The following is a 144179-nucleotide window of genomic DNA, read 5'->3' as shown; positions in this document are numbered from 1 at the left end:
GGTTGGCCCGAACGCGACAAGGTGGGTTGTGTCGCGGAACTCCACGAGCAGACTCGCGAGCGCCGGGAGCGAGCGTGCATACTTCTCAGTCATGACTCATGAGCTCCATGACGCCTCATCTTCCTCAAGCTCCACGGCGCCCTCGCCCTCGCGAGCTAGCAACACCCTCCTCCCTGTCGTCTTTGTTCATCTCCATGACACTTTTGGATGCGTACGCCAAGACCAGCCGCCTTGAGCTGGTGCTGCAGGTGCTCGGCGAAATGCCTAGCAGGAACGTTGTCTCGCGGACCATGCCTGTCGCCTCGCTGGTGAGTGGTGGCCAGTGGCACTACACGCTCTTTCCTCCAGTGTGGCCCACGACTCCCATGCCTACACGGTCATGCTCACGGCAATGTCCTCGTCCTCGTCCAAGAAGTCTAACTTCTTTGGCCACGCGTGGGATAGAGCACGTGGTAAACCATGTCTCCCTGCCTTGCACACACATGTCTAGCTATCGCCATTTCTGCAACCTTTTCATTTCTCTTCTGTGATCTGCTCATGAGAAATGGAATATCGTCACATCGAGTTTGTCCATCCTAACAATGAGTTCACTTTGCAGGCAAGTCTGACGTTGAAAGGATCTGCAAGGAAGTCTTCGAGGACCTGTCAGACAAGAACACGGGGCTCCTGGACATCACAACTTTTGTAGCATGATTTATTCATACAGTTCATTTTTTCTTGTTCAGTAGTCAGCACGTTGGTCTAAAATTCCAGTTTCAGTAAAGCTGCATTGCCTCATTTATTTGATTTCTACATCAATACTTCATTGATTTACATATCGCCATGATATAACTTGAATTTTAAACATCTTAACAGGTATATGCATGTGCATAATGTCGAACTGAAATTGAAAACTAAATACTTGTAGCGGCTGTTCTGTTCGCCTTATCACTAGGAAAGCAGTACATTGGATGGGAGCATGTTTCTGATAGACAGCTAATTATTTGGCTTCAGTTGAGTATTACGATTATTTACTGTACCGAATGGAAATACTGGATGGGAATGGATGTTTCTAACAGTCCGTTAACCCTCCTCTTCAGTTCAAGATTGTGATGATTTGTAGTAATGAATTGGAGGCTTCGATCCACTGCAATTTATGTGGTACAAGGGTTTTGTTTGAGAAGGCGAATGAGATTCTAATGGAGGAAAGAAATATTCAGGTTTGCTATTTTGATCACTTTTACTTAATATTACCAGCAATTCCATTCTATGACCATTTGAGATATCATCTTGTTTGGATAAAATACATAACAAACTGAATTGTACTTTGTGAATTAGTATTGAATGACAATGTCAGGTCCAGCATATATATGAACTATACATTAAAAAGGATGTTATTAAACTCATATTATGTCTGCATGATACTAGGAATGTAGTACTTATAGTATGGGTACAAGAGTGTTGGAATCGGTGATGAAGTGATATCGTCAATTGATTATAGTTGAGAAACTTAGTGTCATCTGATTTCTGGTCATGACATAGATTATGTTTATATCCCACAGAAGCAAGTCGCATGGTATGTTCTATGTCCAGGTAGCATAACCTTGAGACGGTCCTTTAGTTGTGATCTGAATTTGGTTTCAGACTTTCAGTGAGTGGTAGCTTTTCTTTGTTTCTAGCAGATGGCAAAAACCATGGAAAGACGATATTTCTTATGTGTCAAGCCAAAGAAATTTAGTCAATGAATTTTCTTGCACATGGGAATGGATGTTTTATTGGAAATTACCTGTTCTGTTTTGTGTATTTTATCCGTTCAGTTCGTCCCTTCTTTTTTCGCAGTTTGTGGGTAGATGTGGATCATAATCAGCTGCTCTATCTGTAACAGTGTGAGTATTTCCACCACCAACACCCGCAAGTTGAAAGCCTAGACGAATGAACTATTCAGACATTGGCGACAACGCTGGCATGTTCAAGCTGTCAATTTTATTTCTTCCTGCATCGCTTTTCCTATTGTCATTGTTGACGAGAGCCTGCATTTTGCTGTTGTTTAGCATATAAGGATGGCAAACATATTGCAGCACGTATCATTTACAAATGTCTTTTGCACTGGCATGCTTTTAAATCAGAGGGGGCTGCTGTTTTTTATCAGGTGATTGAGGCCATAAATGATGTCCTAAAGCTAAAATAATTTGAGCCCAAGTATATTCTATTTACAACAGGTGTCAGGTGTGTCATCGATATAAAATCAATTTGGGATTTTCAGTTTTGGTGCCACTACAGGGGAACGAAGCTGATGGTAGATTACCTTATTGGTTGCCCAATACATCTGTAGTCCAAAGATGTCGTCTCCAAAGAAACATTTTCTTGGAGTGTTAACTGCTATTTTAGTCTTACCAACAGTATGGTCGCGAGATCTTCGAGTACTCTCGTACCTTTCAGATCTGACTGTTAATAATTTGTTTTTTTGCACATTATTATTAGTATTACTAAAATAAGGATCAAGTGACTCTGCATGGTTTTAACTAATTATTATGCATGCAGCGAGTGGTGTGATGGCAACTCTTCTTGTATTCCTGTCCGTTGGTTTAGTTGGTGCTACTGATGGTACAGGCTTCCATTTAACTGGGAAGGTAGTAAACTGGAGTGGCATGCCCTTTACCATTGGTATTTATGGATTTTTCTACTCTGGGCATTCAGTATTTCCAAACATCTACCAGTCAATGTCTGATCACTCTAAGTTCCCTGTGGCACTATTCATATGGTATGCTTGGCTATATTCATGTTTCGGTTTACCTTGTTACTGAATAATGAATATTTTTTCGCAAGGTGTGATGGTATTTTCGCAAGGCTTCTACCTGTTGCATATGGCCCTTGGATAGTTCCTTTTTTGCATTTAGCATGCAATCCATTCTTTGTTCTTATCCCTTCTAACTTCAAGTCACCACCACTAGCCGCAATCACATTGCTTTGTTTATTTTCCAGTGAGCTAGCTCTTTTGGCCTCTGATTCTTTTTATCTATGTAGTACTATATTAATCCAGTCAGTGGATATGAATTCTGCTCTTTGAAGGATGTGCACAGTGCACTGCTATCTTGAACCTGGCGATATTAGCCAGTGCGCCGTGAGACCAAAGAAGAGTAGCATCTGTGAAGTTCATATAATTGAAAGTCAAACTCATGTGAGTTCATTGCATCTTTTTTTATCTGACTACTATATATTCATCCATCAGAAACATTAGAGAAACAAATCCCTCTATTTTGTTTACTGCTTATGATTTTTTTGTGAAGTGGGAATGGTCCACTTGAATGTTAACGTTTGAGAAGATGTACCTAACAACTGGTTGCCACCTCCATGGGCACTTCCTCTAATGGATATCCTTGGGTTCAACAAGCTTATGACATTACTGAGGTTTTTCTTCTTCTATAGAAACATACATGCATGCCAGTTTTGAATTATTACTTTTGACTAGGCTAACTTCTTCACTTGAGTAACCGGAATCTGCTTTACCTGTTTGTCTTCTTTGTGATTATCTCATTGTAAAAGCCATCTGGGTCTAATCAGAAATTGGCAGGGAATTCCAACACAATTTTGTAATTATTCAAACAGGTTTGCTTGCTCTTTCTCTTCCCTTCCTGCTTGATAATTCCTGAATTGTGTTAGGCCTTGTGCTATTTTATTTTTGTTCAAATATGCATGGCTTTCATTTAATAGAATTGTCTTTTGGATTACTGCTCTCAGGACAAGTCCAATTGAGTTTGTTGTCCCATGTGATTGCTATATGTAACCTTTAGAATTTCCTTATCACAAGTCCAAATCGATTTTTATTTATTTGATTTATCTGTCCCCTGGACGACGCACAATAAAGCTACCTTTCCAAATGGAAGTTTAGGTTACAATATTTCCTCTCCCTCTCGAGATTCAACTGTTAAAAGTGGAGAGCATATGAAAGCTGAAGGGGAGATCAAGGTTGGGATTTTGGATAAATTAGTTGTTGATAAGGAAAAGAAAAAAGGTATAAGAAGCCGCCATGACCTCTAAGATCACCGACTACTTCACCATTAGACACTGTTGATCAGAAGCTCATCAGTGAACTAAACTATCGGAGCTTGCGGTGTTAAAGAGGACTAGGATGGAGAGCGTATGAAGGCATTGGAGAAGATGAATAATTCCAAACCAGCATCTTCAATTGCGAATCTGGTGGCTTTGATCATTTTCGTCATCTTTTGCTTCTTCATGCTTTGGCAAGGTATAACAACTGATAACCCATAAGTTATGTTAACATGCATTATGTTCTATGCACAATCAGATTCTTGTTCACTAGCACTGGTTGTGCATAACAGTAAACCATCTTTGTTGCTCCTACTACATCCATTTTGAGATAGAAATTTCGTACTTAATCACCATTACAATATGACCATTACAATATGACATGTGTTCACTACAGTTATACTTGCATTCACTTTGCAACCAATATCTTGTTAGTTATTTTTAAAATGGTCTTTGACTAATTCCTTCAATGTTCTACTGGTCTACTGCATCTCTGCTAACCAATACCATTAGTCTTTATTAATTTGACTTTGCCTAGAAACAACAGATGTGTAGGTTATGCACAAAAGCACTTATTGAGTTGAGTGGTAATATATACCATCAACTCCTAGGGAATTTGATTTTATTCCTCAACGTTTATGCATTTCATTTACTACCTTCATTCTTTTTTTTTCAAAAGTGTTTAGTGCATCAACATTGTTTTTAGTAAATGTCTTTGATTGTTGCCTTTTATTGCTATATGCTGGGCCGTTTTGTTGCGTTGTTTTGCACACAAATGGAGTGCATATTGTGGCGGCTACAAAGGACCGATGTTTCTTTGTGGCAGTGACAACGACGTCGTGGAGCCAAGTCAATGCCGGCAAGCTGATTTTTAGATTGGAATCTGTGGTTCTTTTATGTTCTAGGATCTTAAAAAATATTTGTCAGAACGTAAACATTTGTTCTGAGGTCATTTAGGCCTCAAACAAAATTTCTTGAACTTATTTTGTTGATGAAGGGAATGGGACATCTCGAGATCTAAATATGTATAGAAGATCCAAATGTGTATAGAACATATATTTTTTTATGGGTATTAAATATAATTGTGCACGGACATGGTACTATAACAATGAAACACACATTTGTACATAAGCCATCGTGATATTATATGTTGCCGTTGCAACGCACGAGCACTCACCTAGTGAATTAATAAAATGATCGACAATTCTGTTACTCCCAAAAGCATATGAACTAGATTTAGTGCCATGACTTGAGTTTCTTACTATATTTAGAGCTGCATATTTTATATTAAAGGCAGAAGAAGCAAAAAGTTTTCTTAATGACCCTTACAAACAACCACTCAAACTCCAGTAGGAGATCAGACATGTTCTAGTACTTGAAAAAGAAAAAGATCTTTCATTTAATTTAGGATAACGATATGTCAAAGAGTATACAACTAGCCCTTATCATGGCCTAGGCCTAGTTCTTGGAGCTTTTTGGCTCCATAAGACCCTAAAGTCTCAACTCCTTCAAGAATTGATATGCTACCTGTAGGGAGGGGAAGACACCATAAAAAATTATTTGTTCCTATGATTCCATAAGGTCCAGGTCCCCAAAATCACAGCTATTTTTTTCCTCAAACACTTAGGAGAACTAGTCATCATTATATTAAGAAGAATAGAAAAAAGGTTCAATGAGGACATGTACAAAAACTGCCAAAAAGGCAGTTTGGTAGAAACCTAGAGGACTATTACATGAATAAAAGAAAATAATGACATGTCCCACGCCTCTCTTAAACCAGCACTAGCAGGGCCATATTTTTCTCAGACCCACAGCCCCTGCTAGTCCCCAGAGCCTAGCATCATCCTTGATGTTCTGGATAATTTTGTTAATGTTTGGAGTAGCCCCATCAAAGACACACCAGTTCCCGTGTTTCCAAAGCCACCAGGCTACCAGGACTACTGCAAAATTTAAACCTTTGACGGCGCTACTCCAAACATTAACAAAATTAACAAAGGGCTCACAATGGGCTAAGTTGTCACTGTATTTGGGTGGGGCAGGCATTTGGGGGTTTTCTCGACCTGTGTGAGATGGCCTTCTTAATACAATGCTTAGGGACTGTTCACCCTCAGTAGGTTGAGTGCAATACATGTATTCTTAATCCTGTCGTGATGTTACTTGTTTTGTAGGTACACAATGTTTGCTAACATCATCGACTCGAGCCAAGTGAGGGTTCATCGAGGTCTGCTGCTCGTAACTCCCGTCGCTCCACTCAAGATCCAGCAGAAGTGGAGCAACTACGAGAAGAACTTAGGCGACATCAGGATTACTTGAAGCAACAAGTTGCGCAACATGAATATTATGTTACACAGATTCAGCAACAGCAAACACTCATACAAGTAAGTTCAAAAGATAATAGCTTTCACTTTAAGATATGTATTGATTTAAAACGCTGATGTGAATGAGTTCAACAAATTTGTAGCAACTAGCACAGGCCCAAGGGATACACGTCCCGGTGCCCCCCACCTCCCGTTCATTATCCTTGGTCTTCAGCTCCACCTATACCTACATCTCCATCTACCGAACATCAGGTATGCATATTCATCATCATTTACTTGTTGTTAGTTATATTATGATGTAACTCAGCAAATGTCATTTGTACATGTATATTAGACCCCTCCAGCTACCTTGCCGACGCATGAACAAGAGGACGGGTTAGACTTTTTCGAAACCCTCTTCAATAGTGGAGGTATCGACCATCACTCTTCACTGTAACCCGATGGTGATCGGCAACCGTGAGCTTCCATGTTATTGTGTTCTAATACTTGAGACTTTTATTATGACTATGTATGAGATATTGTCTTTTATTACTACTGGATGATGATATGTGTATTATTATGACTATGGATGAGACTTTTGTGATGTAATTGATGGGACTATGGATGAGACTTTTGTGATGTAATTGATGAGACTACGGATTTAAATATTGTTATGTGATTGTGTGTGAGATGTTTTATGCGAAAATATGTTGTGCTATATAGCTGTTGATATATTTGTTATGTTGTGGAATATGGTGTAAAATATAAACAACATTTGTAATGCTGGTCAAATTAACTTCCTAGGGGCTACATTAAGCCCAGCTAACTTCCTAGGGGCTACAGTCAGCCGTAGGAAGTTAGTCAGCTAACTTCCTAGGGGCTACAGTAAGCCGTAGGAAGTTACTCGTAGGAAGTTAGTCAGCTGACGACGCTTAGGACTGGAAACGAGCCGAGTCGAGCTCTCAGTGTGGCACGGTGCCTGAACGAGCTTGGCTCGGCTCGGCCATTCCACGAGCTGGCAAAAGAGGCTCGGCTCGGCTCGCGAGCCATATTCTGGTACTTATCGTTGCATTATTTGGTGAATTAACATTACATAAATTTAAAATATAGAATCATCATTCAACATTATGAGTAATTTAAATTATAAATTGTAATATATTCATCATCAAAGACTAAAGAATGAGTTATTATCCATAAAATTATCTAATATCCATTATTATTCCATAAATTGATATTTTTTGCCCGGCTCGCGAGCAAGAATGAGCCGGCTCGGCTCGGCTCGGCTCGCTGCAAAAACGAGCTCAAAGAAGAGGCTTGGCTCGGCTCATTCGAGGCTCGCGAGCCGCTCCGAGCTCGAGCCGGCTCGCGAGCCTCGAGCTTATTTTCCAGCCCTAATGGCGCTGACGGCGTGAAACTACTAACTTCCGAGAATCTACTAACTTCCGAGAGGCTTATTAAGTCACAGGAAGTTAGCTAACTTCCTAGAGCCCTTTAGGAAGTTAAGCTAACTTCCGACAAAAAATTTTCGAGAGCCAAACTTCCGACAAGATGGCTTAACTTCCGAGAGTTTCGCTAACTTCCTAGAGTTTAGGCCCAACTTCCTAGGGTTTAGGCTCTAGAAAGTTTATTATTTTGGTGTAGTGAGATATTTTTAAGGTGTAAACTGGATTAACTCAAATAGTTATATGATTAAATCAAACCAAATATTAGTTTAAGGGGTTATCTAGATTATCATGTGTTAGAGTGTGTGTTTCTATATTATTTATGTATGTGTAGGTGTGTTGGGACCACAGTTGGCTACCAACCTTTAGAATCAGGGTTCCCTTGAGTCAATATATGTAACGATTATCTATGTAATAGATGTGTGGAATCCCATTCTAACATGGTCTCCTCGTACCTGCTCTACACCGCGTGCCGCTGGTGCCCTGCTCCCTTCAACGGCGCCTCCATTCCCTTCAAGCTTCTCCCATCACCAAAACCGCTCCCCCTGGCCCGACGTAGCCCCCTTTTTTGAACTAATTAAAGCTTACAAAATTAAAAAATGGGCATCATTAGGCTTAGAAAACTAATCTGAGTTTAAATCCTACAAAAAATAAATATTGCAAATTAAAATCCATCTGTCATTAATATGGTTGAAAATATTAAAACCCATCGGTCATTAATATGGTTGAAAATATAGATCTTCTAGTACATCCAAGATATACTTAAGAAGTTTAGGATGAAGGATGCAAAGCTTGCTAAAACGCCAATGGGAACTGACGGACACTTGGACCTTAACGCGGGAGGTAAGTCCATAGATCAAAAGGTATACCGGTCTATGATATGATCCTTGCTTTATATTTGTGCAAGTAGACATGACATTATGCTTTCAGTTTGCATATATGCTATATTTCAATCAGATCCCAAGGAATGTCACCTTGTGGTTGTGAAGCGTATTCTTAGATATTTAGTTCGTACGCCTTACATCGGACTCTAGTATCCTAAGGGGTCTACCTTTCACTTGATTGGATACTCAGACTCTGACTATGCTAGATGCAAGGTTGATAGGAAGAGCACATCAGAGACTTGTCAGTTTTTTGGAAAGGTCCCCGGTGTATTAGAGTTCAAAGAAATAAACCTATGTTGCCCTATCCACTGTCGAGACCTAGTATGTTGTCGCAGGCCAGTGTTGCGCGTAACTACTTTGGATGAGGCAAACCCTCCGGGACTTTAGCTACAATTTGAGCAAAGTCCCACTCCTATGTGATAATGAGAGTGCAATCCACTTGGCGGATAATCTCGTTGAACACAACCGCACTAAGCATATAGACATCCAGTATCACTTTTTGAGAGATCACTAGCAAAGGGGAGATATCGATGTTTGCCACATTAGCACCGATTCATCAGCTAGCCGATATCTTTACCAAACATTTAGATGAGAAAAGGGTTTTGTAAGCTGCGTAGTGAGCTAAATGTCACAAAGTCACAGAAATTGGATTGATCTAGAGCACATATGTTTTTATGTATTGATCATGTCATTATAAGTTTAATTGTGTATTTATGGTGTTCAAGTTGTAAAACATCATTCTCGGACCTCACAAGTCGTCGTGCAAATGATGCATATGTTTAGGGGAGGATATGTTACAACTTGGCCCTTTGAGGCTAACATGTTTGCTCAAGTGATTTTGATGTAGTCTCAAAGGTGAATGGAAAGGGAAATGGTGAACTTGAACAAAAACAAGGCTTCTACTGCAAAACGGTATATTGTTCAAGTTGCCCTTGGTGTTCATTGTCCGCTTACTTTTAATTCACATTTTTTTGTGAGGCAATGCGGTTTAAAGACCATTAGTTTCCTCGTTTTGGCGCTTAATACCAAAGTGGAAGAAATTAAGGACAAAGCAACTAGATCAACTACCACTTGTGAATTTTCAAAATTGTTATGTTAGTACTTGTCCTTTGATCAAAACCCTCTTATTGCAAAACTACTCTCTTGTAGGGAAGAAATTTGATTATGGAAAAAAGGGGAGAGTCTCTGGCTTTTGATCAAAACCGATCTTGAAAATTATTTTGATTTGCCAAAACAAAGTGTTTTTGACATAGAAGTAAGAAAATGAATTTGTATTGCGAAAATAAACCAATTGGTGGCAAAATGATCCAAATATGCGAAATCATGTGATATTTCAATTGTTTTTAGTTTGACTTCAAAGAAAGAAAAGAAAGCCAAGCCAAGCAAACAAGAGCAACGAAGAAACACAAATGATCCTCTCACAAGTTCTAATGCGATAGAGTTAAATCGAGAACTTTGAGTGGATCGATCACTTGAATTGTGTCTTGGAGTGTTGCACTTTGCTCTTGTATTGAATGAGATGTGATGAATGCTTGGATGGTTGTAGTGGATGTGGTTGGGGGTATTTATAGCCCTCAACCACCAAAACAGTCGTTGGGGGCGGTTAAGCTCTAATGAAGTACCGGGCTCTGATACCAATTGAAAGTCGCCTAGAGGGGGGGTGAATAGGCAAATCTGAAATTTATAATGTTTAAGCACAACTACAAGCCGGAGTTAGCGTTAGAAATATAAACGAGTCCAAAAGAGAGGGCGAAAACAAATCACAAGCGAATAAGAGCGGATGACACGATGATTTGTTTTACCGAGGTTCGGTTCTTGCAAACCTACTCCCCATTGAGGTGGTCACAAAGACCGGGACTCTTTCAACCCTTTCCCTCTCTCAAACGGTCACCTAGACCGAGTGAGCCTTTCTCTTCAATCAAATGGGACACTAAGTCCACTACAAGGACCACCACAACTTGGTGTCTCTTGTTTTGATTACAAGTGAGTTGAACACAAGAATAGAGGAAGAAGAAAAGCAATCCAAGCGCAAGAGCTCAAATGAACACAAAAGTCTCTCTCTAGTCACTAATTTGTTTGGAGTGATTCCGAACTTGTGAGAGGACTTGATCTCTTTGTTTGTGTCTTTGAATGAAGTCTAGAGCTCTTGTATGAGGTTTGATGGCTGAAAACTTGGATGCATTGAAGTGTGGTGGTTGGGGGTATTTATAACCCCAACCACCAAAAGAACCGTTGGTGAGGGCTTCTGTCGTATGGCGCACCAGACACTGTCTGGTGCGCCGGCCATGTCACCAGGCCGTTGGGTTCCGACCGTTGGAGCTTCTGACAACTTGGCCACCGGACAGTCCGGTGGTGCACTGGACAGTCACTGTTCACTGTCCCGTGCGCCTTCTGACGCCTGCTCTAACTTTTGCGCGCATAGTGGACACTGTTCACTGTTTACTGTACCATTGCAGACGACCGTTGGCGCGAGTAGCCGTTACTCCACTTGGTGCATCGGAAAGTCCGGTGAATTATAGCAGAGTGGATCCCATATTTCCCGAAGCTAGCGAGTTGGAGAGAATCCACCCTGGTGCTTAGGACACTGTCCGGTGCGCCAGACCAGGGTAGCCTTCAGTTGCTTTGCTCCTATCTTTTTGAACCCTTTCTTCTAACTTTGTATTGGTTTATTGTGAACCTTTGGCACCTGTAAAACATATATTCTAGAGCAAACTAGTTAGTCCAATTATTTGTGTTGGGCAATTCAACCACCAAAATCATTTAGGAAAAGGTGTAAGCCTATTTCCCTTTCAAGAGCAACACAACATACCGCGCGTGCGCTCACGCATGTGTCAGAAGATGACATCGCTAGAAGGACTCATGTAGATGGAGGGCCCTACCCTCATCCATCTCAACTAGCTATCTATCTATAAGCATTCCCCTTTGAGCTATAAAAGGGGGCGGCTGAACAGGAACCAGGGGAAAAAGACAGGAGCATTCAGTACAATTCTTCTACTTCCTCGCTCTCTCACTCTCATCTGCACCCATCATAACACATTTCAAGGCACCAACCCCTGAGAACAATACAAGATCGGCACTACGCTGGATGTAGGACACATACCTGAACCAATATAAATCCTTACGAGTCTCCTGATTCACCATTCGAAGTATGTCCGCGCTAGCGTCCCGCCGAACCATAAATTATAGTGTGAACCCGGTCCCAGGAACCATCATAACTTGTGTGATGCAGGTGTTATACATGTGTTAGGCATATGTACTCCATGTATAAAGATGGAGCTTGAAGAGAAGTTTAGTAGCCATTCTGCTATACTCTAATATGCAGGTGTTAAATATACATACGTTTTACGTTGTAGACATTGTTTTATCTCTTTTTATGTAATATATGTGGACTTTCTTAGTATATATATGACGAGCATGATCTTGTTTTTAAAATAATATTTTTAAATATGTGTTGTTGGTGTTTCAAACCAGCACCAACGAACAAATTTGTATATGCGCGTTCTAGATCCGGATGATGTGCTCAGTGGGTGCAAGATTTATACTAGTTTGGACAGAACGCCCCTACTTCTAGTCTTCAGTGACTCACGCTCGTCATATTGTTGCTGATTACTCATAGTAGGGGTTATAAGTGGATGAGAGAGGTAAGGATTCCCAAGTCTATACGATGTTAGTTCTAAGGGACTACATATCGGGTGTTCGTTACCTGACTAAGTCGTCGAGTATCGTTGCTCGATCGTCCGTGTAGGCTCTCTTCTCTCCTGGCTAGGCTGACCCTCCCCTTTTATAGACTAAGGAGGGGTTTGGTTACAGGTGGCTTCTCATGGAAGAAATTATCGCGTCACGGTAAATCGAGGCGCTCTACCCTCGATAGAGGTCCGTCTGTTGGTATTCACCCTCGTTGTCTGAGCTCCTCTGGTTGTGCTCCTTTAAGCCGATTGAGACGACACATATGGGCAACGGAGACCCAAGCATCATCATCACTCCTCCTGCTCCGCGCCGACCCCTAACCTTTGTAGCCTAAGCCTTACCGATCCTCATCGTGTTGTATGTTTCGTAGACCGTCTGAGGACACATGCTTGGGGATCGATAGACTGAGTGAGACACAGGTCTACGACTCATAGGTCATGAGTGGGGCTCTGGCCTAGGTTTGTAGGCCATAAGTGAAAGGAGGACCGACTCTTTGCGCAACTCAACACCAGACGTATTTAATGCAGTGAGTCATTAATGTTGAGAGAGGTTCATATGTAGGTATATAATCCACTCAAGTGGCTTCCTCTCGATTCACATGACCCCCTTCTGGCTCCGCCTCATTCGATCCTAAGGCTCGGTGCCCCATAGTCATTCGGGGGTAGATCCTTTCGGGATAGACTCTTCCTCCATCTTCCTTCTTACTCGTGGCCCCCGTGGGCTTAGGGATCTGTTCTCCGATAAGTGCTCTTTAGTTTAGAAACATATCATGTGTAAACCAACCACTTGGTGTGAACCATGCGAACAACATGTTGGTAGATGTGGAATGGTGTATTTAAAATTATACCAGAAGAGGTGAAAATTGTTTTGAAAGCTAACACATGTTGGGAGATTTTTTTAAAAAAACTATCACGACGACTTGTATGATTTGTACCAAGTGGTTGATTTGCATACATTACGTCCCTTCACGATGTTTGGTTCAGCTCCTTGAACTAGATTCGCTGCCAGAAATCTGAAATCTCAACCAAACGATGTAAATCTATAGATTTCTCTAGTTCAATTTAGAATCACCTACTAACATAGATTTTCTAGATCCCTGTCATCAATATTACAAACTTTCGTGCTTTGATAGAATTTATAGTTGAGATCTGTTTGAACTAAACAACTTTTAATTCTATAATCATGTAACACCCACTTTGTAATTTGCTAGAAAGAATACCAATAGAGAAAACAATTTCTCCTTATGTGGATTTAACCTTTATGCATCATCATGTGTGAACACCATATTCAAGAACAAATAATTAATAAAAAAAAAGATATACTAATAAATTGTGCATCATGCTGGGATTTTCCTTTGTGCGCATATGATGAGAAAATAACAATAATAATGCTAGTAGAAATAAAACAATGACTTGAGATGAAGTTTGAATCCTAAATGGAAAATTAGGGTTTGAAGTAGAGGAGGAAAGATAAAATAGTACACAATACAAAAAAATATATTTATAAATGAATAAAAGTTATTCCATAATAATTTATTCAAATCATATATTCAAAAATTTGATTACGAATTCGCCACAAAAGTTTGAATTCAAATTCTAGATTTAAAATTGGAAAGAGAAGAGAAAAGGAAAGAAAAGATAAAAAAAAGAGAAACAGGAAAGACTCGCTTGGGCTTCGGACCCTGAATTCGGCCCACCAGAGGAATCGCACAGCGCGGCCCACCTCCCCATCCAGCGCGCGCCGACTGGTGGGGCCTGCGCGTCGGTCTCATGACGCCGCGCCCATCCGCACGCGACTTGATCTATCCCTTTCGCATGGGACCCACGGTGTCAGTACCAATCTCGTCCGCTACCTCGCGCCAGCGCGTGGGTCAGCGAGATCCACCGGAAAACGCGGCTCCTCGTTCGCGGGTGGTTGCACCGAGTCGGCCATAAATGGGTGACCCGAGCGGCATTCCCTCTCGTTTACCCAACCTCCGAAAGCACCGGCTAGCCACCTGGAAGCGAGGGCGTCGTCGTCTTGAATCGCGAGGAAGAGAAATCCGCCGCCGCCGTGGTGTTCGGGATTAAACAACGTTCGGGCGGTTTCGTGGTGCGAGGGGGCTTGGTCGGGTTCAAGGAATCTCGCGGTAGCTGGGGTGTGTTCGGAGCGTCATCAGCGGCGGTTTAATTGCTCACCGGAGGGACGACACCGCCGTGGATCCGCCTCGACCTGGGCATCATGTACACGTGCGCCCAACTTCGGTATGTCACTAACCATTTGGTTCACCGTGTTGTCCCCTTCCTGTTGAACTAGGCGGAGTAGGAATTCTACCCTTAGAACTTCGGGGGCGGTATTCCGGCGAGCTTGCCGCCGTGAGGAAAGGGCGGCACCGCCTCATGATCGACGTTGGTGGGCGCGGGGTTGTAGCCGGGACGTGGGCCATTGATCCGGTAGTGTGCGGTTGGGATTAAATCCTAGTGTACCGTTTCGGCCGAGGAAGTGGTGGTCGTTGATCTCGCATCGTACGGTTGTTACTAGATCTAGAGGTAATTAAATCCGGATCCTCGATCCTAGATCCAACGACCCTCGCAGTATACCGGTTCGGCCTGATCTTCTTCTGGCCGTCCGATTTAGATCAGACGGATGACAGGTGTAGCGAGCGTTTTGAATAAGAAGCGTTGAGATTTGATCGTGCGGTGGCCGACGCGTACCGTTTCGATCCACTCCAGATCTAATCTGGAACGCCCATGTCCGATCTGACGGCCGAGTTGGCTTCATACCTCTTCGGCTTGCAGTTTTGTTAAAGAACCCCCTGGAAACCAGAGAATCAACCCGCCGTCCATTTTTACTGTTCGCTGTGTCTCTGGAATTTTACCCCGTAGCCCCTGTGCTTCTCAGTTATTGAGGCGCAGTCCAGGACATAATGAAATCAGAGAAGAGGATTATTAAATAGATTTTTAATATGAAAATAATTACTAGAACTTAATAAATTCATAGAAAATTCATACTAACTCCAAATCACTTCATTCCAGTTTCTAAAATTTTGTAATTTTATTCTTTAGCACCTAGGGCCTCTGTTATGTCATGAAAACAGCAAGAAATTTATTTATCACTTAATCCTATTTAAAGCACATAAAACTTTTGAAAATGCATAACTCGAAATCTATAACTCAGAAAATTATGATTCCAGTTCCTAGGTTTTTATTTTAATATGTAGAATATCTCTGTGTATTTTGTTTACATGCTTGGTGTAATGTTAATTTTCCCTATATCCTGTGCTTGTTTGTATTGTGGCGAGTAGAAGAGCCCGTTGCTGAGGATCCTGGTGAGCAGCAGATTGAAGTAGCTGAGCAGGAGCTCATTGAAGGCAAGTTGTGCCCTTGACCACTTTTTACCCAATAATGTTCTTTAATATCACTTATCCATGCATAGGTTAATTTTGATGGGACCCAATAGGTTACCCTAGATTGTTTATCTCATTACCTTGTTCACCCCTGAATCACTTGGGTAGTTTGCTATTGCTTTACATGGTTTTGGGATAATCATTTATTACCTCTATGTTCCAGTTATTTTTGTTATTCTATTTATGTTCATGTTGAGATCATTAATGTTAATTGGAACATAGAGCTTAACTTGAGAACCACGTGCCACCACAAGGGTTTAATGGGACGCCCTTGGCTGACTAATTAGGAAATCTAGTGGAAGACTACCTTACCCGAAAGGGGCAAGGGCAGTAGGGGAGAGGTCAGTGCGGGGAGGTCCCTGGTTGATTTTGCTGCGATGGCGGTCAGCCAGGAACCCTGTACTGGATCTTCCCATAAACTGTAGCGGGTTTTCGGAAGCTAGTGGAACTTTGTAAAGGCCTCGTAGTGTTGCCCTGCCGCGCTTCCTAGGTAGAGGTGTATGGGATTCATGACCCCTTGGCAGATGGGTAACATGACTTGTGGGTAAAGGGTACAACCTCTGCAGAGTGTAAAACTGGTATACTAGCCGAGCTCACGGTCATGAGCAGCTCAGGACTCTCTGATGTTTAAATTATGGAACTTAAATTCAATTTTGTCATTTGCATTGCATGGGTTTGTTATTAATTTTGTTCTATTACTTTACTTATGGTTTGGTATTTACTTACACTTAGTAACTGCTAATAAAATTTTGACCAACTACTTAAAAGCAATGCTCAGCTTTAACCCCTATCATTGATCAGCCTTACACTTCACATGAGCTCCCACCTTTGGTGAGTTCGTGTCACATTATTCCCCACAACTTGTTGAGCGATGACCATGTGTGAGCTCACCCTTGCTGTCTCACACCCCCCCCACAGGAGATGATCAGGTGGTTCAGGAGGAGCCGCCTAACACTGAGGAGTTCGATCTGATCTAGGTGGCGTATCCCAGTCGACATTGGCGCCAACGATCCTTAGTTCGTTTCATGTTTATTACTTTTATTTTGTAATAAGTCTTCCGCTATGTAATAAATACTCTGATGTTTTATGACATTTATCTCTATACACTCTGTTATTATATATGTTGTCTTCTGGGCGCATGTATGAGATGCACCCGGCTTTGTCCTTTAAAACCGGGTGTGACAAATCATCAGCTTACAACAGCTTTCTCAGAGCTCACAACTAAAATAAGATTTCTAGGAATCTACAACTAAACCAATTAGACCTTGGCATCACTTGCCATGGTTAGTTTAGGCCTCCTTTGGAACGAAGGAAAAGTGAAGGAATTTTAAAGGATTAAAATCCTATAGATTTTTTTTCCTATGTTACCATTTGGAACAAATGATTGAGTTTCTACAAATCATATAAAATTCCTATGGAATGTATCTTTGTAGTGAGGTTTCTGAGGATTTATAACATGAGGTCCAACCTCTTGAAAATTTTTCTATGAAATTGCAAGTGTCATACGATTCTATCCCTACATTTTTTCTATCTATATATTTCACCAATCCTACATTCTAAAAATATATTAGGGCAACTTGAGAGCACCTAGAGGGGGGGTGAATAGGTGATCCTGTGAAACTTAAACTTATAGCCACAAAAACTTGTTAAGTGTTAGCACAATAATCGCCAAGTGGCTAGAGATGAGTCTCAACAAAACACAATACCACAAAAGATCAACACAGAGAAGACACAGTGGTTTATCCCGTGGTTCGGCCAAGTACAACACTTGCCTACTCCACGTTGTGGCGTCCCAACGGACTAGAGTTGCACTCAACTCCTCTCAAGTGATCCAATGATCAACTTGAATACCACAGTGTTATGCTTTTCCTTTCAATATCCCGTTTGCGAGGAATCTCCACAACTTGGAGTATCTCGCCCTTACACTTGAGATTCACAAAGAAATACGGAGTAAGGGAGGGAAGCAACACACACAAATCCACAGCAAACTGCGCACACACGGCCAAGAATCGAGCTCAAAAGACTATCTCAAAGTTCTCACTAGAACGGAGCTCGAATCACTGAGAATGACAAACGAATGCGCAAAGACTGAGTGTGGATGATCAAGAATGCTCTAAGGTTGCTTGGTGTGCTCCTCCATGCGCCTAGGGGTCCCTTTTATAGCCCCAAGGCAGCTAGGAGCCGTTGAGAGCAATTCTGGAAGGCTGATCTTGCCTTCTGTCATCGGGCGCACCGGACAGTCCGGTGCACACCGGACACTGTCCGGTGCCCGATTTCTTTCCTTAAATGGCACAGCCGACCGTTGCAGATCTGGGAGCCGTTGGCGCACCGGACATGTCCGGTGCACACCGAACAGTCCGGTGCCCCCTTCCGACCGTTGGCTCGGCCACGTGTCGCGCGCGGATCGCGCGGCCGACCGTTGGCCCGGCCGACCGTTGGCTCACCGGACAGTCCGGTGCACACCAGACAGTCCGGTGAATTTTAGCCGTACGCCGTCGGCGGATTCCCGAGAGCGGCCACTTCGCTCGAGGCAGCCTGGCGCACCGGACACTGTCCGGTGCACCACCGGACAGTCCGGTGCTCCAGACCGAACAGCCTTTTGGCTGTACACAGCCAACATTTCTCTTTTCTTCTTCTTTCTGTTTCTGATACTTAGACAAGTATATTAGTACACAAAATCAATGTACTAAGACTTAGAAACATACCTTTACTCTTGATTTGCACTTTGTTCATCCATGGGCATAGATTCACATTTAAGCACTTGTGTTGGCACTCAATCACCAAAATACTTAGAAATGGCCCAAGGGCACATTTCCCTTTCAATCTCCCCCTTTTTGGTGATTTATGCCAACACGACATAAAGCAACTAGAACAAGTGCAATATCACTTCAAATAAAACTCAAATTTATTTTGATTCAATTTTGGCATATATGGATCATCCTTTGCCACCACTTGGTTTGTTTTTGCAAATCAAACTCAAATCTCTATCTCTAAGTCAAACACACATGTTGAAGCATAAAGAGAGTCATTCCAAAAGAAAGATTTCAAAAACTCCCCCTTTTTCCCATAATCAACACTTCTCCCCACAAGAGGCCAACTTTTGACAAAAGAGACAACAGAAGAGATTTGACAAACCAAAAGCTCTATTCTACTGTTTTCAAAATCTCTCAAGTGGTAGCTGATCCATTTATCGCTTTGGCCTTTATTTTCTCCCCCTTTGGCATCAAGCACCAAAACAGGATCAATCTTGGCCCCAGAACCCCATTGCCTCACCAAAATCTTCAATAAGAATACAAAGGCAATAAGAGTACATGAGATGAACTTGGAATAAGTTAACCTCTCATCGGAGTGCAGTGGAAGTCTTTCACGGTCCAAGTCCACCTTTCCCTTTCAAACTTTCTTTGAGACTAAAGCAATCAAACTCAAGCATATGGTTAGTCTCAAAGGGTCAAGTTGTAACACATCTCCCCCTAAAATTGTGCATCACTTTGCAACGGACTTGTGAGGTCCAGGGAGTGTTTGTACAACTTGAGCACCACAATAAGCAACAAAATGCAGAATGAACATGATCAAAGGCATAAACACATGTATGCTACAATTCAATCCAAGTTCCGCGAATCTAAGACATTTAGCTCACTACGCAGCCTGCAAAAGGTCTTCTCATCTAGAGGCTTGGTAAAGATATCGGCTAGCTGGTTCTCGGTGCTAACATGAAACACTTCGATATCTCCCTTTTGCTGGTGGTCTCTCAAAAAGTGATGCCGGATGTCTATGTGCTTTGTGCAGCTGTGTTCAACAGGATTTTCCGCCATGTGGATAGCACTCTCATTATCACATAGGAGTGGGATTTTGCTCAGATTGTAGCCAAAGTCCTGGAGGGTTTGCCTCATCCAAAGTAGTTGAGCGCAACACTGTCCTGCGGCAACATACTCGGCCTCAGCGGTGGATAGGGCAACGGAGGTTTGTTTCTTAGAGTTCCACGACACCAGGGACCTTCCTAAGAATTGGCACGTCCCTGATGTACTCTTCCTATCGACCTTACATCCAGCATAGTCGGAATCTGAGTATCCAACCAAGTCAAAGGTAGACCCTTTTGGATACCAGAGCCCGAAGCAGGGCGTAGCAACCAAATATCTTAGAATTCGCTTCACCGCTACTAAGTGACACTCCTTAGGATCGGATTGAAATCTAGCACACATGCATACGCTAAGCATAATATCCGGTCTACTAGCACATAAATAAAGTAAAGACCCTATCATTGACCGGTATGCTTTTTGATCAACGGACTTACCTCCTTTGTTGAGGTCGGTGTGTCCGTCGGTTCCCATCGGAGTCTTTGCGGGCTTGGCGTCCTTCATCCCAAACCGCTTTAGCAGATCTTGTGTGTACTTCGTTTGGGAGATGAAGGTGCCGTCCTTGAGTTGCTTCACTTGGAACCCAAGGAAGTAGTTCAACTCGCCCATCATCGACATCTCGAATTTCTGCGTCATTACCCTGCTAAACTCTTCACATGACTTTTGGTTAGTAGAACCAAATATTATGTCATCGACATAAATTTGGCACACAAACAAATCACCATCACATGTCTTAGTAAAGAGTGTTGGATCGGCTTTCCCAACCTTGAAAGCATTAACAATTAGAAAGTCTCTAAGGCATTCATACCATGCTCTTTGGGCTTGCTTAAGTCCATAGAGCGCCTTAGAGAGCTTACACACGTGGTCGGGGTACCGTTCATCCTCGAAGCCAGGGGGTTGCTCTACGTACACCTCCTCCTTGATCGGCCCGTTGAGGAACGCGCTCTTCACATCCATTTGGTACAACCTGAAAGAATGGTGAGCGGCATATGCTAGCAAGATACGAATTGATTCTAGCCTAGCCACAGGAGCAAAAGTCTCCTCAAAGTCCAAACCTGCGACTTGGGCATAACCTTTTGCCACAAGTCGAGCCTTGTTCCTTGTCACCACCCCGTGCTCGTCCTGTTTGTTGCGGAACACCCACTTGGTTCCCACAACATTTTGCTTAGGACGAGGTACCAGCGTCCAAACTTCATTGCGCTTGAAATTGTTGAGCTCCTCCTGCATGGCCACCACCCAGTCCGGATCTAGCAAGGCCTCCTCTACCCTGAAAGGCTCAATAGAAGAGACAAAGGAGTAATGCTCACAAAAATTAACCAATCGAGATCGAGTTGTTACTCCCTTGCTAATATCACCCAGAATTTGATCGACGGGATGATTCCTTTGAATCATCGCTCGAACTTGGGTTGGAGGTGCCGGTTGCGCTTCTTCCTCCATCACATGATCATCTTGTGCTCCCCCTTGATCACATGCCTCCTGTTGATGAACCTGTTCATCGTCTTGAGTTGGGGGATGCACCGTTGTTGAGGAAGAAGGTTGATCTCGTTCATCTTGTTCCTGTGGCCGCACTTCTCCAAACGCCATGGTTCGTATAGCGGCCGTCGGAACATCTTCTTCATCTACATTATCACAATCAACAACTTGCTCTCTTGGAGAGCCATTAGTCTCATCAAATACAACGTCGCTAGAGACTTCAACCAAACCCGATGATTTGTTGAAGACTCTATACGCCTTTGTATTTGAGTCATAACCTAACAAAAACCCTTCTACAGCTTTGGGAGCAAACTTAGAATTTCTACCCTTCTTCACTAGAATGTAGCATTTGCTCCCAAATACACGAAAGTAAGATACATTGGGTTTGTTACCGGTTAGAAGCTCATACGAAGTCTTCTTGAGGAGGCGATGAAGGTAGACCCTGTTGATGGCGTGGCAAGCCGTGTTTACGGCTTCCGACCAGAACACTCGGGGGTCTTGAATTCTCCAAGCATCGTCCTCGCCATATCGATTAGCGTCCTGTTCTTCCTCTCTACCACACCATTTTGCTGTGGTGTGTAGGGAGCGGAGAACTCGTGCTTGATCCTTCCTCCTCAAGGAACTCCTCCACTTGAAGGTTCTTGAACTCGGACCCGTTGTCGCTCCTTATCTTCTTCACCTTGAGCTCAAACTCATTTTGAGCTCTCCTGAGGAAGCGCTTGAGGGTCCCTTGGGTTTCAGACTTATCCTGCAAAAAGAACACCCAAGTGAAGCGGGAAAAGTCATCAACAATAACTAGACCATACTTACTCCCTCCTATGCTCAGATAGGCGACAGGTCCGAAGAGGTCCATATGCAGCAGCTCCAGGGGTCTTGAAGTGGTCATCACATTCTTGCTGTGATGCGCTCCTCCCACTTGTTTACCTGCTTGACAAGCTGCACAAGGTCTATCTTTTTCGAATTGCACGTTAGTCAAACCTATCACGTGTTCTCCCTTTAGAAGCTTGTGAAGGTTCTTCATCCCCACATGTGCTAAGCGGCGATGCCACAGCCAGCCCATGCTAGTCTTAGCTATTAAGCATGCATCAAGACCGGCCTCTTCTTTTGCAAAATCAACTAAATAAAGTTTGCCGTCTAATACACCCTTAAAAGCTAGTGAACCATCACTTCTTCTAAAGACAGACACATCTACATTTGTAAATAGACAGTTATACCCCATGTTGCATAATTGACTAACAGATAGCAAATTATATCCAAGAGACTCTACTAAAAACACATTAGATATGGAGTGCTCATTAGAAATTGCAATTTTACCTAACCCTTTTACCTTGCCTTGATTCCCATCACCGAATATAATTGAATCTTGGGAATCCTTATTCTTGACGTAGGAGGTGAACATCTTCTTCTCCCCCGTCATATGGTTTGTGCATCCGCTGTCGATAATCCAGCTTGAACCCCCGGATGCATAAACCTGCAAGGCAAATTTAGGCTTGGGACTTAGGTACCCAACTCTTGTTGGGTCCTACAAGGTTAGTGCAAATATCCTTAGGGACCCAAATGCAAGTTCTGTCTCCCTTGCATTTTGCCCCTAACTTCCTGGCAACAATTTTCCTATCCTTTCTACAAATAGCAAAGGAAGCATTTAAAGCACAATAAATTGTAGAGGGTTCATTCACTACTTTCCTAGGAGTATGAATAATATTCTTTCTAGGCACATGATGAATAGTATTTCTCCTAGACATATTTCTACCATGCATGTAGGAAGAACTAGAAGCAAACATTGCATGAGAGTCAAGATCATTATAAGCATTATAACTCCTATAAGCATTTCTAGTTTGTCTCCTATCATGATACATAAAAGCATGGTTCCTTTTAGTACTACTAGCCATAGGAGCCTTCCCTTTCTCCTTGGTGGAGATAGGAGCCTTATGGCTTGTTAAGTTCTTGGCTTCCCTCTTGAAGCCAAGTCCATCCTTAATTGAGGGGTGTCTACCAATCGTGTAGGCATCCCTTGCAAATTTTAGCTTATCGAAATCATTCTTGCTAGTCTTAAGTTGAGCATTAAGACTAGCCAACTCATCATTAAGCTTGGAAATTGAAACTAGGTGTTCACTACAAGCATCAATGTCAAAATCTTTACACCTAGTACAAATTACGACATGTTCTACACAAGAATTAGATTTATTTGCTACTTCTAATTTAGCATTTAAATCATTGTTGACACTTTTTAAAGTAGAAATGGTTTCATGACAAGTAGAAAGTTCAAAAGAAAGCATTTCATTTCTCTTAATCTCTAATGCAAGTGATTTTTGTGCTTCTACAAATTTGTCATGTTCTTCATACAACAAATCCTCTTGCTTTTCTAAAAGCCTATTCTTATCATTCAAGGCATCAATTAATTCATTAATTTTATCTATCTTAGATCTATCTAAGCCCTTGAACAAGCATGAATAATCTATGTCATCATCATCACTAGACTCATTATCACTAGAAGAAGCATAAGTGGAGTCTTGAGTACTCACCTTCTTCTCCCTTGCCATAAGGCATGTGTGACGCTCGTTGGGGAAGAGGGATGACTTGTTGAAGGCGGTGGCGGCGAGTCCTTCATTGTCGGAGTCGGAAGAGGAGCAGTCCGAGTCCCACTCCTTGCCTAGATGCGCCTCGCCCTTTGCCTTATTATAGTTCTTCTTCTTCTCCCTCTTGTTCCCTTGATCCTGATCACTATCATTGTCGGGAAAGTTAGCAATAAAATGACCAAGCTTACCACATTTGAAGCATGAGCGCTTCCCCTTTGTCTTGGTCTTGCTTGGTTGCCCCTTGCGGCCTTTTAGTGCCGTCTTGAATCTCTTGATGATGAGAGCCATCTCTTCATCATTAAGTCCGGCCACCTCAATTTGTGCCACCTTGCTAGGTAGCATTTCCTTGCTTCTTGTTGCCTTGAGAGCAAGAGGTTGAGGCTCATTGATTGGACCGTTTAGAGCGTCGTCGACGTATCTCGCCTCCTTGATCATCATCCGCCCGCTTACGAATTTTCCGAGTACCTCCTCGGACGTCATCATCGTGTACCTGGGATTCTCACGAATATTGTTTACGAGATGAGGATCAAGAATGGTAAAGGACCTTAGCATTAGGCGGACGACGTCGTGGTCCGTCCATCGCGTGCTTCTGTAGCTCCTTATTTTGTTGATAAGGGTCTTGAGCCGGTTGTAAGTTTGGGTTGGCTCCTCTCCCCTTATCATTGCGAATCGTCCAAGCTCGCCCTCCACCAACTCCATTTTAGTGAGCATGGTGATGTCGTTCCCCTCGTGAGAGATCTTGAGGGTGTCCCATATCTGCTTGGCGTTGTCCAAGCCGCTCACCTTATTGTACTCTTCCCTGCACAAAGATGCTAATAGAATAGTAGTAGCTTGTGCATTTCTATGGATTTGTTCATTTATAAGCATAGGGCTATCCGAGCTATCAAATTTCATTCCATTCTCTACAATCTCCCATATGCTTGGATGGAGAGAGAATAAGTGACTACGCATTTTGTGACTCCAAAATCCGTAGTCTTCCCCATCGAAGTGTGGAGGTTTGCCAAGAGGAATGGAAAGCAAATGTGAATTCGAACTATGTGGGATACGAGAATAATCAAATGAAAAGTTCGAATTGACCGTCTTCCTGTAGTCGTTGTTGTCATCCTTTTGGGAAGAAGTAGACTCATCGCTATCGTCGTAGTAGACGATCTCCTTGATGTGCCTTGTCTTCTTCTTCTTCCCATCCTTACGCTTGTGGCCCGAGCCCGAGTCAGTAGGCTTGTCATCCTTCGGCTCGTTGACGAAGGACTCCTTCTCCTTGTCGTTGATCACGATTCCCTTCCCCTTAGGATCCATCTCTTCGGGCGATTAGTCCCTTCTTGAAGAGAACGACTCTGATACCAATTGAGAGCACCTAGAGGGGGGTGAATAGGTGATCCTGTGAAACTTAAACTTATAGCCACAAAAACTTGTTAAGTGTTAGCACAATAATCGCCAAGTGGCTAGAGATGAGTCTCAACAAAACACAATACCACAAAAGATCAACACAGAGAAGACACAGTGGTTTATCCCGTGGTTCGGCCAAGTACAACACTTGCCTACTCCACGTTGTGGCGTCCCAACGGACTAGAGTTGCACTCAACTCCTCTCAAGTGATCCAATGATCAACTTGAATACCACAGTGTTATGCTTTTCCTTTCAATATCCCGTTTGCGAGGAATCTCCACAACTTGGAGTCTCTCGCCCTTACACTTGAGATTCACAAAGAAATACGGAGTAAGGGAGGGAAGCAACACACACAAATCCACAGCAAACTGCGCACACACGGCCAAGAATCGAGCTCAAAAGACTATCTCAAAGTTCTCACTAGAACGGAGCTCGAATCACTGAGAATGACAAACGAATGCGCAAAGACTGAGTGTGGATGATCAAGAATGCTCTAAGGTTGCTTGGTGTGCTCCTCCATGCGCCTAGGGGTCCCTTTTATAGCCCCAAGGTAGCTAGGAGCCGTTGAGAGCAATTCTGGAAGGCTGATCTTGCCTTCTGTCATCGGGCGCACCGGACAGTCCGGTTCACACCGGACACTGTCCGGTGCCCGATTTCTTTCCTTAAATGGCGCAGCCGACCGTTGCAGATCTGGGAGCCGTTGGCGCACCGGACATGTCCGGTGCACACCGGACAGTCCGGTGCCCCCTTCCGACCGTTGGCTCGGCCACGTGTCGCGCGCGGATCGCGCGGCCGACCGTTGGCCCGGCCGACCGTTGGCTCATCGGACAGTCCGGTGCACACCAGACAGTCCGGTGAATTTTAGCCGTACGCCGTCGGCGGATTCCCGAGAGCGGCCACTTCGCTCGAGGCAGCCTGGCGCACCGGACACTGTCCGGTGCACCACCGGACAGTCCGGTGCTCCAGACCGAACAGCCTTTTGGCTGTACACAGCCAACATTTCTCTTTTCTTCTTCTTTCTGTTTCTGATACTTAGACAAGTATATTAGTACACAAAATCAATGTACTAAGACTTAGAAACATACCTTTACTCTTGATTTGCACTTTGTTCATCCATGGGCATAGATTCACATTTAAGCACTTGTGTTGGCACTCAATCACCAAAATACTTAGAAATGGCCCAAGGGCACATTTCCCTTTCACAACTCCAAGTGACTCTATATTCTTTCTAATCGATATATATAGAGGTTTTGGTTAGAAAATACCTTCCAACAACTTATTTAAATGATTATCTAAATATAGCCATCATATATTTTGGATTTATCGCTAGACTAAGATAGAAAATATGAATGGCTCTCTAGAGTGCAAATAAGATATAGAAAAAACGTTGAAGATTGGTGTTGGGGAGTTGTTCTCAAATGCTATGATTTAAGAACAAGGCAACACAAAAAATAGGTTAATGGTTAATGCCCTTCGTCCTTCGAAGCATTATTTCCCTAAGGATATAACGATCTTCGAACGAAGGTCATGAAGGACATACCTTCATCATCACAATATGCACTAACGAAAGAAGAAGCGTATAAAGCATGAGAAATAACATGAACAATTATATATTAACATTAGTTCATTTCTATTTTATTATCATGGAAAAATAGAAATGATGTTAAATTACAAATGTACCTTTGGCTTGAAAGTAGGTAAAAGTACAAGCGTGACACAAAGCCAAAATGACAAGGCAGCGTGAACAGTACGGGGGCAATGTTCATCTATTTATAGACACGGGACGCAGCCCATGTAAAATTACACTCATGCCCTTTACATTTGCTAATGACAGTATAGTAATCCATCGAGGTCTGAATAGCCTTTTCCCTTTTAAGTCGGTTCCCCTTTCTGATATCACGCCGAAGGTCCCCTGTGCATAGCTTCAGCTCTGCGCCAACCTTTGTACTTCTTCATGTTGTGGTTCTGATCCGAGTCCGAAGGTACCTGTTCATGTATTATACTCCAGAAACGTTGTTAAATCATGTTTTTGAGGACCTTCGGAAGACGAAGGCCCCCAACAGTAGCCCCTCACAAGGTTAATTTGTTAGAATAACGAATTCAGATTGCGATATGGACAAAGGCCCTAAGCCGAAGGTCCGAAAAAACACCTTCCCTTTGCTAGAATAGCAACAATCAATGACAGTCGGGGCCCTCCAACTTGGAGCGCGCTGGGCGTATAAATAAGAACCCACCCCGAGCACATTTGGTACGCCTGCTTTGCTTTGCTTGATTTCTTAGCTCTTGCTTTCCAACAGTTGCTTAGTTTCTTTAATTTTCAAAGCTTCGGATTTAAGGGCATATTTTCGTCAGTTCCGAAGATAAGATGTCTCAAGACAAGAAAACAGTTGCTGAAACGAAGCTAACCGAAGAGGAGAAGCTTCTTGAGGAAAAGACTGTTGCATTCATTGAGTCAATTGCAAAGACAAATACATAAAAGATCACAAAAGAAATTCTAGAAGGCTTATCTGAAGATACCGATGTCAGCGATAGTTATGATGCGGAAAGTGGGGGCGAGGACTCCGAAGATCGGCCCTGGCGACCAAGCCATGCAGTCTTCGGGAAATCGGCTATCAGACAGAGTCATCTTGATAACATGAGAGGAAGGTATTTTCGAGACATATCTATCGTGAGGGCTGACAACGGAGACAGGACTGTTCCTGTTCCCGAAGAGCATGAAGTCGTAATCTACCGAAGCTTCTTCAAGGCTGGGCTTCGGTTTCCCTTAAGCAAATTTGTGGTTAAAGTTCTAAAGATATATGAGATTTTTCTTCACCAAATTACCCCCGAAGCAATTATCAGAATGGGGATCTTTGTCTGGGCCGTGAGGAGTCAAGGTTTGGAGCCAAGTGCAAAATGCTTTTGCAGCATGCATGAATTGTGCTATGAAACGAAGCCTTGGGGTAAAGAACAGTATCATAACAATTTTGGTTGCTATAGCTTCGTGGCTCGTTCAGGCTCAAGCTGCCCAGTGCCAACCTTTCGGAAGAGATGGCCTAGAGACTGGATGAAAGAATGGTTCTACATGAAGAATGATTTAAAAGCAAGAGAAGATATTAAAGGAATCAACATGCGCCCTATCTGGTCGCGCTTCGGCCTTCGAAATCCGAAGGTAGAGATTGATGAGGAAGCCGAAGCGTGCCAAAGGGCCTTCAGCACAGTTTGTGGATTTATTGGGACAAGGGACTTAGTCCAAGAGCACGTGGCCTACAGAATATGGCCACTGATAAACATCTGGGAGGTGCCAAAAGAGACCATTAGCAACCCTAACGAAGGTGGTTTGGTTCGATTAAAATATACCTTCAGGTTTGGAGACCAATTTATCGAACCAGACGATGACTGGCTGAAGTGTGTTGAAAACACCAGCGATGAAGTACTTGGAGCCTACTCCAAGTCTAAAGATAACGCACTATCTGCGGCCTTCCGGAGCCAAAAAAAGAAGAGGCTAAATAGAGTTTTTGATGCTATCGGATTTATGTATCCTAACTACCGCTACCCGCCAAGGGGGCAGAAGAGAAAGAGTGCAACTTCTGGGAAGGATGTTACTTCAGCTGCTCTGAGTGAGCCCACGTCGAAGAGGAGAAAAGTGAAGGTTCTTACTCACCGACCGCGCTACATTGAACCGGCCATAGTGCCCGAATTTGGCGGTGAGACCTCTTCGGCTACTGAAGCCAAAGAACCTGCGTTTATGCATAAGATTGAAGAGCCGACTGCAATGCCGAAGGCATCCTCAGCCAAACTAGTTGAGCCGAAGGCCGATAATATTGAGGAGATAGTGGTCGAAGAAACAAAGATATTAGAAGTTATAAGCCCTTCGGCAGAAGTGACAGTGCCGAAGGCACAAAAAGGTCTTACAGCGACCCCCAAGAGAAAAAGGATGATCAACGTACTAGATGTGCTGGAAACAATAAAGACTTCAAGCTCTACTCCAGGGCAAACTGCCGAAGCTTCAAAAGCGCAAACTGAGACAGAATTAACCAAAGTCGAAGCTGCAAAGAGCCAGACCGATACTGAAGCTAGGCCTTCAGAGCCCGCCAAGGAGAAATCATTGGAAACCGGAGAAAAGAAAATAGAAAAAGAAGCTGCAGAACAAATACTGCCTGAAAAAACTGCCACTCCTACTCCCGAAGCATCTTCCGAAGTACTTGATTATATTGTACGACACGCTTCGGGAAAAAGATTATCTGAAGAAGAGATTTTTGAAGCTAAACACTATGCCCGAGAACTGAAGTATCCGAAAGGGGCCTTAGTGTTCAATGGCACAGACGAAGATGACTTCTTATACTGCCTCCTAGACAACAAAGAATTATCTGTCTGCCGGGAGATGGCTAGAAGTATGGGGTTCCCGAAGCTTGAAACTGGCCTCTGCGCTATGACGAAGGACGATCTTGCAGATAGCCTCGCATATAACAGTCTGAAGGTACGAAAATTGTATATTTGGAAGTTTATAAATTTTGGATTATTCTTTTGCTCTTATACTAATTCTTTTCATATAGGGTTTAATACTTAGCAACGCCTTGAGAGCGCAAAAGAATGCCAAAGACGAGAGCTACACTCTTGCTTTCAACAACCTTCGAACAGAGGTTATTAAGTTGAGGAACGAAGCTTTGGAAAAAGATAAAATTCTGCTTACATTGGTGAATAAAGTAAAGAAGTATGAAGCTAACTTTAAAACCCAATCTAAAGCCCAAAAAATTGAGATTGAAGACCTTCGGAAGCAACTGGCCGAAGCTAAAGAGAAGTGCGCAGTTGCAGAAGCTAAATGAGGAATTAGCGAACAATGGACAAGTCATTTAGAGAAGAACGTTGAAGAACTTCGCATATCCAAGGAAAGATGCTTTGAAAATCTATGGACTGTGTGAAGAAAATAAAAACTAGCTTCACCAATGTTGGCACATATTCAAGTGAAGACAACTTCGTACGGGGCGATCCCGAAGGTCCAATTGAATGGATCAGCAACGAAGCCGAAGCTTTTGAGGAAGTTTTGAGTGGCCGTGGGAACGTCTGCGCCTTCTCAGGTGCGAGGGGGAATTGCGGCTATTTTGGAGAAGTCAGGTTGCGATCATGTGAAAGCTTTGGCCCAAGCCAAAGCTACTTTATCTATTGATGATACGAAAGACCCATCGGCCGAAGCAAGCTTAGCTGGTGGAAAATTCTTTACTGACATCTAGGAAAATGGCGGCCGAGGGATGGCCCACGAAATAATAAAGAAGAGCGAAAAAGATACTCACGATGCTAGGGAAGCAACGAAGGCAGCTGAAAAAGCTGCGGAACTCGAAAGGCGGATAGGTATTGCTTAATAACTTTTAACTTTATTTTTTATTTTTGTGACTTCGAACTTATTTATGTTTTCTACCGCAGCCGAACTATCTCCTCCCCTAGAGCCCTTCGAGTCATTGATCGAGCCAGAGGCAAAAGAATCAGCAGAAATTATTAACATGGCCGAAAGCATTTTGGACGAAGTCGTTACTCAACTGCTGATCGAAGCTGCAAACAAAGTTTTGAAGGAAGAATAATAGATATTGTAAAAACATTGCTAGAATATTAATGTAACATTTGCTGGACTATGCTTGTAATATTTGGTGCTCATGAGTTTTTAATGTAATGTATAAATGGCTTTGTAATTCATTTCTTTGCAACTTTTATTGTACATACTGTTTTTTAGCCTTCGGCGAAAAAACACCTTCCCTTCTTTCATGCTTCGTAAAGAAGAGTTTTTATGCTTCGTGAAAAATCCTCCAATCGTCGCAGAAACATTAATGCTTCATCAGTAAAAGGCTTTCTTCCTCGATATCAGAGTACTTCATAAAAAATGCTTCAAGCGTCGCCATAACACTGATGCTTCATCAACAATAGACTTTTTCCTCCACTTCAGAGCTGATAAAGTTGTATCTCTTCAACACTTATTTTGTGCCTTAGCACAATTTCATTTTTTCGAAGCATTCACCGAAGGTCAACATTGTATCCCCTTCTTGTGCCATTGATGCAATATGATGTATGATGTTATGTTATGCGAAATGATGTGATGATGTTATGCTATGCAAAATGATACTTTGTGCCGAAGACACACACTCACATCCCTATATTGGAATACACAATCTCTTTGCCGTTTATTTCTCGGCTTCACCGCTTATTTTTCGGTGTATCAGCGCTGACTTTTCGCTGTAAGTTTTGCATTCCCTTAGGAACGTCTTTTGAACTTCTTTGCCTTCTATTTCGGCGGTATTCGCGTTGACTTTTCGCGCTTCACCTTATATTTCGGCGGTATTTGGCTCTGCATTCCCTTTGGAACGACTTTTGAGCAGAAAACTTACACTGTGCTCCTTTAGGAACGACTTTTTGTAGTTTCGACAAACTTACGCTGCGTTCCGTAGAACGACTTTTTGTAGCTTCAGAGATACTTGTGATGTACTTTTTAAGCCGCGCGCTCTTAGGAACGATTTTTTGTGCTTCAGCAACTTTTTAGACTCCGTAAGTCTATGGAGAAGATATATTTTCACTATGGCAAAAACGAAGCTATTACAAGGAATTGAAAACGACAAGAAAACTAGGTTTTCAACAATTGTTCCTTAGTAAGAAAGAAAATGACAATGAATGTAAAAACTGTTTTTAGGGGTAGGATATCTCTTTAATAGATATACTTCGATTCTGGTACAGTACTGTTGACTATGCGAGCTTCGGACTCCTCCCTGAAGTCTCTCTGCTGACGAGTCTGTTGACTCCCTTCTGGCTGTTGGCCGCGTGAATATGCAGGTTGTAGTGGTGGCGGAGGTGGGGGCTGTGGCCATGATGCCTGTGGCTGACTAGCCGAAGCAACAAACGCTGCAGGATGGTTACCTACATACTCTGGTATGTAGGGTGAGTGATACGAAGCAGTATGCATGACCTGCTTCGGTTGGTTCTGCTGAGCTGCAGCTTCTGCTATTTCCTTTTGTTTCTGAATGGTGACATGGCACATTTTTGTAGTATGGCCCTTGTCCTCACCACAGAATAGGCAATAAATTTTTCTAGGTTGATCCCCAAACCTTCCTCTGAAGCCCCTGACGCCTCTGCCTCTTGGAGCCGGCGACCGAAGATACCTTTGTTGCTGCCCTGAAGCTTGTGAGGAGTATTGTGGCCTCTGTTGTTGACTTCCTCTGTCGTCACTCTGGGTGGAGTGAATCGACCTGACATGCCTTGGGTGGATTCTACCTCCAAAGCCCCTGGTCATATGACATGCCTTGGGTGGATTCTACCTCCAAAGCCCCTGGTCATCTCAGAGAACCTGTAGGCTTCCTCCCTTCTTTGGCGAAAATCATTGTCAGCACGAATGTATTCATCCATCTTTTGGAGCAGTGTAATACTCAAAATTGTATACAAAGAATAATAGAGAGATCTCCTTAATTTTATGTGCCTCATTTGCATCATAAAAAGAGCATACACAAAATTTAGAGATCAATTCAAACAAATGATAAAAAAATGCATCATGTTGGAGTTTATATGTTTGTGTATTAAATAAAATAATAATGTTAAATATAATAAGGTAATAATTACTAGAAGTTGAATTAAACCCTAAATTAAACTTAGGGTTTTGAAAATGAGAAGAAGAGAAATGATATAAATATAAATAATATAATTATATTTCCAAAACTTGTAATTTAATTTCACGATATGATTTGAGAATAAATTTGGCCCAAGTTTGAAGTCAAAATTTGTAATTCAAATTGAATTTGGGAATAGAGAAAAGAGAATAGAAAATGAAATAGAAAAAAAGAGCAAAAGCCTTCATGGGCCGACCAACCACCATTCTGGCCCATTCTCCCTTCTCTACCGCGCGGACAGCCCATTGCCACCTTCACCCAGCGCCGACACCCGGGGCCGCTCTGTCAGCCTCACGCCACTCTTGCGTACGCGGTTGCATCTCGCTGACCCACGGGCCCATTTGTCTGTCGTCCGCCATCATCTCCCTCGCGCTCCCGTCACCCCACTCGCTGGCTAGTAGGCTCTAGCTGTCAGTCATTCGGAAACCGATTGTGCGAAGCTTCCGCCGTGGCGTCCGCGCACGGCGCGCGCCCAACTCGGTCAACCGATGGCCTTTTCACGTATAAGGAGGAGGGTAGGAAGCGGGCCCAGGTCGCGCACACCTATTCTCTTCCAGCCGCCAAACCGTAGCACCTCGGCAGAGGCGAATTGCCACGGGTGGCGGAGGTCGCGGAGCTCGGTTGTCGTCGGGTAGTGCTCGGCGCCGTCAATTGGACTTCGGGGAGGTGCCACAGAGCCCCATTGGACAGCGAGGTGTGCGTTTGCTGTCTCGGTGGGGGCGTCCGTGCACTAGGTGCGGGTGAATTGCTCGCCGTGTCCACATCGCCGCCGCGGATCCGCCTTGCACCGTGTCCGGCCTCGTCGGGTCTCCAATTCTAGGTACGGAAACCTCAGCCACGTCCGTCTCATTTAGCGCGATGTGTAGGACTATTTAATCGGAGTATGGTGCACCGAGGCCTGTGAATGGCATCGCCGGCGCTGGTTCTCGTCGCCGCAGCGCGGTTGGGTATTTTGGCCGGAGGGAAGACGAGGTGTGGTGGTCGGTCAATCAATGGATCAACGGTTCAGATCATGTCGCATTGTAGGAGGTGTCTGAGCCGCTGGATCGATCACGGGCGGTTCAGATTAGAACGGCATACCGTTTCATTACATTAAACCCTAGCCGTAGATCTCTGATCGATCGGATCCGAGCGAAACATGTTGTATTAAAAATCTGGGTCATGGATTTTTTATCCAAGGAGCGTGATTCCATACCGGTTCGGTGATCGCCAGATAAGATTGGGGGCGTCGGTTTATAATCCATCGGCCAGGATAGGTCCATACCCCTTCGCGGGTTAGTTTTGCACATGCGCCCCTGTGTTTTCTTATATAGAACCCGCCATCCTATCTGACTGTGCACTGGGTCTAGTATCTCTTGCGCAGAGACCCCTGAGTTTTCCAGGAATCGTGGCCTAGTCCAGAGGATAATAAAAACCGAGAAATGATTATAAAATTTAGTTTTTAATACAAAAACAATTCTAGAAACTTGTAAAATGCATAGAAAATTCATTTTAGCTCCAAATTGAACCATTCCAATTTCTAAAATTTTGTAATATTATTGTCTATCATTTAGTGTCTCTGTTTTGACATGAAAACAATAAGAAAATTAATTTATCATTTAATCCTATTTCAAGCACATTAAACCTTAGGAAATTCATAACTTGAAATCTATAACTCAAAATTTAATGATTCCAGTTCCTATGATCTCATTTTAATGTGTAGATTTTTATTGTATATTTTATTTATCTGTTTGATGTGTTGTTAATTTATACTATACTATGTATGTATTGTGTTGATGCGAGTAGACGAGCAAGCCATTGTGGATTCTGAGGTTCAGCAAGTAGAAGTAGCTGAGCAGGAGCTCATTGAAGGCAAGTTGTTCCCTTGATCACTTACTTTTTCCCAGCCATGTTCTTATTAATTATAATGATCTGCATAGGTTAATTTTGATGGGATCCAATAGGTTACCCCAATTTTGGCTATCTTTATACCTTGTTGCCACTGAATATTTTTGGATAGTACTTGCTATTGCTCTATGTGGATTTGGGTATGAAGATACTTTATTCATAATTACACTTTTGTTATCTTTTTATTATTACTGCTCATGTTAAGATCATTATGTTAATGGGAACATGGAGCGACCATCCGGGAAAACAGTGCTACCACAAGGGTATAGTGGGACGCCCTTGGCTGATTAACTAGGAAAGCTAGTGAATGTCTTCCTTACCTAAAAGGGGCAAGGGCAGTAGGAGAGTGGTCAGTGTAGGGAGGTCCTTGGGTTGATTTTGCTACGATGGCGGTCAGGCGAGGGATTCCTGCACTGGAGCTTCCTATAAACTGTAGCGGGATTTCTGAAGCTAGTGGAACTTTGTAAAGGCCTCGTAGTGTTACCCTGCCTCGCCTCCTCGGTAGAGGTGTTTGCGATTGGCCATCTCTTGGCAGATGGGTAACATGACTTGTGGGTAAAGATGCGCAACCTCTGCAGAGTGTAAAACTGGTATACTAGCCGTGCTCACGGTCATGAGCAGCTCGGACCCTCACATGATTAATTTATGGAACTTAAATTTAATTTGACATTTGCATCGCATTTGGGATTATTTTATTATTACTTTTATTTATTAAGGTTTGGTATTTACTTACACTTAGTAATTGCTAATAAAATTTTGACCAACTTATAAAAGCAATGCTCAGCTTCAGCCTCTATTTTGTTGATCAGCCTTACACTTCACATGAACTCCCACCTTTGGTGAGTTCATGCACATTATTCCCTACGACTTGTTGAGCTATGAACGTATGTGAGCTCACTCTTGTTGTCTCACACCCCCCACAGGAGAAGAACAGGTGGTCGAAGAGGAGCCGTCTAACACTGAGGCTTTCGACTTGATCTAGGTGGCGTCTCCCAGTCAGCTTTCTAGCGCCAAGGATAGATTTTAGATCCTGCGATATTTATCTCTTATTTTGTAAGACTTCCGCTATGTAATAAAGTACTCTGATTATATTGTGACATTTATCTCTATACACTCTGTTATTATATATGTTGTCTCCTTTGGCGCATGTATGAGATGCACTCGACTTTGTTCCTTAAAGCCCGGGTGTGACAGAAGTGGTATCAGAGGAAATATTGACTGTAGGACGAAACCTAGATAGTGTCACACCTGGCTTTAAGGAACAAAGCCAAGTGCATCTCATACATGCGCCAAGAAGACAACATATATAATAACAGAGTGTATAGAGATAAATGTCATAAAACATCAGAGTATTTATTACATAGCGGAAGACTTATTACAAAATGGAATAATAAAGATAAAACGAACTAAGGATCGTCGGCGCCAATGTCGACTGGGAAACGCCACCTAGATCAGATCGAACTCCTCAGTGTTAGGCGGCTCCTCCTGAACCACCTGATCATCTCCTGTGGGGGGGGTGTGAGACAGCAAGGGTGAGCTCACACATGATCATCGCTCAACAAGTTGTGGGGAATAATGTGACACGAACTCACCAAAGGTGGGAGCTCATGTGAAGTGTAAGGCTGATCAATGATAGGGGTTAAAGCTGAGCATTGCTTTTAAGTAGTTGGTCAAAATTTTATTAGCAGTTACTAAGTGTAAGTAAATACCAAACCATAAGTAAAGTAATAGAACAAAATTAATAACAAACCCATGCAATGCAAATGACAAAATTGAATTTAAGTTCCATAATTTAAACATCAGAGAGTCCTGAGCTGCTCATGACCGTGAGCTCGGCTAGTATACCAGTTTTACACTCTGCAGAGGTTGTACCCTTTACCCACAAGTCATGTTACCCATCTGCCAAGGGGTCATGAATCCCATACACCTCTACCTAGGAAGCGCGGCAGGGCAACACTACGAGGCCTTTACAAAGTTCCACTAGCTTCCGAAAACCCGCTACAGTTTATGGGAAGATCCAGTACAGGGTTCCTGGCTGACCGCCATCGCAGCAAAATCAACCAGGGACCTCCCCGCACTGACCTCTCCCCTACTGCCCTTGCCCCTTTCGGGTAAGGTAGTCTTCCACTAGCTTTCCTAGTTAATCAGCCAAGGGCGTCCCATTAAACCCTTGTGGTGGCACGTGGTTCTCAAGTTAAGCTCTATGTTCCAATTAACATTAATGATCTCAACATGAACATAAATAGAATAACAAAAATAACTGGAACATAGAGGTAATAAATGATTATCCCAAAACCATGTAAAGCAATAGCAAACTACCCAAGTGATTCAGGGGTGAACAAGGTAATGAGATAAACAATCTAGGGTAACCTATTGGGTCCCATCAAAATTAACCTATGCATGGATAAGTGATATTAAAGAACATTATTGGGTAAAAAGTGGTCAAGGGCACAACTTGCCTTCAATGAGCTCCTGCTCAGCTACTTCAACCTGCTGCTCACCAGGATCCTCAGCAACGGGCTCTTCTACTCGCCACAATACAAACAAGCACAGGATATAGGGAAAATTAACATTACACCAAGCAGATGAATAAAATATACAGTAAAAATCTACACATTAAAATAAAATTCTAGGAACAGAAATCATAATTTTCCGAGTTATAGATTTCAAGTTATGCACTTTCAAAGGCTTTGTGTGCTTTAAATAGGATTAAGTGATAAATAAATTTCTTACTGTTTTCATGACATAACAGAGGCTCTAGGTGATAGAGAATTAAATTACAAAAATTTAGAAAGTGGAATGGCTCAATTTGGAGTTAGTATGAATTTTCTATGAATTTATAAAGTTCTAGCAATTATTTTCCTATTAAAAATCTATTTAATAATCCTCTTCTCTGATTTCATTATGTCCTGGACTGCGCCTCAATAACTGAGAAGCACAGGGGCTACGGGGTAAAATTCCAGAGACACAGCGAACAGTAAAAATGGACGGCGGGTTCAATCCTAGGTTTTCTAGGGTCTCTTCTGCAATCTGGCAAAGTGAAGGGGTACGGGCCATTTCTGGCCGTTAGATCGGAGTTCTACGGTTGCGATTAGATTATCCATTACCGCGAAGGGGTAAGCTACGCCAGCCCTACGATCTGCGATCAACGGACCGCGTTCAACATAACCGAGACCAACGCTCCACCCTCAGATCCCGGATCTACGGTTGCGCGCGCTCGGCCGAAACGGTATGCACAGCATCTAATCCACGCCGCTCCGCCCGAATCCAACGGACCCGAGCGCTTCGTCTACATCCAGACAGATTACGACGGCGCGGGTACCCCACGCGGCGGCGCCCTCCGATGGCTCACGTGACAGATGCCGGGGAGGCCCAACCCCACGGGAGACCGGTTCAACACGTCGAGCAGAACGAGGAGGATAGAATGGCTAAAGACTCACCGGTGGAAGCGTGACGGTGTGGTCTGCCCACGAAAGGAGGCGGACCACGGTGGCGCACCCAGCTCCGGCGAGGAATTGCCAAGATCCTAGGGTACCATACACCAATTACGCCCACGAACAGCTTCCACGTGAGCAGCCCTAGCCACGGGTGGTAAGGTCAGGGCTCGAATTGCCCCACTGGCGGCAATCCACAGCGGCGGCTCTCTCTCACTCGCTTGAATCCCCCTTTTCTCTGTGCGGATCACGGCGGCGTAAGGGCTGTCGGCGCAAGCGGATGAGGAGGGAAGGAGGGAGCAGGGGGCCCGCCTACTTATCCTCCGTGGACTTGGCTCGAGCTGGCAGGGGGGGTCATCCACGAGTCACGGCAACGGCGGCGAGCATCTCGCGCGATTCTGTTAAGGCGAAGAGAACCGATCTGACACGGGGGCCCAGCCAGTCAGCGACACCGGGAGCTCGTGACCGCGCGCGAGAGAGCACGGGAGGCTGGCCCGTGGGCCCTTGCTGTCGGCGCACGCGGGGACGCTGGCTTCCGGGACCCACCTGTCAGCCGCAGAAAAACCCCAGGGCGCGCGCGCTGGAAATGCTTAGTGGGCCGAAATGAATAGAGTCGGCCCAGCTAGGGTTTTATTCCTTTTTCTTTTATTCTCCTTTCCCTTTTTGATTTATTTTCTTTTCATTTGAATCTCTAATTTGAATTTGAATCCTGTTATGAACTTCACCTTTGAGTCAAATGTACAAACTCAAATCTGTATAAGAATAATATATATATTATACTTATTTTTATTCACATAGTAATTTCTTCCTTCTCTTTTCTCTCTTACATATTATTTCTAAAAACCCTAAAGTGCAATTTTGGGTTAAATTCAAATCCCCATCTCTTTTTTTGTATTTCTATTATTATTATTTTATTATCAATTGCATAATACAAGCAAAACTCCATCATGATGCACAATTTGGTGGTGTCCTTTGTTAGTTATTTTATTTGTTTAAGTGAGGTGTCCACATGAAATGCTGAATAAAGATAACACACATGTCTATAAAGAATATAATTTCTCCCTTTAAATCTTTCTTACAAAGTGGGTATTACAAATCCTACCCCCCTTAAAAATAATCCCGTCCTCGAGATTTAGGAAGAAGTAGAGAAAAGGTGGGGAAAATCGATGCGAAGCTCTTCTTCTCTTTCCCAAGTTGCTTCATCTTCACCATGGTGACTCCATTGGACTTTGCACATCTTTATAACCTTATTCCTTGTAACTCGAGTCAAAGTGTCCAGAATCTTGATCGGGTACTCCGTGTAAGTCAAATCACCTTGAACACTGAGCTCATCCATGGGTAACTGCTCCTCAGGAACACGGAGACACTTCTTAAGTTGAGACACGTGGAACACATTATGCACATCTGATAGACTAGCAGGTAACTCAAGTTGGTAGGCCATCTCTCCAACTCTCCTAAAGATCAAGAATGGTCCAATATAGCGAGGGGACAATTTGCCCTTAACTTTGAATCTCCTCATTCCACGCAGTGGTGACACCTTGAGGTACACATAATCTCCTTCTTCAAATTCCAGTGGCCTTCTTCTATTATCAGCATAACTCTTTTGCCTGGTTTGAGCCACTCTCAAATTCTCTCGAATTATACGGACTTGTTCTTCTGCTTCTTGAATCAATTCAGGCCCAAAGAACTGTCTCTCTCCAGTCTGATCCCAATACAAAGGAGTCCTGCACTTCCTCCCATATAAAGCTTCAAAAGGTGACATCTTCAGACTGGCCTGGTAACTATTATTATACGAAAACTCAGCATAAGGTAGACTCTTATCCCAACTTCCTCCATGCTGAAGGGCACATGCTCTCAACATATCTTCCAATACTTGATTAGTCCTTTCAGTCTGTCCATCAGTCTGAGGGTGATAAGCTGTACTAAAATTCAACTTTGTACTCATGTTCTCATGAAAACTTCTCCAAAATCTTGAGGTAAACTGCGAACCTCGATCAGACACGATCTTCTTTGGTACTCCATGTAAACACACAATTCGAGCCATATATAACTCTGCTAGCTGAGAACCTTTATAAGTAGTCTTGACAGGAATAAAGTGAGCCACTTTAGTCAATCTATCCACAATCACCCATATGGCATCATATCCTTTCTGGGTGCGAGGCAATCCAGTAACAAAATCCATACCAATCTCTTCCCACTTCCACTCGGGTATCTTCAGTGGATGCAATAGTCCAGCTGGCCTCTGGTGTTCAGCTTTAACTCTTTGACATACATCGCACATAGCCACATGTGCAGCTACATCTCTCTTCAATCCATACCACCAATACTTCCGTTTCAAATCCTGATACATCTTGGTACTACCAGGATGAATAAAATAATCCGAGTCATGGGCCTCCTTTAAGATAGTCTCCCGAAGGCTTTTAATATCAGGGACACACATCCTATTCTTGAACCATACAGTGCCCTGCTCATCTTCCGTGAATTCCGGAACTCGACCTTCAGTAATCAGATCCTTAATCTCTTTTATCTTAGCATCACCAATTTGTCCTTTGCGGATCTCTTGCTCCAAAGTAGGTTCCACATCAATAGTAACTCCTTCAGTATGAGCAACTATCCCCAGGTTAAGTCTCCTAAAATCCTCAACAATCTCATCGGGTAGCTGGGCAACAATAGCTGAATGAACATGCTCCTTTCGACTCAAGGCATCTGCAACCAAATTTGCCTTGCCCGGGTGATAGTGAATCTCCAAATCATAATCCTTAATAAGCTCCAACCAACGGCGTTGCCTAAGGTTGAGATCCTTTTGAGTGAATATATACTTCAAACTCTTATGATCCGTATATACTTGGCACTTAGTCCCCATAATATAATGTCTCCAAATCTTAAGAGCATGCACGATTGCTGCTAGTTCCAAGTCGTGAGTGGGGTAGTTCAATTCATGTTTCCGCAACTGACGAGAAGCATAAGCAATCACATGTCCTTCTTGCATGAGCACACATCCTAAGCCTTGGCCACATGCATCGCAATAGATATCAAATCCTTTCCGTAGGTCTGGCATAACCAGTACTGGAGGCGACATTAATCTTTTCTTCAATTGGCCAAAGCTGTCTTGGCACTTCTCGTCCCACTTAAATTCTTTTCGTTTCTCCAAAAGCGAAGTCATAGGTTTGGCAATCTTAGAAAATCCTTCAATAAATCTCCGATAATAGCCTGCTAATCCCAAGAAGCTCCGAATCTCAGTAACTGTAGTGGGTGCTCTCCACTCCATTATCTCCTTAACCTTAGCAGGATCCACTGCTATTCCTCCATTAGAAATAATATGTCCAAGGAATGGTACCTTGTCAATCCAAAACTCGCACTTGCTGAACTTGGCATATAGCTGGTTATCTCGAAGCTTCTGTAGCACCATCCTTAGATGTTCCTCATGATCACTATCACTCTGGGAATAAATGAGAATATCGTCGATGAACACCACGACGAATCTGTCCAAATACTCCATAAACACCTTGTTCATTAAGTTCATAAAATAAGCTGGTGCATTGGTTAATCCAAACGACATAACAGTAAACTCATATAATCCATATCGAGTCGAGAAAGCTGTCTTAGGAATATCCGATGGTCTAATCCTCATCTGATGGTATCCCGATCGGAGATCAATCTTCGAAAATACTCTTGCACCTCTCATCTGATCAAATAAATCCTCAATACGGGGCAACGGATACTTGTTCTTCACCGTAACATCATTAAGAGATCTATAATCCACACACATCCGCTGCGATCCATCCTTCTTCTGTACAAACAGAACCGGTGCTCCCCAAGGTGAGGAACTCGGACGAATGTACCCAGCATCTTGTAACTCAGTTAACTGCTTCTTAAGTTCCTTCAACTCCTTTACGGACATCCTATATGGCCGTTTAGAAATAGGGGCGGTTCCAGGTAAGAGATCGATAACAAACTCAACTTCTCTATCAGGTGGCATCCCTGGTAACTCCTCTGGAAAGACATCCGGAAAATCTCTAACCACTCGGATGTTGTCACCAACAAACTCCTCCGGTATAAAGAACATTGCACGCATGGGTGAGGAGGTTACTGCAATATTAACTTGAAATCTTTCTCCTTTAGTGGTAGTGAGTTCTACGGTGCCTCTACCACATGCTATAACGGCCTTTGCCTTCCTTAACCATGACATACCAAGGATCAAATCTATACTGCTTGACTCCAATATTATAGCAGTAGCTCCAAATTCTCTACCCATAATGGTTAATGTCAATCTACGTGTCATTTGATTCGCCTCAACAGGCCCTTTAGGTGTAATTACTATCAGGGGTTTTCTCATATTTAGCAGTGGTATTTCATTTGTGTTGGCATATCTAGCAGACATGAATGAATGTGTAGCACCAGAATCAAATAATATGGTTGCAGGAATTGCATTAACATGAAACATACCAATTACGAGGTCCCCTCCGTCCGGAGTAACATCAACGCTGACTTGATTAACCTTGGCAATAGAATATCCCTTGCCAGTTCCTGGAGTTTGCTGCCTGTTCTGAACTGGAGTAGTAGCAATCCTCTGTGGGCAGACATTTGCATAATGACCAATCTTCCCACACTTGAAACATTGAGTGCCCGGACTCTGTCCTGAAAACTTCGTCGGGGTGCCAGTGGGAGTAGCCTGTCGAGGGGGTGTCCTCAGTGGTGACTGCTGAACTGGGCGTGGTCCTCCGGGTCGAGTCGGTGTACCCTGTGGTGAGCTATAGCGAGGACGAACAATGCTGCTTCCTTGTGCTTGAGATATTGCCTTTCTCTTCAAATCTCCCAGCTGAACACGCTTGTGTTCAATAGCAAGTGCCTTATCCAACAGTCTCTGAAATGATGGAAATGTGTGTGCCACTAGAGCATACTGCAAGGGTCCATTAAGTCCTTCAATGAAATGCTCCTGCTTCCTCTCGTCTTCAGCAACTTCTTCAGGGGCATATCTGGATAACTGAATAAACTTGTCGCGGTACTCGCTGACTGACATACTCCCTTGCTTCAGCGATAGAAATTCCTTCTTCTTGATCTTTATCATCCCAGCTGGAATATGGTAGTTCCTGAACTGTGTACTGAACTCTGCCCAAGTAATAGTATCCGCAGCATCATGGGCAGCAGTATAAGAATCCCACCAGTCCGCAGCAGGACCAGTCAGACGTCCCGAAGCATATAAAACCTTCTCCCGATCAGTGCACTGTGCAATATTCAGCATCTTCTCAACAGACTTCAGCCAATCATCCGCGTCCAGTGGATCAGGTGAGCTTGCAAATGTAGGTGGCTTATGACTCATGAATTCCCGATGCTTATCACGGGGTGGAACTGGTGGTGGTGGTGGAGGCAATGGCACTTGTTGCTGTTGTTGCTGTTGCATTTGTTGTTGCAGTTGCTGTTGTTGCGCCCTCCTTTCTTGGCGTATCTCATCTCTCTCCTGGCGCAGCTCCTGGCGTATATCTTCTCTTTCCTGACGCATCTCTTGGCGTTCTTGCTGCATCTGGGCACGCATATCAGCCATAGTGTCCGCCATTTGCTGCATCACCGCCATCTGAGCAGCAACCAGTGGGTCAACTCCGCCTGGTGGAGGATTGGGGGAATTCATCTCTGCAGGCTGTGGCTGGGGTTGTCTGTATATCCTCCGAGTATGTCGATTAGGAGGCAAATCAATTCCACCACCCCGCCTGGTATTGACCATCTGAGTTAGATACTTATGGTAAGAAAATAGTAGCCAAGGCAGTAATTACAATCATGTTTATTTGGGGGATTTATTAGCTAAGTAGATTAGTGTGTCACCTACTAAAGCTAATACAATACCTTATAGTGGTACATGCTAAGATGTCCATCTATACTATTTCAATCAATCAAAGAAGCAAATCAGGCATTGATCATCAGAACAATCAACCAACATTTTTAATAGAGAAAATAGTTTTAATTTTGTCTTAGGCTTCCTATCTCTTAAAAATGTCATAGGGGTAGGGATTCCAAGGTGTGAAATCCGTCGTGTCTTGGAGTAGAAAAGGTAAGAATGATCAGAGTAGAACAGTAGAAGGTGAGACAGGATCAAGATAAGGTAAGTATGGAATGAATCAGAGTAAGATAAGTAGGTAAGGGTTTTGTCCATTTCTATCTAGGTTTCGTCCTACAGTCAACATTTCCTCTGATACCACTTCTGTCACACCTGGCTTTAAGGAACAAAGCCAAGTGCATCTCATACATGCGCCAAGAAGACAACATATATAATAACAGAGTGTATAGAGATAAATGTCATAAAACATCAGAGTATTTATTACATAGCGGAAGACTTATTACAAAATGGAATAATAAAGATAAAACGAACTAAGGATCGTCGGCGCCAATGTCGACTGGGAAACGCCACCTAGATCAGATCGAACTCCTCAGTGTTAGGCGGCTCCTCCTGAACCACCTGATCATCTCCTGTGGGGGGGGGGGTGTGAGACAGCAAGGGTGAGCTCACACATGATCATCGCTCAACAAGTTGTGGGGAATAATGTGACACGAACTCACCAAAGGTGGGAGCTCATGTGAAGTGTAAGGCTGATCAATGATAGGGGTTAAAGCTGAGCATTGCTTTTAAGTAGTTGGTCAAAATTTTATTAGCAGTTACTAAGTGTAAGTAAATACCAAACCATAAGTAAAGTAATAGAACAAAATTAATAACAAACCCATGCAATGCAAATGACAAAATTGAATTTAAGTTCCATAATTTAAACATCAGAGAGTCCTGAGCTGCTCATGACCGTGAGCTCGGCTAGTATACCAGTTTTACACTCTGCAGAGGTTGTACCCTTTACCCACAAGTCATGTTACCCATCTGCCAAGGGGTCATGAATCCCATACACCTCTACCTAGGAAGCGCGGCAGGGCAACACTACGAGGCCTTTACAAAGTTCCACTAGCTTCCGAAAACCCGCTACAGTTTATGGGAAGATCCAGTACAGGGTTCCTGGCTGACCGCCATCGCAGCAAAATCAACCAGGGACCTCCCCGCACTGACCTCTCCCCTACTGCCCTTGCCCCTTTCGGGTAAGGTAGTCTTCCACTAGCTTTCCTAGTTAATCAGCCAAGGGCGTCCCATTAAACCCTTGTGGTGGCACGTGGTTCTCAAGTTAAGCTCTATGTTCCAATTAACATTAATGATCTCAACATGAACATAAATAGAATAACAAAAATAACTGGAACATAGAGGTAATAAATGATTATCCCAAAACCATGTAAAGCAATAGCAAACTACCCAAGTGATTCAGGGGTGAACAAGGTAATGAGATAAACAATCTAGGGTAACCTATTGGGTCCCATCAAAATTAACCTATGCATGGATAAGTGATATTAAAGAACATTATTGGGTAAAAAGTGGTCAAGGGCACAACTTGCCTTCAATGAGCTCCTGCTCAGCTACTTCAACCTGCTGCTCACCAGGATCCTCAGCAACGGGCTCTTCTACTCGCCACAATACAAACAAGCACAGGATATAGGGAAAATTAACATTACACCAAGCAGATGAATAAAATATACAGTAAAAATCTACACATTAAAATAAAATTCTAGGAACAGAAATCATAATTTTCCGAGTTATAGATTTCAAGTTATGCACTTTCAAAGGTTTTGTGTGCTTTAAATAGGATTAAGTGATAAATAAATTTCTTACTGTTTTCATGACATAACAGAGGCTCTAGGTGATAGAGAATTAAATTACAAAAATTTAGAAAGTGGAATGGCTCAATTTGGAGTTAGTATGAATTTTCTATGAATTTATAAAGTTCTAGCAATTATTTTCCTATTAAAAATCTATTTAATAATCCTCTTCTCTGATTTCATTATGTCCTGGACTGCGCCTCAATAACTGAGAAGCACAGGGGCTACGGGGTAAAATTCCAGAGACACAGCGAACAGTAAAAATGGACGACGGGTTCAATCCTAGGTTTTCTAGGGTCTCTTCTGCAATCTGGCAAAGTGAAGGGGTACGGGCCATTTCTGGCCGTTAGATCGGAGTTCTACGGTTGCGATTAGATTATCCATTACCGCGAAGGGGTAAGCTACGCCAGCCCTACGATCTGCGATCAACGGACCGCGTTCAACATAACCGAGACCAACGCTCCACCCTCAGATCCCGGATCTACGGTTGCGCGCGCTCGGCCGAAACGGTATGCACAGCATCTAATCCACGCCGCTCCGCCCGAATCCAACGGACCCGAGCGCTTCGTCTACATCCAGACAGATTACGACGGCGCGGGTACCCCACGCGGCGGCGCCCTCCGATGGCTCACGTGACAGACGCCGGGGAGGCCCAACCCCACGGGAGACCGGTTCAACACGTCGAGCAGAACGAGGAGGATAGAATGGCTAAAGACTCACCGGTGGAAGCGTGACGGTGTGGTCTGCCCACGAAAGGAGGCGGACCACGGTGGCGCACCCAGCTCCGGCGAGGAATTGCCAAGATCCTAGGGCACCATACACCAATTACGCCCACGAACAGCTTCCACGTGAGCAGCCCTAGCCACGGGTGGTAAGGTCAGGGCTCGAATTGCCCCACTGGCGGCAATCCACAGCGGCGGCTCTCTCACTCGCTTGAATCCCCCTTTTCTCTGTGCGGATCACGGCGGCGTAAGGGCTGTCGGCGCAAGCGGATGAGGAGGGAAGGAGGGAGCAGGGGGCCCGCCTACTTATCCTCCGTGGACTTGGCTCGAGCTGGCAGGGGGGGTCATCCACGAGTCACGGCAACGGCGGCGAGCATCTCGCGCGATTCTGTTAAGGCGAAGAGAACCGATCTGACACGGGGGCCCAGCCAGTCAGCGACACCGGGAGCTCGTGACCGCGCGCGAGAGAGCACGGGAGGCTGGCCCGTGGGCCCTTGCTGTCGGCGCACGCGGGGACGCTGGCTTCCGGGACCCACCTGTCAGCCGCAGAAAAACCCCAGGGCGCGCGCGCTGGAAATGCTTAGTGGGCCGAAATGAATAGAGTCGGCCCAGCTAGGGTTTTATTCCTTTTTCTTTTATTCTCCTTTCCCTTTTTGATTTATTTTCTTTTCATTTGAATCTCTAATTTGAATTTGAATCATGTTATGAACTTCACCTTTGAGTCAAATGTACAAACTCAAATCTGTATAAGAATAATATATATATTATACTTATTTTTATTCACATAGTAATTTCTTCCTTCTCTTTTCTCTCTTACATATTATTTCTAAAAACCCTAAAGTGCAATTTTGGGTTAAATTCAAATCCCCATCTCTTTTTTTGTATTTCTATTATTATTATTTTATTATCAATTGCATAATACAAGCAAAACTCCATCATGATGCACAATTTGGTGGTGTCCTTTGTTAGTTATTTTATTTGTTTAAGTGAGGTGTCCACATGAAATGCTGAATAAAGATAACACACATGTCTATAAAGAATATAATTTCTCCCTTTAAATCTTTCTTACAAAGTGGGTATTACAGATAGAAATGGACAAAACCCTTACCTACTTACCTTACTCTGATTCATTCTATACTTACCTTACTCTGATTCTCTCTATACTTACCTTGATCCTGTCTCACCTTCTACTATTCTACTCTGATTATTCTTATCTTTTCTACTCTGAGACAAGATGGATTTCACACCTTGGAATCCTACACTTACGATCTTTTAAGAGATAGAGAACCTAAGACAAAAAATAAAATTATTTTCTCTATTAAAATTTTTGGTTGATTGTTCTGATGATCAATGCATGATTTGCTTCTTTGATTGATTGAAATAGTATAGACGGGCATCTTAGCATGTACCACCATAAGGTAATGAATTAGCTTTAGTAGGTGACACACTTAGCTAATAAATCCCCCAAAGTAACATGCTTCGTAGTCACTGCCTTGTCTACAATCCTTTCTTTCGTACCCTGTGTTTCTAACCCAGATGAGCTACCCCTATACTGTTAGAAGAGAGCAGTATAGACTTGATCCTTGGTATGTCACGGTTAAGAAAGGCAAAGGCAGTTTATACACTGTGCTAAAGGAACCATAGAACTCACCAGTTCCAAAGGAGAAAGATTTGAAGTTGGAATTGCAGTAACTACTGCCACCAGACTAGCGGCATTCTTAGTAGATGAGAAGTTTGTTGGTGTCAACATCCGTGTGGTTAGAGATTTTCCGGATGTCTTTCCAGAGGAGTTACCAGGGATGCCACCAGATACGGAAGTTGAGTTTGTCATAGATCTCTTACCTGGAACTGCTCCTATTTCTAAACGGACATATAGGATGTCTGTAGAAGAGTTAAAAGAACTCAAGAAGCACTTAACGGAGTTGCAAGAGGCTGGGTACATTCGTCAGAGTCTTCACCTTGGAGAGCACTGGTACTGTTTGTGCAGAAGAAGGATGGATCACAACGGATGTGTGTGGATTATAGATCACTTAATGGTGTCACTATGAAGAACAAGTATCCATTACCCCGCATTGAAGATTTATTTGATCAGATGAGAGGTGCAAGGGTATTCTCGAAGATTGATCTCCGATCGGGTTGTCACCAAATGAAGATTAGGCCATCAGATATTCCCAAGACGGATTTCTCGACCCGATATGGTTTATATGAGTTCACTGTTATGTCATTTGAACTAACTAATGCACCAGCCTATTTTATGGATATGAAGAATAGGGTGTCCATGATCTGGACAGATTTGTCGTGGTTTTCATCGATGCAATTTTTTTTATTCCAAGAGAGATAGTGATCATGAAGAACATCTGATATTGGTGCTATAGAAGATACGAGATAATCAACTCGATGCCAAGTTTAGCAAGTGTGAGTTTTGGATTGACAAGGTGCCATTCCTTGGACATATTATTTCTAATGGAGGAATAGCAGTGGATCTTGCTAAAGTAAAGGAGATAATGGATTGGAGAGTGCCCACTACAGTTACTGAGATTCGGAGTTTCTTGGGACTCGCAGGATATTATCGGAGATTTATCGAAGGGTTCTCTAAGATTGCCAAGCCTATGACCTCACTTTCGGAGAAAGGAGGAGAATTCAAGTGGAATGAGAAATGCCAAGAAAGCTTTGATCAATTGAAGGAGAGACTGATGTCACCACCAGTGTTGATTATGCCAGATCTACAGAAGGGATTTGACATTTATTGTGATGCATGTGGCCAAGGACTGGGATGTGTGCTCATGCAAGAAGGACATGTGATCGCCTATGCGTCTCGTCAGTTGCGGAAACATGAATTGAACTACCCCACTCACGACTTAGAGCTGGCTGCTGTTGTGCATGCACTTAAGATTTGGAGACACTACATTATGGGAACTAAGTGCCAAGTATACACGGATCATAAGAGCTCAAAGTACATATTCACTCAGAAGGATCTCAACCTTAGGCAACGCCGTTGGTTGGAGCTTATTAAGGATTATGATTTGGAGATTCACTATCACCCAGGCAAGACAAATTTGGTTGCAAATGCCTTGAGTCGGAAGGAGCATGTTCACTCCGCTTTCATTGTCCAGCTACCCGATGAATTAACAAAAGATTTTGAGAGGCTCAACCTGGGAATTGTTACACATACAGAAGGAGTCACCATTGAATTGGAACCTACCTTGGAGCAAGAAATTCGTAAAGGTCAGATTGGTGATGCCAAAATCCAGAAGATCAAGGATCTGATAAGAGAGGGGAGAGGCCTGGATTTCACAGAGGATGAGCAAGGCACAATATGGTTCAAGAATCGGATTTGTGTTCCTGAAATCGATAGTCTTCGGGAAACCATATTGAAGGAGGCACATGACTCAGTTTATTCTATCCACCCTGGAAGTACTAAGATGTATCAGGATTTGAAGCAAAAATATTGGTGGTATGGATTGAAGAGAGATGTGGCTGCACATGTGGCTATGTGCGATGTGTGCCAAAGAGTTAAGGCTGAACACCAGAAGCCAGCCGGACTACTGCATCCACTGAAGATACCTGAGTGGAGATGGGAAGAGATTGGCATGGACTTTATTGTTGGATTACCCCGCATGTCCGCTGGTTATGATTCTATATGAGTGATTGTGGACAGGCTAACTAAAGTAGCCCACTTTATTCCAGTGAAGACCACATATTCAGGAGCCAAGTTGGCAGAGTTGTACATGGCACGGATTGTCTGCTTGCATGGTGTGCCAAAGAAGATTGTGTCAGACCGGGGATCACGGTTTACTTCTCAGTATTGGAAGAAGTTGCACGAGTCCTTAGATACAAGATTGAATTTTAGTTCGGCTTACCATCCACAGACTGATGGGCAGACTGAGAGGACCAACCAAGTACTGGAAGATATGTTAAGAGCTTGTGCCCTTAAGCATGGTGGTAGTTGGGATAAGAGTCTACCGTATGCGGAGTTCTCATACAATAATAGCTATCAGGCCGGTTTGAAGATGTCACCGTTTGAGGCTTTGTATGGCAGAAAGTGTAGGATTCCACTGTATTGGGATCAAACTGGTGAAAGGCAGTTGTTTGGGCCTGAGATTATACAAGAAGCAGAGGAGCAAGTCCAGCAAATAAGGGAAAATTTGAGAACTGCACAGTCAAGGCAGAAAAGCTATGCTGATACCCGGAGAAGGCAACTAGAGTTTAAAAAGGGTGATTATGTCTATTTGAAGGTGTCACCACTCAGGGGTATGAGAAGATTCAAAGTCAAAGGAAAGTTGTCCCCTCGTTTTATTGGACCCTTCTTAATCTTAAAACGAGTGGGAGAGGTTGCATATCAATTGGAGTTACCGGATCATCTTGCGGATGTTCATGATGTTTTTCATGTATCTCAGCTGAAGAAATGTCTCAGGGTACCTGAAGAGCAGTTGCCAATGGAGGACCTTAGTGTTCAAGATGACCTGACTTATGCTGAGTACCCCATCAAGATTCTTGATACACTGACTTGTGTCACGAGGAATAAGGTTATAAAGATGTGCAAAGTGCAATGGAGTCACCACGGAGAAGATGAAGCAACGTGGGAAAGAGAAGAAGAGCTTCGTATAGATTTTCCCCATCTTTCCCCTAGATCTTCTTAAATCTCGAGGACGAGATTATATTTAAGGGGAGTAGGATTTGTAATACTCAAAATTGTATACAAAGAATAATAGAGAGATCTCCTCAATTTTATGTGCCTCATTTGCATCATAAAAAGAGCATACACAAAATTTAGAGATCAATTCAAACAAATGATAAAAAAATTGCATCATGTTGGAGTTTATATGTTTGTGCATTAAATAAAATAATAATATTAAATATAATAAGATAATAATTACTAGAAGTTGAATTAAACCCTAAATTAAACTTAGGGTTTTGAAAATGAGAAGAAGAGAAATGATATAAATATAAATAATATAATTATATTTCCAAAACTTGTAATTTAATTTCACGATATGATTTGAGAATAAATTTGGCCCAAGTTTGAAGTCAAAATTTGTAATCCAAATTGAATTTGGGAATAGAGAAAAGAGAATAGGAAATGAAATAGAAAAAAGAGCAAAAGCCTTCATGGGCCGACCAACCACCATTCTGGCCCATTCTCCCTTCTCTACCGCGCGGACAGCCCATTGCCACCTTCACCCAGCGTCGACACCCGGGGCCGCTCTGTCAGCCTCACACCACTCTTGCGTACGCGGTTGCATCTCGCTGACCCGCGGGCCCATCTGTCTGCCGTCCACCATCATCTCCCTCACGCTCCCGTCACCCGCACTCGCTGGCTAGTAGGCTCTAGCTGTCAGTCATTCGGAAACCGATTGTGCGAAGCTTCCGCCGCGGCGTCCGCGCACGGCGCGCGCCCAACTCGGTCAACCGATGGCCTTTTCGCATATAAGGAAGAGGGGAGGAAGCGGGCCCAGGTCGCGCACACCTATTCTCTTCCAGCCGCCAAACCGTAGCACCTCGGTAGAGGCGAATTGCCGCGGGTGGCGGAGGTCGCGGAGCTTGGTTGTCGTCGGGTAGTGCTTGGCGCCGTCAATTGGACTTCGGGGAGGTGCCACGGAGCCGCATTGGACAGCGAGGTGTGCGTTTGCTGTCTCGGTGGGGGCGTCCATGCACTAGGTGCGGGTGAATTGCTCGCCGTGTCCACATCGCCGCCGCGGATCCGCCTTGCACCGTGTCCGGCCTCGTCGGGTCTCCAATTCTAGGTACGGAAACCTCAGCCACGTCTGTCTCATTTAGCGTGATGTGTAGGACTATTTAATCGGAGTATGGTGCACCGGGGCCTGTGAATGGCATCGCCGACGGTGGTTCTCGTCGCCGTAGCGCGGTTGGGTATTTTGGCCGGAGGGAAGACGAGGTGTGGTGGTCGGTCAATCAATGGATCAACGGTTCAGATCATGTCGCATTGTAGGAGGTGTCTGAGCCGCTGGATCGATCATGGACGGTTCAGATTAGAACGACATACCGTTTCAGTACATTAAACCCTAGTCGTAGATCTCTGATCGATCGGATCCGAGCGAAACATGTTGTATTAAAAATCTGGGTCATAGATTTTTGATCCAAGGAGCGTGATTCCATACCGGTTCGGTGATCGCCAGATAAGATCGGGGGCGTCGGTTTATAATCCATCGGCCAGGATAGGTCCATACCCCTTCGCGGGTTAGTTTTGCACATGCGCCCTTGTGTTTTCTTATATAGAACCCGCCATCCTATCTGACTGTGCACTGGGTCTAGTATCTCTTGCTCAGAGACCCCTAAGTTTTCCAGGAATCGTGGCCTAGTCCAGAGGATAATAAAAACCGAGAAATGATTATAGAATTTAGTTTTTAATACAAAAACAATTCTAGAAACTTGTAAAATGCATAGAAAATTCATTTTAGCTCCAAATTGAACCATTCCAATTTCTAAAATTTTGTAATATTATTATCTATCATTTAGTGTCTCTGTTTTGACATGAAAACAGTAAGAAAATTAATTTATCATTTAATCCTATTTCAAGCACATTAAATCTTAGGAAATTCATAACTTGAAATCTATAACTCAAAATTTAATGATTCCAGTTCCTATGATCTCATTTTAATGTGTAGATTTTTATTGTATATTTTATTTATCTGTTTGATGTGTTGTTAATTTATACTATACTATGTATGTATTGTGCTGATGCGAGTAGACGAGCAAGCCACTGTGGATTTTGAGGTTCAGCAAGTAGAAGTAGCTGAGAAGGAGCTCATTGAAGGCATGTTGTGCCCTGATCACTTACTTTTTCCCAGTCATGTTCTTATTAATTACAATTACCTGCATAGGTTAATTTTGATGGGATCCAATAGGTTACCCCAGTTTTGGCTATCTTTATACCTTGTTGCCACTGAATATTTTTGGATAGTACTTGCTATTGCTTTATGTGGATTTGGGTATGAAGATACTTTATTCATAATTACACTTTTATTATCTTTTTATTATTACTGCTCATGTTAAGATCATTATGTTAATGGGAACATGGAGCGACCACCCGGGAAAACAGTGCTACCACAAGGGTATAGTGGGACGCCCTTGGTTGATTAACTAGGAAAGCTAGTGGATGTCTTTCTTACCTGAAAGGGGCAAGGGCAGTAGGGGAGTGGTCAGTGTAGGGAGGTCCTTGGGTTGATTTTGCTGCGATGGCGGTCAGGCGAGGGATTCCTGCACTGGAGCTTCCTATAAACTGTAGCGGGATTTCTGAAGCTAGTGGAACTTTGTAAAGGCCTCGTAGTGTTACCCTGCCTCGCCTCCTCGGTAGAGGTGTATGAGATTGACCGCCTCTTGGCAGATGGGTAACATGACTTGTGGATAAAGATGCGCAACCTCTGCAGAGTGTAAAACTGGTATACTAGCCGTGCTCACGGTCATGAGCAGCTCGGACCCTCACATGATTAATTTATGGAACTTAAATTTAATTTGACATTTGCATCGCATTTGGGATTATTTTATTATTACTTTTCTTTATTAAGGTTTGATATTTACTTACACTTAGTAATTACTAATAAAATTTTGACCAACTTATAAAACCAATGCTCAACTTCAGCCTCTATTTTGTTAATCAGCCTTACACTTCACATGAACTCCCACCTTTGGTGAGTTCATGCACATTATTCCCCACGACTTGTTGAGTTATGAACGTATGTGAGCTCACTCTTGCTGTCTCACACCCCCACAGGAGAAGAACAGGTGGTCGAAGAGGAGCCGCCTAACACTGAGGCTTTCGACTTGATCTAGGTGGCGTCCCCCAGTCAGCTTTCTAGCGCCAATGATAGATTTTAGATCATGCGATATTTATCTCTTATTTTGTAAGACTTCCGCTATGTAATAAAGTACTCTGATTATATTGTGACATTTATCTTTATACACTCTGTTATTATATATGTTGTCTCCTTTGGCGCATGTATGAGATGCACCCGGCTTTGTTCCTTAAAGCCCGAGTGTGACAAGCAGCTTCTCCAAAGTCTGTGGAGGCTTTCTAGCAAAATATTGGGCAGTAGGTCTTGGACGAAGCCCCTTGATCATGGCCTCAATGACAATTTCATTGGGCACTGTAGGCGCTTGTGCTCTCAGGCGCAAGAACCTTCAGACATATGCTTGGAGATACTCCTTGTGGTCTTGCGTGCATTGAAACAAAGCTTGAGCTGTAACTGGCTTCGTCTGAAAGCTCTGGAAACTTGTTACCAGCATATCCTTAAGCTTCTGCCATGAAGTAATAGTTCATGGCCGAAGAGAGGAATACCACGTTTGGGCCACATTCTTGACTGCCATGACGAAAGACTTGGTCATGACAGCTGCATTGCCTCCGTATGAAGATATAATTGCTTCGTAGCTCATCAAAAACTGCTTCGGGTCTGAATGCCCATCATACATCGGAAGCTGAGGTGGCTTATACGATGGGGGCCATGAGATAGCCTGCAGTTCTGTTGCCAAGGGAGAAGCATCGTCAAAAGTAAAGGTACCACGATTAAAATCATCATACCATCCATCATCATCGAACAAGCCTTCTTGATGAAGCTCCCTGTGTTGGGGCCTTCGTTCTTGCTCATCTTGAACAAGATGGCGTACTTCTTCAATGGCTTCGTCAATCTGCCTCTGAAGGTCGGCTAGTTGGGCCATCTTCTCCTTCTTCCTTTGTACTTGTTGATGAAGCATCTCCGTGTTTCTGATTTCTTGGTCCAACTCGTCCTCCTGTGGTGTTGGACTAGTGGCTTTCCTCTTCTGACTTCGGGCCTCTCGAAGAGAAAGGGTTTCTTGATTTGGGTCCAGCGGCAGTAGTGCCGCAGCCCCTGTCACTGAAGCTTTCTTCGGTGGCATGAGGAAGGTCAATGCTTGCCGAAGGTGGTCGAAAAGGATTCACCGGAGGTGGGCGCCAATGTTGGGGACTTGTTTTCAAATGCTATGATTTAAGAACAAGGCAACACAAAAAATAGGTTAATGGTTAATGCCCTTCGTCCTTCGAAGCATTATTTCGCTAAGGATATAACGATCTTCGGACGAAGGTTATGAAGGACATACCTTCGTCATCACAATATGCACTAACGAAAGAAGAAGCGTATAAAGCATGAGAAATAACATGAACAATTATATATTAACATTAGCTCATTTCTATTTTATTATCATGAAAAAATAGAAATGATGTTAAATTACAAATGTACCTTCGGTTTGAAAGAAGGTAAAAGTACAAGCGTGACGCAAAGGCAAAATGACAAGTCAGCGTGAACAGTACGGGACACTGTTCATCTATTTATAGACACGGGACGCAGCCCATGTAAAATTACACTTATGCCCTTTACATTTGCTAATGACCGTATAGTAATCCATCGAGGTCTGAATAGTCTTTTCCCTTTTAAGTCGGTTCCCCTTTCTGATATCACGCCGAAGGTCCCCTGCGCATAGCTTCAGCTCTGCGCCAACCTTTGTACTTCTTCATGTTGTGGTTCTGATCCGAGTCCGAAGATACCTGTTCATGTATTATACTCTAGAAACGTTGTTAAATTATGTTTTTGAGGACCTTCGGAAGACGAAGGCCTCCAACAATTGAAAAGATAGAAAGTGTAAATAACTCTATAAATGATAATTTAGATAGTGAAATTTAGACGTAGCTTGAGATGCTCTTAACCTCTCTTTACGCTTGGAAAGGAAACTTTCCAAAACACCCCTTGGCATTCTCCATCTCCACTCCCACAGCCTCTCTGGTCTCTCCGGCGCCTCGACTGCGAGACCCACCGCGACGCCCCACCGATATGGCGACAGCCGGTGGCGCCGCACCGGCGGCAATGGACGAGAAGGCGCGGCGCACGCGCGACCTCCTTGCTAGCTTCTACAACACCGACCCGTCCGCGGCCGCCGGGGGTGCCGCGGCCCCCGCGTTCCTGGCGCGCCCGTCCCCTACCGCCGCGCCCGCATCGCCCCTCGACTCAATCAACTCCACCTCCTTCGATCCCGACATCTACATGAATGTCCTGGTTCGTGCTTGTGTCTGATCCCCACTTCCTCCATCTTCCTGGTCTCTCAGATCCAGCTCCCTGCTTCTCGGTCGGATAGTATAGTTGGTCTGGACTAATCCCTGAATTTATTAGACTCTTTCTGGAATTGATCTGATTAGTGCACACCACATTTGTGTCGAGATCAACCGAGCCAAATTGTCATATCCTATGATGCTGTTTACTTATTTATGTATTCAAACACAGTCGGTTGTGGAATTTGTGTATATGCTGCTAAAATTTCTGATGTGCGTAACTCATGAAGTTGAGTTTTGATGAAATTTGTTCCTGTATCTTGTGATTATAAATGTAACTTATGTATTTAAACACAGCCAGTTCTGAAATTTGTGTATATGCTGCTAAAATTTCTGATGTGTGTAGATCACGGAGTTGAGTTTTGATGAAATTTGTTCCAGTATATCGTGATTATAAATTTTATTGTGCTCAGGAAATAGAACCCTCAAGAGACGATATCTGAAGCAGAGAGCTACATAATTCTATCAGTTTTTACATAGCTAGCTTGCTGCATCACTACACTGTTGAATTTTCCATGCAAGTCTATTTTTTTAACTAAGTCCTCAATCAAATTTATTTTAACTAGACTGTGTTCAAAAAATTATTTTAACTAGGAGCATTCCCATGCTGCATAAGTATCCTTGGAGTTTGAGATCTTGACACATGACTGATATTTATCAGAAAGATTAAATTTATTGCCATGCTACTTATGTAGTTAGAGTTAGACTACTTGTTACAGTAGCATTACCTTTTTATAGTTTCAGTTTCAGTTTACTCATATAGTTTGCTTATGCTACATAATTAACACTGGTATTACCTTTTTATATTGTCACTTTTCTGTTACGTAGCTTACTGGCATTCAGATAATATGAAATTTAGCATGACCTACCACTCAAATGACCTTTTATGCATATATTTGTTGCGTGGCTTGCCATTTTCACTTGAATGGCTTGAGTTATTCACACTGTTCCATACTTGGATTGCTGCAAATGGTTTTATAAGAAAGTTGAAATGGGTTTGACCCTTTTTCTGTATGGACCTGGGATATTTTTGGTTTGTGCTTTCAACTAACCTTGTTAAATGATTGGCTAGCTGGAACTTTGTTCAATTTTTTTTTCCTAATTACCGCTGACTTGACTAAGGTTTGGTTAAAACAATGTATTCGATGTGATCAAAGGACTATAGGCTTCCCAGAATTTCAGACATTTAAAGAGAGGCTTTTACTGAAAAATTTGCTAGATTTTTTGGGCCCAAACTACATACCTCTAATATGCTATTGCTAGTGTAATATCGTTTGTTGAAAGCGTAAATTAGTATGCCATAATACCATGTTTAGTTTGTTAGTCCTGATACCTAAGAGTAGGATGCTCACTACTTACGTGGTTTACTGGTTTTCAGGTGCAACAATCCAATCTGGAAGGTCTTCTACAAAGGCATGTGAAGATGGCTACTGAGATCAAGAACCTAGACACAGATTTACAGATGCTAGTGTATGAGAATTATAACAAGTTTATTAGTGCAACTGACACTATAAAAAGGTGATGCTATTTCCTTACTGATAGTTCAGACTTCTCCTTCTGTTAATGAGTTCGATGTACTAATGCTATTATTTTCTATAGTTGTAACATGTATTGCTATGTATCTTTGATTTTTTTCACAGGATGAAGACTAACATTGTTGGAATGGAGGCAAATATGGAGCAGCTCCTTACAAAGGTATGCATTATTTCGTTGGTGTATGGTCAACTCATTTTTACATGGTTGAACCAATATTTGTTTGCCTTTTCCAGATAACATCAGTGCAATCAAGAAGCGACACAGTGAATACATCTCTTTTTGACAAAAGGGAAAACATTGAGAAATTACATCGCACACGCAATCTGCTCCGGAAAGTTCAAGTATACTCTCCTGCTTACATTATTAATATTATTAGAACTAATGATTTACACTGCTCAGTCATTGCTATCAAGAAGCAATAATAATATGGTTAAACCTAAGGCTACTCCCAATGGGTGGCATCATGCATAGACATAGGATTTTTTTGATGTGGAATCAAATAGTAGAGAAACAATGTCTAACATGAAATCCAATACTTTGGCACCAACCCAACAGCTTGGGCCTACTCTCATAAACACAACATAACAGCAAACATCAATCAATTAATTTTTAACTTCTAAGAAGCAAAGTTATGGCATTATACATTGGAGGGATTGTATCTACACATGAATTTGGTGATCTTTGTACGGCATGGCAGTCTTGGATATAACAACATGATACTATGCATTGGGAGTAGCCTAAGTGGTATATATATGTGTCATTGTCGTTGTCACAGCCATGTGTTGTGACTTGTGAGAGGCTGAAGCTCTACTGATCTACATGTTTAGTTTAACATGAAGTTTTGGTGTTGCATAGGGAATGCAGTGCTGCAAATCCAATGTAATTAAGTGGAGCAATTTTGACTTAAGTATTTTCTGTGAAGCAAGGAAAATAACCTGGCCAAGTTGTGCTTGTGCAGTTTATCTCACTTGAGATATATGAATCTCCTGTTGTGTATTTGGACCACTAAACTTTATATTGCATGAAATATATAAAAAGTTAGAAACATGCACGTTTTTTCACTGACTTCCATGATTTTTTGTTTCTGGTCACATCGAGACATGCCATGAAGATGTTTGCTTGAGACTGCTTGGTCAATAGTTTACTCTGTTTACCTTTTTTTAATCTCTCCAGAGTATTTCTACTGCCAGTGAATTCTAATAACTAACTAACTAACTAAATGTAGGTGCAGAAAAAAGAAAACTTTTGATAAAATGTTAGTTTCAATCAACTTCTTTTGCAGTTCATATATGACCTTCCAACTCGTCTTAACAAATGCATCAAGACAGAAGCATATGCAGATGCTGTCAGGTTTTTTACTGGAGCAAAACCTATTTTTGAGGTAATTTGAGCTTAAGTGAAATTCTTCATCTTAGAAACACCCTGCAACATGGTTATCACGGTGCCCTGGCGACATGAGTCGCCTCTGGTGCGCCTGGACATCTAGGCGCCTAGGCGACATTAGGCGTCCAACTAGTTTTGATATGGCACTCTATTCCAGTTCCACATGCCAGAACCATCAGTCCTCAGTCGATCAGTCCTCTTCTTCCCATCCTCCTTAGTCCTCCTCCTTGCGTCCTGCCGAGTCCTGAGCAGAGTGGTGAGCGTACAAAGGGGAGGGGAGGCCCGTGGCTGGAAGGGTGGGCGGATGGCCTGGCGGTTGGTTGGGAGGGGCTGGCGGCTGGATGGGAGGGGCTGGCGGCTGGATGGGAGGGGCTGGCGGCTACTGGCGGAGAGGAGGGATGCCCGGCCGCTTGGCCGGCGGCTAGAGGGGAGGGGCTGGTGGCTGGCAGAGTGGCAGCTTCTGTAGGGGAGGGATGGCCACTGGCTGGCGGTTGGATGGGAGGGGTGGCTGCTGGTTGGTGGCTGGAGGGGAGGGAGGGGCGATCGGGCGGGTAGGGGAGAGGTGGTGACTGGAGGGGGGAGTGTAGGCACTATTTGATTTGAGAAAAGGAGAATTAGGGATAAGAGATGGGCCAGGTTAGCGTGGTGAAGTTATGGCGTCGCCTGGCGGACGCCTAGGTGCCACGGTGATGCCTGACCTGCCCAGGTGCCCGCCTAACTTACCATGGCGTCCAGTCCCGGCCGACTGGACGCCTAGGCGACGACTAGGCGTCACCGTCGCCTACACGACGCCATGATAACCATGCCCTGCAATACCTTTTACACTTTTACCATGCTCTTTCATGTACATTCTTCTGTATTATAGGCCTATGGAGATACATCCTTTCGAGACTGTAAAAAGGCTTCTGAGGAGGCAATGGATGTAGTTATACAACACCTTCAGGTAACTGTGCACATTTTGACTCAGATTTGTACAGAAGATGACATGATTATTCGTCCAAATGTCATGTACTACTTATCGTTCATTACATAATTGCATTATTCTAATTGTGTAGATTTTTAATACTGTTTGCTGCCCGTAAATTTACAGACAAAGTTATACTCAGATTCTGAACCTATTGAAGCAAGAGCAGAAGCTGTAGTTCTCCTTAAACAATTGAAGTTTCCAGTATGTATTTTATCACTGCCAGTTATGTTAATGTGCATGTCGATGAGGCTATGTCAGAGGCTCAGAGCTCCTCTGTGTTGCAATGTACGACTTGCATGTTTGTCTTTTTCCTGTAAATGTCCATCTTATTTTTTTCATGTGTCAACAGGTGGACAACTTAAAATCGAATCTACTTGAGAAGCTGGAAGAATGTCTCTTGAATTTCCAGAATGAGACTACACATGTGAGCATGTGTATATACTAGAATATTACAACTGAGCCGTTTCCATTTAGTATTGTATGGTAGTTGCACAGTTTGGGATCAGCACTGTTTTTGTGGGCTGTATTACGACTAAGTCTGCACACAGTGTAATGTGATGTTGCTCATGCTGTAACATGCACCCTAGTTGTAATGCCCATTTATGCATTTGCCCTACTGTATTGATTAATCATCTAATATCTCGTGCTATTTTTTTGTTAGGCTTCAATTGGTGACATCTCAAAGACATTTCGTGCTTATTTAATAATATTTCCTGATTCAGAAAGGCGTCTCATTGAACTTGCACAAGCTTTGTTCTTAAAGTAAGTTTAGTTCAGTCCTTATATAACTGTGCCATCAAACAGTCGGCTGTCCTTGGTCCATTAACTAGAGCCTGCCAAATCTTTTCTGTTTTAGCTCCCAGAATATGAACCGAGATTACTGAAATGAAGAATTGAAGATACATGACATGCCTTCTTATTTTAATAACATTAACATTCTAATCCTGAAAGATAAAGCCTCCGAGTTGACGTGTGTTCATAAAGCTTTGTAGATAGAACTTCAGATGATCATTTTTTCACTTTGTTAAATTTCAAATTCTAAATTCTTGAGAAGATCAAAGCATCTCGTGGGTGGATGTCAAAATTGATCTTGCTTCTTCCATTTGCACTGTTCGGGAGTGATGTATTGTGGAGGCATGGGGCAGGGACTAGGGGTCACTCCCCCCTGGTCTACCTCCGTTCCTGCTAATATTTGGGCTGAGGCTGATGATGCAGCTGTTTTGGAAATAATGCTGTGTCTAGGTTCATAGCCTTAACTTTAGTTTAATTTCAGCATGTAGTAGGAGCAAAGGCTGAATAAGTGTGCAATATTCTGCATTAATAGGAGGCTATCACAGCCCGATTTGTTGGTCACGGTTGTCTATAAGTAGAAGAGAAAATCAGAAAAGGCTAAGTCATTTCCAGACACCAAATCCACTTTGTTCGTGTGTGTTCTTGTGTGTGTGAGCTCCTGGGTGTCCTGTTGAAGGCTGTCTTTCAAGCTGCAGCTGCCTTAGAATGAAAGGAGCCTTGAGTGTATGAACAACCTGGTGCATGTCCTATATTTTCAGATGCTGAGAGAAATGAGTGAAAAAACCATGGAGAATATTATCTTTTCTTTTTCTTTACCTTCTTCCTACCATTCTACTTATGAGCTGTTACATATTTCTTATTGTGCAATGGGGATAGTAGATAATTACTCCAATACACGGTTCCATGTATGATATAAAGTGATAAACTGACACATGTATCTTCTCCATATGGCCTATGCTTGCTTTGTTGTTTTATCTTACATTTCTACTAGATTGATCACATACACACTTGTCTTTTTCTTTTGATGAAGCCGATATGAGACAGTCAGAGAGAATCTGAAGAAAAGAATTCCATCAACAGATCTACTGGCAATGCTACGTAAGTAACTTTTCTATATTCTATGCTATAACACCATTGCAATTTTATGTACAGAATATGCTTAGAACAATAGTGTAAACCTCTATTGGCCAGTGACCATTGGAATTTGAATTCATATGTCAAAAGACGTCCCTATGTAGGAAAGCCTCCTTAATTTTAACATCCTTGGCATTCATTCAGTGGTATTTTGACCTTTAGGACCAGTTAGCTGTTGCTTCACTATGCTGTATTGTATTGACATTGAAGCTTACTAATTCTAGTAGTCTACTGAGATTTTGTTGTTATGACTTGAAGTGCTGCTTCTGCAATGCCAACAATGGTCTCGATTAAGAATTTGATAACATTGTAAGATTATTGAACTGTTTCAATTTAATACTCTATTCTTTGGCGATCACAGGATCCTTATGGGAGGATGCAACCATCATCGATGAGGTTATTTCAGAGGCTGCGCTACCAGCTTTTTCTTTGGAGGTTACTATCAGATTTGATGTTACACTTTTTTTCCCCTCTTCACTCAACTTTTATATTCTGCCTAGAATCAAGTAGCAATCATTTGGTTAAATCTGCACAATATACTTCTTTAGTTGTTGTCCTGTAACTCCTGTTCATTCTTCCTGGTAGTTTGTTACTATGGAAATTTGGCTTACACCACAGTACTCCGTGCTGAGTATTGCTATTTGCTTCCACTAACTGTAGAGGACATATGGTTCAGGGTTAGGTATAAATGCTCCTGGAGGCATCAGATAATATGGCAAATAATGGTGTCTTGTTCATTAAGACAGTGACTCCTAGCATAGGAGTGGACAAGTCCAATTGATGTCTAGATTTAGGTTTGTCACTATTTGATATCCTAATTAAAACCATTCCTTTTATAATGAAGTGATAAATAACTGGTAGCCACCCGTTCTCAGAATTATATCACGTCAATTGTTAGTGTTGGGACATATTATGGGAGTATAATTATCACTGGTTAGATCTATTATCTTGGAGATAGTATTCTAAAATCAGTTACTAGTATTTATTGATCGGGTTATTTTTTCTAGTATTATCAATTATGTTTATTTTCATATGTAACATGTAGCAGCACCCACTCAGTAGACTCAGTTTCTCTCTGCCTGAGAACCTATACATTGATTTAGAAATTAGCAAAAACTGTTTTGTACTACATGATAATTCTTTGTCAGCATACTTTGGCTGTATAGTGTTACTGTATAGGTTATATGATAAGGTTCTTTTGGACACACTGAAGGTTTATTTTCTTCCCTCTTATATTTTCTTATTCAGGGAGAAATTAAATATCCTTAAAAACACCCTTCTGTAATTTGCTAATTGCTGCTTTTGATATATTTGATGTTCACTCCATATTTCTTGATACTAAATTTGTGCGTGCCATTTTTTTCTACTGGCAGACTACTCGAGACATTGTTAAGCAACACATAGCAACTGCATTTCTCCATCTTCAAAGTGAAATATCAGGTCTCCCCACCTCCCACCATAGTTTACTCTGCATTTTTCTCTCCAGAACTGACTTCATCCGGGATTGAAGTTCAGATGTGTTGGTACAAGTATAAAGGTAGAAAATTGTCTTGAGTAGAAAAATTCACATCTGTTGTACATGGGTGAGCAGAGGCACTGGTTAGGACACATTCAACATCAAATGAGAAGTTGGAAGAGTCACAGCTGCAAACTGCTATGGAGACAAGCAAAATCAAAGTATCCCAAGGATGCATAGATCTCCTGCAGGTACATACTTGGAAGCTTCAGAACTTCTGAACACTCATCCATTTTGTCATGTTGTCAGGCAACATATATGTTATACGCATCAAAATTCATGAATTTCTCATGCTCTGTTTTAGTGTTCTGTTTCTGGCTATGTTGCTTCCAGGAATTTCATCATCTGGTAGATGGCAATATAGAGTTGCTTGTTAAGCTGAGGGATTTGATTATTGATTGGGTACAAGAAGGTTTTCAAGAGTTTTTCCAGAAACTTGATGGACATTTTCATGTGCTTTCTGGGAGAAGCAAAACAAATTTACAAGAGCCAACTATGGATTCTATGCAAACTGATAAGACCCCAACAGTCTTGGTACTTATGCTTGCACAACTCTGTGTTTACATTGAACAAACAACAGTCCCTAAAGTTACAGAGGTACGTTGCGTAGTTGCCAAACGCTTGGCCACTGTCCAATGTTAAACTTCATAATGAAACAATTCTGGCTTCTGTTACTTTTTTAGGAGTTAGCTTCTTTTTTTGGAGGTGGTGCACATAGCTACGAATATGGACCACCTTTTGTGCCTGGAGAAATATGTCGGCTATATCGATCATCTGGAGAGAAATTCTTGCACCATGTAGGAAGCGTTCTTTATCTTCTGTTCCTTTTCATTTTATTATTGTTCATTATTACTTGCTTTTATGCTTTTATGTAGAGGTTTTATCTCACTATCAAATATGGTGGTTTATTTTCTTTGTTTGTCATCAATTGCTGTATGGAATTAAATAACTACATAAAGATAGAAAAGAAGGCTTCCAGAGTAATAGTTTCTCTTGAAATTTTGGGTCTCCTTGTTAAAAAGAAGTCAGGTGCACTCTTGTAATAGGGAAAAAGTGCTATGTGACTACATGTGCGCTATTTAGTTCTCAGTTTTTTGAGAATCATAAATCTATTGCATTGAGGATACAATTTTTTTTTGGGTGGCTGTAGTGCCACAATACCCGTGGCGCTACAGTACCCGCGGGTACTGTTCACAGGGTGGGGGCTACGCGGGTTAGAGGCGATGACTTGGGTTAGGGTCGCTGGGGAGGCCGGCCGTAGGGCTTTGCCTACGGCCGGCAAGAGAGAAGGGATTTCTTTCTAATCTCTTGCTTGATCATAGATTGATACATCTCCTCTCATTGTATAGAGGTCTTACTTGGCCCCTAAGCAAGCGGCTAATTAATCCTAATGGGCTAAGGCCCAATAGGCCCTTGACTCTTCTAACATTACACCCCACCTAGACATGCAACTCGTCCTCGAGCTGCAACCTAACGATGACCCCGCTAGACACAAACCTAACACCTAAAAATAAGCCTTTTACATCTCGGCTTATTTTATTATTCCGAACCTGAATTAGACCACGACTCTTTATTTTTTGACCCCTTAAGATAAGATGGACACCCTCCGCGCATTGGTCCTGCACATGTGTAGCCACCTGGATCCCATGGACGCCATCTGGACGAAAGGGGAGCACGTGGATGGCCACCTGGAATGGGTCGCACCAATGACCAGCGGAGGTGCCCCCATGGCGGCCGGTAGCGGAATGTGGTGGCACTAGGCAGTGTGCCCTCGTCGATGACAAGGAGGGGAGCGCCTTCCGTACCGCCGTTGTCGTAGAGTTAGAGTTCGTCGCCTGCGGGACAGGCACCATGCTTGCGCTTGGAGACAACAGGCCAGTGCGATTGCTGATGGCTGTCCGATAGGACGAGGTCGCGCCCCCGTGTGCCGAGGTCGACCGCCACCAAGGCTGCCTCGAGCATATGCCGACGCACCTCCCGCAGCCGCCGCCGTACTAGGAGGCCACACGTCGCAGCCTGCAGCTGCGCCGATGCAAACACCTTGTAGGCACTTGCCCTCGCAATTGCCTTCCTCTCCGCGAGCTGTTGCAAGGTTGCTGGGACGACTGGGCGTCACCGCTTGAAGATGGGCACTGTCCTTGCCGGCACGCTAGGAGGCAGCGTGCCGCCGCCTGTAGCTGCGCCGTCGATTCCCGGATGCCATCCACGCCCCCGTAGAAGACACCATCACAGTGCTGCTGTGGCGGCACTGGCATGGGGGCAGTGAACGACGGGATCGGGGATGGGGAGTGTGGGAGGCAATTTTGTGGATGGATACGAGCATGGTTGACGCCGCTGGCACCAAGGTGGAGATCGGCGATTGAAGGGGTGTTGTGGCAGATGGGAAGGGAACGATGGTGGTGGTAGTGGATGGTGCGATGGTGGTGGGAAGGGGGGCTATGCCACCATAGCCCAGCATGCCATAGGGGAAAGCAGCAACACTGGTGGTGGCAGAAGCTGGTGGCGGTGTCCTGCTGGAAATGCCGGTGAGGGGGCGAACTGCTGCACCAACAGCTGCTGGAATGCCATGAAGTCCGCCTGGGAGATTGGACCATTGGCGGCAGCTGTCGCATCAGTAGATGTGGCGACGGTGGAGGTGGTGGGTGGTGTTGATGCTGGCGGCACGTCGTCGGAACCTGGCAGCTCTGATACAAGATTGTTACGGTGGCTGTAGCGCTACAGTACCTGCAGCGCTACAATACCCATGGGTACTGTTCACAGGGTGGGGGCTGCGCTGGTTAGAGACAACGGCTAGAGTTAGGGGCGCTAGGGAGGCCGGCTGTAGGGCTTTGCCTATGGCCGGCAAGAGAGAAGAGATTTCCTTCTAATCTCTTGCTTGATCATAGATTGATACATCTCCTCATTATATAGAGAGGTCTTACTTGGCCCCTAAGCAAGCGACTAATTAACCCTAATGGGCTAAGGCCCAATAGGCCCTTGACTCTAACAACATTTGACTCCGTAAGCAATGCTAGTACATGCATGATATCTTGTGTCATGGAAACGTAGTATCCATAGTGCCACGCCATTACTTTCTCTAGAATTTTGTTTCCAAAAGCAACCAATTTCAGTCTCTAAGCAGCCAAGTTGCACTTTACATGTCGGTCAAGCTCCCATGTCATGGGAGCATAATCAGAAACATACTCAGAAACTCTACTATTATAATCTGAAATAGCTTAATCCTTTGTGCATTTTTTAGAAGTTGTTCTGGCAGTGTCAGTAACTGAATATTGTGTTCCTTGGAGCAGTACATAAATATGAAGACCCAGAAGATCTCCAAACTTCTTAACAAGCGATTTACAACACCAGTTTGGATTAAGGTTAGCCTTCGTATTCAACAGAGTATCCAGTGATATCACTTTTTCTTGTTTTGTTGCTCAAATCTTCATTTCCTTTTTTTATATGTTCAACTAAAACAGCACAAGGAACCTAGGGAAGTGAACATGTTTGTTGATCTACTTCTCCTAGAGGTTTGTCCAGTTCCTTTTCCTATTGCATTATGTGTACTTCTTATGCCAATATGACTACAAATTCATAATGGAACATGCACTCCAATTTAGGTATTTGAGTCTGCTTTCAGAAAATGAGTTCTTGCTGGAAATTCCGGTTTTAAAGTTTTCTCAGAGTAAACAATTATCATTTTTATTTTAGATCAATGGTCTGGTATCTGAAGTCAAGCAGATCTTACCTGGTATGGTTCGGCGACATCGGCATTCAGATAGCACTGGTAGCACGACTTCCTCCAGAAGCAATCCAATGCGAGAAGACATGTTGAACCGATCAAACACACATCGTGCTAGAAGTCAGTTTTTAGAAAATCACCTGGCAAAGTTATTTGAGCAAAAAATGGAAATATTCACCAAAGTTGAATACACACAGGTAATCTCCCAGAACTAACTATCCCCCTTGTCCTTTTAGAAGTAAAAAGTTATCAGCTTTTGATTTCATTAATCTTCTGGTTCGTTAGATATTTAGACAAGGGATATAATACCACATCAGTAGTTACAATGGTGATCTTGTACTTATATGGGTTATAACAGACGTTCAAACATTTGAATACACGTTCTGTTTGTTTTAAGTGAAAACAGTAATTCATAATGTGTTGATAGTTTTGCTGTTGTCATAATTCTCTCAAGTGCATCACATACTTGCTCAAGAAATCAGTTTTTTACGAACAGCCGAGAGGAATATTTTTATTTACTTGTGCCCTTGTGACTGACAAGATGAATATAACAAACTTATAGTTATGCTATAATGTTATCCAGGAGATTTGCTAAAGGACCACATATTCAATGGGACTACTGTAGACTTGTATAACCTGATCATTTTTTGCATCATGCAGTATTTATTATCTCATTCTTCATTTCCTTTTTCACTTGACTAAAATGGAGTTTCATTAGGTTGTGGGAATATACTGCACCATGCTGTGAGATTTGCTGATCCTGGCAAAATATTTCTGTCAACATTTTAAGTAGTATTCTAAAAACTTGTATTTAACATCGCAGTCATACAAGCTTGTCCCAGTTGGAATGGCATGATATTTTTTGAGTCCGTTCTTCTATGATTCTCCCTGTTAACCATCTGAACCCCTTTGAAGTCAACGGACATACCAATAAGCTTGAATGCCCATCTAGTTTATATCCCAAGTTTTTCAAAATAAATAGGCAAAAAAAACCTCCTTATTTATCCAAATATCAGAATCAGTTGTGTCGTGTTTTGACCTTTTGGGCTCTCGTAACACTTGTTATGTTACTGCAAATCCCACATAGATTCTCATAAAGTCCTATGTTGGAGTATAAGTGAATTACTTGTGTTTCCTCAACTTAAGCTTTTGGATTGAATTGGTCAGAGCTAGAGTGAGTTTGAGTCCTGGCTAGCACAATTAAATAAAATAATTGTTGCTCGCTCCTATAATATCAGAGGTAGATGTCTTGAGTTTGAATCCTGACTAGCATAATTGAATAAAATAATTGTTTCTCGCTCCTATTCTATGTCTGAGGCCTGAGATAGCCTCCACTTGAGGGGTTTCTGAACTTGAGGTGAAGTGTTGGATTTCTAAGTGAACTGTCCACCTCTCTTCATCAGTCTAAGTTTTTTGGTTGAACTGGTCGGTACATGCAACTTAATAAAGTCCCCGTCACCAACTGCATCATAGTTTTAGTTTATAGAATGCATTGTCTGATTGAGGTCATAGAACAGCTTATCAATTGAATTTTCTGATACTATTTGGGCAGATACGCTATAGTTTTACATTTTTCTTCCATCTACAGGAACATCACTTGGCCACTTTTGACTGTAATTCCTTGTATTTTGGGTAAATTTCAGGAATCTGTTATTTCTACTGTCCTCAAGCTCTGCCTGAAAAGCTTGCAAGAATTTGTCCGTCTTCAGACTTTCAACAGAAGTGGATTTCAGCAGATTCAGCTGGATATGGAATTTCTCAAGACCTCTCTTAAGGAATTTGTGGATGATGAAGCAGCCATTAGCTTTTTACTCAAAGAGGTCAGATACTGCTACTATACATTTCGACCTGTCACCGGTTTGCCTGAGACCAGTCAAAACTTCACCTATGTGTTCCTTTATATCTCTGCAGGTGAACAATGCTGCCCATGAGAGATGTCTTGACCCAATCCCTCTTGAGCCCCCCATATTAGATAAGCTCATAAATGCAAAACTAGCAAAAATTAAAGAGAGAAACCCAAATATGCGGTAGCTATGCACAGATTGGTGTCGTTTACTAGAATTCAGTTCTGTCCATTTGAATGCACTATTCAGAGTTGTGTGTGCAACTTCATAGAGTTTAGGGCACATAGCATGGATGAAAATCTGGAGTCAGACTCAGATTTGAATAACACTCCCCAAATTGTATACTGGTATACTTAATTTGGGGTGGTCGAGCTGTTAGCATCCCCTTGCTTGTCAGGCTACCGTCAAGTTGTCTTCTGTGCATTGTTTTCTTATCCCAGGTCAGGTACTGGTCTGAATTTAATCAAATGAGCATCGAGCTGTTAGAAAACCAAGTAAGCATTCTTTATATGTACTTCCCATGATAAACTTTTGTCAAATGGTATTGGTATTTCACAAAGGGCTTACTGTACTTTCATCTTATTGGCAGGGCACCAACTCTAATAGATTCACCATCTGGAAAGCGAGGGCAGTTATCATGCCTTGTGAAGATGGTTTGTTGGGATTGCGATTCCCTTTATGCGTCCTGTTTTTTTATTTGTCATCTTCTGCTGTATCATCCTTTCTTTGAACTATATTTTCATGTGGTACATGATACCTTTTGTTACCTTCGCCACAGTACTGCTCACGAATAGCATTTTGAGCCATTTTGCTATGCCTTGGAATAAAACTTTTATCCTCGATCCTAGGAATGGATAACCTCTTGGATTTTCACATCTGATATTAACCATTAAAATTTGGATGATGGAATGTGTGTTCGCGACTCATCATAGTTCACTTCCCGCCTCCTATTACAAAGATAAAAAGGAGACCAGAAATTCAGAACACCACATTCAGCTAACAAGGAAAACTAAAGAGGGCAGATATTGAAGACCAAGCACACAACAGCCTTGGGAAAACAGAGCATCGCCTCTAAAGTGATCAAGGGCTAGCCGCATGCCAGTTTACACAGCAATCTGTGCCTTCATGCTAAACTTCTCTCGTCTTCCAACAAGACAGAAGAAATGGAGCTGATGATGCAAAGCAGGCGAGCCGGCTGAAGTCACAGCATTCCCCGGCGGGAATGGAAGGGGAAGTGATGCACCAGGGGTCTGTTTAGTTTCCTGCCTAAGGCGCCACAATCTGCCTAACTTTAGGCGCTCGAATTGGAGAACTAAGCTTAGACAGAAAAGTTAGGCACGTTGTGGCCCTTTAGTCAGCAAACCAAACAGCCCCCAGGTCTCTTCCTCTCCACCTCCACTTCTGCCACATCCCCGACATCGTCTCCCGTCTTCCGAGCGCACACAACCTGGGCAACCTCTTCCTGAACTTTAGCTGATTGCCGGTTCACAGTCGGTTCTCCGCCTTTTGGAGGCGGCGAGGCCGTCTTGTTTCCTGCTGCAGGAGCAGCACCAGAGAGGCTGCCAGCAACAGCAAGTCCGATATGAGCCACTCGGGATACGGGGATGTAATACTCAAAATTGTTGTGTACGAGGAATATATAGTGTTTTCCTTATTTGATGTGCCTCATTTGCATCATAAAAAGAGCATACACAAAAATTTAGAGTTTAATTCAAACAAATAACAAAAAAATGCATCATGTTGGAGTTTATATGTTTGTGCATTAAATAAAATAATAATGTTAATGGTAATAAGATAATAATTGCTAGAAGTTGAATTAAGCCCTAAATTAAACCTAGGTTTTTTGAAAATGAGAAGAAGAGAAATGATATAAAAAAAATATAAATAATATAAGTATATCTCTAAAAACTTGTATTTTAATTTCACAATATGATTTGGAAATAAATTTGGCCTAAGTTTGATTTGAAACTTGAATTCAAATTGAATTTGAAAATGGAGAAAAAGAAATGGAAAAGAAAAGGATAAAACAAAACTGTGCTATTGGGCCAAACAACACCATTCTGGCCCAACTAGCCATTTCAGCCCCCCCCCCCCCACGCGCCGGACGATCCACTGACACGCGGGCCCTCCGCGTCAGCCAACCCACTCCAGGTCGCGCTCGCCCTCACTGCCACTGTCTTTATGGGCCCACGCATCAGCCACAGTCTCGCGCTCGTCCTTTTCTTCCGTCCACTGTCGCGTGGGTCCAAGATGTCAGCCAGCGAGCGCGCGGGGTCATCAACAACCTCCGAACGACGCGGCTTGGGCGGTCATGCCGAACTCCGCGGTACGGCCGCTGACCGAATTCACCTGGGTATATAACCCGACGATGCCTCGTCCCTCAATCGACCCCCTCGGCGCCGCCATCGTATAGCCCTAGCATAGACAGAGTAGTGGAGTTCAGCGAGTGGGTGAGAAGCTTGCAGCCGTGGACAGCCGCCGCAATCCAAATTCACAGTGTGCGCCCTCGTTGCTCGGTCGTGGGGTCTGCGAGGTCCACCGGGGCAAACGCTTGCGACCAGTGAGCCTTCGAGGGGAATTCCAGGGAGCATCGGCGTCCAATTTCTCGTCGGGTCCAAGATCCACGGCGGAGCTGCGGTGCGCCGTGGGCCTGGGTCCCTGCCTCACCCCCGAAGGTAATTCGCCTTCCTGGATGTTCTGCATTCACCCCTAATCGCGTAGCACCAGTTTGATTTTGGTTTAGTGCCCGATGATGGTGGAATTTCAGCTCGCGGGTGAGCTCCACCGCGGGGAGGGCCTGCCATCGCGGCTGGGTGTTCGGGTGGGGAAGAAGGGCCATCGGCCGTTAATTTGTTGGTGGACGGCTGGGATTAGTCCCCGTGTACCCTTTCGCGTTGATTCAATCTGGTCCATTGATCTAGTTTCAACGGACAGGATTGGATCTAGGGTAATAAAATCCGAGCCGTAGATATAGGATTCAGCGGCTGACGATGCATACCGCTTCGGTTGATGTAGTGATCTAATCTGAGCCCTCGGCTGGTGATCCAACGGTCGAGAATCGCCCATAGCCCTTCAGCCGAGTCAATCTTGCTAAAGAACCCCTAGGATTTACAGAAAACAACCCGCAGTCCACACTACGGGAGTTCTGAGTCTTGGTGTCTTTTACGCAGAACCCCCTGGGTTTCTATTAAATAGTGGTCGCAGTCCAAGTAACTCAGAAATTTATTAAATTTAATACAGAAATTCTTTTTAATGCAAAATAATGTCCCAAACTTAAGAAATTCATAACTTGGTGAATTTAGCTCCAAATTGATTCATTCCAGTGGCATTAATTTTGTTTAAGTATTATTTATTACCTAGTACCTTTGTTTAGCCACAAAACTTGAATTAAAATTGTTCAATTGGATTAAACTATTCTAAGCACTAAATAATTTTGGAAATTCATAACTTAATAACCGTAGTTCCGAATTTAGCGGTTCTCGAACCCACGATCTCGTAACGACGCGTAGATTATTATTATGTATCTTGTTCTTATGTTTGGTGTGATGTTAATTTTGCCTATACCATGTATGTCTGTATTGCTACGTTTAGCGGGGAGGACGTGTCATCTGAAGATCATCCTGGTACCTGGAATCTCAAGTCCCAGGCAAGTTGTGCCCTTGATCACTTCTTTTTACCCACTCATGTTCTAATTAATCATAATGATCTGCATAGGTTAATTTTGATGGGACCCAATAGGTTACCCTAGTTTGATTATCTTTATACCTTGTTACCACTGAACTTTTTGGGTAGTACTTGCTAGTGCTTTATGTGGTTTTGGGTATGTAGATACATTACTCATGATTATACTTTTGTTATCAGTTGTTATTTATTGTTCATGTTAAGATCATTATGTTAATTGGAACATGGAGAACCACCCGGGAAAACAGTGCTACCACAAGGGTTTAATGGGACGCCCTTGGCCGATTAATTAGGAAAGCTAGTGGAAGACTACCTTACCCGAAAGGGGCAAGGGCAGTAGGGGAGTGGTCAGTGTAGGGAGGCCCTCGGGAGGATTTTGCTGCGATGGCGGTCCTGCAAGGGATTCCTGCATTGGAGCTTCCTATAAACTGTAGCGGGTTTTCTGAAGCTAGTGGAACTTTGTAAAGGCCTCGTAGTGTTACCCTGCCTCGCCTCCTCGGTAGAGGTGTATGGGAAGTCGCGATCCCTTGGCAGATGGGTAACATGACTTGTGGGTAAAGATGCGCAACCTCTGCAGAGTGTAAAACTGGTATACTAGCCGTGCTCACGGTCATGAGCAGCTCGGACACTCACATGATTAAATTATGGAACTTAAACTCAATTTGTCATATGCATTGCATCGCAGGTGATGTTATTACTTTTGTTCTACTACTTAACTGGGTTTGGTATTTACTTATACTTAGTAATTGCTAATAAAATTTTGACCAACTTTAAAAGCAATGCTCAGCTTCAACCATCCTCTTTGGTAAGCCTTACACTTCACATGAGCTCCCACCTTTGGCGAGTTCATGCACATTATTCCCCATAACTTGTTGAGCGATGAACGTATGTGAGCTCACTCTTGCTGTCTCACACCCCCCCACAGGTCAAGAACAGGTACCACAGGATGAGGCGCATGAAGGATGCTGTGACGAGTTCGTGAGAGGTCTAGGTCGTCGTCTCCCGGTCAACTTCGGGTTGCTGGACCGTTGTCTCCATATAATGTAATTATTTATTTATTTTGTACAGAACTCCGATTATATAGTACAGATGTGACATTCGATCTTGTGCCATGATTCATCATATGTGTGAGACTTGGTCCCAGCACACCTGGTGATTATGTTCGCGCCCGGGCTTTGGACCCCTAAAACCCGGGTGTGACAGAAGTGGTATCAGAGGAATGTTGACTGTAGGACGAAACCTAGATAGAACTGGACAACCAATACTTACTTACCCTTGCTACTCTGATTCTTTTCTAAACTTTTCTTAATCTTTTCTCATCTATTTCCGCTTTACTCTGATTATTCTTACCTTTTCATTCTAAAGACAAATGTGGATTTCACACTTTGAAATCCTGTGCCTAAAGTGACTTTAGGAATAGGAGACCTACTCTTAGGAACAAAAACAAAACTATTTTTATAGGTATTTGTATGCTTGAATGTTTGTTCTTATGATACTTGCCTGATTTGGATCTTTGATTGAGTGTGATGAGTTGTGGAGGAATGTCCACAATTACATCTACATATACGTATAAGCATTAATATAAATGAAATAGAATTTATAAGATAACTAAACAACTTAGATTATCCTCCATTAAAATGTATCTATTTCATAGAGATCCCTCTTATCTTAAAAGACTCTCTCTTATCTTAAAATGATCCATCCTATCTTAAAAGATACTCTCTTACTTTATTAGACTCATCTCTTCTCGAAAGGATTCTCATCTTATCCCAATCGATCTAACCAGTACCAAAAGATTCTATTTTGTTCTTAGAGACTCATCTTGTTCTAATAAGCATACTTATCCTCACCACTTTGCTTATCTCATAATAGTGTAACAAACATGATCTACTCCAAAATAAATCTAGTAGATCTTATCTAGCCTAATCTGAATACATCAATTTAATTCTGATCCCATCTAATCTGATCAGATCTAACCAAATGGACAAACATGTTAGATAATACTGGTAAAATAAGACTGGATCCTACTCCTATAAACCTTGTTCTCCTCTCATGCACTAAACCAAAATTGGTGTCTTAAACCAACTCGTTCATGAAACCACGACCCAGCCTATATTATAGGATGCCCAACCCATTTATCTTATAAGCAAAAAAACTTGGTTCAATCTACCTACCCCATGTACCCACACCTATCTCAACTATGTCCCTAGTTATGGTAACACCGATACCCATTATCCTTGATGATAACACCAAACTTGACCGATATAACAGGTTACATAACTTATCCAACCAATCTAGAAGCAAAACAACAAGATAGACTCTGCTTAACCTTATCTAACTTATAACCACCTATTAACCTATTTTGTTTACCTAAGAATCTGCCTTCACTACATGTCCCAAATTCGGATAACAACTTCGAGAACGAAGATTGAAGATGATCGACTTCATCAAATCAAGGAAGGATAAGATTCAAGCCAGATCTTCGAAGGAATCAAGATCCACAATCTTGGATGGAGTATTTCCTTACCCTATCCTTTCTTGCCCAAACCTATCTATGCTTTAAAAGCATCTTCTATCCTACATAATAAAGTGGACATACATATATACACCCATGCTTTTCTAACCACCAGCTCCACCAAGCTACATAAACATATATATACGTTACTACTATTTGTAAGATCTAAATATTACTTTAGTTAGTAGTTAGTATTTTGCTATTTTAGGAATAATAAGGTCTAATTGACCCCATGTGTTGCTAGTAAATTATGCATTATGCTGAGATTTTGTTTGTGCATATGTTTTGAGATAACATGGTTATACTCTTTTCTTACAAATCTCGAGGACGAGATTATTTTTAAGGGGGGTAGGATTTGTAATACTCAAAATTGTGTACAAGGAATATATAGTGTTTTCCTTATTTGATGTGCCTCATTTGCATCATAAAAAGAGCATACACAAAAATTTAGAGTTTAATTCAAACAAATGACAAAAAAATGCATCATGTTGGAGTTTATATGTTTGTGCATTAAATAAAATAATAATGTTAATGGTAATAAGATAATAATTGCTAGAAGTTGAATTAAGCCCTAAATTAAACCTAGGGTTTTTGAAAATGAGAAGAAGAGAAATGATATAAAAAATATAAATAATATAAGTATATCTCTAAAAACTTGTATTTTAATTTCACAATATGATTTGGAAATAAATTTGGCCTAAGTTTGATTTGAAACTTGAATTCAAATTGAATTTGAAAATGGAGAAAAAGAAATGGAAAAGAAAAGGATAAAACAAAACTGTGCTATTGGGCCAAACAACACCATTCTGGCCCAACTAGCCATTTCAGCCCCCCCCCACGCGCCGGGCGATCCACTGACACGCGGGCCCTCCGCGTCAGCCAACCCACTCCAGGTCGCGCTCGCCCTCACTGCCACTGTCTTTATGGGCCCATGCATCAGCCGCAGTCTCGCGCTCATCCTTTTCTTCCGTCCACTGTCGCGTGGGTCCAAGATGTCAGCCAACGAGCGCGCGGGGTCATCAACAACCTCCGAACGACGCGGCTTGGGCGGTCATGCCGAACTCCGCGGTACGGCCGCTGACCGAATTCGCCTGGGTATATAACCCGACGATGCCTCGTCCCTCAATCGACCCCCTCGGCGCCGCCATCGTATAGCCCTAGCATAGACAGAGTAGTAGAGTTCAGCAAGTGGGTGAGAAGCTTGCAACCGTGGACAGCCGCCGCAATCCAAATTCACAGTGTGCGCCCTCGTTGCTCGGTCGTGGGGTCTGCGAGGTCCGCCGGGGCAAGCGCTTGCGACCAGTGAGCCTTCGAGGGGAATTCCAGGGAGCATCGGCGTCCAATTTCTCGTCGGGTCCAAGATCCACGACGGAGCTGCGGTGCGCCGTGGGCCTGGGTCCCTGCCTCACCCCCGAAGGTAATTCGCCTTCTTGGATGTTCTGCATTCACCCCTAATCGCGTAGCACCAGTTTGATTTTGGTTTAGTGCCCGATGATGGTGGAATTTCAGCTCGCGGGTGAGCTCCACCGCGGGGAGGGCCTGCCATCGCGGCTGGGTGTTCGGGTGGGGAAGAAGGGCCATCAGCCGTTAATTTGTTGGTGGACGGCTGGGATTAGTCCCCGTGTACCCTTTCGCGTTGATTCAATCTGGTCCATTGATCTAGTTTCAACGGACAGGATTGGATCTAGGGTAATAAAATCCGAGCCGTAGATATAGGATTCAGCGGCTGACGATGCATACCGCTTCGGTTGATGTAGTGATCTAATCTGAGCCCTCGGCTGGTGATCCAACGGCCGAGAATCGCCCGTAGCCCTTCAGCCGAGTCAATCTTGCTAAAGAACCCCTAGGATTTACAGAAAACAACCCGCAGTCCAAACTGCGGGAGTTCTGAGTCTTGGTGTCTTTTGCGCAGAACCCCCTGGATTTCTATTAAATAGTGGCCGCAGTCCAAGTAACTCAGAAATTTATTAAATTTAATACAGAAATTCTTTTTAATGCAAAATAATGTCCCAAACTTAAGAAATTCATAAGGGCTTGTTCGGTTATTTTCAATCCATATGGATTGGAGGGGATTGATACGGATTGGAGGGGATTTTGACTTATTGTAGATTGAAACCCCTTCAATCCCCCTCAATCCATATGGATTGGGGTAAAACCGAACAAGCCCTAACTTGGTGAATTTAGCTCCAAATTGATTCATTCCAGTGGCATTAATTTTGTTTAAGTATTATTTATTACCTAGTACCTTTGTTTAGCCACAAAACTTGAATTAAAATTGTTCATTTGGATTAAACTATTCTAAGCACTAAATAATTTTGGAAATTCATAACTTAATAACCGTAGTTCCGAATTTAGCGGTTCTCGAACCCACGATCTCGTAACGACGCGTAGATTATTATTATGTATGTTGTTCTTATGTTTGGTGTGATGTTAATTTTGCCTATACCATGTATGTCTGTATTGCTACGTTTAGCGGGGAGGACGTGTCATCTGAAGATCATCCTGGTACCTGGAATCTCAAGTCCCAGGCAAGTTGTGCCCTTGATCACTTCTTTTTACCCACTCATGTTCTAATTAATCATAATGATCTGCATAGGTTAATTTTGATGGGACCCAATAGGTTACCCTAGTTTGATTATCTTTATACCTTGTTACCACTGAACTTTTTGGGTAGTACTTGCTAGTGCTTTATGTGGTTTTGGGTATGAAGATACATTACTCATGATTATACTTTTGTTATCAGTTGTTATTTATTGTTCATGTTAAGATCATTATGTTAATTGGAACATGGAGAACCACCCGGGAAAACAGTGCTACCACAAGGGTTTAATGGGACGCCCTTGACCGATTAATTAGGAAAGCTAGTGGAAGACTACCTTACCCGAAAGGGGCAAGGGCAGTAGGGGAGTGGTCAGTGTAGGGAGGCCCTCGGGAGGATTTTGCTGCGATGGCGGTCCTGCAAGGGATTCCTGCATTGGAGCTTCCTATAAACTGTAGCGGGTTTTCTGAAGCTAGTGGAACTTTGTAAAGGCCTCGTAGTGTTACCCTGCCTCGCCTCCTCGGTAGAGGTGTATGGGAAGTCGCGATCCCTTGGCAGATGGGTAACATGACTTGTGGGTAAAGATGTGCAACCTCTGCAGAGTGTAAAACTGAAATACTAGCCGTGCTCACGGTCATGAGCAGCTCGGATACTCACATGATTAAATTATGGAACTTAAACTCAATTTGTCATATGCATTGCATCGCAGGTGATGTTATTACTTTTGTTCTACTACTTAACTGAGTTTGGTATTTACTTATACTTAGTAATTGCTAATAAAATTTTGACCAACTTTAAAAGCAATGCTCAGCTTCAACCATCCTCTTTGGTAAGCCTTACACTTCACATGAGCTCCCACCTTTGGCGAGTTCATGCACATTATTCCCCACAACTTGTTGAGCGATGAACGTATGTGAGCTCACTCTTGCTGTCTCACACCCCCCACAGGTCAAGAACAGGTACCACAGGATGAGGCGCATGAAGGATGCTGTGACGAGTTCGTGAGAGGTCTAGGTCGTCGTCTCCCAGTCAACTTCGGGTTGCTGGACCGTTGTCTCCATATAATGTAATTATTTATTTATTTTGTACAGAACTCCGATTATATAGTACAGATGTGACATTCGATCATGTGCCATGATTCATCATATGTGTGAGACTTGGTCTCAGCACACCTGGTGATTATGTTCGCGCCCGAGCTTTGGACCCCTAAAACCCGGGTGTGACAGGGGATTCGCTGGAGATTTGCTAGTACTATAGTTGTTGGCTCAGTTGGTACTGTTTGTGTGGAGCGTTGCTGACCCGGGTAGGTTCTTCATGCTGAAGGAGTCGGCGACAAACCCTTGACGCATACATGCTTCCAGGTAGAATTCTGGCCTGGTGTATGCCTTCAGCACCAAGGTCTTCCGTTCCTTCGGTTATGGCGTCGTAATTATATTGAGCTATTCAACCAAAAAGGCGATAAATTATGCTCGAGACCACAAGAAAGGGTAGCGGTCCAAGCTAAAACTCGAAAACCACAAGAAATCAACAGCATCAGTCGCCAAGTAGCTGCAGTGATCTGACGGAGCACGTCGCAGGCCGACGAACCCACCACCCGATATCACTTGTCATTTTCAGCCCACTGCGCTGTTTTCGTCTCTCTCTATCTTTATATATATATATATATATATATATATATATATATATATATATATATACAGTCACGGCCAGAAGAAAGTTCCTCCTCACTTGTGTCCTCCACTCGCACATGTTGGATTGACTGGACGCCGAGAAGCTTGTCGACCAACCAAGTCAAATGGAACGGAGCCTTGACAGCCAAGGCAGCGTGAGGAGTCGCTGGAGAAGGATAAGCACGTGCACGTCAAACACAAACAGATACCCGGCCTTCTTGGACGAAGCCTCCTCCAGTCCTCCTTGGACCTAGCTCCTCCCAGCCCAGCAACAAAAGCACGGAAGGAACTCGTCAGTCGTCACACAGCAACCACCTCCTAACCTATATAAATGCATGCTGGCAGGCTACCACGCTCAGCAGCAAAAGTGCAAGATCATCATCGGGGCAAATAGCTAGCAGGCCAGGTCAGTCATCAGGAGGTGATCGGCTGAGGAGAAGCTCGTACGTGCGGTCGATCCATCATGGTGTGGGGACTGGGAGGATGCTTCGGCGGTGTCGCCGTCGCCGCGGTGTCGCCTGTTGCAGCAGGCCGGAAGCAATCGGCGTCAGAAGGCGGAGCAGAAGCCAAGCAGCAGCAGCAGCAGCGGGTGGCACCACGAGAGGAGGAGCAGCAGGCGGCGGCATCAGTAGCAGGAGGCCGTAAGGAGAGGAAGAAGAAGGACGGTGAGAAGGCTTCCGTAGTTGTGATGCACCAGTTCCCCTTCCACTCGCGCCCCGGCTTGCTCTGAAATCCATCGATTGATTCTCATTCTCCCTTTCACTCGAGTATACAAGCTCACCATTCGCGCAGGAAACTATATATAGACTTGGCTCTGGTGAAAACGGAAGCTAACGCGTTCCTGTTCCTTCCCGCCTCTGTACATTCGTCCACGGTCGGTGTATTTTGTGTGGATCAGTTTTGTATGATGTATAGTAAATGATGGATTGTATATTTGTATACGTAAACACGTCCATTTATGCTTGATGAGTACCACCACTGAGATTTGTTCTATACTACATCAGTAGATGCATGGGTTGACTGTGACGATGATCACACCATCTTAATTTGTTCATATTTACTGCCAAACACAGTTGTACAACTTATTTGTATGTCATTATCAGTATACACCATTTTTCCATAAAAATTGGGCTACTGTTGTTATAAACCTGCACCTACTATATCCTCTAGTCCATAAACCAAACATATACTCCCCCCGTCATAAAATATAACTCGTTTTATACTAGTCGTATATTCATTAAGTAACATATGGATGCAATTTGCACGTATGTCTATATTCATTATCATTTGGATGAATGTTGATAGAAAAAAAGAGTGAGCTAGAAAGAACTTTATTTTGAGACAGAGAGAGTATCTTTTGTCTATATGGAACTGAGCTGTGAGCAGCAGCCATCAGCTGTAGTTTGAACACATAAGTTCTCTTGTATGTATATTAAACATCAGTAATTCATTGTTCTCATATGAAAAAACAGAGAGAACAACAACTTTCCAAGTGCAATGGATCACAAACATCTCAACTAACCAACACGTCCTGGCGTAGTAGTGTGGTACGGCGTTAACTAGAGGCCCTAATTCCAATTGTAGCTTGCTGACAGCACTGGTCTGGTCAGAGTTAAGACGGGTGCATATGGACTTAACCTTCTCCTGCAAAGACCTCTGGTTTAATTTGGGAGGTCATCCATCCTGCTTGTCGTCGAGAGCACTTCGCATATAGCGCTGCCGCATAAGCTTCGGCGACATCTCCATGGAAAACTGGAACGAGAGAAGTACCATACTTCTTTTCTGATCTATCTTTTACATACTGTCCACAGCTAATATGGAGATCAAAGAAAAGAAGAAGATTCAAAGATTGAAGAATTATCGACTACATCATATCAAAAGGAGTAGCTTGTATCATGAACAAGCACGTTTATCTCTTCTCTTTCTGTAGACTCCACTGATCTAGACCTGTGCTGTATGGGTTGCACGTTTATCGACTACAAAGGAAAACTTGATGGCCTATCTGCTCCATGTCTAAAAATAGTCATCTCAAGCTCAAGTTAGCCTCCTAAACAGATGAGAGGGAGCACTTCGTGGGCGATGATCCCGCCATTTCTTCCCCGCCAACCTCTTCAACGGTCCTAATGACTCCTACCTTCCCGACATTTTCTCTTCGCCTCTCACTCTACCTCCGATCCACAGATACACAGGCCTGCGCTTCCCCTTCCTCTCGCGATTCTCCCATCCACTGTACCGGAGCTCCACCACGTCCTCCGGTAAGAAACAGATGAAAGACAGCGACGACGAGGGCGCCGGCGATGGCGTCAACCGCCCGCACACGTCCAACAACCTTCCACTGCCGGCTCCACACTCCGACCCGAACCTCCAGTTCTCGGGTGGGACGGACGATGAGTCCTCGAACCGGGACAGCAGCTCCTCTGCCACCGGCGGCGCGAGCCCGGGGTACTACTCCGACTACCCGTCCAGCTTCAGCGGCGAGTGCTCGCCGTACAACATGTCCCCCTGGAACCAGACCATGGCGTCTCCCTGGTCGCACCACAGCGAGCCCGCCGGGCTCGGAGGCGGCCCGCCCACGATGGCGCCGGGGACGAGCCTCATCAGCTCGCTGGTGAGGGAGGAAGGCCACATCTACTCGCTCGCCGCCAAGGGCGACACGCTGTACACCGGCTCGGACAGCAAGAACATCCGCGTCTGGCGCAAGCAGAAGGACTCGGGAGGGTTCAAGTCCTCGAGCGGCCTCGTGAAGGCGATCGTCATGTCCGGCGAGCGCATCTTCACGGGCCACCAGGACGGCAAGATCAGGGTGTGGAAGGTGTCGGCCAAGAACGGCATGCACAAGCGCGTCGGCAGCCTGCCCCGCCTGCGCGACTTCCTGCGCGGCTCGCTCAACCCGTCCAACTACGTGGAGGTGCGCAAGAACCGGTCGGCGCTGTGGATCCGGCACAGCGACGCCGTGTCGTGCCTGAGCCCGACGGACCCGGCGCAGGGGCTGCTCTACTCCGGGTCGTGGGACCGCACCTTCAAGGTGTGGCGCATCAGCGACTCCAAGTGCCTCGAGTCGGTGGTGGCGCACGACGACAACGTCAACTCCGTCGTGGCGGCGTTCGACGGGCTGGTGTTCACGGGCTCGGCCGACGGCACGGTCAAGGTGTGGCGGCGCGAGCAGCAGGGGAAGGGCACCAAGCACACGGCCGTGCAGACGCTGCTGAAGCAGGAGCACGCGGTGAACGCGCTCGCCGTGAGCGCCGTCGCGCCCGTGCTCTACTGCGGCTCCTCCGACGGCCTGGTCAACTTCTGGGAGGGCGACCGCCACCTCGTCCACGGCGGCGTCATGCGCGGCCACAAGAAGGCCGTGTTCTGCCTCGCAGCGGCCGGCGCGCTACTGCTCAGCGGCTCCGCCGACAACACCATCTTCGTGTGGCGCCGCGACTGCGGGGTGCACTCGTGCCTCTCGGTCCTCACGGGCCACACCGAGCCCATCAGGTGCATCGCCGTCGTCGAGGACAACGGCGAGAACAGCAGCGAGTCCAACGCCGGTGACTCTGCTGGCGGAGGGGGGTCGTCGGCGTCGCGGTGGATCGTGTACACCGGCAGCCTCGACAAGTCGATCAAGGTGTGGCGCGTGACCGACGAGGCGCCGGACCCGCTGTTCCACGGCTCCGGCGATGCGCCCCAGATATTCGACCGGTATCCCGGCGACGCCTTCGGGGCCAGTGGCTCGACGACGTCGTTCCGCTAAGACGATTTGTCTGATCGATCACTTGCAGCGAAATTACACGTCGTCTCACTTCACAAGAAAACGTCTTGGGAGGACTAAATTATACTCTAAATACATATACATATACCACGTCCATATATACACTGTTGGAAATGGCTGAAATTGTAAGGTATAAAAATTTATGATCTATAGCTTGTGCTGGGCACAACCGCACGAGCTATGTAGTTTGGTTACCTTTTAAATTTGTGAGTTGTGACAGAGATGGCGAATTTAGTTAGGTATACGTTTGCTTTTTGCAACTTTGCATTGCTATATGGCAAATTTTGAAGCATACTTATCTGTTGTACTAGCTGAAAATGAATTCGTTTTGTGTTAACAATGTATTCAATAAATATCTCGATTTTAACCCCCAGTGGTCTTTTTGAATTCAAACCTGAAATTGTCATCTGTTGAAACATAACTGACACGCCAGCCACTCATTGTTCCGAGAAGTGCTTACGATAAAAAATACCAAATGGATACTCAAACAACCCTGTCTTGTAACAGTGTTTCTTAAAATCATAACTTTACAATATTATATTTTACAATTGTCTTAATAATACCATAGTAGCCAGCTCCAAAAATACTGGATACAATGTTGAAATAGTAATCCGTCAAAGATCTTAAACCGAGTCTTATCTTAAAATATAGCATTCTAGACTAAAAAATAGCATCCAACATAAGTCATAATTTATAAATTTAGATCAAATAGCTTCCAACAGAAGTCATAGAATTTTCTAATCTAGCTTCTGCTGGGCACGAGCTATGTAGTTTGGTTACCTTTTGTGACAGAGATGGCGTGTACGTTTGCTTTTTGCAACTTTGCATTTCTTTATGGGACATTTTGAAGCATGCTTATCTGTTGTACTAGCTGAAAATGAATTGGTTTTGTGGTAACGATGTATTCAGTAAATGTCTCGAATTTAACCCCAAGTGGTCTTTTCAAATCCAAACCTGAAATTATCATCTGTTGAAATATAATTGACACGATACTCGTTGTGCCGAGAAGTGCTTATACAATGGAAAATACCAAATGAAGACTCTAGAACACCCCTTTTAGTCTGCAAGTAAAGTGGTAATCCTGAGCAGAAAAGTTATTGTATGTATATCGAGATGGTTAGCATATTAAATCTATATGGAACACATCTAACAAAAACATGATGAGTGACTCGTCGTTACTAGCATGGAGCATGGCTTCAGCTTGATCGAAGATGAGTTTACACCGTCGTTGAAGTTCATAGATATCATGATACTGATCAACTCAATGGACAACCATGTGATTGCTGACCTAAAAATTGATCCGGTCTAACCCATGCAAGTTCTTCAGCGGAGCGAGGTTTCAAAAACAACGCTTTCTTCATCGTTGTCGTTAGACTGGCGTCAAGGATCGAGTAGTCTAAGGTCACGCAACACTGGAACTCACTCATATAAAACACTAACATACAGTAAATTGGTTGTTTCTTGTGACCAAGAACACCGTCTATTATATATAAAGATTAGCTTTATGATATCCACACAAAAGGAGAAGCGAACTCTATTACGATGATCGATTCAGTCGCCGTGCAAGACAGGATCAAATTGAGTGCAATACGTTAAGCTACCACCTGATTCCTTTTTGGATCTGGTGCCGGCGGCACTTTAACCTCTTTTGATTCTGGAGTTCGAATATTTGGATATCCATTATAAGTATTAAATATAACCTAATTATGAAGCTAATTATATAGATAAAGACTAAACGAGGGGATAAATTTATTAAACCTGATTAATCTATGATTAGTAAATATTTACTTTAGTATCACATAGAGTTAGGTTTAATATGTTTGTCTTGTCGTTTAATCTTCATGTACGTAATTAGTTTTATAATAATTAAACTATATCTAATATATTTAACGAGCATCTAGATATGGAATATTCGATATGACAGCCTATCCTCTTCATCCGGTGTTGGAATTCAGTGTTGGTGCAGAAGCGAGGACGGAAAGGCCGAACTGCGACGGCGAGATGGTGAGCACCTGATGGTTTGGTTGGTGGATCGAGATGAACAGATGCGTTAGGATAAGCTATCAATCAAAGCTTTCAGGTGTGTCAGACATAACACATCTCTACCTCATGCCTTGTTCCGACGGCAGACAGACATGCGAGCTTTTTTCTATTATGGTACTAGTTTTTTAACTTCTCCCTAATAGCATTTACAAGTAAACCTATTCTTTAAAATAGTACTCTAGCCTCTTTAATTATTTTTATATTCTTTTCTTATTTCTTCACCACATAGATTCCCTCGTGATTAATGCAGAGTAATGTAGTTGTTCATAGCTTGCTGGAGTCCCTTCAACACTAATTTAGACAATCAAAGTAAACTTCAGGAAACATCATTCTGTTATTATAATTAATCAACAACTTGAGCACACTGGAAACTCCCGTTCAGCGTGGGCTGTTTGGCAGCTTAAGTATCATCAACGAAATATTCTGACAAAATATTTGTTGATAACGATCAAGGACTGACCAAAGGTTGCTTTCTCGTTCTGATGGGTGCAGAAAATTGTTTTGCCGCATTGCAAGCGCAATAACAGCTTAATTGGTTTATTCTAAAAGATGCTTGTAGGAAGAAATAAGAAAAAAAAAACAAAAATAATTTAAAAGAGGTCAAAGTACTATTTTAAATAATGTATTCACTTGTAAGTGCTATTAGGGAGAAGTAGAAATTGTGAGTATAAAATAAGTATTATAATAGCAAAAAAAAAAAACTCCAGACAGACAGAGCTGGGTGACGTTACGCTCGAATTGACGGCTGGTGTCACGAGACTCAGACTGCACACGGCAGGAAGGGCACAGAAGCACCAGCGACAGTACACGATGCTGGTTGCCGAGCGGGACGTGCCAGCGCTGGTATTGCTTATTCTGACGGAGCCGTGCACGGTGCGACGTGCCTGGCTACCGTAGGAGCTAGTTTGGGAGCCATAAAACCAGAGGGGATTGTAAGGGCTAAAATCTCATCCTTATACAATTTTGAATAAGAAAGGGATTTTAGCCCTCCAATTCTTTCTGGTATTTGGACTTACAAACTAGACCTAGATGTTTGTGTGTATCGTTTGTACAAACGGACGATACCAATCCATCAATCTAGCTAGCGGTGGTGTGCAGCGCAGCGCTTTGCGCCAGAAAAGGGCCTGCTCACGCGGTAAATTATTCTCCGAGTCATTAGATTAAATACATATAATTATGAAATAAAACTCTACTAAGTATAGATGTCCTCGGGGGCTTATCCAAAAGTGCGCGGGACGTGAGGGGCCCTGATGACTTACCGATAGGTGCCCACAGGCCACAACATAGGTGGAAATAGCTAGGTGGCACACAGGGCCGGTCTTGAGCTTTCATGGACCCAGGGCCAAACAACAAATTGGGGGCTTTTGAAAATTATATATATACACTTTCTTCTAAGTACATAAGCAAAATTTTAAATGATAAAAGTCTCTAATATATCAAAACAACTTCAAATCTTTGTACATATTACCTCAAAATTTTCTTCTAATATTTTTTGATGCAAAGTCATTGATAATAGTGTTGCTATCAACCTCATCTAATATTTTTTTTCTCAATACATAAAATAGTCAATCCGTTGAGCCGATCTTGAGACATCGTTGACCTTAAATGGTTCTTCAACAATTTCAACTTTGAAAAGCTTCTCTCAGCCGATGCCACAGTCACAGCCACAATAAATAATATAGTATACATGTGCTAAGAACATTGTGCCATGGACCCATCATAGAATTTGGATTTCTGCTAAAACTATAGTATACGTGTTCTAAGAACACTAGTATTTGGCTCACTACATTTATGTCGACGACTCTTGCACTAAACCCTAGCAACGCCACCCTCAAGGAGCCACGAGGGTTTGTTCGCTAGATGCCATGGGGCGCAGGTAGCTTCGGGTCTTATCTGTTATGTGCCCCTAGAAACGATGCGCCCTATTCGTTAGGTGCACTGGGCGCAAGGGCTCTGGAAGCTTATTCATTAGGTGCTCCACGGCGCAGAGACGAGGTCTTTATCCTTATGATTATTGGTTGTCTGCATACGCACCTACATGCTTGTTCGAGCTTGGCTCGCGGGAGACGTAATTTTTCCACGTTTCTGCGCGTGCAGGCAGAAAGCCACAAATTGGTCTGTGCTGTACCAGCAGATGCAGACTCGCTCGCTCGCATGCAGCCATCCAAACATGTGCTTACCCAAAGTCAACGCACACACTGCGCCTGGCTGTCAGCACGCATCCAACCAAACACATTGTATATGTTTAGGTGGCCGAGGCTGCCAAGGATCCCAGAAGATTTTGGGGATGCCCCGAGATATGAGACATTGATGCCGTACTTGTTATGCTTTGCTCGGCGCTATGAATTTTGGCGATGAGCTTGACAGTGGTCTACGATATCGGATTAGAGATGGCAATGAGTAAATACCTCCGATATTAGTACCCCATACTCATACCCATGAAAAAAATAACTGTGACGGGTGTTGGAGCGAAGGTCGTCCGCCCCATTGTTTAGTCCGCTTTAACGTAAATTGAACAGGTTCTATCCTGGACACAGGAGGTGAAGGGTATTTCAACCCGTACTGAAGCCAAAGTCTCGGTCGGAGAACTTACGAAGGTTTGGAGGCGAAGGGACATACCGCTTAAAGCGGGGGCTCCTCGGGACTTCGCTCGTCATGACCACCTGCTTGGGCGGCTCCGAGTACAAGCCTTGCCAAGGATCGAAGTCCAGGCGCCCCAGAGCAAAGAGTGTCGCGTCCCAAGGAAAACCGCACCCATCGTGCATGGGGCAGGGCTCATGCGATGCCCTGCTGGCCATTTGGACCCATTTATAAGCCCCTTCCTAGGGTAGGGTTTGTAGTGTATTTAATCACGTTGTACTTAAGACTCGATGTAATGATCTTTAATGACCCCCAAGGGGGAATATTCTAGGGCTAAAGCAGGTAACCGAGGGGCATAATTGTACTTAGAAGGGCATGCACACCCGTCTCATTACCTAGAAATACCCCCCGCATTGTACATTGATGGGACACGCTTAACAAGACACTGCAGTTCTCTGTCCACTGTTTTGTTGAGCACCTGAGAATTTCCCACTTCCTGTTGTTTGGGGCCACTCGACCACGTGTCAGTCGGTTCCAACATCGGGTCACTCATATACATTGGTGGGTATGAATTTACCCCATACCGATACCCATACTAGTATGGGTCACCCGTGCCCACAAAGAATAATCATCTATCAAAATGGTATATTATACAATTGCCAAGTATATCCATCCAAATATCATTACAAAATTGCTAGCATCATTTAACCATGCATTCAACAACACCAAAGATAATTGGATAAAATAGTAACACTAGAATAGTACTACATAGCACGTTACATGGTTATGAAATAGCAGTTAAGCCTTCTATGACGCTATAGTTGAAAAGATTTTTAAATAGTTAAAAAAAAGATGGATGACTGAAGCTCAAGCTCGTGCTTTTGGGCTAAGTTTATACTGAGTATTTTATACCCACGGGTTAACGGGTATGGGTGAGGGCGGAACGTTCTAATACCCGTTTACCCATTGGATAAAGATTTTTGCCTATTAAGAGACCCACATGTAAAATATTTAGTCAATAAACATACCCTAATGGCTAGCTTGGGAATCATATTTTTTCTAAGTGATTTCTATTTTCTCAATGAAAAATGAATTAATTTACTTTTGAAAAATAAAAATCTCTTGGGAAAATGATGTTACCAAACTAGTGTAATAGAGTAAATATCGATAGGGTCAGAGTTACTCATTGAGATGTACTGGATACCTCAAAACCGCGGGAAAGGACATGGAGGGATGAGATAGCATCCAGATCCAGCGGCGGCTGCTTCACGCAACGAGTGACGACCCCCCGCGCTGACTGACAGTGCATTGGCTTTCGCATCAGAATAACCAATCCGATATCTGCACGGCTAGCTGGCCGTGAACCAACCGTTTCCAACTCGACGCACTCAGTCACTGTACTACTAACCTTTTGTCCCGTGTTACCTTATCCATCCAGGAGCCGTGACCTGTGCGTGAAACAGGTTTTACCAACAAGGGAAGGGAACGCCGTCCAACCAACCGAGCTCAGATCAGCTGGTTACGTGCCGTCGCCCGTGCACCACATGGTCGCGACTCGCGAGAGCCTGCGTCCGGCAGCCCTGCGCATCCGGTCCGGTGTCGGGCCGTCCGCGAGCAGCGACGCGATAATTACTTCTAGTTAAAAGGCGCTGGGTTGGGCTCCCTCCGTGTTTCACGCGGCCTGCAGCGCTAGCGTCACGACGCGTGTGGATAGGCGGACCCGAAACGCCCATTCAATCCAGTAAAACGGTATAGCCGTGTCCGCCGCTCTTGCATCTGCGTTCCTCCAACGACTCGCCTCCCACCCACTCACCCACCCCATGGCGACCAACCCCTCCAACAGCGTCGGCGCCGACGTCCCTGCAGCCTCGGCGGCGGTGCGGCTCTCGGTTGCGACGCAGGCGGCCGCAATCCAGCCCTCTTCCCCGCGCTTCTTCTTCTCCTCGCTTGTCGGGACCAACCCGGCCTCCCCGCACCGTCGCATCGCCATCGCCGCTGATCTCAACGACGAGTCCGCCTTCGCAGTCAAGTGGGCCGTGCAGAACTACCTCCGCCCCGGGGACGCCGTCGTGCTGCTCCATGTGCGCCCCACCTCCGTCCTCTACGGCGCCGACTGGGGCTCCATCCCGGTCTCCGTCGCTGACGAGGACGACGCTGCCGAGGACGCCGCCGCCGCCGAGGGCGGCCCCTCGGAGGAGGAGCTGCAAAAGAAGTGGGAGGAGGACTACGACGCCTTCACCTCCACCAAGGCGCAGGACCTCGCGCAACCGCTGATCGACGCCCAGATCCCCTTCAAGATCCATGTCGTCAAGGACCACGAGATGAAGGAGCGCCCCTGCCTCGAGGCTGAGCGCCTTGGCCTTCCGTCATGATCATGGGGAGCCGCGGTTTCGGGGCCTCCCGGAAAGGCAGCAAGGGGCGGCTTGAGAGTGTTAGTGATTATTGTGTATGCCCTGTTGTGGTTGTTCGCTACCCTGATGATGTTGCAGATGTCGGTGGAGATGCATCAGGGGTGACAGATGAGTTGCACACTGTACCAGAGGACGAACCTGTTTATCACGATGCACCTGAGGTGCAGAAAGGTTCGCTTCTTTTCTTTTTGTAGCGTTTACTACAAGCCTGATAGCTTGGTGTGTTTTATGTTACTACTGCCCTCATGCTTATTTAAAGACCCACGTATCTTTTTGGCCAGACAAATTGGTTTATGCTAATATGAAAGGGAAATGTGCCCTTGGGCCATTTCTAAGTATTTTGGTGATTGAGTGCAAACACAAGTGCTTAAATGTGAAAATGTGCTCATGGTTGAACAAAGTGCAAATCACAAGTAAAGGTATGTTTCTAAGCCTTAGTACATTGGTTTTGTGTACTAATATCTTGTCTAAGTGTTAGAAACAGAAAGAAGAAGAAAAGAAAAGAAGTGGAGAGTGGCTGTGTACAGCCAAAGGCTGTTTCGGGCTGGGGCACCGGACTGTCCGGTGTGCACCGGACAGTGTCCGGTGCGCCAGACCAGCGCGGAGCAAACCAGCCGCTCTCGGGTTTTTCTCCGGCGACTTCGGCTAAAATTCACCGGACTGTCCGGTGTGCACCGGACTGTCCGGTGAGCCAACGGTCGGCCGAGCCAACGGTCGGCCGCAGAATCTGCGCGCGACACGTGGCCTGGCCAACGGTCGGGAGGGGGCACCGGACTGTCCGGTGTGCACCGGACTGTCCGGTGCGCCAGATCTGCAACGGTCGGCAACGGTCGACTGGACTGTTTAAGGAAAGAAATCGGGCACCGGACAGTGTCCGGTGTGCACCGGACTGTCCGGTGCGCCCGACGACAGAAGGCAAGGATGGCCTTCTAGATTTGTTCTCAACGGCTCCTAGCTGCCTTGGGGCTATAAAAGGGACCCCTAGGCGCATGGAGGAGATAACCAAGCATTCCTACAACCTTTCTAAGCACCAAGACATTGATCTAGCGCATTCGATTCATTGTGATAGCATATAGAGCTCTTGTGGAGTTGTGTACTCTTTGAGTTATGTTGCGAGCTCTTATTGCTGCTTGTGTGCGTGTTGCTCTGATCTTTTGAAGTCTTGTGTGCGTTGCTCATTCCCTCCCTTGTTCTGTGATTCTCGGTGAACATCTTTTGTAAGGGCGAGAGGCTCCAAGTTGTGGAGATTCCTCGCAAACGGGATTGAGAAAAGAAAAACAAGAACACCGTGGTATTCAAGTTGATCATTGGATCACTTGAGAGGAGTTGAGTGCAACTCTCGTCCGTTGGGACGCCACAACGTGGAGTAGGCAAGTTTTTGTACTTGGCCGAACCACGGGATAACCACCGTGTCATCTCTGTGATTGATTTCTAGTGGTTATTGTGTTCTGACTCCTCTCTAGCCACTTGGCCATACTTGTGCTAACACTTAACAAGTTTATGTGGCTTAAGTTTTGAAGTTTTACAGGATCACCTATTCACCCCCCCCCCCCCTCTAGGTGCTCTCAATTGGTATCAGAGCCGTTCTCTTCACGAAAGGGACTAACCGCCCGAAGAGATGGATCCTAAGGGGAAGGGAATCGTGATCAACGATAAGGAGAAGGAGTCCTTCGTCAACGAGCCCAAAGATGACAAGCCTAACGACTCTGGCTCGGGTCATAGACGGAAGGAAGGAAAGAAGAAGAAGACAAGGCGCATCAAGGAGATCATCTACTACGACGACAGTGATGAGTCTACTTCTTCCCAAAAGGACGACGACCACAACGACTACGAGCAAAGGAAACCGGTCAATTCTAACTTTTCCTTTGACTACTCTCGCATTCCGCAAAGTTCAAATTCACATTTGCTTTCCATTCCACTCGGTAAGCCCCCACATTTTGATGGGGAGGACTACGGATTTTGGAGCCACAAAATGCGTAGTCACCTATTCTCTCTCCATCCTAGTATATGGGAGATTGTAGGTAGTGGAATGCACTTTAATAGTTCGGATAGTCCTATATTCATTAATGAGCAAATCCATAAGAATGCACAAGCTACTACTGTTGGTGGAGGGCGAGTGGCTTGGATAACGCCAAGCAAATCTGGGATACCCTCAAGATCTCTCATGAGGGAAATGACGCTACCTTGCTCACCAAAATGGAGTTGGTGGAGGGCGAGCTTGGACGGTTCGCGATGATAAGGGGCGAGGAGCCAACTCAAACATACAATCGGCTAAAGACCCTTATCAACAAAATAAGGAGCTACGGAAGCACGCGATGGACGGATCACGACGTCGTCCGCCTAATGCTAAGGTCCTTTACCGTTCTTGATCCTCATTTGGTGAATAATATTCGTGAGAATCCCAGGTACACCAAAATGTCGCCCGAAGAAATTCTTGGGAAGTTTGTAAGCGGGCGAATGATGATCAAGGAGGCAAGATACGTGGACGACGCGTTGAACGGTCCCATCCATGAGCCTCAACCCATTGCTCTCAAGGCAACAAGAAGCAAAGAAGCGCTACCAAGCAAGGTGGCGCAAGTTGAGGCGGCCGGGCTAAATAATGAGGAGATGGCCCTCATCATTAAGCGCTTCAAGACGGTGCTAAAGGGTCACAAGGGGCAGCCAAGCAAGACCAAGACGAAGGGGAAGCGCTCATGCTTCAAGTGCGGTAAGATTGGTCATTTTATCGCTAACTGCCCCGATAATGATAGTGACCAGGAAAAGGGAAACAAGAGGGAAAAGAAGAAGCATTACAAGAAGGCAAAGGGCGAGGCGCATCTAGGCAAGGAGTGGGACTCGGATTGCTCCTCTTCCGACTCCGACAATGAAGGACTCGCCGCCACCGCCTTCAACAAATCAACCCTCTTCCCCAACGAGCGTCACACATGCCTTATGGCAAGGGAGAAGAAGGTATGTACTCGCAACTCTACCTATGCTTCTTCAAGTGAGGACGAATCTAGTGATGAGGATGAAGTAGATTATTCATGTTTGTTCAAGGGCTTAGATAGATCTAAGATAGACAAAATTAATGAATTAATTGATGCCTTGAATGAAAAGAATATACTTTTGGAAAAGCAAGAGGATTTGTTATATGAAGAACATGATAAGTTTGTAGAGGCTCAAAAATCCCTTGCATTAGAAATTAAGAGAAATGAAATGCTTGCTTGTGAAGTGTCAACATGCCATGATTCTATTTCTAACTTAAAGAGCATAAACGATGATTTAAATGCTAAACTAGTAGAAGCAAATAAATCCAACTCTTGTGTTGAATATGTTGAAATTTGCACTAGGTGTAAGGATATTGATATTAATGCTTGTAGCGAACACTTAGTTTCTATTTCAAAATTGAATGATGAATTAGCTAGTCTTAATGCTCAACTTAAGACTAGCAAGAGTAATTTTGATAAACTAAAATTTGCCAGGGATGCCTATACGGTTGGTAGACACCCCTCAATTAAGGATGGGCTTGGCTTCAAGAGAGAAGTCAAGAACTTGACAAGCCATAAGGCTCCTATCTCCGCCAAGGAGAAAGGGAAGGCTCCTATGGCTAGTAGCACTAAAAAGAACCATGCTTTTTTGTATCATGATAGAAGTGCTTATAGGGGTTATAATGCTTATGATGATTTTGATGCTCATAGTTCTTCCTTTATGCATGGTAGAAATATGTCTAGGAAAAATGCTATGCCTAGAAAGAATGTTATTCATGCTCCTAGGAAAATAGTGAATGAACCTTCTACAATTTATTGTGCTTTAAATGCTTCCTTTGTTATTTGTAGAAAGGATAAGAAAATTGTTGCTAGGAAGTTAGGGGCAAAATGCAAGGGAGACAAAACTTGCATTTGGGTCCCTAAGGATATTTGCACTAACCTTGTAGGACCCAACATGAGTTGGGTACCTAAGTCCCAAGCCTAAATTTGCCTTGCAGGTTTATGCATCCGGGGGTTCAAGCTGGATTATCGACAGCGGATGCACAAACCATATGACGGGGGAGAAGAAGATGTTCACCTCCTACGTCAAGAATAAGGATTCCCAAGATTCAATCATATTCGGTGATGGGAATCAAGGCAAGGTAAAAGGGTTAGGTAAAATTGCAATCTCTAATGAGCACTCAATTTCTAATGTATTTTTAGTTGAGTCTTTGGGATATAATTTATTATCCGTAAGTCAATTATGCAATATGGGATATAATTGTCTTTTTACAAATGTAGATGTGTCTGTCTTTAGAAGAAGTGATGGTTCACTAGCTTTTAAGGGTGTATTAGACGGCAAACTTTATTTAGTTGATTTTGCAAAAGAAGAGGCCGGTCTAGATGCATGCTTAATAGCTAAGACTAGCATGGGCTGGCTGTGGCATCACCGCTTAGCACATGTAGGGATGAAGAACCTTCACAAGCTTCTAAAGGGAGAACATGTGATAGGTTTGACTAACGTGCATTTCGAAAAAGATAGACCTTGTGCAGCTTGTCAAGCAGGTAAACAAGTGGGAGGAGCGCATCACAGCAAGAATGTGATGACCACTTCAAGACCCCTGGAGTTGCTGCATATGGATCTCTTCGGACCCGTCGCCTATCTGAGCATAGGAGGGAGTAAGTATGGTCTAGTTATTGTTGATGACTTTTCCCGCTTCACTTGGGTGTTCTTTTTGCAGGATAAGTCTGAAACCCAAGGGACCCTCAAGCGCTTCCTCAGGAGAGCTCAAAATGAGTTTGAGCTCAAGGTGAAGAAGATAAGGAGCGACAACGGGTCCGAGTTCAAGAACCTTCAAGTGGAGGAGTTCCTTGAAGAGGAAGGGATCAAGCACGAGTTCTCCGCTCCTTACACACCACAGCAAAATGGTGTGGTAGAGAGGAAGAACAGGACGCTCATCGACATGGCAAGGACGATGCTAGGAGAGTTCAAGACCCCCGAGTACTTTTGGACGGAAGCCGTAAACACGGCTTGCCACGCCATCAACAGGGTCTACCTTCATCGCCTCCTCAAGAAGACGTCGTATGAGCTACTAACCGGTAACAAACCCAATGTATCCTACTTTCGTGTATTTGGGAGCAAGTGCTACATTCTAGTAAAGAAGGGTAGAAATTCTAAATTTGCTCCCAAAGCTGTAGAAGGGTTTTTGTTAGGTTATGACTCAAATACAAAGGCGTATAGAGTCTTCAACAAATCATCAGGTTTGGTTGAAGTCTCTAGCGACGTTGTATTTGATGAGACTAATGGCTCTCCAAGAGAGCAAGCTGTTGATTGTGATGATGTAGATGAAGAAGATGTTCCAACGGCCGCGATACGAACCATGGCGATTGGAGACGTTCGGCCACAGGAACAAGATGAACGAGATCAACCTTCTTCCTCAACTATGGTGCATCCCCCAACTCAAGACATTGAACAGGTTCATCAACAGGAGGCGTGTGATCAAGGGGGAGCACAAGATGATCATGTGATGGAGGAAGAAGCGCAACCGGCACCTCCAACCCAAGTTCGAGCGATGATTCAAAGGGATCATCCCGTCGACCAAATTCTGGGTGATATTAGCAAGGGAGTAACTACTCGATCTCGATTAGTTAATTTTTGTGATCATTACTCCTTTGTCTCTTCTATTGAGCCTTTCAGGGTAGAGGAGGCCTTGCTAGATCCGGACTGGGTATTGGCCATGCAGGAGGAACTCAACAACTTCAAGCGCAATGAAGTTTGGACACTGGTGCCTCGTCCGAAGCAAAATGTTGTGGGAACCAAGTGGGTGTTTCGCAACAAACAGGACGAGCACGGGGTGGTGACGAGGAACAAGGCTCGACTTGTGGCAAAAGGTTATGCCCAAGTCGCAGGTTTGGATTTCGAGGAGACTTTTGCTCCTGTGGCTAGGCTAGAGTCAATTCGAATCTTGCTAGCATATGCCGCTCACCATTCTTTCAGGTTGTACCAAATGGATGTGAAGAGCGCTTTCCTCAACGGGCCAATCAAGGAGGAGGTGTACGTGGAGCAACCCCCTGGCTTCGAGGATGAACGGTACCCCAACCACGTGTGTAAGCTCTCTAAGGCGCTCTATGGACTTAAGCAAGCCCCAAGAGCATGGTATGAATGCCTTAGAGATTTCTTAATTGCTAATGCTTTCAAGGTTGGGAAAGCCGATCCAACTCTTTTTACTAAGACTTGTAATGGTGATTTGTTTGTATGCCAAATTTATGTCGATGACATAATATTTGGTTCAACTAACCAAAAGTCTTGTGAAGAGTTTAGCAGGGTGATGACGCAGAAATTCGAGATGTCGATGATGGGCGAGTTGAACTACTTCCTTGGGTTCCAAGTGAAGCAACTCAAGGACGGCACTTTCATCTCCCAAACGAAGTACACGCAAGACCTGCTAAAGAGGTTTGGGATGAAGGACGCCAAGCCCGCAAAGACGCCGATGGGAACCGACGGACACACAGACCTCAACAAAGGAGGTAAGTCCGTTGATCAAAAAGCATATCGGTCAATGATAGGGTCTTTACTTTATTTATGTGCTAGTAGACCGGATATTATGCTTAGCGTATGCATGTGTGCTAGATTTCAATCCGATCCTAAGGAATGTCACTTAGTGGCGGTGAAGCGAATTCTTAGATATTTAGTTGCTACGCCTTGCTTCGGGCTCTGGTATCCAAAGGGGTCTACCTTTGACTTGGTTGGATACTCAGACTCCGACTATGCTGGATGTAAGGTCGATAGGAAGAGTACATCGGGGACGTGCCAATTCTTAGGAAGGTCCCTGGTGTCATGGAATTCTAAGAAACAAACTTCCGTTGCCCTATCCACCGCTGAGGCCGAGTATGTTGCCGCAGGACAGTGTTGCGCGCAACTACTTTGGATGAGGCAAACCCTCCGGGACTTTGGCTACAATCTGAGCAAAGTCCCACTCCTATGTGATAATGAGAGTGCTATCCGCATGGCGGAAAATCCTGTTGAACACAGCCGCACAAAGCACATAGACATCCGGCATCACTTTTTGAGAGACCACCAGCAAAAGGGAGATATCGAAGTGTTTCATGTTAGCACCGAGAACCAGCTAGCCGATATCTTCACTAAGCCTCTAGATGAGAAGACCTTTTGCAGGTTGCGTAGTGAGCTAAATGTCTTAGATTCGCGGAACCTGGATTGAATTGTAGCATACATGTCTTTATGTTTTTGATCAGGTTCCTTTCTGCATTTTGTTGCTTATTATGGTGCTCAAGTTGTACAAACACTCCCTGGACCTCACAAGTCTGTTGCAAAGTGATGCACATGTTTAGGGGGAGATGTGTTACAACTTGACCCTTTGAGACTAACCATGTGCTTGAGTTGATGATTTAGTCTCAAAGAAGAATTGAAAGGGAAAAGGTGGACTTGGACCATGAAAGACTTCCACTGCACTCCGATGAGAGGGTAACTTATTCCAAGTTCATCTTTAAACCCTTATTGCCTATTTGCTCTTAATTGAAGATTTTGGTGAGGCAATGGGGTTAGTGGGCCACAATTGATCCCGTTTTGGTGCTTGATGCCAAAGGGGGAGAAAATAAAGGCCAAAGCAATAAATGGATCAGCTACCACTTGAGAAATTTTGAAAATAGTTAAATAGAGCTTTTTGTCAAAACTCTCTTATTGTCTCTTTTGTCAAGAATTGGTTTCTTGTGGGGAGAAGTAATGACTATGGGAAATAGGGGGAGTTTTTGAAATCCTTGGTCAATCTCATTTGGAATGACTCTCCCTATGCTTCAACATGTGTGTTTGACTTAGAGATAGAGATTTGAGTTTGATTTGCAAAAACAAACCAAGTGGTGGCAAAGGATGATCCATATATGCCAAAATTGAATCAAAAACAATTTGAGTTTTATTTGAAGTGATTTTGCACTTGTTCTAGTTGCTTTATGTTGTGTTGGCATAAATCACCAAAAAGGGGGAGATTGAAAGGGAAATGTGCCCTTGGGCCATTTCTAAGTATTTTGGTGATTGAGTGCAAACACAAGTGCTTAAATGTGAAAATGTGCCCATGGTTGAACAAAGTGCAAATCACAAGTAAAGGTATGTTTCTAAGCCTTAGTACATTGGTTTTGTGTACTAATATCTTGTCTAAGTGTTAGAAACAGAAAGAAGAAGAAAAGAAAAGAAGTGGAGAGTGGCTGTGTACAGCCAAAGGCTGTTTCGGGCTGGGGCACCGGACTGTCCGGTGTGCACCGGACAGTGTCCGGTGCGCCAGACCAGCGCGGAGCAAACCAGCCGCTCTCGGGTTTTTCTCCGGCGACTTCGGCTAAAATTCACCGGACTGTCCGGTGTGCACCGGACTGTCCGGTGAGCCAACGGTCGGCCGAGCCAACGGTCGGCCGCAGAATCTGCGCTCGACACGTGGCCTGGCCAACGGTCGGGAGGGGGCACCGGACTGTCCGGTGTGCACCGGACTGTCCGGTGCGCCAGATCTGCAACGGTCGGCAACGGTCGACTGGACTGTTTAAGGAAAGAAATCGGGCACCGGACAGTGTCCGGTGTGCACCGGACTGTCCGGTGCGCCCGACGACAGAAGGCAAGGATGGCCTTCTAGATTTGTTCTCAACGGCTCCTAGCTGCCTTGGGGCTATAAAAGGGACCCCTAGGCGCATGGAGGAGATAACCAAGCATTCCTACAACCTTTCTAAGCACCAAGACATTGATCTAGCGCATTCGATTCATTGTGATAGCATATAGAGCTCTTGTGGAGTTGTGTACTCTTTGAGTTGTGTTGCGAGCTCTTATTGCTGCTTGTGTGCGTGTTGCTCTGATCTTTTGAAGTCTTGTGTGCGTTGCTCATTCCCTCCCTTGTTCTGTGATTCTCGGTGAACATCTTTTGTAAGGGCGAGAGGCTCCAAGTTGTGGAGATTCCTCGCAAACGGGATTGAGAAAAGAAAAACAAGAACACCGTGGTATTCAAGTTGATCATTGGATCACTTGAGAGGAGTTGAGTGCAACTCTCGTCCGTTGGGACGCCACAACGTGGAGTAGGCAAGTTTTTGTACTTGGCCAAACCACGGGATAACCACCGTGTCATCTCTGTGATTGATTTCTAGTGGTTATTGTGTTCTGACTCCTCTCTAGCCACTTGGCCATACTTGTGCTAACACTTAACAAGTTTATGTGGCTTAAGTTTTGAAGTTTTACAGGATCACCTATTCACCCCCCCCTCTAGGTGCTCTCATAATATGCTATATCAATTAACTTGCTTCATGCTCTTGTAAACTGTTTAAAATACTAATAGCGTCTAATACTACATGTTTGCTGGCTCTCTTAGAATTGTACTAGGACAATACGATCGTAGTGGCAAAGCAACAAATTACATGAAAAATATGGTGCAAATACATCTGCTTCTGCAGACTTCATCTCTTCATTGTTTTCACTTTTGATATTGCTTTTTTTATTTCTTGCTTAATGCAAGAATATGTGATGCAACGATGAGGAAATATTTGAACAGATATGATTTTAATATGTTTAGAGTAAGCACAAGAAATTAAATTCAATTTTTGCAGATATTAAGCAAACACTGAATCTTGCCTATCAGTATTATAATGTCAATAGCTATATTATTAGTTGCATGTGGCAGGGCTGCAGGAGTTGGACGTGTTACATCTTACATCTCAGTCATTTTTTATGAATGGATAGGATGATTGATAAATCACTATTTTATTTGAAAATTTTAATAGTTCAATACTTACTGTAGAAGTTAATTATAAATCAAAATGCTAGACTATGCTTTTCCAGTTGAATAAACAGGGAAAATTTGCATCATGGAACATTATTTTTAGCTCCAGTAGCTCAGATACTTTGCCAAAGATGAACATAGCTACTTAGCTTACTTTGCAATTTAATCAAAGTAGTTTAATGTTGCCTGGTTAAAGTTAGTCTCTCTTTTTCTTATGTCTAATCTTACAGTTAAGATTTTCAATGAAGTAGAAATTTATTCACTGCCACCTTCGTGGAAGGTATTCCACTTCAAAGTGGTTGTTTTTTGGGAGGTTTTGCTTAGGGGCACAGACAATTAAAATCACGTCCTTCAGAAATCTAGAGTATCTTCTTTTCTTGTTAGAAATTATCTTGATTTCCTTACTCTAATCCTTTACGCATCTGGAGTACTTGTGTCACTTCTATGGTGGTATCAGTTACTCTCCTCTCTTTTTTATGTTTGTTCTTATGCCCTGACAAGGGTCCTCCTTATTGCTACTGCCATGATGTTATCATGCCATCCTTACTTATGTTATTGCCTTGGTGTTACTACTCTGTTACTTTCATCCTATCATCATCTCATGTTGTTGCTTCTCACCACAAACTCCCGACCTCTTGTGATTCTGATCTCCTGTGCCTCACCTCCTCTCGCAACGCGCAGCTCCACTGGCCCCGAGCCCCGATGCGGCTCTACCGGTCGCCGTGTCGTCCCTGCGGTGGCTCGGCGGCACAGCCGCCGGGGCCGCCTCCTCTACAGCCACATTCATTCTAAATACAAAGGTCCACTAGGTAGTGTCAGAAAAGGAGTTTTCGTAGAGCCATTTTCTTTAACTTCATAATATTCTCTTTGTTTATCATGTGTGCATAGAATTAGAAAGCTAATGATATACTCCTTTAGCAAATAATTTTGCACAATTGAACAAAGGGGTTCTATTGGAAAAACAATACTAAATGTCACTATATGTTGTACAGCTCTCACTGATTTTTTTTATGTTCATATGTAGATATATGTTGGTAAGGAACTTATCACTTCACATGCTCTTATGAGTTTAGAATTTTGTGGGATCCTTTTTGTATCTCCTGAAATGGAGGTAGAGTACATATCATGTGAACAGCTTCATGATGCTCTAACAGGATTGCTGGTGTAGGATGCGGAGGTCCAGAAACCGTTGCTTTCAGTTTTCCCAATGATGAATGGATTCAGAATGAACGAGGAACTTCCATGGGTATGCTTAAAAACATTTCAGAAGCCAAGTATGCCCTTTTTGTTCTCATTTGTAAAATTTAATTGCTGATTAGGTACCTTGCATTCATAACAAAATGAAAATAAAGGGTTTGTGCTAATTTTATGCGTGCATCAGGGTGGGATGAACAGAAGGAATATGTTGATTTCGAGCCATATTATACACATATATTCTGTCATCAATGGTGCCATGGAATTGGAGTTCTATCACCCTTCCAAGTGGTTAAAATTCAACAGTTAGAATGGTACATTCCGCCCTTGACCTTGTCCATTGAATCATAGCGGTGTCCATTTTCATACCTGTGTCGATCCCTTGGTAAAGCATATTTATTTTGCACTTTTATGCCAACCGCTGAGGACAGAGGACACCTAGCAAGGGTAGCTAGGCAGGTGACGACGTCTTCGGCTTCACGTATTGGCGCATACTATAGCTGGCTTAATCTTCGGCTTCACGTATTGACACATACTATAGCTGGCTTATTGAAACTTTGCCTTTTAACTATCTGCTACATTGTTTGCATAATTGTAGCCATTTGTTTCTTTGCATAATTTGTTGTGTTAGACCGCTTTATAAATAAATGCGATGTTTATACTTGGCACTTGTTCTTGCTCTTGAGCTTCTAGCAATTCCTGCTTGCTCATTGCACCATAGATGTACTCAGTGATTGGCAACTACTACTGCTGGATAGAACTTTCACTTTTGACATGTGACCCTGCGTATAATAACAGCGAGGCACCTCGATCATTGAGCATAGTTAACAAATCCTAACATACCTTGGACAGTGTAACAGTGCTGCTGTGCAGAGCAAATTTTTAAGATGAACAAATAGATACTGGCGTATCTTCCTCTAAGATAAATGTCAAGCCTGGTTCTCTATCGACTATGCTTTTGTTTGTGTTGCATTTTTCAGTCATTGAGTCTAAAAAAATTGTTTGTTTTCAAAGTTTCGAGGAAGCATCCATTATTGTGTTGCATTTTTCAGTCATCGAGTCTAAAAAAATATCTGTTTTCAAAGTTTCAAGGAAGCATCCATTAGAGCGCCCGTAAGGGTGCCCCATGTTCTAGTTAATCTAATGGCATGGCACAGGGCTCGCTCGGGAGATGTATGTCTGGTGACCCATCGGGTGCAGTCGTCTCTTCTCTGTGCTGTGCCAACTGAAGAGAGGAAATAAAGTTGGGAGAATTGGTTGTGTACCATTAGAAGAACACATGTTTGGCAATGTACCATTAAAAGATTTCTTCTTTGCTTTGTACCACTGAAAGGTTACAACGTTGAAGGTTTATAGCACTCCGTCACCTTCGTTAGGGAATACTAACGGTTTTATTTTTCTTTGCCTAAAAATGAGTTATGAAATGGCTCTTTTGCCCCTTGCCTTAGTAAACTAGTAAGCCTGCTCGTTCTCAACCTCACGTACGCTCCCAGCCCAGGAGTCCTGAAAGGGAAATGTGCTCTTGGGCCATTTCTAAGTATTTTGGTGATTGAGTGCCAACTCAAGTGCTTAAATGTGAATTTATGCAATGGATGAATAAAGTGCAAATCAAGAGCAAAGGTACGTTTCTAAGTCTTAGTACATTGGTTTTGTGTACTAATATACTTGTCTAAGTATTGGAAACAGGAAGAAAAAGAAAAGGAAAGAGGTGGCTGTGTACAGCCAAGGGGCTGTTTCGGTCTGGGGCACCGGACTGTCCAGTGGTGCACCGGACAGTGTCCGGTGCGCCAGGCTGCCTCGGCCGAAGTGGCCGCTCTCGGGAATTCGCCGACGGCGTACGGCTAAAATTCACCGGACTGTCCGGTGTGCACCGGACTGTCCGGTGAGCCAACGGTCGGCTAGGGCCAACGGTCGGCCGCGGATTCTGCGCGCGACACATGGCCAAGCCAACGGTCGGAAGGGGGCACCGGACTGTCCGGTGTGCACCGGACATGTCCGGTGCGCCTACGACTCCCAGATCTGCAACGGTCGACTGCGCTGTTTAAGGAAGGAAATCGGGCACCGGACAGTGTCCGGTGTGCACCGGACTGTCCGGTGCGCCCGACGACAGAAGGCAAGATCAGCCTTCCAGATTTGCTCTCAACGGCTCCTAGCTGCCTTGGGGCTATAAAAGGGACCCCTAGGCACATGGAGGAGTAAACCAAGCAACCTAAGAGCATTCTTGATCATCCACACTCATTCTTTGTGCATTCGTTTGTCATTCTAAGCGATTCGAGCTCCGTTCTAGTGAGAACTTTGAGATAGTCTTTTGAGCTCGATTCTTGGCCGTGTGTGTGCGCATTTCGCTGTGGATTTGTGTGTGTTGCTTCCCTCCCTTACTCCGTATTTCTTTGTGAATCTCAAGTGTAAGGGCGAGAGACTCCAAGTTGTGGAGATTCCTCGCAAACGGGATATTGAAAGAAAAGCATAACACTGTGGTATTCAAGTTGATCATTGGATCACTTGAGAGGAGTTGAGTGCAACTCTCGTCCGTTGGGACGCCACAACGTGGAGTAGGCAAGTTTTGTACTTGGCCGAACCACGGGATAAATCACTGTGTCTTCTCTGTGTTGAACTCCTTGTGATTATCATATTGTGCAAGATCTTCTCTCTAGCCACTTGGTATTAACTGTGCTAACACTTAATCAAAGTTTTGTGGCTTAAGTTTTGAAGTTTACAGGATCACCTATTCACCCCCCCCCCCCTCTAGGTGCTCTCAATTGGTATCAGAGCCGTTCTCTTCAAGAAAGGGACTAACCGCCCGAAGAGATGGATCCTAAGGGGAAGGGAATCGTGATCAACGACAAGGAAAAGGAGTCCTTCGTCAACGAGCCAAAAGATGATAAATCCAATGACTCTGGCTCGGGCCACAGACGTAAAGATGGGAAGAAGAAGAAGACAAGGCACATCAAGGAGATCGTCTACTACGACAGCGACAAATCCTCTTCTTCCCAAAAGGACGATGACAACGACTACAGGAAGACGGTCAATTCGAACTTTTCATTTGATTATTCTCGTATTCCACATAGTTCGAATTCGCATTTGCTTTCCATTCCTCTCGGCAAACCTCCACACTTTGATGGGGAGGACTACGGATTTTGGAGTCACAAAATGCGTAGTCATTTATTCTCTCTCCATCCAAGCATATGGGAGATTGTAGAGAATGGAATGAAATTTGATAGCTCAGATAGCCCTATGTTTATTAACGAACAAATTCATAAAAATGCACAAGCTACTACTGTGTTGCTAGCCTCTTTGTGCAGGGACGAGTACAATAAGGTGAGCGGCTTGGACAATGCCCAGCAGATATGGGACACCCTCAAGATTTCTCACGAGGGGAACGACATCACCATGCTCACTAAAATGGAGTTGGTGGAGGGCGAGCTTGGAAGGTTTGCAATGATAAGGGGCGAGGAGCCAACCCAAACATACAACCGGCTCAAGACCCTTATCAACAAAATAAGGAGTTATGGAAGCACGCGATGGACGGACCATGACGTCGTCCGACTATTACTAAGGTCCTTTACCATTCTTGATCCTCATTTGGTGAATAATATTCGTGAGAATCCCAGGTACACCAAAATGTCGCCCGAAGAAGTCCTAGGAAAATTCGTCAGCGGGCGAATGATGATCAAGGAAGCAAGGTACGTGGACGACGCCTTGAATGGACCGATCAACGAGCCGCAACCTCTTGCTCTCAAAGCAACAAGAAGCAAGGAGGCGCTACCTAGCAAGGTGGCACAAATTGAGGCGGCCGGACTTAATGATGAAGAGATGGCTCTCATCATCAAACGCTTCAAGACGGTGCTAAGAGGTCACAAGGGGCAGCCAAGCAATACCAAGACAAAGGGGAAGCGCTCATGCTTCAAGTGCGGTAAGATTGGTCATTTTATCGCTAACTGCCCCGATAACGATAGTGACCAGGAACAGGGGAATAAGGGGGAAAAGAAGAAGAATTACAAGAAGGCCAAGGGCGAGGCACACATTGGAAAGGAGTGGGATTCGGATTGCTCCTCCGACTCCGACAATGAAGGACTCGCCGCCACCGCCTTCAACAAGTCATCCCTCTTCCCGAACGAGCGTCACACATGCCTTATGGCAAGGGAGAAGAAGGTGAGTACTCGAAACTCCACTTATGCTTCTTCTAGTGATAATGAGTCTAGTGATGATGATGACATAGACTATTCATGCTTATTCAAGGGTTTAGATAGATCTAAAATAGACAAAATAAATGAATTGATTGATGCCTTGAATGATAAGAATGTGCTTTTAGAAAAGCAAGAAGATTTGTTGTATGAAGAACATGACAAATTTGTAGAAGCACAAAAATCACTTGCATTAGAGATTAAGAGAAATGAAATACTTTCTTGTGAGTTGTCTACATGTCATGATTCAATTGCTAGTTTAAAGAGCAAAAATGATGATTTAAATACTAAACTAGAAAAATCTAGTAAATCAACATCTTGTGTAGAACATGTTGAGATTTGCACTAGGTGTAAAGATTTCGATGTTGATGCCTGTAGTGATCATTTAGTTTCAATTTCTAAACTAACTGAGGAATTGGCTAGTCTTAATGCTCAACTTAAGGCTAGCAAAAGCGAATTTGATAAGCTAAAATTTGCAAGGGATGCCTACACGATTGGTAGACACCCCTCAATTAAGGATGGACTTGGCTTCAAAAGGGAAGCCAAGAACTTAACAAGCCATAAGGCTCCCATTCCCGCTAAGGAGAAAGGGAAGGCCCCTATGGCTACTAGTGCTAAAAAGAACCATGCCTTTTTGTATCATGATAGGAAAAATTCTAGAAATGTTTTTAGAAGTTATGATGCTTTTGATTCACATGCTTATGATTCTTATGCCATGACTGCTTCTAGTTCTTCCTATATGCATGGTAGAAATATGACTAGGAGAAATGCTATTCATCATGTGCCTAGAAAGAATACTATTCATGCTCCTAGGAGAGTAGTAAATGAACCTTCTACAATTTATTGTGCTTTAAATGCTTCCTTTGCTATTTGTAGAAAGGATAGGAAGATAGTTGCTAGGAAGTTAGGGGCAAAATGCAAGGGAGACAAAACTTGCATTTGGGTCCCTAAGGAAATTGTGACTAACCTTGTAGGACCCAACAAGAGTTGGGTACCTAAGTCCCAAGCCTGAATTTGCCTTGCAGGTTTATGCATCCGGGGGTTCAAGCTGGATTATTGATAGCGGATGCACAAACCATATGACGGGGGAGAAGAAGATGTTCACCTCCTACGTCAAGAATAAGGATTCCCAAGATTCAATTATATTCGGTGATGGGAATCAAGGCAAGGTAAAAGGATTAGGTAAAATTGCAATCTCAAATGAGCACTCAATTTCTAATGTGTTTTTAGTTGAGTCCTTGGGATATAATTTGCTATCTGTTAGTCAATTATGCAACATGGGGTATAAATGTCTATTTACAAATGTAGATGTGTCTGTCTTTAGAAGAAGTGATGGTTCACTAGCTTTTAAGGGTGTATTAGACGGCAAACTTTATTTAGTTGATTTTGCAAAAGAAGAGGCCGGTCTAGATGCATGCTTAATAGCTAAGACTAGCATGGGCTGGCTGTGGCATCGCCGCTTAGCACATGTGGGGATGAAGAACCTTCACAAGCTTCTAAAGGGAGAACACGTGATAGGTTTGACTAACGTGCAATTCGAAAAAGATAGACCTTGTGCAGCTTGTCAAGCAGGTAAACAAGTGGGAGGAGCACATCACAGCAAGAATGTGATGACCACTTCAAGATCCCTGGAGCTGCTGCATATGGACCTCTTCGGACCCGTCGCCTATCTGAGCATAGGAGGGAGTAAGTATGGTCTAGTTATTGTTGATGACTTTTCCCGCTTCACTTGGGTGTTCTTTTTGCAGGATAAGTCTGAAACCCAAGGGACCCTCAAGCGCTTCCTCAGGAGAGCTCAAAATGAGTTTGAGCTCAAGGTGAAGAAGATAAGGAGCGACAACGGGTCCGAGTTCAAGAACCTTCAAGTGGAGGAGTTCCTTGAGGAGGAAGGGATCAAGCACGAGTTCTCCGCTCCCTATACACCACAACAAAATGGTGTGGTAGAGAGGAAGAACAGGACACTAATCGACATGGCGAGGACTATGCTTGGAGAATTCAAGACCCCCGAGCGTTTTTGGTCGGAAGCCGTGAACACGGCTTGCCACGCCATCAACAGGGTCTACCTTCACCGCCTCCTCAAGAAGACGTCATATGAGCTACTAACCGGTAACAAACCCAATGTATCGTACTTTCGTGTATTTGGGAGCAAGTGCTACATTCTAGTGAAGAAGGGTAGAAATTCTAAGTTTGCTCCCAAAGTAGTAGAAGGGTTTTTGTTAGGTTATGACTCAAATACAAAGGCGTATAGAGTCTTCAACAAATCATCGGGTTTGGTTGAAGTCTCTAGCGACGTTGTATTTGATGAGACTAATGGCTCTCAAAGAGAGCAAGTTGTTGATTGTGATGATGTAGATGAAGAAGATGTTCCGACGGCCGCTATACGAACCATGGCGATTGGAGAAGTGCGGCCACAGGAACAAGATGAATGAGATCAACCATCTTCCTCAACTACGGTGCTACCCCAACTCAAGACGATGAACAGGTTCATCAACAGGAGGCGTGTGATCAAGGGGGAGCACAAGATGATCATGTGATGGAGGAAGATGCGCAACCGGCACCTCCAACCCAAGTTCGAGCGATGATTCAAAGGGATCATCCCGTCGACCAAATTCTGGGTGACATTAGCAAGGGAGTAACTACTCGATCTAGATTAGTTAATTTTTGTGAGCATTACTCCTTTGTCTCTTCTATTGAGCCTTTCAGGGTAGAGGAGGCCTTGCTAGATCCGGACTGGGTGTTGGCCATGCAGGAGGAACTCAACAACTTCAAGAGAAATGAAGTTTGGACGCTGGTGCCTCGTCCGAAGCAAAATGTTGTGGGAACCAAGTGGGTGTTCCGCAACAAACAGGACGAGCACGGGGTGGTAACGAGAAACAAGGCTCGACTTGTGGCAAAAGGTTATGCCCAAGTCGCAGGTTTGGATTTCGAGGAGACTTTTGCTCCTGTGGCTAGGCTAGAGTCAATTCGAATCTTGCTAGCATATGCCGCTCACCATTCTTTCAGGTTGTATCAAATGGATGTGAAGAGCGCCTTCCTCAACGGGCCGATCAAGGAGGAGGTGTACGTAGAGCAACCCCCTGGCTTCGAGGATGATCGGTTCCCCGACCATGTGTGTAAGCTCTCTAAGGCGCTCTATGGACTTAAGCAAGCCCCAAGAGCATGGTATGAATGCCTTAGAGATTTCTTAGTTGCTAATGCTTTCAAGGTTGGGAAAGTCGATCCAACTCTTTTTACTAAGACTTGTAATGGTGATTTGTTTGTGTGCCAAATTTATGTCGATGACATAATATTTGGTTCCACTAACCAAAAGTCTTGTGAAGAGTTTAGCAGGGTTATGACACAGAAATTCGAGATGTCGATGATGGGCGAGTTGAACTACTTCCTTGGGTTCCAAGTGAAGCAACTCAAGGATGGCACCTTCATCTCCCAAACGAAGTACACGTAAGACTTGCTAAAGAGGTTTGGGATGAAGGACGCCAAGCCCGCAAAGACGCCGATGGGAACCGACGGACACACAGACCTCAACAAAGGAGGTAAGTCCGTTGATCAAAAATCATACCGGTCAATGATAGGGTCTTTACTTTATTTATGTGCTAGTAGACCGGATATTATGCTTAGCGTATGCATGTGTGCTAGATTTCAATCCGATCCTAAGGAGTGTCACCTAGTGGCGGTGAAGCGAATTCTTAGATATTTAGTTGCTACGCCTTGCTTCGGACTCTGGTATCCAAAGGGGTCTACCTTTGACTTGGTTGGATACTCAGATTCCGACTATGCTGGATGTAAGGTCGATAGGAAGAGTACATCAGGGACGTGCCAATTCTTAGGAAGGTCCCTGGTGTCGTGGAACTCTAAGAAACAAACCTCCGTTGCCCTATCCACCGCTGAGGCCGAGTATGTTGCCGCAGGACAGTGTTGCGCGCAACTACTTTGGATGAGGCAAACCCTCAGGGACTTTGGCTACAATCTGAGCAAAGTCCCACTCCTATGTGATAATGAGAGTGCTATCCGCATGGCGGAAAATCCTGTTGAGCATAGCCGCACAAAGCACATAGACATCCGGCATCACTTTTTGAGAGACCACCAGCAAAAGGGAGATATCGAAGTGTTTCATGTTAGCACCGAGAACCAGCTAGCCGATATCTTTACCAAGCCTCTAGATGAGAAGACCTTTTGCAGGCTGCGTAGTGAGCTAAACGTCTTAGATTCGTGGAACTTGGATTGAATTGTAGCATACATGTGTTTATGCCCTTGATCATGTTCCTTATGCATTTTGTTGCTTATTGTGGTGCTCAAGTTGCACAAACACTCCCTGGACCTCACAAGTCCGTTGCAAAGTGATGCACATGTTTAGGGGGAGATGTGTTACAACTTGACCCTTTGAGACTAACCATTTGCTTGAGTTTGCTTGATTTAGTCTCGAAGGTGGATTGAAAGGGAAAGGTGAACTTGGACCATGCAAGACTTCCACTGCACTCCGATGAGAGGGTAACTTATTCCAAGTTCATCTCTATGATCTTATTGCCTTTGTACTCTTAATTGAAGATTTTGGTGAGGCAATGGGGTTAAGAGGCCAAGATTGATCTCGTTTTGGTGCTTGATGCCAAAGGGGGAGAAAATAAAGGCCAAAGTGATAAATGGATCAGCTACCACTTGAGAGATTTTGAAAATTAGCTTTCTGTAGCTTTCTGTTTTGGCAAAACTCTTTTATTGTGTCTCTTGTCAAAAGCTGGCTTCTTGTGGGGAGAAGTGGTGATTATGGGAAATAGGGGGAGTTTTTGAAATCTTTGATCAATCTCTTTTGGAATAACTCTCTATATGCTTTAACATGTGTGTTTGACTTAGAGATAGAGATTTGAGTTTGATTTGCAAAAACAAACCAAGTGGTGGCAAAGGATGATCCATATATGCCAAAAATGAATCAAAATAAATTTAAGTGTTATTTGAAGTGATTTTGCACTTGTTCTAGTTGCTTTATGTTGTGTTGGCATAAATCACCAAAAAGGGGGAGATTGAAAGGGAAATGTGCTTTTGGGCCATTTCTAAGTATTTTGGTGATTGAGTGCCAACTCAAGTGCTTAAATGTGAATTTATGCAATGGATGAATAAAGTGCAAATCAAGAGCAAAGGTACGTTTCTAAGTCTTAGTACATTGGTTTTGTGTACTAATATACTTGTCTAAGTATTGGAAACAGGAAGAAAAAGAAAAGGAAAGAGGTGGCTGTGTACAGCCAAGGGGCTGTTTCGGTCTGGGGCACCGGACTGTCCGGTGGTGCACCGGACAGTGTCCGGTGCGCCAGGCTGCCTCGGCTGAAGTGGCCGCTCTCGGGAATTCGCCGACGGCGTACGGCTAAAATTCACCGGACTGTCCGGTGTGCACCGGACTGTCCGGTGAGCCAACGGTCGGCTAGGGCCAACGGTCGGCCGCGGATTCTGCGCGCGACACGTGGCCAAGCCAACGGTCGGAAGGGGGCACCGGACTGTCCGGTGTGCACCGGACATGTCCGGTGCGCCAACGGCTCCCAGATCTGCAACGGTCGACTGCGCTGTTTAAGGAAGGAAATCGGGCACCGGACAGTGTCCGGTGTGCACCGGACTGTCCGGTGCGCCCGACGACAGAAGGCAAGATCAACCTTCCAGATTTGCTCTCAACGGCTCCTAGCTGCCTTGGGGCTATAAAAGGGACCCCTAGGCACATGGAGGAGTAAACCAAGCAACCTAAGAGCATTCTTGATCATCCACACTCATTCTTTGTGCATTCGTTTGTCATTCTAAGTGATTCGAGCTCCGTTCTAGTGAGAACTTTGAGATAGTCTTTTGAGCTCGATTCTTGGCCGTGTGTGTGCGCATTTCGCTGTGGATTTGTGTGTGTTGCTTCCCTCCCTTACTCCGTATTTCTTTGTGAATCTCAAGTGTAAGGGCGAGAGACTCCAAGTTGTGGAGATTCCTCGCAAACGGGATATTGAAAGAAAAGCATAACACTGTGGTATTCAAGTTGATCATTGGATCACTTGAGAGGAGTTGAGTGCAACTCTCGTCCGTTGGGACGCCACAACGTGGAGTAGGCAAGTTTTGTACTTGGCCGAACCACGGGATAAATCACTGTGTCTTCTCTGTGTTGAACTCCTTGTGATTATCATATTGTGCAAGATCTTCTCTCTAGCCACTTGGTATTAACTGTGCTAACACTTAATCAAAGTTTTGTGGCTTAAGTTTTGAAGTTTACAGGATCACCTATTCACCCCCCCCTCTAGGTGCTCTCAAGTCCGCTCCTCCCAGGCACAAGCAAAGCAAAAGCAGCCGCTCGCGGAGCTTCCCGGCGACCCTCCCGACAGTGTGCTCTCTGCTAGTGGCTCCAGCTCCTTCGCCCTCTCCTTCACTCCATGGTGAGCACCCCTCTCATATCCCCTCCCCTCCCTTTCCTCTCCCATACTGTAAGTTCATATTCTAACCCTAATTTTTGGGGAATTTTTTGTAGTGCTCATTAATCTGAAATTGGTTGGGGATTTGAGCTGGGATGGATCCTGCTTGTGTTTCAGAAGGGTAATCTCCTCTCGCATTCTAAAAATTGTTCTAATTTTTTTTGGTATTTTCATGTACGAGTACAAGCTTATGGTTGTCTGAAGTGAATTAATGGGATCTATCTTGTTGATTGGTCCTTAAAATTTTTTCTTTGTTCCGTTTGTGTTCGGTCTCTATTTCAGGGATAATTCAAAGAACCTGCATAAAATAGATGTTACCGTCAACTCTTATTTCGCCGTTCTTGATGGTAAAAAGGTGTACAATCGGGGCAGAACAATAAATTTGGTTGTGAATCCAGAACACTATACACTTATTGATTTAGAGAAAGATGTGGATTCATATTTCAAGTGGGGTAGCTGCCAAAAGCCAATTTTCTGGGTTGTTGAAAAGGGTGACAAATGGCAATGTAAGTTGACTTCAGATGCTCAGCTTAGTGACCTGGTAAGTTCATTCGATCTGGTGAAGTTATTTATGACAATGGGAAGATGTAAGGAGGGAGAGGAGACGCTGCATGTTGTGACCGATGTGGTGGGCAAGGAGATGGCTACCGCAGCCAATGTGGACAAGGTGAAAGAAATGCTTGCTGTAGTAGCAGATGTGGTGAGCAAAGATATGCTTGCTGCAGCATATCCGGTGGGCAAGGAGATGGATGTAGACAATATTGTCTATGAAGAGATGCATGTAGATGAGGTGATTGGCACAACAGACAATGGAGAGGAGGGTATGCATGAAGACATGGACAAGCAACCAGAATGGAGAGAAGTGCCTGAATATGGTCAAACAACTGCAGGGGCACCAGTGGCTCAAGAAGAGGAAAAAGAACACTTTATGACAGCTGGGTGTGATCCTGATGGAGATGAGCCGATAGGAGCAAATGAAGAATGGAGATACTTCAAATTTGTTGATGGTAAAAATGTTCAACCAGTGAATCCAGTGGATGTTCAGACAAGAAGGAGGGCAAGGGCTATTCCAGAATTTGATTTAGAAAGTGTCCCTGATGATGAGGCTGGTTTGGTAGATGATTATGTTGTGCCCCATACAACATATGACCATGAGAATCCAGTAATCAAAGAGGGAGACACATTTGAAGACAAGGCTGAATTTCTTAAAACAATTAGGACATATGCCATAAAAAATGAATTTGAGACAAAGATTGTACACAGTGATAGAGAGAGGTACAGAGCAAGGTGCAAAGATGTTAGTTGCGAGTGGAAAATATTTGCAAAGAAGCTACATGGTGGCAACACATTTATGGTTTTACTTCTACCTTATTTTCAAATATTAAGGCCTTGTTTGGGTGTTTTGTACTTGATATTTACTTCTCTTTTTTTGTTACATTTTTTCAGGTGGTCAAACTTTCAGATTTGGACATGCACACTTGTTGTAGTTCAGTTACAGTAAAGGGGCGAGAGGCCACTATAAATTGGTTGGCACGTAGGTCTAAGGACATTGTGAAAGAGGATCATTCTCTTAGCGCAAGAAAGTTACAAAAAAGATTGGAGAAACAGTACAACCTTGAATTGTCATATTGGAAAGTGTGGTCTGCGAAGAAGTCAACCATGAATGATCTTCATGGTACTTGGGAGGGGAGCTTCTCAATGTTGTGGAGATTCAAATCAGCACTGGAAGAGTCTTGCCCGGGAAGCATCATTGAGATTGATTGCCAGAAGGTTAATGGGAGAATGCACTTCTCAAGGATGTTTGTGTGCATTAGAGCATGTGTTGATGGATTTTTGGCTGGGTGCAGACCATATCTTGGTGTTGATTCTACTCACCTCACTAGAAAGTACAAAGGGCAGCTTGCTGCAGCCACTGCAATTGATGGACACAATTGGATGTATCCAGTTGCGTATGCCATTTTCTTCAAAGAAACAAATGACAATTGGGCATGGTTCATGGCCAATCTGAAAAAAGCTATCGGGACTCCACCTGGGTTGACAATTCATAGTGATGCTTGTAAGGGATTAGCATATGGTGTCAAAAAAATATTCAAGGCAGATGCTGAGCATCGTGAGTGTTTTAGGCACCTTATGACTAATTTCAGGAAGAAGTACAAAGGGGATGTGCTGAAGTTTATGTGGCCTTGTGCATGGGCATGTACAACTCGTAGGCATGATTACCTTGTGGAAAATATTACAGCTGCTGCTCCTAAAGCAATCCCTTGGTTAAACAAGCATCACAAATTGATTTGGAGCAGGTCAAAATTCTCTAAAAAGTGCAAAGTTGATTATGTCAATAACAACATCTCTGAATGCTTTAACAATTGGATTAAGGATTACAAAGACCTTCCAGTTATTGATCTGATGGATAAAATTAGAGAGAAGATCATGGAAAAGATTGCCACAAGGCAAGATATTGCCAATAGACTTGAAGGCCATATCCTTCCAAGTGTGCTACATGAGCTGAACATGAAAAGTAGAGGGCTTAATTATGATTTTAGCAAAAGTGGGTTACTAGCAGCCGAGATTTCTGGAACAACAAATGAAGGGAAGACATGGAGGTATGGTGTTGACCTTAACAAAAGAACTTGTGGCTCTGGACAATGGGAGGTGTCTGGAAAACCATGCACTCATGCTATCTTTTCACTTGGAAAATTTAGACAAAAAGAGTTAAAAATCGAGGATTTTGTGGATGATTACTACTCAGTAGAGAGGTTTAAACTTGCTTATCAATTTGAGGTCATTCCAATGGGTGACAAATCTCAATGGCCAAAGAATGACCCTGGTTTTGAAATGGTCCCTCCACCATTAGAAAGGCCTGCTGGGAGACCAAGGAAGCAGAGAATTAAGGCTAGTGGAGAGCCAGGAAAAAGAGGTCCATATCAATGTAAAAGGTGCTTCAAGTTTGGACATATAGAGAAGGGATGCAATGCAACTCAAGCTGAACTAGAGCAGGAGCTTCCACCACCTCGTCCAAAAAAACAAAAAAAGCAAAGGTCGGTAATATACTGTAATATACTAGTATTCCATGCCTCGTGATGCAATCTGCTCCTTTATTGATCCTATTTATGTCTTGTAGCAAAACCAAATCCGAAGCTTATGAAAACTCCACAAAAGGTGCTGAGCCATCAAACATTGATGTTGATCCAAAACTAACTTCAAGCCCAGGTGTTACGACAAGAAGGATGGCGTCCCTCTCTCCGGCAAGAGCAAGTCCATGTGTTACCACAAGGAGGATGGCGTCCCTGTCTCCAACCAGTCCGGGTGTGACAACAAGAAGGATGGCATTTATCTCACCTGGAGGAATCAACCGCAGGCTTATCATTGATTAGTTGTATTAGTGCAATGTTAGCATGTACTGTAACTTAGTTTATGGCATGCTCTATGGCTAGCTTTTGGGCATTTGTCTAGTTACCATGTGAACTAGGGTCTCTGTGAACTATGAACAACTTGTAGTCTTATGCCAAGTCGTTATGCACGAACAAAATTAGTATTATATCATATTTTAATGTGTTTATGGCCTCTTTTGATCTCTTATATTCTACGTTGGAAGGGGCAAGGGCATTTGTGTCCTATTTAACTGTGACTTAACGGATGTGGTGAGCCTCAAAAGAATGCAATCTTTTAATGGTATACAGCAAAGAAAGGATCTTTTAATGGTACATTGCCAAACATGTGTTCTTTTAATGGTACACAGCCAATTCTCCCAATAAAGTTGGGTGGGCTAGTGGGCTTTGCTCAGTGACTCTCTCTCTCTCTCTCTCTGCGCTCGGCTGGTGATTTGGCACCTCATCATCAGTTAATAACGCCTGGGCCCGCACGGACGCGACGACCAAGAACACTCAGGACCCGTTCACCACACTGCCAATGATGAGCAGGTACGGTATGGTATGGTGTGGTATGTGGGCAGCTCCAGCGATCGTTTACTACCCCAATGGTCCTCTCTCGCCTCGTCTCGTTCCGGTCCCGGTGCATTATTTCTGGGACTTGCATGGGCGCCATGCCACCCAGAGCTCGGATGGAGCTCTGCTCGGGTTCGGCGGTCCCCCGGAATTGTTTTCTGTGGCGTCCACGCGCGGGCTCCAGCATGGGCGGAGCGTGGCTGGGGGCTGGGGCGACGGGATCGTCCAGCTGAGCTGCGTGTACAGGTCCTGGCTGGCTCTTGGAGGCCGTATGTCTCAAGCGAATGAATGTCCGTGACAACCTTGGCCATCGCAGCGTATCCAGAAAGACCGCCCCCCCTCCTCCCCGCATGTCACTAGGGACTAGGGAGAAGGCGGCGCGAAGCTGCCGTGCTTGGCGGTTCCTCCGGCCGAGATTGGTGGCCCTGCACTGCACGCTCGCGGCCCCGGGCCCTCCCGCAGAAAGGCACAAGGCAGCGCAATGATCGCCATGCATGTGCTCAGCTATAGCGCATGTGGTGGATTTGCTTAGAATTTTGCTCTCCGTTAGCACGCGCGCGTGTGCAGGTTACAGCTCCACGTTCTTTTGTCGCGTATCCATGTACAGACGACTTGACAGGATCCAACAACTGCCCAAGTGACTACACAGCCATGCCCATGCGTGCAGGGAGCCAGCGCCGGCGGCACGCTTGGCTACGGCTTGCCAAAGTTGCAGGCTCGCGTACGGCTACGGCCTACGGGCCTGCGCCGAACGGACTGGCAAGGGCCTACGGCGGCCGCGCAGCTCGTAGTACACGTACAGTGACGGACGGGGGCGCGCGCGTACTGCAGCTGCAGTGCAGAGCCCCAAATGCAAATGCAATGCAAGCTGTCCTCAACCCTCCAGGTTGGCATCCTCCTCCCTCTCGATAGGCCCGCTCCTTTTTCTCTCCCTTCCCTTCATCACCGCACTACCCGACGCGTCCACCTCGGCTATATATACGCGCGCGGGCGCGCACCGGACGCCGCCTCGGTACTCAAATCGAAGTCGTCCAGTCCACTCCACCAGCAGCTCGCCGGCCGCCTCGCCCCTGCACTGCACTGCACTGCTCGAGGCTCCAGCTAAAGCCGCCTGTAGCTGTAGCAACAGCGACAGAGCTTACTCTGGATTCCTTCGCGCCGTCAACGCGCTGAAGCAGCAGCAGCACACACTAGTACTAGACGCATTCTCAGGTCCGTAAGTTCCACAGGCCACAACAGCACAATGGGAGCCTGCACCTCCCGCGAGGCCACGGCGGTGGCGGCGGCGCCGGGGTCGCCGGCGCCGGAGGCGAGGGTGGTGCTGGCGGACGGCGCGCTGCGGCGGTTCCCTGGCGGCACGCGGGCGTCGCAGGCCGTGAAGGCGTCGGCGGCGTCGTCCGCGTGGTTCCTGTGCAGCGCGGACGGGCTGGAGCTCGGCGGCGCCGCGGCGGCGGCCGTGGGGCCCGAGGAGGCGCTGCAGCCCGGGCAGCTGTACTTCGTGCTCCCCGCGGCGATGCGGCGTCGCCCGCTGCGCGCGGAGGAGATGGCCGCGCTCGCCGTCCGCGCCAGCGCCGCGCTGGCCGGCGACGGCGGCGGCCCGCTCGTGTTCCCGGAGGCCGCGGCCGGGGCGCGGACCGCCGGCAAGGAGGCGTGCCGCAAGGCCAGGAGGGGCGGCCGCAGCCGCGGCCGGGACTTCGTGCCGGACCTCGCCGCCATTGCTGAGTAGCCGTACGTACGTACGTCAGCTAGGCTAGGCAGGCGTACCACCTAACGGCGGCAGCCCGCGCGGCGCGGCGAAAAGGCAATGAGAAAAAAAGAACATCCATCTGTAGCTGCGCGTAAAACTGATCTACTTACTGGAGTCTTTGACTAGTGTAGTAGCCGTGTAGGAAATGAAATACAGTTTAGCTGCTGAAGACTGTATGTAGAATACGTGACAGTGTGTGGGTGGGTGTAGAATACGCGTAGATACGAGCGTCCCATGTGCGAGCATTGCTGCTAACCGCTGGCCCCGGGATCGATATGCCATGCCAACGTGGCGACCCGATGGACGACAAACTAGTGAACGACTCAGAAATTTGCCAAGTTGATGCAGCAGGTTTTGCTATGCAAAAAAAAAAAAATCGCGTATTTCGTATTTCCTCTTCCGGTCGGCTGTAGTATGTATGCAGAAGGCGTACCTAGAGCAGTATACGGCTTGGTTTGGGCTGGTCGGCTCGGCGAAGCCGCGGTCTTTTCCTTTCCCTATCATGGGCATCACGCCACTTGGCTTGGCTTGGCTGGCTGGCTGGCCCTCATCGCTTGTTGGCCACTGCCGGCCAGCACTGGGATGGACGATGGCGCGCGGAGCTTGCGCACACTTGCGCAAGGAGCCGTGCCGTGCCGTGTTGGGTCTGATCCGACGGTGCGTGCGCGTGCCCCAGCCGTCGTATCGGATGTGCCTTGAGCGCTCCAAAATGACCGATCGAGTCGGTAAACCGGGCCGGCGGGGGGATAGAAAGCTACGCTTTCGCTGTGCCTTTGCCTGTGGATGAGCAGTGGAGCACAGCGGGCGGGCACCCTGAATCGATTCGCGATTCCGCCGGCTCTCTCTCTCTCTCTCTCTCTCTCTCTCTCTCTCTCTCTCTCTCTCTCTCTCTCTCTCTCTCTCTCTCTCTCTCTCTCTCTCTCTCTCTCTCTCTCTCTCTCTCTCTCTCTCTCTCTCTCTCTCTCTCTCTCTCTCTCTCTCTCTCTCTCTCTCTCTCTCTCTCTCTCTCTCTCTCTCTCTCCTCTCTCTCTCTCTCTCTCTCTCTCTCTCTCTCTCTCTCTCTCTCTCTCTCTCTCTCTCTCTCTCTCTCTCTCTCTCTCTCTCTCTCTCTCTCTCTCTCTCTCTCTCTCTCTCTCTCTCTCTCTCTCTCTCTCTCTCTCTCTCTCTCTCTCTCTCTCTCTCTCTCTCTCTCTCTCTCTCTCTCTCTCTCTCTCTCTCTCTCTCTCTCTCTCTCTCTCTCTCTCTCTCTCTCTCTCTCTCTCTCTCTCTCTCTCTCTCTCTCTCTCTCTCTCTCTCTCTCTCTCTCTCTCTCTCTCTCTCTCTCTCTCTCTCTCTCTCTCTCTCTCTCTCTCTCTCTCTCTCTCTCTCTCTCTCTCTCTCTCTCTCTCTCTCTCTCTCTCTCTCTCTCTCTCTCTCTCTCTCTCTCTCTCTCTCTCTCTCTCTCTCTCTCTCTCTCTCTCTCTCTCTCTCTCTCTCTCTCTCTCTCTCTCTCTCTCTCTCTCTCTCTCTCTCTCTCTCTCTCTCTCTCTCTCTCTCTCTCTCTCTCTCTCTCTCTCTCTCTCTCTCTCTCTCTCTCTCTCTCTCTCTCTCTCTCTCTCTCTCTCTCTCTCTCTCTCGGTCTCGGGCGCCGTAGTGCTAGTGCGCACCACATCGGTTACACGTCCGGCGGATGGATGTCGTCCTCTCGCCGGCGGGCGGGCGGGCGGGGGGAACACAGGTTCGGCGCCTCGCCTCGGTTTTGTCTGTGCGGGTGCGGGGGGAATATGTGCCTGTGCATTCCATTTCCACGGCTCGAAACACTGCTCCCGCTACCTTTTTTTTCTCGTGGGGACTTCGCGATTCTGAAGGAACTAGCGGAAGCGGAATTGTCGTACCGGGGTCCGGGCCGGGGGGCAAACTCGATCGATGATGATCGATCCCAAAAAGGCCATTAGCAATTTGAAACACGGCAGGTGCCGCGGGAACGTACTCCTACTACTTCTATTGGATGATCAGAATTTTAACTAAGATATAGTGCATAGTTTTTTTTATATTTATAAATTGCTAAATCTATTTACTCACTTATAGTAACTAAAAGGAATGATTTTCCCAACATAATTTGATATTTAGACACTATATAGCATGATAGGTATCTTCACTAATTTATAGTTTTCAGAAGAAGAAAAAAAGAGATCACATTAACTACTTTGCACGTTATCTTTACTACTATCCATTGGCTACGTTCATGGATTGTGTTAGGATCTACAACTATGGCGGCTGCGCTTCGCTTGGAGCAAGTGGCCAAGGCCTTTTTCTTCCGGGTGCATGGGTGGCGGCGTTCTAGTCTACGGATCAACTGTCACTAGAGTGTGCTTGCTGTCATACTGTCTTTGTGGCTGTGTGTATCTTGTTATGCAGAGTCCGGGAGAGTGTTTTCAAAGACTTTGTGTCAACTCGATGTTTGGTCATTAAAATCAATATATTCTTCCTTGTAAAAAAAGCATGATAAGTATTAAACTAAAAAAATAAGTTTAAAAAATACATAAGTCACACGACATAAGTTGTTCATACATCGTTTGTTAGACGAGGACTATGCACATCACTTGCAATCACTAGTCCTTAGACTATCCCCAACATCTTACCCATCATAACTCACATCTCATCTTCTATTTCAAACTTCAATGTGAAACAATATTTTTGGTAACCACATGGATACGAGTAACCTACTGGTTATGGTCTTAGGGAGCATGTACTTAAAGCGAATGTCATTTGAATATTCAATTGTTGATTTTTTGTTGAAGTGTTTATAAGCGGCACGATTGTTCGCTTCTTTCTCTACCTCCTTTATGTATTTGCAAGCATGAGTTTTCCACTCCGCTTGAGAAGATATAGGGCTTAGAAGAAACTCCAATCCTCTATAGCTCCTATTGGGCACTAACACGCTGTCAGGTTAGTCCAAACACTCATTGACAAAAATACATAGCATGAGAGGATGACAAGACGATTGGTAGCAACTGTAGCTTCTCGTTATGCGTGTCCCATCCCGCCACACGATACGGTATTTATAGGTCCACCCGGGAGTAGGTGGTCCAAAGGGATATTCCTTGTATCCGAGCGTTGTTCGTACAACGACCGAAGCACACTAGATTACACACCCGCTCTCTAACAGGTGGGTCTCCGAGCCCGTTTTCTGGTGGACCGACGTCGGGTTGAATCAGCGTGAAGCCTTCGTCGGTGTCCTTGAGGCCTTCACGCCAGCTTCCCTTCAGCTGACCAGGCTGATTTCGCGAGGGTGACGAGGGCCTCGCTTCCAGGTCGTAGCGAAGACTCCAGTTACCCTCCGGCCGACTTAGGCGAACAGAGGGTGAACAAGGGCTCTGCTTCCGAAGCGTCGCGAGGGGTGACGAGAACTTTGCTTCCAGGATGTAGCAAAGTCTTGATTGTTCGACCGCCGCTCGGCGCGACCCCTCGATGTTGGGCCCGACCTATCGAAGGCCTCTTCGTCGAAGTCCCTACACCGGTGAACCCGTGAAGACAATTGATAGTGAAGTAGGGTTTTCGTCAGTTTAGGACGAGAGCGTGTTCGACCTCCGTCCAACAGCTCCCTCAACAACAATGAAAGGATCACGATGCCCAAGAGGGGGGGTGAATTGGGCTTTTCTAAAAATCAACACTAATTAAAACCTAAGCAAGAGCTAAACAAGAGCCCAACTTCACCCCAACAACTAGCACTAAGCACATAATACTAGAAATGTAATAAAGCTAAGATAATACTTCAAATACTTGCTAAACAAATACACAATGTAAAGTGCTTGAATTAAGTGCGGAATGTAAAGCAAAGTTTAGAAGACTCCTCCAATTTTTCCCGAGGTATCGAAGAGTCGGCACTCTCCACTAGTCCTCGTTGGAGCACCCGCGCAAGGGTATCGCTCCCCCTTGGTCCTCGCAAGAACCAAGTGCTCACTACGAGATGATCCTTTGCCACTCCGGCGCGGTGGATCCCTCGAGACCGCTTACAAACTTGAGTCGGGTCACCAACAAGATCTTCACGGTGATCACCGAGCTCTCAACGCCACCAAGCCGTCTAGGTGATGCCGATCACCAAGAGTAACAAGCCATAGACTTTCGCTTGACCAAGAGAAGCCTAATGCAAGTGGTGTGTGCTCTAGGTGGCTCTCACTAGCGCTAATGAGGAACAAGCGCGGATTATGATTCTCTAATCTCCTCACTAGGCTTTTGGTGCTTGCAATACTCTACCAAGGTGCTGAAATAAATGTGGAGTGCAAGACATTGAATATGGTGGGTGGAGGGGGTATAAATAGCCCTCACCCACCAACTAGCCGTTACAGGCAATGTGCTGCGCGATGGCGCACCGGACAGTCCGGTGCGCCACCGGTGCGCCACCGGTGCGCCAACGGTCACTTCCAACGGCTAGTTCTGACACAGAGCCGTTGGACTCATGGCGCACCGGACAGTGAACAGTCCACTGTCCGGTGCACACCGGACAGTCCGGTGCGGTGTCCGGTGTGCCACTAAAATTCATCTCCAAAGACTGCGCTCTCGGGTTTCTGCGACTGGGAAGACTCTGCTGTGGACCAGCCAGGCCCCACCTGGCAGAGGGTGCACCGGACAGTCCGGTGCACACCGGACAATCCGGTGCCCCTAACCAGAAACCCTAACTCTTGTTTTTCACCTGATTTTCAAATCGGTTTTTGCTCTAACTTGTGTGTGAGTTCTAGAGTGACACCTAGCACTGTATATGAGTGTGATTGTGCACCAACACTACACTAGAACTCTCTTGGTCAAACTACTCATCGACAACCCCTCTTTATAGTACGGCTAAAAGAGAATAAAAGACCTAACTAAATCGCGAGTGTCCACATCTCCTTGACACTCGGACTCCGTAGACCTTCACCTTTTGTTCCGTCGTTTTAGCCGTCGCTTCGAGTTCTTATCTCCGGGATTGTTTTCACCGTTGTAGTACTTCTACCTGTCATGCGACCTAACTTACCATTTGTCTCTGCAAAACACACGTTAGTCGCATATAATATTACGTTGTCATTAATCACTAAAACCAACCAGGGGCCTAGATGCTTTCAATCTCCCCCTTTTTGGTGATTGATGACAACCCTACAAGTTTTGTGAGAGTAGTTTGTTTTGAAGATTCTGTCAATAGAAAGAATGGTTAGTTATACTCAGTAATCTTTGACAGAAAGAATGTGTACCATAATAATAAGAGTGAGCGCATACACATCATAAGATTCTTGTTCATGTAACCGTGAAGTTAAATTAATGAAACAAGAGCTAGAAGACTGGTGATATAATATAAGGTGAAAACATAGTACACACAGTCAATCATACGCAACGAGAGTATATGACGAGTTTGTGAGCCAAAAACATCAAGCTAGTACAGAGAGTAGCAAGCACATATATTACACCAAAATGACTCTGACTCTCTACTAACTCTCTAACTCCCCCTAGCTCTCACAACTCATATCTCTCCCCCTTTGGCGTCAAACACCAAAAGGGACCTGAACCTAAACATCTGAAGCAGGAGGAGGTGGCGGGGGCGCATCCGGTCGAGGTCGAGGTAGCAGAGCAAACGCCGACGGAGGGTCAGAGTCAGTCTCGGATCCAGGATCTGCGGTAGAAGCTGGAGCTGGTACTGACTCGGACTGCGGCCGCGCAGCAGGAGCTACCGGAACAGAAGCGGTCACAGATACTGCCACAGCGGTAGTGGTAACAGCAGATGCTGGTGGCACTGGCGGCTGCGGACAGACAGAGCTGAGAACCGGAGAGGTGAACGCCAAAGTGACCGGCCGGAGCGGAGAGGTACCAACAGGGGGTCCAGACAAGATCGAAGGCACTACTGGAGCGTGAAGCGGAGGAGGCGGAACAGACTGAACCGGAGGTGCTGAGATACCAGAATGCTGAAGCATGAGAGCCATGAATGCCCTATTCTCTGCCCTATCCTGAATAAGCTGCTGCTGAAGTGCATCTTGCCTGTCCTGCATGCTCTGAAACATCGAGAGCATCCTGTCGGATAAACGAGCCTGCTCGGCTGCCAAGAGAGCCTGCTGCTGGGTGAGAGTCTGCTGCTGCTGGGTGAGAGTCTGAAGAATCGAAGCAAGGGCAGGGTCCATAGCCTGAGGATGAGGAGGGGCAGCACTAGAACTCCCAGCCTCATGATCATGTGAGCGTGGAGGCATAGGAGGCGGAGGCGGAGGATGAACCCCAAAATCATCATCATCATCATCATCATCAGCTGTTGTACCCTGAGTGTCAAACTGTCGTAGAGCTGCATCCTCGGCCTGAGAGTCAAACACAGAAGCAGAAGCTGGCACTGGAATCTCAGGAGCAGGGCGGTAAGATCCAAACACAAGGCGTGAGGCCTCAAGAGTGCTCTGAAATCGAGGTGGCTGAATCAGCTGCGCAAAGATGTGGCATAAGTAGTGAGCATAAGGTAACTGCCGACGAGCACGAATCCCATCCAGAACAGTGTCCTCGATCTCACAGATCAGGAAGTCCACAACATCAAACTTAGAGTGGGATACCAGGGCACCAAGGAGCCAAAGCTGAATATGAGTGGTGGCCTCCCTGTATCCCATCCTAGGCAGGAGTGTCCGTCTGACGAGCTCATATAAGTACTTCGCTGCTGTAGTAAAGTCTGCTGGAGAACGTCGCGACCCATCTGAGAAAGGCGGGCGGAACAGAGCCGCGACGTGAGCTGTCCCTGGAGCTACACCGCCGTGAGGGCGACGTGGAGGATCTGAAGTGCCGTAGCAGAGGCTGTGAAGGCGAGTCGTCGACTCAGGGAATCCAAATAGCTGTCTGATCTGACTGGCAGTGATCGTGACATCCTCGCGCTCAAAGCGGAACCTCATCCAATGATGATCCGGGTCAATCCAAACAGAGGCGTAGAAGACGTGGACCCACTCCTCAACATATCTGCCGCTGATAGTCAGAAGAGTCAGGAGGCCAGGCAGATAGGTGAGATGCGCCTCAGACTCAGCACCGGCTGCTAGCAAAAAAGCTGGAAGATCCAATAGGCGGTGCACTCGCAGCGCAATCTAAGCAGACATCTGAGCCCTGAAGAATGACTCCTGAATCCGTGTGCTGAAAAGAACACCTGCTGCTGGGTCTCTCTGAGCTGGCAGCCAAGACTCCACGGGTACGTACCTGAACCGACGTACCCGGGCTGCAGTAGCACGCTGAAGATCAAACAGACGAGGATCCGAAACCAGTGGACGGACCTCAGTCTCATCACGCTCCCGGAAGCGAGGTGGAGGGACAGGAGGAGCTGAAGCGGGAGCGGGGGCAGGGGAAACAGTGGAAGCTGGCGTAGTGCTGGTAGTGGGTATGGCGGTGGAGGTGGATGGAGCAATAGGAGTGACTGGAGCAGGCAGAGTGGGTGGCGGAGTGGAAGCGGAGGTGTGAGTGGAGGAGCGAGACCGGGAGGCGAGACGACGAGCACGGAAAGCAATCTGATCTGATGGAACATCCGGCTGATCTCCAAGTGCTGCCTGCGCAGCGGCTGCTGCAGCTGCTGCCGCTGCACGAGCCTCTCTGTCCGAACGCCGCTTCTTGCGGCCTTCCTGCTGCTCCAAATAGACAGTCTTGCCCTTCACCTGCCTGAAGGGGCGACGAGGGTCCTCGTCATCGCCACCCCCTGACGCCGACGCATTCTTCGTGCGCGGCATCCTAAACTAAAGGCTGCAAATGAGATAGAGAGACTAAGCACAGAGCAAAAGTGACCGAGAGATTTAGCAAATAGTGAGATGTCTACCTGGAAAGCTCACACGAGAGGTGACGATCCAGGCAGGACGGGAGACGGCACACGGTCACACAAGGTCACTGAAATGACAGAAGAGGTGAGCACGTATTAGTCACATAGTCATAAGCATATGAAATGTGAATAAATACATACACAGAGAGATATGGCACGAGACGGGACGATCAAGAAGTCAAACGACGTGAAAACGACGTTTGACAGACAAATAGTGACATAGGAGGTTTGGAATTCGAAATGAGGCACGAAATGATATGGAATTGAGCCGATACTTCACGAATAGGTTTATATAGGTGAATATGAGTGAAGTGTGTGCTTGGTTTGAATTTAGGCGAAGAAAAAGGAATTAGGGCACTCGGCTCAGAAACGATCGCTCAAAACGGGAATTTTGGTGAAATTTAAGCCTGGGATCTCGGATTGGCGTGAAATTTGGCAAGTAGGTTACTGGAAGTGTTGTGAAGGTGCCTGAAAAATCTGGGTTCAATTGGAGCAAGTTTGGCTGGTTTGGGCATTTCACCGAGCACATGGTGTGCGGGGAGTTAGGGTTTTAGGAATATGGCCATTTGAGGTAGGAATACCCTCCCGAAGGAGCCAAGGACCTGTAGGGATATGAAATAGGGACAAGGGAACACAATCCACCAACTGGATGCATGGGATTTCACAGAAATTTGAAACGGGTACACAGGGGTGGTGCACAGCCAAAGAGACAGAGAGGAAGGGAGAGGGGGAACTTAGGGGGAAGAGGTGAGCCTGCTCACCGAGAGGGAGAGGGCGAGCCCGGGCACACGATCGCCGGAGCACGGAGGTCGCCGGAGAGAGGAGGTCGTCGGCGGGCGCTGGGAAATCGCCAGAGACAGAGGAGGAGACAGAGCGCGCGGCCAGGAAAAGAATGCCTCTGGCCCGGTCGGGCTGGAGGCCTTTTTTTAAAACGCGAGATGGGCGCACCGGACAGTCTACAGTGCCTGTCCGGTGCACACCGGACAGCGCACAGTAGCTGTCCGGTGAACCACCGGACACCGCACAGAGAAAATGGATTTTAGCGCGCGGCTGCCGGTGCACCGGACATTGCACAGTGCAGTGTCCGGTGCACACCGGACTGTCCGGTGAGCCCAGACAGAGGGGAGTTTGGAAAATTTTGAATTTTTCTATCTAACTCCTAACCAAACCAAATCCCAACTTATAATCACACAAAATAACACTTGTTGGGACAGGTATTGGCACCCTCCTATACTTTTCAAAATATTTTGCCATAGGCTAGATAATTTTTAGAGAAAATAGGCAAATGGTGAAATTTGCATTTTGGTTTGCACTCGGGGTTTCCATGAGTGATTTGAGTTTTGAATACTCCCCCTAAGTGCAGTACCTCATGCACATTTCAAGAACCAATAATTGCATAGAAAGTAAGAATTTAAGTGCTAAAAGCTTAAAAACTAAGACTTGTCAGGTTTGACCCGAGTTAAGCTTTTTCACTCGCTTTATTGGCGGTTATCTCAACTAGGTTAGACAAGTCCTAGATGCAATACAAGGAATTTAAATATGCAATGCACGCTTGACAACACCATTTGACATTTCACATAAAATTTCTGAGATCAAGAATATTTAGTTCATTCCTCAACATGCAAAAGCGGGTCTTATCAAGTGGCTTAGTGAAAATATCCGCTAATTGATCTTCCGACCTCACTCCTTCTAAAATGATATCTCCTTTAGCAACATGATCTCTAAGGAAGTGATGACGGATATCAATGTGCTTGGTGCGAGAGTGTTGTACAGGATTATTAGCAATTTTAACAGCACTCTCATTATCACACAACAAAGGTACCTTTTCAAGGACTACGCCATAGTCTAGAAGAGTTTGTTTCATATATATAAAATCTGTGTGCAACAAGCACCTGCGGCAATGTATTCCGCTTCGGCAGTTGACAAGGCAACACTATTTTGCTTTTTGGATGTCCATGAAACTAGTGATCTACCAAGCAGATGGCATCCCCCAGAAGTACTTTTCCTATCAATTTTGCAACCGGCATAATCCGAATCGGAATAGCCAATTAAATCAAAAGTAGCTCCTTTGGGATACCACAGACCAACGCTTGTGGTGTGCCTGAGATACCTAAGAATTCTCTTAACAGCGCGAAGGTGAGCTTTCTTAGGATTAGATTGAAATCTAGCACACATGCACACACTAAACATAATATCGGGCCTAGATGCGGTAAGGTATAATAAACTACCAATCATAGAACGGTAGAGAGTTTGATTAACCGGGTTACCTCCCTCATCTAAGTCGAGATGTCCATTTGTAGGCATGGGGGTCTTGATTGGTTTGCACTTCTCCATGTTGAATCTTTTCAACAAGTCTTTGGTATACTTCTCTTGTGAGAGAAAGTTACCATCTTTCATTTGCTTGACTTGGAAGCCGAGGAAGTATGTTAGCTCACCAATCATTGACATCTCGAACTCCTTCGACATCAACTCACCAAATTCCTTGCAATGATAGTCATTTGTCGAGCCAAAGATTATATCATCAACATATACTTGACAAATGAAAATATCACCGTTATGTTTCTTTGTGAAGAGAGTTGTGTCGACGGTCCCGATTTTGAAGCCCTTTTCGATGAGGAAGTCGCGAAGACGCTCATACCAAGCCCTTGGAGCTTGCTTTAGCCCATAAAGCGCCTTGGACAACCTGTAAGCATGGTTAGGATATCTAGGGTCTTCAAATCCAGGCGGTTGCTCAACATATACAAGTTCATTTATGAAGCCATTTAAAAATGCACTTTTTACATCCATTTGATAAAGTTTTATATCATAGCATGATGCATATGCAAGTAGGATACGGATGGCTTCCAGTCGAGCAACCGGTGCAAAGGTCTCTCCAAAATCTAAGCCTTCAACTTGAGAGAATCCCTTTGCAACAAGTCTTGCCTTGTTTCTTACAATCACACCTTGATCATCTTGTTTGTTTCTGAACACCCACTTTGTTCCAATGATTCTTGCATCTTGTGGGGGTTTCTCCAGGGTCCAAACTTCGTTGCGGGTGAAGTTGTTAAGTTCTTCATGCATGGCATTCACCCAGTCCGGATCCTGTAGCGCCTCATCTATACAAGTAGGCTCAACACAAGAAACAAAAGAGTGATGTTCAATAAAATTAGCATGTTTATGTGATCGAGTAATAACCCCTTGTGAAGGACTCCCGATGATTTGGTTTTGAGGATGAGCTTGAAGTAGTGATGAGTTCCTCCTGTCAACCACTTGGGAAGAAGATCCTGGAGCATCAACATCTTCGGCTTGTACCCTTGCTTGTTCATGAGAGACAAATGTATCTTCATTTGCATGCCTCTCATCTTTTTCATCATCTTGTGGTACATTTGATGAAGAAGGCTTGTCAATGATTTGCACCTCTTCTTCATCTTCTTTTGGTTTGATAGCTCCAATAGGCATGTTCTTCATTGCTTCCCTAAGTGGCTCATCACCTACATCATCAAGATTTTCAAGTGCTCCTTGGGAGCCATTAGTCTCATCAAATTCCACATCATATGTTTCTTCTACCACGCCAGTGGCATGGTTGAATACTCGATATGCTTTGGACTTTAATGAATAACCCAAAAGAAAACCAATATCACAACATCTTTGAAACTTCCCTAGATGATGGCGTTTTTTGTAGATGTAGCATTTGCACCCAAACACCCGGAAGAAAGAGACGTCTGGCTTTTTCCCATTTAGCAGTTCATAAGGAGTCTTCGCAAGTAGCCGGTGAGGAAATAGCCTGTTTGATGCATAGCAAGCAGTGTTGACAGCTTCGGCCCAAAACCTCTCCGGTGTGTTATACTCATCAATCATTGTTCTTGCAAGAGTGATCAAGGTCCTATTTTTCCTTTCAACAACTCCATTTTGTTGAGGTGTATATGTGGCAGATACTTCATGCTTGATCCCAATTTCATCACAGTACTCATGAATGTTGGTGTTGTCAAATTCTTTGCCATTGTCACTTCTAATCTTCTTAATCTTGCAATCAAATTCATTTTGTGCTTTCTTGGCAAACTTCTTGAATATAGATGCAACTTCAGATTTGTCATGGAGAAAGAACACCCAAGTGTATCTTGAGAAGTCATCAACAATCACTAGACAGTAGAGGTTGCCACCGGCACTGACATAATTTGTAGGTCCAAATAAATCCATATGAAGTAGTTCCAGTGGCCTTGATGTTGACATGAAAGCTTTAGTGGGATGTGTATTAGCAACCTGCTTTCCAGCTTGACATGCACTGCATGGCTTGTCCTTTTCAAATACCACATCCTTTAATCCTCTAACCATATCTTTCTTTAATACCTTCTTGAGTGTGCTCATCCCAACATGTGCAAGCCTCCTATGCCAAAGCCATCCAAGAGAAGCTTTGGTGAAGAGGCAAGTTCTTAAGTCTGCATCTTCTGAAGTGAAATCCACTAAGTAGAGGTTGTTGTATCTAAAACCCTTGAATACCATTGATTCATCATCCATTTTTGTTACAATAACCTCTGATGGAGTGAATAAGCATTGAAGTCCAAGATCATAGAGTTGTCCCACTGATAATAAATTGAAGCTCAAAGGTGCAACTAAGAGAACATTTGATATTGATAAGTCATTTGAGATTGCCACCTTGCCAAGTCCTTGTACTTTTCCTTTTGAGTTGTCTCCAAATGTGATTTTATCTTGACCATCAACATTCTCATCTAATGAGGTGAACATCTGTGGGTTGCCTGTCATATGTTGTGTGCATCCACTGTCAATAACCCAATGGCTCCCACCGGTCTTGTAGTTCACCTACATTCACAGACAATTCAAGCTTGAGTTTTGAGAGCCCTATATTGCATAGGACCAGTGACTCTCTCAATTAAGGACTTTGCCACCCAGATTTGTCTAAGTCTACTCTTATTTGGTGGACCTAGGAATGTAACCTTAATCTTTCCATTTGCAACCTTTCTTAGAACATAGTGAGCATTGAAAGCAAATGATCTTGAGTGCTTAGGCAAGGGAGTTGGTGGTTTAGCTTTGCAGTTGTGGGCAAAATGACCTTCATTTCCACACTCAAAGCATTTGATAGGCTTGTGAGTCTGCTTTGGCTTGTATTGAGTGATAGCTTTCTTTTGCACAAAAGCATTGTATCCAATACCACTCTTGTTACTTTTCATAACAGTGTTCATAAGCAGCTCATTTTGGAGGTATTGACCCTTGTTGAACTTTTGCACACTTGTTGCAAGATGTTCATTTTCACTTTTTAGTTTCTTGACCTCATTCTTAAGCCTTTGATTATCCACTGCCAACTCATTGTTGAAATCATTGTTCTCAATAGCAACTTTTCCTCTAGTAGTTGCATCAGTCAAATAATTCTTCAATTTTTGGTTGTCTAAAGTCAGGACTTCAACTTTTTCAGTCAATTCAGCATGTAGACTAGTTTGCTCTTCTTGAATCAAATCATCACATGAGGTTGCTACATCAAGCTTAACAACAGGGTTAATAGCCTCATGTGTTTTGCAAGATAAAAGTTCATTTTCAACAAGAAGATTGTCATGATCAAATTTAATTTGAGTATAGTCTTCCTTGATCTTAACTAGTCTATTTTGCAACTCCCTATTAGCTTCATTTAATTTGTCATACTTCTCCTTAGCATCTTTTAGGGAGTTTGTGAGCTCATTTACAGTTGATGACATAGTTTTATTTTCTTCTTTTATTTCATCACTAGCCTTTATAACTATGTCATACTTGGCATTTAAAGATTCATTTTCATTCTTCAACCTATCACATTTAGCTTTTGACTTTCTAATGATTTAAGTATATTCTTTAAGTAAGTCAGCTAACTCATCATATGAAGGTGAAGCAAATTCTTCATCACTATCACTATCACTATCACTATCATCATCAATATTAATATCATTTTGTACCTTTCGTTCACCCCTAGCCATGAGGCATAGGTGAGAAGTGGATGATGGCGATGGTGGTGGTGAAGAGAAGTCCCCGGCGATGGCCGCAACTTTTTCATCATCCTCTTCTTCACTTGAAGAAGATCCACTTGATGATTCGATGTCGGTGAGCCAATCGCCAACAATATAGGCCTTTCCATTCTTCTTCTTGTGGAACCTCTTTTGCTTCCCATCCTTCCTCTTGAAAAATTTCTTTTCCTTCTTTTCATCATCGCTGTCATCTTCCTTCTTGCCCTTGAACTTGTTCTTCTTGGGCTTGTTGCATTGATGAGCAAGATGACCAAGCTCATCACAGTTGTAGCAGTCCATCTCAGAAATGGGCTTTCTTTTGTTGGAAAAGAACTTCTTCTTTCTTGAATCAAATTTGATGCCTTCTCTATTTAGCTTCTTCAACATCTTGGTGGTCTTCCTTACCATCAAGGCAATGTTTGCATCAAGGTCATCATCACTTGAGGACTCTTCCTCAACTTGTATTTTTGCTTTTCCTTTTCTTTCATGATTTGCTTTGAGAGCCAAATCCTTTCTTTTAGAAGATGATTCTTCTTTGTTGATGTGCATGTACATTTCATGGGCATTGATCTTTCCCAAAATTTGTGTAGGTGTGGTAACTGAAAGATCCATTTGATGTAGCACAGTGACAATGTGTCCATATTTGTCTATTGGGAGGACACTGAGAATCTTCCTCACAACATCCGGTTGTGAGATTTGAGTAAGCCCCAATCCATTGACTTCCTCTACAAGAATATTAAGTCGTGAGTACATATCGTTTGCATTTTCATTAGCAAGCATTTCAAAAGAATTTAACTTTCGCATAGCTATGTGATATCTTTCCTCACGTTCACTTCTAGTTCCTTCGTGTAGAGCACAAATGTCCATCCACAAATCATGAGCATTTTTATGATTCCAAACTCTATTGAACACATCTTTGCAAAGGCCTCTAAAAAAGGTGTTTTTGGCCTTCGCATTCCATTTCTCATAATTGAACTCATCACCTACAAGATTTGTGGGATCTCTAGGTTGGGGAAACCCTTGTGTGGCGGCTTTATAGACACCAATGTCTATAGCCTCTAAGTATGCTTCCATACGAATTTTCCAATAAGGAAAATCGTCACCATAAAAAACGGGAGGAGGTCCATCCCCACCGGACATCGTAACTCTAGCGGTTAAGCTAATCTATGAGCAACAAGGCTTTGATACCAATTGAAAGGATCACGATGCCCAAGAGGGGGGGTGAATTGGGCTTTTCTAAAAATCAACACTAATTAAAACCTAAGCAAGAGCTAAACAAGAGCCCAACTTCACCCCAACAACTAGCACTAAGCACATAATACTAGAAATGTAATAAAGCTAAGATAATACTTCAAATACTTGCTAAACAAATACACAATGTAAAGTGCTTGAATTAAGTGCGGAATGTAAAGCAAAGTTTAGAAGACTCCTCCAATTTTTCCTGAGGTATCGAAGAGTCGGCACTCTCCACTAGTCCTCGTTGGAGCACCCGCGCAAGGGTATCGCTCCCCCTTGGTCCTCGCAAGAACCAAGTGCTCACTACGAGATGATCCTTTGCCACTCCGGCGCGGTGGATCCCTCGAGACCGCTTACAAACTTGAGTCGGGTCACCAACAAGATCTTCACGGTGATCACCGAGCTCTCAACGCCACCAAGCCGTCTAGGTGATGCCGATCACCAAGAGTAACAAGCCATAGACTTTCGCTTGACCAAGAGAAGCCTAATGCAAGTGGTGTGTGCTCTAGGTGGCTCTCACTAGCGCTAATGAGGAACAAGCGCGGATTATGATTCTCTAATCTCCTCACTAGGCTTTTGGTGCTTGCAATACTCTACCAAGGTGCTGGAATAAATGTGGAGTGCAAGACATTGAATATGGTGGGTGGAGGGGGTATAAATAGCCCTCACCCACCAACTAGCCGTTACAGGCAATGTGCTGCGCGATGGCGCACCGGACAGTCCGGTGCGCCACCGGTGCGCCACCGGTGCGCCAACGGTCACTTCCAACGGCTAGTTCTGACACAGAGCCGTTGGACTCATGGCGCACCGGACAGTGAACAGTCCACTGTCCGGTGCACACCGGACAGTCCGGTGCGGTGTCCGGTGTGCCACTAAAATTCATCTCCAAAGACTGCGCTCTCGGGTTTCTGCGACTGGGAAGACTCTGCTGTGGACCAGCCAGGCCCCACCTGGCAGAGGGTGCACCGGACAGTCCGGTGCACACCGGACAGTCCGGTGCCCCTAAGCCAGAAACCCTAACTCTTGTTTTTCACCTGATTTTCAAATCAGTTTTTGCTCTAACTTGTGTGTGAGTTCTAGAGTGACACCTAGCACTGTATATGAGTGTGATTGTGCACCAACACTACACTAGAACTCTCTTGGTCAAACTACTCATCGACAACCCCTCTTTATAGTACGGCTAAAAGAGAATAAAAGACCTAACTAAATCGCGAGTGTCCACATCTCCTTGACACTCGGACTCCGTAGACCTTCACCTTTTGTTCCGTCGTTTTAGCCGTCGCTTCGAGTTCTTATCTCCGGGATTGTTTTCACCGTTGTAGTACTTCTACCTGTCATGCGACCTAACTTACCATTTGTCTCTGCAAAACACACGTTAGTCGCATATAATATTACGTTGTCATTAATCACTAAAACCAACCAGGGGCCTAGATGCTTTCAAACAACGATGTGGGCAAGTAATTGTGGCTCACCTAAAGCTTTATAGACTGGATACAAAAGGAACTTTAGACCACTAAGAAGTTGGGTATTTAATTTGACACATTATCATATTTGAGAGCATCTAGGTCTCTAGATAAGTTTTAATGATTAATGATAACATAACATTGTTATAACTAACATTTTTTGTAACAATGTTAGATATGTCACGATAATGGAAGATTGATGGAATTTATATGGTTTTTGTGAACCTGTTGTTGGAAATCAATTGTTAATGTTTAAAGGATGGGCGAGAATGTTAATGATTGTATACTGCATGATATAATCCCTGGACCTCTTGATCATCATAAATACAGTTAAGAGATAATATGGATGTGAAGAATTTCAGAGAGGCGAAACCATATCGATTCAGCGACTTGGCGAGGAGCAAGCATGCTAGGTTTGGGTGTGGTGGATGTGAACGATGAAGTATGAACACAACTTGTCAACAGGAGAGGAGAGGTGCGCCCCCGTAAGCCGGAAACGAGTCGAGTCGAGCTCGGTTCGGCTCGGCTCGTTGGTAGACCGAGCTCAGTTTAGCTCAGATCATTCACTCAACAAACTGAAAGAGGAGGCTCTGCTCGGCTCACGAGCTAGATCTTGATAAATAATATTGTATTATATAGTAATTTAATAGTATGTAAATGTATAAAATATAATCCTTATTTAATATTATAAGCAATGTTATCTATTATCTATCATTATTTTATAGTTTAATTAATTTGGCACAACACGCGAGTCAAAACGATTTAGTTCGGCTCGGTTCGGTGGATCAGCTAGCTAGCTTAAAAATCATACTAGGCTCACTGGATGCTCACGAGCCGCCCTGAGCCCATGACCTCGAGCAGGTTCGCAAGACTCGAGGTGTCTGGAGTTTTTTTTCTTCCAGAGCTAGCCCCCTGCCCCCCGCATTGGAATTTCTGACGGCTGACGCCGACACCGGGCGGGCCAACGCAATCTCCTCCTCCGCCTCACCCTGACCAATCACCATCAGCCCGCCCGTGGGGGACCGTGCACTTTGCATGAGCTCGACATGCACGTGGTGGCCAGGCCAGGCCAGCCCAGTTGCGGAAGCTCCCATGCCGTCACGGGGTATTTGCGGAACTGCCCCGGCCTCCCTTGTTGTTAAGCGACGAGAGGTCAAAGCTAGGCGCGGTGGCTGGCTGCACCGTGGATTAGATTAGGGCTACTTTATGACTAACTGGATCTCAATCGTCTAGCCCTGCAAACCTCTGTTCTTGCAGTGCTTAGAAGACGACACCGGAGGAACAGCCATTGCCTTGCCAGCCGATCAGCGACGATTCAGACGTTGGTTTCACTGCTCCAGTCCGTGTAAGGGCTAGCTAGCTACTCGTCAGCCGCAGCTGGCAGCACCGGTTGGGAGACTGAGAGGGACAGATCAAGCTTTTGGTTATAATTCCGTCGGGGACCTGCAGATCGAGTTCAGACCTTGATAGCTGCAGCTGGTACGTACGCAAATAACAGCGGTGGTGATGCAATGCTGCAGCTGGCAGGCACGACGATGTGACTAGGGTTTGCTGATTCCGGAGACTCTGTTACGTTGATGTAGGTGTAGCCATCAGCATCAACAAACTATGCCAGACGTGCGGCACGGCCGGTCTCGGTCTCTCGGAAGTCGCGGGCGTAGACGAGGCGCTGCTCGCCAAGTGACTGGGTGAGTTTGCAAGGCTATCCACGGCAGTTTCATCAAGCCTCACTAGATTGGCGGTGCTGGGCCAGATTCGCTCAGTCTCGGCCCAAAATCTCGGAAACCCAAATTTCAATGGGCCGACCACCGCACTAAAAAGGCGGGCCGCGCGGAACCTGATTCTTCCTTTTCCGCTTCTGCGCGAAAAATAAAAAAAAAACGAAGCGAAAGCGAGGCTGCTGTCTCACGGCTGCGGCGGTTCGGGCTCCTCCTCCAGACTCGAGAGATGGCCGCCGGTGCGGGAGGCGGCGAACTGGAGGCGCTGGAGGGCGTGCGCTCCATCGTGCTCAAGCCGTCGGAGTCGCTCGACGAGTCGCGGTTCACGAGGATCGCCGGCGCCGACTTCAACGACCCGGCCGTCGGACTCGAGGGGCTGCTCGCCTCGCTCGCGTCCACCGGGTTCCAGGCATCCAACCTCGGCGACGCCATCGACGTCGTCAACCAGATGGTACGTCGCTCGCTGCGCTGCTGGGCGAGTCTGCGCTTGGGGGTTTAACTGCCTAGAGGAGGAGATAGGTTTATGTGGTTTTGTGCGATGCGAGGTCTGTTGTAGTGTGTTTTGTGTTGGACCTCGGGCGAATTCATGTTTAGGTCGCCTGGATTTTGTTCTGGAAATGCATGGAGGCGCCAAGTCATTCGAAGACATGGCCAAGCTGATAGATGTCCAGCGGTTACAGCTTCCTCGGTGATGTAGGTTTATTTGAATTTGCGGTAACAGTGAAAGGGCCCCAAGTATGCGGGTTAAAGTTTTCACCTAAATCGAGCAACACGGACATAAAATTGCTATGGAAGTTTCTGCTTTTTCTTGTATATTGCTGCCAAGTAAACATTTGTAGTTGGACTTGCCTTTGGTTTAAGGTAGAGAGCCACCTAAATCACAAAAAATACCTTTGCTCTTACAATATTGCCTCGGCGTATTTATTGAGTTTCAGTTTTGTCGAATCCGCTACTATGGTTTCTGAGGTTCTGATATTTACTATGCTTGGCTGAACTAAAGTTAGACTGGAGGTTGTCGCATGAGAAGCCCAGCGAGGATTGCGATGAAGCTGAACTTGACCCTAAATATAGAGCATCTGTGAAGTGCAAGATATTTCTGGGCTTCACCTCGAACCTCGTGTCTTCTGGCATCCGGGATATAATCCGTTTTCTAGCTCAGCATCACATGGTAAACTCTCCAACTCTGTATCACAAGCGCATGTTTAGATTGAAAAGAAGTTTCAATGTCCCTATGTAAAGTGGTCTATTACCAGATGCATTGAGCTCTAGTGTTCTAATGTCACTAACTTCTTCAATGAAAAATTATGTTCTTTAGGTGGATGTTATTGTTACAAGTGCTGGGGGTATAGAGGAGGATCTCATTAAATGCCTTGCACCAACTTACAGAGGCGATTTTTCTTTACCTGGAGCACTGCTGCGGTCAAAAGGACTGAACCGGATAGGAAATCTGTTGGTGCCCAATGACAACTATTGCAAGTTTGAGAACTGGATCATGCCACTCTTCGACCAGATGCTACAGGAGCAATCTACTGAGGTAAGCATCCCTGTTGGGTCAAAGCTATAAAATATTTCTTGTGGCTGAAACAAATGTACTTGCTAACCATGGCTTTCATTTGTCGTATGCAGTTGCTATTAGATACTAGAAGTGTAATATGAATATGTTTTTTTTTGCAATCTGTAAAATGTTTCTTTTAGAGGGCTGTAGATTTTCTACTGTCTTTGACACTAATAAGCAGGAAAGAAAAGCCTAACATGGAATTAATCTATGACATGGATCCAAAAGTTCTTTAAAAACTATTTGTGTAGCATGTCACACTTAATGTACTAAAAAGATTAAAAAAAACTATTGGCATTCTTTTGACCTTTCTTCAATGAATTATTTTTTATCGACATTATACTTTTTATGGCCTTTAGAGTGATGACGTTCTATTTTCTCTTTCTAGTAATATGCATATGAACTTGAATAGCCAGACAAGTGAGATCTTGCCAAACCAAATATTTGAAGTCTGAGCTATTAGTTCCTTCAGAAGTTGCTGAGTATCGATACAGAGAAGGTTACACCTCACTGGATATTTGATGTTTTAACTCAGGAGCAGCCTGCATTTTCACATCAATAATGTTTTGTAATAGATCACCTGCCAGCTCTGGTGTATCAGTAATTGATCTTGTTTTTTCTGGAAACAAGAGGCAAACCATATTTATATCTTTGTCATGTATCAATCTATTGTTCCTTGCAGAATGTTTGGACACCGTCGAAGGTGATAGCGCGCCTTGGCAAAGAAATAAATGATGAAAGCTCCTATCTTTATTGGGCATACAAGGTAACATATAACTGTGTATGCTTAGGAAGTATTAAAAGAACTTCAGAAATGGGACAGATCCTCCTTTATTTGTGTATGATATTTTGTGGGGGGGGGGGGGGAGGGATGTAAAAAGTAATTAAAGTTCTGTTGAGTTATGTGGCCAAGTTATTGTTGCTTTACCGTGTGATTTATTTTTCACTGTCCCAGGAGTCATGTATTTTCTCCGGATAGTTGCATTTTCTGATTTGAATCTTCCCATCTCATTGATTAATGCCATGTGTTTGTATACCTGATATCTATGTTCGAACCTTTTTTTAGAATTGTTCAGGGCTTAGTAGATTGAAGCAGTATAAATAACTGTTATTCTGGCTTACCCTTCCCTGTTACATATATTTTTCATTGGTGTTTGTGCTTTTTTTATACTGGAGTTCTTAACTTCATGAGCTATTTTGTTGATTTACATCTCAAGTCAATAGTCGTCACACAGTACTAACTCGTCAGTACTTGACCAGAATAACATCCCTGTATACTGCCCAGCATTGACTGATGGATCACTTGGAGACATGCTGTTTTGTCATGCAGTTCGTAATCCTGGCCTTATTATTGACATTGTACAAGGTATGATTCACTGTTCTGTCCTTGTCTTTGCTTTCTTATGCAACATTGAGCTTGAAATCTTTACAGATATACGTCTGATGAATGGGGAAGCCATCCATGCAACACCAAGGAAGACAGGGATTATAGTTCTTGGTGGAGGCCTTCCAAAGCATCATATATGCAATGCCAATATGTTCCGCAATGGTGCAGATTATGCTGTGTATATTAACACGGCTCAAGAGTTTGATGGTAGCGATTCTGGAGCACACCCCGATGAAGCAGTCTCATGGGGCAAGATTAAGGGTTCAGCAAAACCTGTAAAGGTATATGTTCCTTCACGAAGCTTCAGATGCTGTTTCTTATGTTTCACATAACTCTAGTTAAACTTACTCTGGTAAACGTCACGCTGCACACAAACTCTTGCTGTTGATTTGTCTTGCAACGAGGTATCAAAACAATCGAAAAGTATATTTTTATTAGGGTCGAAAAGTATATTTTATTAGGGTCGAAAAGTATATATAAAGCTGTATATTAATTTCTAAAACAACTTAACTTCTGTCACTGTGGGCAACTTCCGCACTGACAGAATGTTAGAACGCTGCATTTTAGGCTTCAAACATGCACCATCTTACATTCTCTAATAACTGTAATGAATTATTATCTGATTATTTAATCGTGCTTTATCTGCTAATAGAAGATATCAAGAAGAAACCAGCATAATGGGAGAGCACGTATTAGTCTAGCAATCTAATCCGTTCTTTGAACTGGAAATGCAGGTGCATTGCGATGCAAGTATCGCTTTCCCGCTTCTTGTTGCAGCAACATTTGCACGTAAGGTTCATAACTCCAAATGAACAGACTGAATGGGATTCGGTGGAGTGAATGGGCAACAGAATTTTGTTGAACTCTCCAAATGACCTTTTGGAGCACGAGGTCTACTTCACTTGCACAGGGATCATGTGCAAATTTTTTCGGTGACTCGCGGCAACCACATGCCATCATTCTTCGATGTTCACTTGATGCTGTACTAGCTGGTTGATAGCATTTTTGTTACAACAGATAATTTATTGAAATACAGACATACGATTGTCCATCCGAGTCGTCTGCTTACGATTTTTTTGTAGACGAAACATCTGCTTACGAAATCGACAAATGGCCTGTTTTATGAACACGTTTTTTTTTTCACCTGAATGCCTTGTGTGCGCTCATTTGTGTTGATGCACGGGCGGCATTTTGAAGGCTCTGATCGTCGTAATTGATTTGATGCTAGTTTTGTACGAATAAATCTCGCTCATGATTCTCTAACTTATTCTAAGTTATTTTCAAATTTGCACAGTCAGCTCTCTAAACTTGTTCTGAGCTCATCTAGGCTTTAATACTTTTAATCTCGCATTTAGCTTCCTAAATTTAAATCAAATTCTGATCCATATCTTGAAATACGTATTTAGCTTTCTAAACTCGTCATCTTAAGTTCTCATCTCAATCCGTCCTTTAACTTGCTCTACCTCTTGTCCGCTCATTCTCACCATCTCTCCACATTTATCCTCCACACTCCCAACCTTCCTAGACACTATTATACAGTATGAACTAAAAAATAATGATGACTGCTAACTGCACTGGAAACAGTACAGCACAAAGTTTTGTGAATCAAGCGATATCATGCTGTATTTCCATAATTTTTTTATTTCTGAACGTAGCAGCTACATTTGTGTGAATCAAGCCATAAGCACTCAAAACTGCACTGGAAATAGTTAGCAGCTACATTTTTCGAAAGTCATCAAAATAAGCATGTCTTCATATGAAATGTTGATGGATACAAGTTCTGAGTACCAGTCTCAGCACTTCAAACTTTCGCGGGACGATAAGAACGATCATCGTGAGCCATCAAGGAGCCTGGGACCTTAGGCTCGCCATATCCAGGCGTGTCTTGAAAGAAATCTGCACCTCGTACTGGGCCCCAGGTATGCGCAGGCGTTTTAGCCAGAAGAACTTCTTGTGGAGCTCGTGCGGTTTGGCTGTCAGTTCCACAAACTGTTTCTTGACATGCATCGAGAACTGTTCCCTGGACTTCTTATCGATATGCGGCGACCGCAGCACGGTGTACAAGGCTCGCGATTCAGGTAGTCCGACCTTCTTTGTGAATGGCAGAAGCCCTACGACCTGGTTGCTTTGGCTCATAAAAGACTTCATCACCACGCGTATCTTTGCAGCCATGGCTCCACAGCAAGGCAAGGCAGAACCTTTGTCACCGTTTGCAAATACCCTGACACCTGGAGATGATAAAAATCAGCACTGCCATGTAACCATCAAGTAACACAGACATCGGTAAACAAAAATCTGAAGCAGTTTAGAAAATCAACCTTGCTGTGACATGGGCAACAACTTTGTGATGTTTGAGCATAATATTCATCATGAATAGGGTACCAGAATCAAAGGGACGGGAACATATATTCAGTGAGTACTTACGGTAAAAGGTTCAGTGCATGGATGGTAGCATATCAATTAATGTGAAGTATGATGCTCAGCCACATCATGACGAATGTATTTCCTAGACTGTGTCCATAGGACTACTTAGCATATGTTTTGCAGCTTACTTATCCTCGTACCCATATTCAAACTCCACTTTGCGAGCAGTACAATCTACAGCGCAGAACAGTACTTTTGGGTAAACTATAGATAGACTGCTGCAGACGGTCTTAGCACATGTTTTGCAGCCACAATACTTAATGGGCCCCATTAGAACCTTTCTACTATGAAAATAAGAAACAACAAAAACAGAAATGATCCTCTCTTTTTCCTTATAAAATGAAGCATCAAGCTCATGGTAGACAGACAAATACAATCCATATATATGCATGGTGATAAAAGGGTATATGGCTTCAGTTGATATAGAGGTGACTGACAATAAAGCTACAACAGAAGAATGTTTTTCAGGAGGGCGTAAATGAGTACACGGTGAAATATACAATATTGACAGATAGAGATGGGTCATTACAATTAGTAAAGACTAACGAACAGAAGAAATGTGTCGGGCATTAGTCCTAAAAGATTAACACCGTGAAGTAAAGATCAACAACTTTGATTGCACAAAGAATTGCAACAGCATGGTTAGCACCCAGAGGCCAACGGAGCGGCAGCTTTGGGATATATGAAATAAAAATCATTACCTGAAACAGATCATCAGTCATCACTGCTAGTTTTTATGAAATAAAAATCAGTCTCCGTAGCAATATGATCTACGAAAACGAAACAGACATGCTACTATTGCTGTGATGTGATCTGAGATGACAGACTAGATCGGGGCCATCTCAATTATCGCATTTTTTAGCTCGGCATTTTGGAAAAATAAAATTGGCGCTAACCTCTACAGATTTTGATACGTAGCAATAGCCTATCACGGCGCTGCCCGGCTTTGGAGACCGGGAAGGGAGGACAAGCCACGAGAGACGACTGGATGAGGGGCTGGGACTTCTGGAGCCGTGGAGAGACGACGGCTGCCGGCGAGGTGGAGGGACGGCGGCGAGGTTGAGGGATGGCGGCTGCTGGCGTCCTGGCGCGTCTGCCGTCAGCGCGTGGGCGACAGGGCGAGGGTGACACCGCAACCTGGCTGGGAATCAGCCGAACAGGAGAAGCCGGAAGCTAGCCTAGCCAACGGCCCAGTGCGTGGGATTTGGGAATCGGAGAGATGGGCAGACAGCAGATGGCTGACGGCTGGGACTGCCACTGGGCCGAGTGGCCGAGGCCTGAATGGGAGGACCCGGGCCTGACTGTGACAGAGTTGAACTGACCTCGGTCTTATTTCTGGAAAAAAAATCGACATAAATAGGGATGACAATTTAATCCGTAAATTCGAAACCCAAAGGATACCTAAATATGCGTATGGGCGAGGCCGCAAGGGACGACGGGTCGACGATGGAGGATTGCTTGGGTGAGGGGCTGCAAGTTGGAACCTGTGCAGAGACGACAGCTGCCGTCGAGGTAGAGGGACGGTGGCTGCTGGTGGTCGCCGTCAGCCCCGTGGATCTAGGGATGGAAAGGGTCGAATTCGGATTGGGTGTAGTAAATATATATTTATGACCATACTTGAGAGGATTACTCATACCTACTCGCGACTATACCCGCATCGTAAAATTTTATACATGTACCTGTCAACCTGTACCCGTCAGCTATCGAGCCAGTATCTGGTACCCCGTCACGTATCGAGAGGGTATTTGATACCCGCCGGTACAGTTTTTACGTGTACAAACAGTGAATGGGTCATGATCCGTATCAGTTAGTCAGTAAACTGAAGTTAGATTCCTTTAGATAGAGGACCAGAGATCTCTACTACTACTGCTACACAAAAGAATGTTTCCATCTTATTGTTACCAGAACGTTGCACACTCGTACAAATCTACCAAAGCAGCGACCTAAGCTATCAATCAGCAGCACACCGACATGTACAAGATCATCGCAATCGTCATCAGTTCATCACACAAGACGCAGGTGATTCGGATTTGGTTTATAGCACATTAGCATCAGGAGTAGCAGCAGCACGCACTGATACTTACAGTTGAGTCGAGGCAGCAGGCAGGGGACGGCGGCGCCGACGGTCCTCGATTCCAGGCGGTGGAGGTGGGGTGGCGTCGGAGGCCCTGGATTCCAGGCGGTGGAGACCGCGTGCAGCTGGAGATGGGGAAGGGTCGAGCCGCCGCGAGCACCGTCGAGGGATAGGGCTGAGCTCCTGTGGCCGAAGGTCCTGGGTGCAGAGCAGACAGCAGAGAGCAGAGAGCACGCCGCCGGGCGCGTGGGTGTGGGGGTGGGTGGGGCCTGAGGAGCCGCGCCGCGTGAGCCAAGAGCCCGAGACTCGGCGACGGCCACTCGGGAGCTCGTGGTCGTGGGCTCATGGCGGCCGGGATTAGGGTTAGAAAATAGATGGGCCGGAAGGGAGTCCGGATGTGTCCTCGGGCTGATTTAGACCTCTTTTGATTAAAGCGGCTAATTGTTAGTCTCTAGTTTTTAGTTTTATTTTTGTTTTGTCAAAAGAAAGACTAAAGTACAGATTGATTGGTTTTAGCCTCTAGTCCTTCAAAGAAAACTTTTTCCACTGGCGCCATACACAGGAACAAGGTAAGGGATATTTAGTGCCTTTAATGTGTTCAGAATCAATTTAATCCATGTAACCAAATAGAGTATCACTAAAGTTTAGTCTCTGGACTAAAGTTTAGTCTTAAGACTAACGGAACCAAACGGGACATGATATATTTCGGATATCCGACGGATATCTAAACCTGCAGGCAAAATTGTCATCGCTACTTCTAGGACATACGTTATCTAGTATTAGGCTATCTTCAGCAGCTCTCCTAACTCATCATTTATTTCAAACTCTATCATGCAAAGAGTGTTGTCTACAGTTTAAAATTGTGTTTTACACAACCATATTCA

The 144179-nt window shown here is 44.5% G+C and overlaps 8 protein-coding genes and 1 pseudogene across 9 annotated transcripts in view; 7 read left to right on the top strand and 2 right to left on the bottom strand.

Annotated features, from left to right (window-relative positions):
- Positions 1 to 41, bottom strand: part of LOC103625899 (uncharacterized) — a 1618-nt gene extending 1577 nt beyond the window's left edge. The window contains exon 1 of the mRNA XM_020537918.2: positions 1 to 41. This exon is cut by the window's left edge and continues 575 nt beyond it. The gene's annotated coding sequence lies outside the window, so the exon portion shown is untranslated.
- A 777-nt stretch (positions 42 to 818) lies between these two features.
- On the top strand, positions 819 to 2832 carry LOC100383895 (uncharacterized). The gene is made up of 4 exons (NM_001176519.1): positions 819 to 992; positions 1080 to 1199; positions 1865 to 1942; positions 2521 to 2832. The coding sequence occupies exons 3-4, from the start codon at positions 1912 to 1914 to the stop codon at positions 2781 to 2783; spliced, it is 294 nt and encodes a 97-aa protein (NP_001169990.1). The 5' UTR covers positions 819 to 992; positions 1080 to 1199; positions 1865 to 1911; the 3' UTR covers positions 2784 to 2832.
- A 53251-nt stretch (positions 2833 to 56083) lies between these two features.
- On the top strand, positions 56084 to 70039 carry LOC541772 (uncharacterized). Its single transcript, NM_001348117.1, has 21 exons — positions 56084 to 56371; positions 57803 to 57942; positions 58065 to 58119; positions 58194 to 58301; positions 59243 to 59341; positions 60209 to 60286; positions 60434 to 60511; positions 60660 to 60734; positions 60972 to 61072; positions 62133 to 62200; positions 62598 to 62671; positions 63610 to 63676; positions 63828 to 63943; positions 64086 to 64349; positions 64436 to 64549; positions 67040 to 67111; positions 67211 to 67261; positions 67443 to 67670; positions 69117 to 69293; positions 69385 to 69811; positions 69907 to 70039. Exons 1-20 carry the CDS (start codon positions 56150 to 56152, stop codon positions 69502 to 69504), a joined length of 2307 nt encoding a protein of 768 aa, NP_001335046.1. The 5' UTR covers positions 56084 to 56149; the 3' UTR covers positions 69505 to 69811; positions 69907 to 70039.
- Positions 70040 to 81940: 11901 nt separating this feature from the next.
- Positions 81941 to 83848, top strand: LOC100280684 (uncharacterized). Its single transcript, NM_001153603.2, has one exon. It carries the CDS (start codon positions 81989 to 81991, stop codon positions 83459 to 83461), a length of 1473 nt encoding a protein of 490 aa, NP_001147075.2. The 5' UTR covers positions 81941 to 81988; the 3' UTR covers positions 83462 to 83848.
- Positions 83849 to 89922: 6074 nt separating this feature from the next.
- LOC103625896 (universal stress protein PHOS32-like) lies at positions 89923 to 90771 on the top strand (annotated as a pseudogene).
- Positions 90772 to 111862: 21091 nt separating this feature from the next.
- Positions 111863 to 115594, top strand: LOC109939422 (uncharacterized). The gene is made up of 4 exons (XM_035958942.1): positions 111863 to 111986; positions 112079 to 112143; positions 112305 to 115057; positions 115141 to 115594. The coding sequence occupies exons 2-3, from the start codon at positions 112118 to 112120 to the stop codon at positions 113521 to 113523; spliced, it is 1245 nt and encodes a 414-aa protein (XP_035814835.1). The 5' UTR covers positions 111863 to 111986; positions 112079 to 112117; the 3' UTR covers positions 113524 to 115057; positions 115141 to 115594.
- Positions 115595 to 116939: 1345 nt separating this feature from the next.
- LOC109939420 (uncharacterized) lies at positions 116940 to 118108 on the top strand. Its single transcript, XM_020537604.3, has one exon. It carries the CDS (start codon positions 117207 to 117209, stop codon positions 117687 to 117689), a length of 483 nt encoding a protein of 160 aa, XP_020393193.1. The 5' UTR covers positions 116940 to 117206; the 3' UTR covers positions 117690 to 118108.
- Positions 118109 to 136000: 17892 nt separating this feature from the next.
- Positions 136001 to 139939, top strand: LOC100282705 (deoxyhypusine synthase 1). Its single transcript, NM_001155612.2, has 7 exons — positions 136001 to 136306; positions 136856 to 137023; positions 137171 to 137389; positions 138093 to 138176; positions 138671 to 138776; positions 138843 to 139078; positions 139532 to 139939. The coding sequence occupies exons 1-7, from the start codon at positions 136085 to 136087 to the stop codon at positions 139607 to 139609; spliced, it is 1113 nt and encodes a 370-aa protein (NP_001149084.1). The 5' UTR covers positions 136001 to 136084; the 3' UTR covers positions 139610 to 139939.
- A 459-nt stretch (positions 139940 to 140398) lies between these two features.
- Positions 140399 to 143614, bottom strand: LOC541869 (40S ribosomal protein S10, mitochondrial-like). 2 transcript variants are annotated; one of them, XM_020537569.2, is made up of 2 exons: positions 143306 to 143614; positions 140399 to 141018 (listed from the first exon to the last, which is right to left on the bottom strand). In XM_020537569.2, the coding sequence occupies exon 2, from the start codon at positions 140967 to 140969 to the stop codon at positions 140640 to 140642; it is 330 nt and encodes a 109-aa protein (XP_020393158.1). In that variant the 5' UTR covers positions 140970 to 141018; positions 143306 to 143614; the 3' UTR covers positions 140399 to 140639. The 2 variants fall into 2 exon arrangements, with proteins under 2 accessions (XP_020393158.1, NP_001105007.1); NM_001111537.3 differs by having other exon boundaries at positions 140399 to 141025; positions 143306 to 143611.
- Between the last annotated feature and the right edge of the window lie 565 nt (positions 143615 to 144179).

The sequence above is a fragment of the Zea mays genome, chromosome 5, assembly GCF_902167145.1.
Source record: "Zea mays cultivar B73 chromosome 5, Zm-B73-REFERENCE-NAM-5.0, whole genome shotgun sequence".
NCBI classification, from domain to species: Eukaryota; Viridiplantae; Streptophyta; class Magnoliopsida; order Poales; family Poaceae; genus Zea; species Zea mays.
The sequence above is the reverse complement of the archived record's forward strand: the minus strand, read 5'-3'. Positions and strand labels throughout refer to the sequence as shown.

Excerpts from the sequence above, each read along its gene's own strand:
- LOC100383895 (NM_001176519.1), top strand. The coding sequence starts at position 1,912 with ATGAACTATTCAGACATTGGCGACAACGCTG. Across the intron at positions 1,943-2,520 it reads AGACATTGGCGACAACGCTG|CGAGTGGTGTGATGGCAACT; the intron begins GCATGTTCAAGC and ends TTATGCATGCAG.
- LOC541772 (NM_001348117.1), top strand. The coding sequence starts at position 56,150 with ATGGCGACAGCCGGTGGCGCCGCACCGGCGGCAATGGACGAGAAGGCG. Across the intron at positions 56,372-57,802 it reads ACATCTACATGAATGTCCTG|GTGCAACAATCCAATCTGGA; the intron begins GTTCGTGCTTGT and ends ACTGGTTTTCAG. Across the intron at positions 59,342-60,208 it reads GAGCAAAACCTATTTTTGAG|GCCTATGGAGATACATCCTT; the intron begins GTAATTTGAGCT and ends TCTGTATTATAG.
- LOC100280684 (NM_001153603.2), top strand. The coding sequence starts at position 81,989 with ATGAAAGACAGCGACGACGAGGGCGCCGGCGATGGCGTCAACCGCCCG.
- LOC109939422 (XM_035958942.1), top strand. The coding sequence starts at position 112,118 with ATGGATCCTGCTTGTGTTTCAGAAGG. Across the intron at positions 112,144-112,304 it reads CCTGCTTGTGTTTCAGAAGG|GGATAATTCAAAGAACCTGC; the intron begins GTAATCTCCTCT and ends TCTCTATTTCAG.
- LOC109939420 (XM_020537604.3), top strand. The coding sequence starts at position 117,207 with ATGGGAGCCTGCACCTCCCGCGAGGCCACGGCGGTGGCGGCGGCGCCG.
- LOC100282705 (NM_001155612.2), top strand. The coding sequence starts at position 136,085 with ATGGCCGCCGGTGCGGGAGGCGGCGAACTGGAGGCGCTGGAGGGCGTG. Across the intron at positions 138,177-138,670 it reads ATCTTTATTGGGCATACAAG|AATAACATCCCTGTATACTG; the intron begins GTAACATATAAC and ends GTACTTGACCAG. Across the intron at positions 138,777-138,842 it reads TATTATTGACATTGTACAAG|ATATACGTCTGATGAATGGG; the intron begins GTATGATTCACT and ends AAATCTTTACAG.
- LOC541869 (XM_020537569.2), bottom strand. The coding sequence starts at position 140,969 with ATGGCTGCAAAGATACGCGTGGTGATGAAGTCTTTTATGAGCCAAAGC.